General features: G+C 47.5%; 4 protein-coding genes across 4 annotated transcripts; 2 read left to right on the plus strand and 2 right to left on the minus strand.

Annotated features, from left to right (window-relative positions):
- Positions 1-2923: 2923 nt before the first annotated feature.
- LOC139557940 (potassium voltage-gated channel subfamily A member 3) lies at positions 2924-45156 on the minus strand. Its single transcript, XM_071373296.1, has 3 exons — positions 44439-45156; positions 20783-21026; positions 2924-9032 (listed from the first exon to the last, which is right to left on the minus strand). The coding sequence occupies exons 1-3, from the start codon at positions 44780-44782 to the stop codon at positions 7959-7961; spliced, it is 1662 nt and encodes a 553-aa protein (XP_071229397.1). The 5' UTR covers positions 44783-45156; the 3' UTR covers positions 2924-7958.
- A 4648-nt stretch (positions 45157-49804) lies between these two features.
- Positions 49805-104667, plus strand: LOC139556897 (protein starmaker-like). Its single transcript, XM_071370993.1, has 3 exons — positions 49805-49810; positions 56116-56882; positions 104640-104667. The coding sequence occupies exons 1-3, from the start codon at positions 49805-49807 to the stop codon at positions 104665-104667; spliced, it is 801 nt and encodes a 266-aa protein (XP_071227094.1).
- On the plus strand, positions 102270-118425 carry LOC139556849 (uncharacterized methyltransferase YdaC). The gene is made up of 4 exons (XM_071370956.1): positions 102270-102356; positions 110282-110539; positions 111060-111240; positions 118060-118425. The coding sequence occupies exons 2-4, from the start codon at positions 110282-110284 to the stop codon at positions 118254-118256; spliced, it is 636 nt and encodes a 211-aa protein (XP_071227057.1). The 5' UTR covers positions 102270-102356; the 3' UTR covers positions 118257-118425.
- LOC139556898 (uncharacterized PE-PGRS family protein PE_PGRS46-like) lies at positions 104834-106076 on the minus strand. Its single transcript, XM_071370994.1, has 2 exons — positions 106071-106076; positions 104834-105937 (listed from the first exon to the last, which is right to left on the minus strand). The coding sequence occupies exons 1-2, from the start codon at positions 106074-106076 to the stop codon at positions 104834-104836; spliced, it is 1110 nt and encodes a 369-aa protein (XP_071227095.1).
- Positions 118426-144179: the final 25754 nt, after the last annotated feature.

A 144179-nucleotide genomic window follows, 5' to 3' on the forward strand; every position in this document is an offset into this window, starting at 1 on the left:
GAATAGCAGGAGAACAGCAGGAGAACAGCAGGAGAACAGCAGTAGAATAGCAGCAGAACAGCAGCAGAACAGCAAGAGAACAGCAGCAGAACAGCTAGAGAACAGCAACTGAACAGCAGCAGAACAGCAGTAGAACAGCAGTAGAACAGCAGCAGAACAGCAGCAGAACAGCAGGAGAAAAGCTACAGAACAGCTACTGAACAGCTACAGAACAGCTACTGAACAGCTACAGAACAGCAGCAGAACAGCAGCAGAACAGCAGCAGAACAGCAGTAGAACAGCAGGAGAACAGCGGCAGAACAGCAGGAGAACAGCAGTAGAACAGCAGGAGAACAGCAGCAGAACAGCAGGAGAACAGCAGTAGAACAGATACAGAACAGCAGGAGAACAGCAGTAGAACAGCAGGAGAACAGCAGTAGAACAGCAGCAGAACAGCAGGAGAACAGCAGCAGAACAGCAGGAGAAAAGCTACAGAACAGCTACAGAACAGCAGCTAAACAGCAGGAGAACAGCAGTAGAACAGCAGTAGAACAGCTACAGAACAGCAGCAGAACAGCTACTGAACAGCTACAGAACAGCAGCTGAACAACAGGAGAACAGCTACAGAACAGCAGCAGAACAGCAGGAGAACAGCAGTGGAACAGCAGCAGAACAGCTACAGAACAGCAGGAGAACAGCATCAGAACAGCAGCAGAACAGCAGCAGAACAGCTACAGAACAGCTACAGAACAGCAGGAGAACAGCAGCAGAACAGCAGCAGAACAGCAGCAGAACAGCATCAGAACAGCATCAGAACAACAGCAGAACAGCTACAGAACAGCTACAGAACAGCAGGAGAACAGCAGGAGAACAGCAGGAGAACAGCTACAGAACAGCAGCAGAACAGCTACAGAACAGCAGCAGAACAGCAGGAGAACAGCAGGAGAAAAGCTACAGAACAGCAGCAGAACAGCTACAGAACCGCAGCTGAACAGCAGGAGAACAGCTACAGAACAGCAGCAGAACAGCAGGAGAACAGCAGGAGAAAGGCTACAGAACAGCAGCAGAACAGCTACAGAACAGCAGCTGAACAGCAGGAGAACAGCAGTAGAACAGCAGTAGAACAGCTACAGAACAGCAGCAGAACAGCTACTGAACAGCTACAGAACAGCAGCTGAACAGCAGGAGAACAGCTACAGAACAGCAGCAGAACAGCAGGAGAACAGCAGTGGAACAGCAGCAGAACAGCTACAGAACAGCAGGAGAACAGCATCAGAACAGCAGCAGAACAGCAGCAGAACAGCTACTGAACAGCTACAGAACAGCAGCTGAACAGCAGGAGAACAGCTACAGAACAGCAGCAGAACAGCTACTGAACAGCTACAGAACAGCAGCTGAACAGCAGGAGAACAGCTACAGAACAGCAGCAGAACAGCAGGAGAACAGCAGTGGAACAGCAGCAGAACAGCTACAGAACAGCAGGAGAACAGCATCAGAACAGCAGCAGAACAGCAGCAGAACAGCTACTGAACAGCTACAGAACAGCAGCTGAACAGCAGGAGAACAGCTACAGAACAGCAGCAGAACAGCAGGAGAACAGCAGTGGAACAGCAGCAGAACAGCTACAGAACAGCAGGAGAACAGCATCAGAACAGCAGCAGAACAGCAGGAGAACAGCTACAGAACCGCAGCTGAACAGCAGGAGAACAGCTACAGAACAGCAACAGAACAGCAGGAGAACAGCAGGAGAACAGCAGCAGAACAGCAGCAGAACAGCTACAGAACAGCAGCAGAACAGCTACAGAACAGCTACAGAACAGCAGCAGAACAGCTACAGAACAGCTACAGAACAGCAGGAGAACAGCAGGAGAACAGCAGGAGAACAGCAGGAGAACAGCTACAGAACAGCAGCAGAACAGCTACAGAACAGCAGCAGAACAGCAGGAGAACAGCAGGAGAAAAGCTACAGAACAGCAGCAGAACACCTACAGAACCGCAGCTGAACAGCAGGAGAACAGCTACAGAACAGCAACAGAACAGCAGGAGAACAGCATCAGAACAGCAGCAGAACAGCAGCAAAACAGCTACAGAACAGCAGCAGAACAGCTACAGAACAGCTACAGAACAGCAGCAGAACAGCATCAGAACAGATACAGAACAGCAGCAGAACTGATACAGAACAGCATATAATCAGAAACATCTATTGTTATCTATATGCAACAGAATAGAATATATATACAGTATATATATATATTTTATGTAATGGAGGGTGTTACAGATCTTGTGTGTGCGTGTGTGTGTGTGATCAGTGTGTGAATGTGTGTGTGTGTGTGATCAGTGTGTGTGTCTTTGTGTGTGTGTGATCAGTGTGTGAATGTGTGTGTGTGTGTGTGTGTGCGTGTGTGTGTGTGATCAGTGTGTGAATGTGTGTGTGTGTGTGTGTGATCAGTGTGTGAATGTGTGTGTGTGTGTGATCAGTGTGTGTGTCTTTGTGTGTGTGTGATCAGTGTGTGAATGTGTGTGTGTGTGTGTGTGCGTGTGTATGTGTGATCAGTGTGTGAATGTGTGTGTGTGTGTGTGTGATCAGTGTGTGAATGTGTGTGTGTGTGTGTGATCAGTGTGTGTGTCTTTGTGTGTGTGTGATCAGTGTGTGAATGTGTGTGTGTGTGTGTGTGTGATCAGTGTGTGAATGTGTGTGTGTGTGTGATCAGTGTGTGTGTCTTTGTGTGTGTGTGATCAGTGTGTGAATGTGTGTGTGTGTGTGTGTGTGTGATCAGTGTGTGTGTGTGCGTGATCAGTGTGTGTGTGTGTGTGTGTGTGTGTGTGTGTGTGTGTGTGTGTGTGTGTGTGTGTGTGTGTGTGTGTGTGTGTGTGTGTGTGTGTGTGTGTGTGTGTGTGTGTGTGTGTGTGTGTGTGATCAGTAAGGAGCTACACTGAAAGCTCGTTGAGGAACCTTTGAAATCAAAGTGAAGTTTATTGGTACACAGATGATGTCATATCAGAGGCAGTGGAATGTGTTTCTACCTACAACAGTAATACCTAACAATACACACATCATCTAAACAATTTAAAGAAATATATTAAGAAATATCAGAACGAGCAATGTCAGAGCCCAGAATATAAATATATATAATGGTGTGAATAGACAGTATGGACAGTAGTTAAACAGGATGGTGTGTATAGACAGTATAGACAGTAGTTACAACTTGTTATGGCTGCAGGGGGCGTATTGAAAAACTGGAAAATATGTGCAAATTTTCAAACGGCCTCTTAATCAATTTTTGCTCTTACAATATGCATATTATTATTACTATTGGATAGAAAACAGTCTCTAGTTTCTAAAACCGTTTTAATTATTTCTCTAAGTGGAACAGAACTATTTTTACAGCCCATTTCCTATCCGGAAGTGAGATTTCCAAAATCGATGTCGCTCTTCAAGCCCTTGTCTATAAAAGGGCATGTCACTTAGGACTGTAGAAACACGTCATACGCCTTCCTCTGGGTGTCATGCGGAAGTGAGAGAAGAAATCAGTTGATTATCTCGTCCTGGATTTGAACACAACCTCTTGGAGTGAGTGTTGCGCAGTTTATTTTTCTTTCTGGGCGCGAAGTAGGACCTGGACTCGGCTCCTGGAAAACACTCTGTAAAGGTGAATATGATCTCTGGCTTCGATTTTATTTGATACATGTCACAATATCATCCTAAAGTACGTTATTTCAATATAGTTTAATTATATTATTGAAATGTATTCTGGACTTTAGACGTGATGCGACGCAATAATTTTTTCAAGATGGAGAGGTTAGCGTCGCACTGCCAGTGTGCTTGCTAATTCAAGAGGGAAATTGTTCGTTCTGGATCGAAATAAAGACATTTCTGAACAAAGGACCCCTTGGAGAACATTCTGATGGAAGATCAACAAAGATAAGGACCCAATTTGGGATGCTTTTTCATATATCTGTCGAACTGTGCTATGCTACCGTTTGCCTTGAGTCAATGCTGTTGTGATGTTAGCTATTGTAGTAAGCTAATATGACGATATATTGTGTTTTGCTGTAAAACACTTGAAAAATCGGAAATATTGGCTCTATTCACAAGATCTTTCTCTTTCATTAGCTATCCACCATATATTTCTCTGAAATGTTTTATGATGTGTAATTAGTAGTTGACGTTGGTGTCTGTATTTTCTCTGGCTACTCCCGTGCGATTTCTGACTGTAGCTATGATGGTAGCAGTAATGTAAAACTGATTTATAGCTAAAATATGCACATTTTTTGAACAAAACATAGATTTATTGTGTAACATGTTATAGGACTGTCATCTGAGGTAGTTTTTTCTAGGTTATTTAGGTTGGTTCTAGGTTAGTTAGGTTGGCTTGTGCATGCTACTTGCATCCTACTTGTGCTGTGAAAAATGTCTGCCCTCCTTTTTTATTTGGTGGTGAGCTAACATAAATATATGTGGTGTTTTCTCTGTAAAACATTTAAAAAATCGGACATGTTGGCTGGATTGACAAGATGTTTATCTTTCAAATGCTGTATTGGACTTGTTAATGTGTGAAAGTTAAATATAAAAAAAAAAAAATAGATTTTGAATTTCGCGCCCTGCACTTGAGCTGGATGTTGTCATAGGTGTACCGGCGTCGGGCTGACGTCGGGCTGCAGCCATAACAGGTTAAACAGGAAGGTGTGTACAGACAGTAGTTATATAGGATGGTGTGTATAGACAGTAGTTATATAGGATGAACCATGACTAGAATACAGTATATACACATAGTGTAAAACAGTATGAAAACATTAATAAAGTGACCAGTGTTCAACGGATCTATGTACACAGAGCAGCAGGCGCTAAGGTTAAGGTGCAGGGTACTGGGTGGAGGCTGGATAGTGGTAACTAAGGACCAGAGCAGGGTACTGGGTGGAGGCTGAATAGTGGTAACTAAGGACCAGGGCAGGGTACTGGGTGGAGGCCAGCTAGTAACAGTGACTAAGGTTTAGGGCAGGGTACTGGGTGGAGGCCCACTAGTAACAGTAACTAAGGTTCAGGGCAGGGTACTGGGTGGAGGCCCACTAGTAACAGTAACTAAGGTTCAGGGCAGGGTACTGGGTGGAGGCCCACTAGTAACAGTAACTAAGGTTCAGGGCAGGGTACTGGGTGGAGGCCCACTAGTAACAGTAACTAAGGTTCAGGGCAGGGTACTGGGTGGAGGCCCACTAGTAACAGTAACTAAGGTTAAGGTGCAGGGTACTGGGTGGAGGCTGGATAGTGGTAACTAAGGACCAGGGCAGGGTACTGGGTGGAGGCTGAATAGTGGTAACTAAGGACCAGGGCAGGGTACTGGGTGGAGGCCAGCTAGTAACAGTGACTAAGGTTTAGGGCAGGGTACTGGGTGGAGGCCCACTAGTAACAGTAACTAAGGTTCAGGGCAGGGTACTGGGTGGAGGCCGGCTAGCGGAAACCCAGGTTCAGGGCAGGGTACTGGGTGGAGGCCGGCTAGCGGAAACCCAGGTTCAGGGCAGGGTACTGGGCAGAGGCTGGCTAGTGGTAACTAAGGTTCAGGGCAGGGTACTGGGTGGAGGCTGGCTAGTGGTAACTAAGGTTAAGGGCAGGGTACTGGGTGGAGGCCGGCTAGTAACAGTAACTAATGTTCAGGGCAGGGTACTGGGTGGAGGACGGCTAGTAACGGTAACTAAGGTTCAGGGCAGGGTACTGTGTGGAGACCCACTAGTAACAGTGACTAAGGTTCAGGGCAGGGTACTGGGTGGAGGCTGGCTAGTAACAGTGACTAAGGTTCAGGGCAGGGTACTGGGTGGAGGCTGGCTAGTAACAGTAACTAAGGTTCAGGGCAGGGTACTGTGTGGAGACCCACTAGTAACAGTGACTAAGGTTCAGGGCAGGGTACTGGGTGGAGGCTGGCTAGTAACAGTGACTAAGGTTCAGGGCAGGGTACTGGGTGGAGGCTGGCTAGTAACAGTAACTAAGGTTCAGGGCAGGGTACTGGGTGGAGGCTGGCTAGTAACAGTAACTAATGTTCAGGGCAGGGTACTGGGTGGAGGCCCACTAGTAACAGTGACTAAGGTTCAGGGCAGGGTACTGGGTGGAGGCTGGCTAGTAACAGTAACTAAGGTTCAGGGCAGGGTACTGGGCGGAGGCTGGCTAGTAACAGTGACTAAGGTTCAGGGCAGGGTACTGGGCGGAGGCTGACTAGTAACAGTGACTAAGGTTCAGGGCAGGGTACTGGGCGGAGGCTGGCTAGTAACAGTGACTAAGGTTCAGGGCAGGGTACTGGGTGGAGCCGGCTAGTAACAGTGACTAAGGTTCAGGGCAGGGTACTGGGCGGAGGCTGGTTAATGACAGTGACTAAGGTTCAGGGCAGGGTACTGGGTGGTGGCTGACTAGTGGTAACTAAGGTTCAGGGCAGGGTACTGGGTGGAGGCCGGCTAGTAACAGTGACTAAGGTTCAGGGCAGTTTACTGGGTGGAGGACGGCTAGTAACAGTGACTAAGGTTCAGGGCAGGGTACTGGGTGGAGGCCGGCTAGTAACAGTGACTAAGGTTCAGGGCAGGGTACTGGGTGGAGGCCGGCTAGTAACAGTGACTAAGGTTCAGGGCAGGGTACTGGGTGGAGGCCGGATAGTAACAGTGACTAAGGTTTAGGGCAGGGTACTGGGTGGAGCCGGCTAGTAACAGTGACTAAGGTTTAGGGCAGGGTACAGTGACAGTGACTAAGGTTTAGGGCAGGGTACTGTGTGGAGGCCGGATAGTGGTGACTGTTTAAAAATCTGATGTAGGATCCCTATAATCCTGAATACACTCACATATTAGAATCAGCTGAAGACTTAAACTCTCTCGTGTTTTACATGTCTCTGTCTCTCTCTCCTTCTTCATCCAGACACAGACTGCTGTGTTGTAACAGAGTACAGCCCTGTGCAATGTCCAAATCATCATGATACACTATATATATAATAGTATGTGGACACCCCTTCAAATTAGTGGATTCGGCTATTTTAACCATACCCGTTGCTGACAGGTGTATAAAATCGAGCACACAGCCATGCAATCTCCATAGACAAACATTGGCAGTAGAATGGCCCTTACTGAAGAGCTCAGTGACTTTCAAAGTGGCACTGTCATAGGATGCCACCTTTCAAACAAGTAAGTTTGTCAAATTTCTGCCCTGCTAGAGCTGCCCCGGTCAACTGTAAATGCTGTTATTGTGAAGTGAAAAAGTCTAGGAGCAACACCGGCTCAGCCGCGAAGTGGTAGGCCACACAAGCTCAGAGAACAGGACCGTCGAGTGCTGAAGCGCGAAGCGTGTAATAATTGTCTGTCCTCGGGTGCAACACTCCGAGTTCCAAACTGCCTCTGAACTAAAACCATTCATTCCAGTGAAGGGAAATCTTAACGCTACAACATAAAATTACATTCTAGACAATTCTGTGCTTCTAAATTTGTGGCAACAGTTTGGGGAAGGCCATTTCCTGTTTCAGTATGACAATGCCCCCGTGCACGAAGCAAGGTCCATAAGGAAATGGTTTGTCTTGATCGGTGTGGAAGAACTTGACTGGCCTGCACAGAGCACTGTCCTCAACCCCATCGAACACCTTTGGGATGAATTGGAACGCCGACTGCGAGCCAGGCCTAATCACCCAACATCAGTGCTCGACCTCACTAATACTCTTGTGGCTGAATGGAAGCAAGTCCCCCGCAGCAATGTTCCAGCATCTAGTGGAAAGCCTTCCCAGAAGAGTGGAGGCTGTTATAGCAGCAAAACGGGGGACCAAATCCATATTTAATCCCCATGGTTTTGGGATGAGATGTTGGACATGCAGGTGTCCACATACTTTTGGTCATGTAGTGTATATTTCCCCATTAGATATGGGGGCTAGAGGATCATGGTGGTGATGAGTCTCTCCTCATTCAACCACATCTGTCAAAGCACTACATACATTAATCCATGAGTCCGTTATGATGCCCATAGACTACACGTCAGTGAATATCTTCTTGTTGATGCTGACGCTGTTCACCGTGTTGTTTTGTGTCACGGTTGTCGTCGTGGTAGCGGTGGTTGCCGTGGGGAAGTTCTGCTGCTGTGTGAAGGTGCTGCTGTTCAGTCCTCTGTTTTCCTCAATCACCAGGTACTCACTCTTACTCAGCGACGTAGAGCTGCTCCTCTTCCTCATCTCTCCATCCTCCTCCGTCTCGGCCGCCAGCGGCTGACAGCTGCCCACGTGGAGGTACTGCGCTTGCTCCTCGCCCTCCGTCTCCCGGTGGTAGAAGTAGTTGAAGTTGGACACGATGACGGGGACGGGCAGGGCGATGGTCAACACCCCAGCGATGGCACAGAGAGAGCCCACGATCTTCCCGCCGATGGTTATCGGGTGCATGTCTCCATAGCCGACAGTAGTCATGGTGACCACGGCCCACCAGAAGGCATCAGGGATGGAGCTAAAGCTGGAGTCTGGGTCGTCAGCCTCCGCGAAGTAGACGGCACTGGAGAAGAGGATGACTCCGATGAAGAGGAAGAAGATGAGCAGGCCCAGCTCCCGCATGCTGGCCTTCAGGGTCTGGCCCAGGATCTGGAGCCCCTTGGAGTGTCTGGACAGCTTGAAGATCCTGAACACCCTGACCAGACGGATGACCCTGAGGATGGCGAGGGACATGGCCTGCTGCCCGTTCCCCTGCTGCTCCGCAAGCTCCGTGCCCAGCGTAATGAAGTAGGGTATGATAGCAACAATATCTATAATGTTCATGATGTTCCTAGAGAAGGTGGCCTTGGAGGGACAGGCGAAGAACCGGACCAGCAGCTCAAAGGAGAACCAGATGATGCACAGCGTTTCCACCACGAAGAACGGGTCGGAGAACGGAGAGGAGAAAATCGGCTCGGTGCCGTTAATAACGGAAGCCACCGGGACTGGCACCTTGTGGTCGTCCCTGAACTCCGGTAACGTCTCCAGGCAGAAGATGACGATGGAGATGAGGATGACGAGGACGGAGACGATGGCTATCCCCCGCGCCGGACCACTGCTCTCAGGGTACTCAAACAGCAACCACACCTTTAGGATGAGAGGAGATATACTGTATTAACCACACCTTTAGGATGAGAGGAGATATACTGTATTAACCACACCTTTAAGAGGAGATGAGATATACTGTATTAACCACACCTTTAAGATGAGATATACTGTATTAATCACACCTTTAAGGGGAGATATACTGTATTAACCACACCTTTAAGATGAGATATACTGTATTAACCACACCTTTAAGATGAGATATACTGTATTAACCACACCTTTATGATGAGATATACTGTATTAACCACACCTTTAAGATGAGATATACTGTATTAACCACACCTTTAAGATGAGATATACTGTATTAACCACACCTTTAAGATGAGATATACTGTATTAACCACAACTTAAAGAGGAGATATACTGTATTAACCACACCTTTAAGATGAGATATACTGTATTAACCACACCTTAAAGAGGAGATATACTGTATTAACCACACCTTTAAGATGAGATATACTGTATTAACCACACCTTAAAGAGGAGATATACTGTATTAACCACACCTTTAAGATGAGATATACTGTATTAACCACACCTTTAAGATGAGATATACTGTATTAACCACACCTTTAAGAGGAGATATACTGTATTAACCACACCTTTAAGATGAGAGGAGATATACTGTATTAACCACACCTTTAAGATGAGAGGAGATATACTGTATTAACCACACCTTTAAGATGAGAGGAGATATACTGTATTAACCACACCTTTAAGATGAGATATACTGTATTAACCACACCTTTATGATGAGATATACTGTATTAACCACACCTTTAAGATGAGATATACTGTATTAACCACACCTTTAAGATGAGATATACTGTATTAACCACACCTTTAAGATGAGATATACTGTATTAACCACAACTTAAAGAGGAGATATACTGTATTAACCACACCTTTAAGATGAGATATACTGTATTAACCACACCTTTAAGAGGAGATATACTGTATTAACCACACCTTTAAGAGGAGATATACTGTATTAACCACACCTTTAAGAGGATATATACTGTATTAACCACACCTTTAAGATGAGATGAGATATACTGTATTAACCACACCTTTAAGAGGAGATATACTGTATTAACCACACCTTTAAGAGGAGATATACTGTATTAACCACACCTTTAAGAGGATATATACTGTATTAACCACACCTTTAAGATGAGATATACTGTATTAACCACACCTTTAAGATGAGATATACTGTATTAACCACACCTTTAAGATGAGATATACTGTATTAACCACACCTTTAAGAGGAGATATACTGTATTAACCACACCTTTAAGAGGAGATATACTGTATTAACCACACCTTTAAGGGGAGATATACTGTATTAACCACACCTTTAAGAGGAGATATACTGTATTAACCACACCTTTAAGATGAGAGGACAAATACTGTATTAACCACACCTTTAAGATGAGATATACTGTATTAACTACACCTTTATGATGAGATATACTGTATTAACCACACCTTTAAGGGGAGATATACTGTATTAATCACACCTTTAAGATGAGATATACTGTATTAACCACACCTTTAAGATGAGATATACTGTATTAACCACACCTTTAGGATGAGATATACTGTATTAACCACACCTTTAAGATGAGATATACTGTATTAACCACACCTTTAAGATGAGATATACTGTATTAACCACACCTTAAAGAGGAGATATACTGTATTAACCACACCTTTAAGATGAGATGAGATATACTGTATTAACCACACCTTTAAGATGAGAGGAGATATACTGTATTAACCACACCTTTAAGATGAGAGGAGATATACTGTATTAACCACACCTTAAAGAGGAGATATACTGTATTAACCACACCTTTAAGATGAGATATACTGTATTAACCACACCTTTAGGATGAGATATACTGTATTAACCACACCTTAAAGAGGAGATCTACTGTATTAACCACACCTTTAAGATGAGATATACTGTATTAACCACACCTTAAAGAGGAGATATACTGTATTAACCACACCTTTAAGATGAGATGAGATATACTGTATTAACCACACCTTTAAGATGAGATATACTGTATTAACCACACCTTTAGGATGAGATATACTGTATTAACCACACCTTAAAGAGGAGATCTACTGTATTAACCACACCTTTAAGATGAGATATACTGTATTAACCACACCTTTAAGATGAGATGAGATATACTGTATTAACCACACCTTTAAGATGAGAGGAGATATACTGTATTAACCACACCTTTAAGATGAGAGGAGATATACTGTATTAACCACACCTTAAAGAGGAGATATACTGTATTAACCACACCTTTAAGATGAGATATACTGTATTAACCACACCTTTAGGATGAGATATACTGTATTAACCACACCTTAAAGAGGAGATATACTGTATTAACCACACCTTTAAGATGAGATATACTGTATTAACCACACCTTTAAGAGGAGATATACTGTATTAACCACACCTTTAAGATGAGAGGACAAATACTGTATTAACCACACCTTTAAGATGAGATATACTGTATTAACTACACCTTTATGATGAGATATACTGTATTAACCACACCTTTAAGGGGAGATATACTGTATTAATCACACCTTTAAGATGAGATATACTGTATTAACCACACCTTTAAGATGAGATATACTGTATTAACCACACCTTTAAGAGGAGATATACTGTATTAACCACACCTTAGAGGAGATATACTGTATTAACCACACCTTTAAGAGGATATATACTGTATTAACCACACCTTTAAGATGAGATATACTGTATTAACTACACCTTTAAGATGAGATATACTGTATTAACTACACCTTTAAGATGAGATATACTGTATTAACCACACCTTTAAGAGGAGATATACTGTATTAACCACACCTTAGAGGAGATATACTGTATTAACCACACCTTTAAGAGGATATATACTGTATTAACCACACCTTTAAGATGAGATATACTGTATTAACTACACCTTTAAGATGAGATATACTGTATTAACCACACCTTTAAGAGGAGATATACTGTATTAACCACACCTTTAAGAGGATATATACTGTATTAACCACACCTTTAAGATGAGATATACTGTATTAACCACACCTTTAAGATGAGATATACTGTATTAACTACACCTTTAAGATGAGATATACTGTATTAACCACACCTTTAAGAGGAGATATACTGTATTAACCACACCTTAGAGGAGATATACTGTATTAACCACACCTTTAAGAGGATATATACTGTATTAACCACACCTTTAAGAGGAGATATACTGTATTAACCACACCTTTAAGAGGATATATACTGTATTAACCACACCTTTAAGAGGAGATATACTGTATTAACCACACCTTTAAGAGGATATATACTGTATTAACCACACCTTAAAGAGGAGATATACTGTATTAACCTCACCTTTAAGAGGAGATATACTGTATTAACCACACCTTTAAGAGGAGATATACTGTATTAACCACACCTTTAAGATGAGAGGAGATATACTGTATTAACCACACCTTTAAGATGAGATATGCTGTATTAACCACACCTTTAAGAGGAGATATACTGTATTAACCACACCTTTAAGATGAGATATACTGTATTAACCACACCTTTATGATGAGATATACTGTATTAACCACACCTTTAAGGGGAGATATACTGTATTAATCACACCTTTAAGATGAGATATACTGTATTAACCACACCTTTAAGATGAGATATACTGTATTAACCACACCTTTAAGATGAGATATACTGTATTAACCACACCTTTAAGAGGAGATATACTGTATTAACCACACCTTTAAGATGAGAAATACTGTATTAACCACACCTTTAAGATGAGATGAGATATACTGTATTAACCACACCTTAAAGAGGAGATATACTGTATTAACCACACCTTTAAGAGGATATATACTGTATTAACCACACCTTTAAGGGGAGATATACTGTATTAACCACACCTTTAAGATGAGATGAGATATACTGTATTAACCACACCTTTAAGATGAGATATACTGTATTAACCACACCTTTAAGAGGAGATATACTGTATTAACCACACCTTTAAGATGAGAGGACAAATACTGTATTAACCACACCTTTAAGATGAGATATACTGTATTAACCACACCTTTACGATGAGATATACTGTATTAACTACACCTTTATGAAGAGATATACTGTATTAACCACACCTTTAAGATGAGATATACTGTATTAACCACACCTTTAAGAGGAGATATACTGTATTAACCACACCTTTAAGAGGAGATATACTGTATTAACCACACCTTAAAGAGGAGATATACTGTATTAAACACACCTTTAAGAGGATATATACTGTATTAACCACACCTTTAAGATGAGATATACTGTATTAACCACACCTTTAAGATGAGATATACTGTATTAACCACACCTTAAAGAGGAGATCTACTGTATTAACCACACCTTTAAGAGGAGATATACTGTATTAACCACACCTTTAAGATGAGATATACTGTATTAACCACACCTTTAAGAGGAGATATACTGTATTAACCACACCTTTAAGATGAGATATACTGTATTAACCACACCTTTAAGATGAGAGGAGATATACTGTATTAACCACACCTTAAAGAGGAGATCTACTGTATTAACCACACCTTTAAGAGGAGATATACTGTATTAACCACACCTTTAAGATGAGATATACTGTATTAACCACACCTTAAAGAGGAGATCTACTGTATTAACCACACCTTTAAGAGGAGATATACTGTATTAACCACACCTTTAAGATGAGATATACTGTATTAACCACACCTTTAAGAGGAGATATACTGTATTAACCACACCTTTAAGATGAGATATACTGTATTAACCACACCTTTAAGAGCAGATATACTGTATTAACCACACCTTTAAGATGAGAGGAGATATACTGTATTAACCACACCTTTAAGATGAGAGGAGATATACTGTATTAAACACACATTGAAGAGGAGATATACTGTATTAACCACACCTTTAAGAGGATATATACTGTATTAACCACACCTTAAAGAGGAGATATACTGTATTAACCTCACCTTTAAGAGGAGATATACTGTATTAACCACACCTTTAAGAGGAGATATACTGTATTAACCACACCTTTAAGATGAGAGGAGATATACTGTATTAACCACACCTTTAAGATGAGATATGCTGTATTAACCACACCTTTAAGAGGAGATATACTGTATTAACCACGCCTTTAAGATGAGATATACTGTATTAACCACACCTTTATGATGAGATATACTGTATTAACCACACCTTTAAGGGGAGATATACTGTATTAATCACACCTTTAAGATGAGATATACTGTATTAACCACACCTTTAAGATGAGATATACTGTATTAACCACACCTTTAAGAGGAGATATACTGTATTAACCACACCTTTAAGGGGAGATATACTGTATTAACCACACCTTTACGATGAGATGAGATATACTGTATTAACCACACCTTAAAGAGGAGATATACTGTATTAACCACACCTTTAAGATGAGATATACTGTATTAACCACACCTTTAAGAGGAGATATACTGTATTAACCACACCTTTAAGATGAGAGGACAAATACTGTATTAACCACACCTTTAAGATGAGATATAATGTATTAACTACACCTTTATGATGAGATATACTGTATTAACCACACCTTTAAGGGGAGATATACTGTATTAATCACACCTTTAAGATGAGATATACTGTATTAACCACACCTTTAAGATGAGATATACTGTATTAACCACACCTTTAAGATGAGAGGAGATATACTGTATTAACCACACCTTTAAGATGAGATATACTGTATTAACCACACCTTTAAGATGAGATATACTGTATTAACCACACCTTTAAGATGAGATATACTGTATTAACCACACCTTTAAGATGAGATATACTGTATTAACCACACCTTTAAGATGAGAGGAGATATACTGTATTAACCACACCTTTAAGAGGAGATATACTGTATTAACCACACCTTTAAGATGAGATATACTGTATTAACCACACCTTTAAGATGAGAGGAGATATACTGTATTAACCACACCTTTAAGAGGAGATATACTGTATTAACCACACCTTTAAGATGAGAGGAGATATACTGTATTAACCACACCTTTAGGATGAGATATACTGTATTAACCACACCTTTAAGATGAGATATACTGTATTAACCACACCTTTAAGAGGATATATACTGTATTAACCACACCTTTAAGATGAGAGGAGATATGCTGTATTAACCACACCTTTAAGATGAGATATACTGTATTAACCACACCTTAAAGAGGAGATCTACTGTATTAACCACACCTTTAAGAGGAGATATACTGTATTAACCACACCTTTAAGATGAGATATACTGTATTAACCACACCTTTAAGAGGAGATATACTGTATTAACCACACCTTTAAGATGAGATATACTGTATTAACCACACCTTTAAGGGGAGATATACTGTATTAACCACACCTTAAAGATGAGAGGAGATAAACTGTATTAACCACACCTTTAAGATGAGAGGAGATATACTGTATTAACCATACATTTAAGATGAGATATACTGTATTAACCACACCTTTAAGATGAGATATACTGTATTAACCACACCTTTAAGATGAGATATACTGTATTAACCACACCTTTAAGATGAGATGAGATATACTGTATTAACCACACCTTTAGGATGAGATATACTGTATTAACCACACCTTTAAGGGGAGATATACTGTATTAACCACACCTTTAGGATGAGATATACTGTATTAACCACACCTTGAAGAGGAGATATACTGTATTAACCACACCTTTAAGAGGAGATATACTGTATTAACCACACCTTAACGATGAGATATACTGTATTAACCACACCTTAGAGGAGATATACTGTATTAACCACACCTTTAAGAGGAGATATACTGTATTAACAACACCTTTAAGAGGAGATATACTGTATTAACCACACCTTTAAGATGAGAGGAGATATACTGTATTAGCCACACCTTTAAGAGGATATACAGTGGGGAGAACAAGTATTTGATACACTGCCAATTTTGAAGGTTTTCCTACTTACAAAGCATGTAGAGGTCTGTAATTTTTATCATAGGTACACTTCAACTGTGAGAGACGGAATCTAAAACAAAAATCCAGAAACTCACATTGTATGATTTTTAAGTAATTAAATTGCATTTTATTGCGTGACATAAGTATTTGATACATCAGAAAAGCAGAACTTAATATTTGGTACAGAAACCTTTGTTTGCAATTACAAAGATCATACGTTTCCTGTAGTTATTGACCAGGTTTGCACACACTGCAGCAGGGATTTTGGCCCACTCCTCCATACATACCTTCTCCAGATCCTTCAGGTTTCGGGGCTGTCGGTGGGCAATACGGACGTTCAGCTCCCTCCAAAGATTTTCTATTGGGTTCAGGTCTGGAGACTGGCTAGGCCACTCCAGGACCTTGAGATGCTTCTTACGGAGCCACTCCTTAGTTGCCCTGGCTGTGTGTTTCGGGTCGTTGTCATGCTGGAAGATCCAGCCACGACCCATCTTCAATGCTCTTACTGAGGGAAGGAGGTTTTTGGCCAAGATCTCGCGATACATGGCCCCATCCATCCTCCCCTCAATACGGTGCAGTCGTCCTGTCCCCTTTGCAGAAAAGCATCCCCAAAGAATTATGTTTCCACCTCCATGCTTCAAGGTTGGGAGGGTGTTCTTGGGGTTGTACTCAACCTTCTTCTTCCTCCAAACACGGCGAGTGGAGTTTAGACCAAAAAGCTCTATTTTTGTCTCATCAGACCACATGACCTTCTCCCATTCCTCCTCTGGATCATCCAGATGGTCATTGGCAAACTTCAGAAGGGCCTGGACATGCGCTGGCTTGAGCAGGGGGACCTTGCGTGCGCTGCAGGATTTCAATCCATGACAGCGTAGTGTGTTACTAATGGTTTTCTTTGAGACTGTGGTCCCAGCTCTCTTCAGGTCATTGACCAGGTCCTGCCGTGTAGTTCTGGGCTGATCCCTCACCTTCCTTATGATCATTGATGCCCCACGAGGTGAGATCTTGCATGGAGCCCCAGACCGAGGGTGATTGACCGTCATCTTGAACATCTTCCATTTTCTAATAATTGCGCCAACAGTTGTTGCCTTCTCACCAAGCTGCTTGCCTATTGTCCTGTAGCCCATCCCAGCCTTGTGCAGGTCTACAATTTTATCCCTGATGTCCTTACACAGCTCTCTGGTCTTGGCCATTGTGGAGAGATTGGAGTCTGTTTGATTGAGTGTGTGTACAGGTGTCTTTTATACAGGTAACAAGTTCAAACAGGTGCAGTTAATACAGGTAATGAGTGGAGAACAAGAGGGCTTCTAAAAGAAAAACTAACAGGTCTGTGAGAGCCGGAATTCTTACTGGTTGGTAGGTGATCAAATACTTATGTCACGCAATAAAATGCAATTTAATTACTTAAAAATCATACAATGTGATTTTCTGGATTTTTGTTTTAGATTCCGTCTCTCACAGTTGAAGTGTACCTATGATAAAAATTACAGACCTCTACATGCTTTGTAAGTAGGAAAACCTTCAAAATCGGCAGTGTATCAAATACTTGTTCTCCCCACTGTATACTGTATTAACCACACCTTTAAGAGGAGATATACTGTATTAACCACACCTTTAAGATGATATATACTGTATTAACCACACCTTTAAGATGATATATACTGTATTAACCACACCTTTAAGATGAGATATACTGTATTAACCACACCTTTAAGATGAGATATACTGTATTAACCACACCTTTAAGATGAGATATACTGTATTAGCCACACCTTTAAGAGGATATATACTGTATTAACCACACCTTTAAGAGGAGCTATACTGTATTAACCACACCTTTAAGATGAGATATACTGTATTAACCACACCTTTAAGATGAGATATACTGTATTAACCACACCTTTAAGATGAGAGGAGATATACTGTATTAACCACACCTTAAAGAGGAGATATACTGTATTAACCACACCTTTAAGATGAGATATACTGTATTAACCACACCTTTAAGATGAGAGGAGATATACTGTATTAACCACACCTTTAAGATGAGATATACTATATTAACCACACCTTTAAGAGGAGATATACTGTATTAACCACACCTTTAAGGGGATATATACTGTATTAACCACACCTTGAGGATGATATATACTGTATTAACCACACCTTGAAGAGGAGATATACTGTATTAACCACACCTTTAAGAGGAGATATACTGTATTAACCACACCTTAAAGATGAGATATACTGTATTAACCACACCTTAGAGGAGATATACTGTATTAACCACACCTTTAAGAGGATATATACTGTATTAACAACACCTTTAAGAGGAGATATACTGTATTAACCACACCTTTAAGATGAGAGGAGATATACTGTATTAGCCACACCTTTAAGAGGATATATACTGTATTAACCACACCTTTAAGAGGAGATATACTGTATTAACCACACCTTTAAGATGATATATACTGTATTAACAACACCTTTAAGATGATATATACTGTATTAACCACACCTTTAAGATGAGATATACTGTATTAACCACACCTTTAAGATGAGATATACTGTATTAACCACACCTTTAAGATGAGATATACTGTATTAGCCACACCTTTAAGAGGATATATACTGTATTAACCACACCTTTAAGAGGAGCTATACTGTATTAACCACACCTTTAAGATGAGATATACTGTATTAACCACACCTTTAAGATGAGATATACTGTATTAACCACACCTTTAAGATGAGAGGAGATATACTGTATTAACCACACCTTAAAGAGGAGATATACTGTATTAACCACACCTTTAAGATGAGATATACTGTATTAACCACACCTTTAAGATGAGAGGAGATATACTGTATTAACCACACCTTTAAGATGAGATATACTATATTAACCACACCTTTAAGAGGAGATATACTATATTAACCACACCTTTAAGATGAGATATACTGTATTAACCACACCTTTAAGATGAGATATACTGTATTAACCACACCTTTAAGATGATATATACTGTACTAACCACACATTTAAGATGAGATATACTGTATTAACCACACCTTTAAGATGAGAGGAGATATACTGTATTAACCACACCTTTAAGATGAGATATACTGTATTAACCACACCTTTAAGATGATATATACTGTACTAACCACACATTTAAGATGAGATATACTGTATTAACCACACCTTTAAGATGAGAGGAGATATACTGTATTAACCACACCTTTAAGATGAGATATACTGTATTAACCACACCTTTAAGATGAGATATAGTGTATTAACCACACCTTTAAGACGAGATATACTGTATTAACCACACCTTTATGAGGAGATATACTGTATTAACCACACCTTTATGAGGAGATATACTGTATTAACCACACCTTTATGAGGAGATATGCTGTATTAACCACACCTTTAGGATGAGATATACTGTATTAACCACACCTTAAAGATGAGATATACTGTATTAACCACACCTTTAAGATGAGATATACTGTATTAACCACACCTTTAAGATGATATATACTGTACTAACCACACATTTAAGATGAGATATACTGTATTAACCACACCTTTAAGATGAGAGGAGATATACTGTATTAACCACACCTTTAAGAGGAGATATACTGTATTAACCACACCTTTAAGATGAGATATACTGTATTAACCACACCTTTAAGATGATATATACTGTATTAACCACACCTTTAAGATGATATATACTGTACTAACCACACATTTAAGATGAGATATACTGTATTAACCACACCTTTAAGATGAGAGGAGATATACTGTATTAACCACACCTTTAAGATGAGATATACTGTATTAACCACACCTTTAAGATGAGATATAGTGTATTAACCACACCTTTAAGACGAGATATACTGTATTAACCACACCTTTATGAGGAGATATACTGTATTAACCACACCTTTATGAGGAGATATACTGTATTAACCACACCTTTATGAGGAGATATGCTGTATTAACCACACCTTTAGGATGAGATATACTGTATTAACCACACCTTAAAGAGGAGATATACTGTATTAGCCACACCTTTATGAGGAGATATACTGTATTAACCACACCTTTATGAGGAGATATGCTGTATTAACCACACCTTTAAGATGAGAGGAAATATACTGTATTAACCACACCTTAAAGAGGAGATATACTGTATTAGATCACCCATGACGGACATTATTCTGTTTTCATCTGTATTTTAAATTCCTTGCTCAAGGGAACATCAACATGTTTCCTTTTCGTAATGTATCACTTATCCAGAGCAACTGCATACATTTCCGCGTACTGGTCGCCCGTTGGAATCCAACCCACAACCCTGGCTCTACCAACTGAGACACTCACGATAACCAGAAGAAGAAAGGGAAGCGCCAGAAGGTTCTCTTTGGTAAAGGGGTAAATTTACCATAAAAAAAGTCAAGGATGCTGTTATTGTTACGGCATGTTCAATGGAAGAAACATTTCTAAACTCTGACGTGTTTTTCGGCTTTTGTCGGGGAGTACAACACGTCTGTGCTCAACCATACCTGTCTCTGCAGCTCGTTGTCAGGTAGTGGTCTCTCCTCTTCCTTAATAAAACCCTCATCCTCTCTGAACTTCTCCATGGCCTCTTCTCCCAGCTCGTAGAAGCGGATCTCCTCAGAGAAGATGTCTATGGGCACGTTGACGGGTCTCCTGATACGCCCGCCCGACTGGTAGTAGTAGAGGATGGCATCGAAGCTGGGCCGGTTCCTGTCAAAGAAATACTCGTTCCTCAGAGGGTCAAAGTACCTGGAGAAAGAGAGAGGGGGATAGAGAGAGGGGGATACATAAGTAGTAATACTTAATTTACAGACAGACAGAGACAAACACAGAGACAGACAGACAAATAGACATGCAGACAGACAGAGACAGACAGGGAGACAGGCAGACAGACAGAGGCAGACAGGGAGACAGGCAGACAGGGAGACAGGCAGGCAGACAGGCAGACAGGCAGAGAAAAACACAGTGACAGACAGACCTGCAGGCAGATAGCGATATAATTGATATATTGATAGTTAATTGATTAATTGTCAGCAGTAGGCATGACGTGTTAAGACAAGATAATAACCAGTAGAGAGTACGTCCTTCTGTACCTCATCCTGATCTTAGGGTTAGAGTTAACATAAAGTACAATACAAGAAATAGCCAACAGTTAATTATTGGGAGAAAAGGGTCAATGTCAGGGAACATCTTTATTTCAACTCTCACAGTCTCACGTCACAATTAGATGTTCGTCCATGTGTCCCACATGTTAAGGGTTAAGACATTACCTCAGAGTGGTTCAGGTTAGGGTTAAGACATTACCTCAGAGTGGTTCAGGTAAGGGTTAAGGTTAGACATTACCTCAGAGTGGTTCAGGTAAGGGTTAAGACATTACCTCAGAGTGGTTCAGGTTAGGGTTAAGACATTACCTCAGAGTGGTTCAGGTAAGGGTTAAGACATTACCTCAGAGTGGTTCAGGTAAGGGTTAAGGTTAGACATTACCTCAGAGTGGTTCAGGTAAGGGTTAAGACATTACCTCAGAGTGGTTCAGGTAAGGGTTAAGACATTACCTCAGAGTGGTTCAGGTAAGGGTTAAGACATTACCTCAGAGTGGTTCAGGTAAGGGTTAAGACATTACCTCAGAGTGGTTCAGGTAAGGGTTAAGACATTACCTCAGAGTGGTTCAGGTAAGGGTTAAGACATTACCTCAGAGTGGTTCAGGTAAGGGTTAAGACATTACCTCAGAGTTGTTCAGGTAAGGGTTAAGACATTACCTCAGAGTGGTTCAGGTAAGGGTTAAGACATTACCTCAGAGTGGTTCAGGTAAGGGTTAAGACATTACCTCAGAGTGGTTCAGGTAAGGGTTAAGACATTACCTCAGAGTGGTTCAGGTAAGGGTTAAGGTTAGACATTACCTCAGAGTGGTTCAGGTAAGGGTTAAGACATTACCTCAGAGTGGTTCAGGTTAGGGTTAAGACATTACCTCAGAGTGGTTCAGGTAAGGGTTAAGACATTACCTCAGAGTGGTTCAGGTAAGGGTTAAGGTTAGACATTACCTCAGAGTGGTTCAGGTAAGGGTTAAGACATTACCTCAGAGTGGTTCAGGTAAGGGTTAAGACATTACCTCAGAGTGGTTCAGGTAAGGGTTAAGACATTACCTCAGAGTGGTTCAGGTAAGGGTTAAGACATTACCTCAGAGTGGTTCAGGTAAGGGTTAAGACATTACCTCAGAGTGGTTCAGGTAAGGGTTAAGACATTACCTCAGAGTGGTTCAGGTAAGGGTTAAGACATTACCTCAGAGTGGTTCAGGTAAGGGTTAAGACATTACCTCAGAGTGGTTCAGGTAAGGGTTAAGACATTACCTCAGAGTGGTTCAGGTAAGGGTTAAGACATTACCTCAGAGTGGTTCAGGTAAGGGTTAAGACATTACCTCAGAGTGGTTCAGGTAAGGGTTAAGGTTAGACATTACCTCAGAGTGGTTCAGGTAAGGGTTAAGACATTACCTCAGAGTGGTTCAGGTAAGGGTTAAGGTTAGACATTACCTCAGAGTGGTTCAGGTAAGGGTTAAGACATTACCTCAGAGTGGTTCAGGTAAGGGTTAAGACATTACCTCAGAGTGGTTCAGGTAAGGGTTAAGGTTAGACATTACCTCAGAGTGGTTCAGGTAAGGGTTAAGGTTAGACATTACCTCAGAGTGGTTCAGGTAAGGGTTAAGACATTACCTCAGAGTGGTTCAGGTAAGGGTTAAGACATTACCTCAGAGTGGTTCAGGTAAGGGTTAAGACATTACCTCAGAGTGGTTCAGGTAAGGGTTAAGGTTAGACATTACCTCAGAGTGGTTCAGGTAAGGGTTAAGACATTACCTCAGAGTGGTTCAGGTAAGGGTTAAGACATTACCTCAGAGTGGTTCAGGTAAGGGTTAAGACATTACCTCAGAGTGGTTCAGGTAAGGGTTAAGACATTACCTCAGAGTGGTTCAGGTAAGGGTTAAGACATTACCTCAGAGTGGTTCAGGTAAGGGTTAATGTTAGACATTACCTCAGAGTGGTTCAGGTAAGGGTTAAGACATTACCTCAGAGTGGTTCAGGTAAGGGTTAAGACATTACCTCAGAGTGGTTCAGGTAAGGGTTAAGGTGAGACATTACCTCAGAGTGGTTCAGGTAAGGGTTAAGGTTAGACATTACCTCAGAGTGGTTCAGGTAAGGGTTAAGACATTACCTCAGAGTGGTTCAGGTAAGGGTTAAGACATTACCTCAGAGTGGTTCAGGTAAGGGTTAAGACATTACCTCAGAGTGGTTCAGGTAAGGGTTAAGGTTAGACATTACCTCAGAGTGGTTCAGGTAAGGGTTAAGGTTAGACATTACCTCAGAGTGGTTCAGGTAAGGGTTAAGGTTAGACATTACCTCAGAGTGGTTCAGGTAAGGGTTAAGGTTAGACATTACCTCAGAGTGGTTCAGGTAAGGGTTAAGACATTACCTCAGAGTGGTTCAGGTAAGGGTTAAGGTTAGACATTACCTCAGAGTGGTTCAGGTAAGGGTTAAGGTTAGACATTACCTCAGAGTGGTTCAGGTAAGGGTTAAGGTTAGACATTACCTCAGAGTGGTTCAGGTAAGGGTTAAGGTTAGACATTACCTCAGAGTGGTTCAGGTAAGGGTTAATGTTAGACATTACCTCAGAGTGGTTCAGGTAAGGGTTAAGGTTAGACATTACCTCAGAGTGGTTCAGGTAAGGGTTAAGGTTAGACATTACCTCAGAGTGGTTCAGGTAAGGGTTAAGACATTACCTCAGAGTGGTTCAGGTAAGGGTTAAGGTTAGACATTACCTCAGAGTGGTTCAGGTAAGGGTTAAGGTTAGACATTACCTCAGAGTGGTTCAGGTAAGGGTTAAGACATTACCTCAGAGTGGTTCAGGTAAGGGTTAAGGTTAGACATTACCTCAGAGTGGTTCAGGTAAGGGTTAAGACATTACCTCAGAGTGGTTCAGGTAAGGGTTAAGACATTACCTCAGAGTGGTTCAGGTAAGGGTTAAGGTTAGACATTACCTCAGAGTGGTTCAGGTAAGGGTTAAGACATTACCTCAGAGTGGTTCAGGTAAGGGTTAAGACATTACCTCAGAGTGGTTCAGGTAAGGGTTAAGACATTACCTCAGAGTGGTTCAGGTAAGGGTTAAGGTTAGACATTACCTCAGAGTGGTTCAGGTAAGGGTTAAGACATTACCTCAGAGTGGTTCAGGTAAGGGTTAAGACATTACCTCAGAGTGGTTCAGGTAAGGGTTAAGGTTAGACATTACCTCAGAGTGGTTCAGGTAAGGGTTAAGACATTACCTCAGAGTGGTTCAGGTAAGGGTTAAGACATTACCTCAGAGTGGTTCAGGTAAGGGTTAAGACATTACCTCAGAGTGGTTCAGGTAAGGGTTAAGGTTAGACATTACCTCAGAGTGGTTCAGGTAAGGGTTAAGACATTACCTCAGAGTGGTTCAGGTAAGGGTTAAGGTTAGACATTACCTCAGAGTGGTTCAGGTAAGGGTTAAGACATTACCTCAGAGTGGTTCAGGTAAGGGTTAAGACATTACCTCAGAGTGGTTCAGGTAAGGGTTAAGACATTACCTCAGAGTGGTTCAGGTAAGGGTTAAGACATTACCTCAGAGTGGTTCAGGTAAGGGTTAAGACATTACCTCAGAGTGGTTCAGGTAAGGGTTAAGGTTAGACATTACCTCAGAGTGGTTCAGGTAAGGGTTAAGACATTACCTCAGAGTGGTTCAGGTAAGGGTTAAGACATTACCTCAGAGTGGTTCAGGTAAGGGTTAAGACATTACCTCAGAGTGGTTCAGGTAAGGGTTAAGGTTAGACATTACCTCAGAGTGGTTCAGGTAAGGGTTAAGACATTACCTCAGAGTGGTTCAGGTAAGGGTTAAGGTTAGACATTACCTCAGAGTGGTTCAGGTAAGGGTTAAGACATTACCTCAGAGTGGTTCAGGTAAGGGTTAAGACATTACCTCAGAGTGGTTCAGGTAAGGGTTAAGACATTACCTCAGAGTGGTTCAGGTAAGGGTTAAGGTTAGACATTACCTCAGAGTGGTTCAGGTAAGGGTTAAGACATTACCTCAGAGTGGTTCAGGTAAGGCTTAAGGTTAGACATTACCTCAGAGTGGTTCAGGTAAGGGTTAAGACATTACCTCAGAGTGGTTCAGGTAAGGGTTAAGGTTAGACATTACCTCAGAGTGGTTCAGGTAAGGGTTAAGGTTAGACATTACCTCAGAGTGGTTCAGGTAAGGGTTAAGACATTACCTCAGAGTGGTTCAGGTAAGGGTTAAGGTTAGACATTACCTCAGAGTGGTTCAGGTAAGGGTTAAGGTTAGACATTACCTCAGAGTGGTTCAGGTAAGGGTTAAGACATTACCTCAGAGTGGTTCAGGTAAGGGTTAAGGTTAGACATTACCTCAGAGTGGTTCAGGTAAGGGTTAAGGTTAGACATTACCTCAGAGTGGTTCAGGTAAGGGTTAAGGTTAGACATTACCTCAGAGTGGTTCAGGTAAGGGTTAAGGTTAGACATTACCTCAGAGTGGTTCAGGTAAGGGTTAAGACATTACCTCAGAGTGGTTCAGGTAAGGGTTAAGACATTACCTCAGAGTGGTTCAGGTAAGGGTTAAGACATTACCTCAGAGTGGTTCAGGTAAGGGTTAAGGTTAGACATTACCTCAGAGTGGTTCAGGTAAGGGTTAAGGTTAGACATTACCTCAGAGTGGTTCAGGTAAGGGTTAAGACATTACCTCAGAGTGGTTCAGGTAAGGGTTAAGACATTACCTCAGAGTGGTTCAGGTAAGGGTTAAGGTTAGACATTACCTCAGAGTGGTTCAGGTAAGGGTTAAGACATTACCTAAGAGTGGTTCAGGTAAGGTTTAAGACATTACCTCAGAGTGGTTCAGGTAAGGGTTAAGGTTAGACATTACCTCAGAGTGGTTCAGGTAAGGGTTAAGACATTACCTCAGAGTGGTTCAGGTAAGGGTTAAGACATTACCTCAGAGTGGTTCAGGTAAGGGTTAAGGTTAGACATTACCTCAGAGTGGTTCAGGTAAGGGTTAAGACATTACCTCAGAGTGGTTCAGGTAAGGGTTAAGGTTAGACATTACCTCAGAGTGGTTCAGGTAAGGGTTAAGGTTAGACATTACCTCAGAGTGGTTCAGGTAAGGGTTAAGGTTAGACATTACCTCAGAGTGGTTCAGGTAAGGGTTAAGGTTAGACATTACCTCAGAGTGGTTCAGGTAAGGGTTAAGACATTACCTCAGAGTGGTTCAGGTAAGGGTTAAGACATTACCTCAGAGTGGTTCAGGTAAGGGTTAAGGTTAGACATTACCTCAGAGTGGTTCAGGTAAGGGTTAAGACATTACCTCAGAGTGGTTCAGGTAAGGGTTAAGACATTACCTCAGAGTGGTTCAGGTAAGGGTTAAGACATTACCTCAGAGTGGTTCAGGTAAGGGTTAAGACATTACCTCAGAGTGGTTCAGGTAAGGGTTAAGACATTACCTCAGAGTGGTTCAGGTAAGGGTTAAGACATTACCTCAGAGTGGTTCAGGTAAGGGTTAAGACATTACCTCAGAGTGGTTCAGGTAAGGGTTAAGACATTACCTCAGAGTGGTTCAGGTAAGGGTTAAGACATTACCTCAGAGTGGTTCAGGTAAGGGTTAAGACATTACCTCAGAGTGGTTCAGGTAAGGGTTAAGACATTACCTCAGAGTGGTTCAGGTAAGGGTTAAGACATTACCTCAGAGTGGTTCAGGTAAGGGTTAAGGTTAGACATTACCTCAGAGTGGTTCAGGTAAGGGTTAAGACATTACCTCAGAGTGGTTCAGGTAAGGGTTAAGGTTAGACATTACCTCAGAGTGGTTCAGGTAAGGGTTAAGACATTACCTCAGAGTGGTTCAGGTAAGGGTTAAGGTTAGACATTACCTCAGAGTGGTTCAGGTAAGGGTTAAGACATTACCTCAGAGTGGTTCAGGTAAGGGTTAAGACATTACCTCAGAGTGGTTCAGGTAAGGGTTAAGGTTAGACATTACCTCAGAGTGGTTCAGGTAAGGGTTAAGGTTAGACATTACCTCAGAGTGGTTCAGGTAAGGGTTAAGACATTACCTCAGAGTGGTTCAGGTAAGGGTTAAGACATTACCTCAGATTGGTTCAGGTAAGGGTTAAGACATTACCTCAGAGTGGTTCAGGTAAGGGTTAAGGTTAGACATTACCTCAGAGTGGTTCAGGTAAGGGTTAAGACATTACCTCAGAGTGGTTCAGGTAAGGGTTAAGACATTACCTCAGAGTGGTTCAGGTAAGGGTTAAGACATTACCTCAGAGTGGTTCAGGTAAGGGTTAAGACATTACCTCAGAGTGGTTCAGGTAAGGGTTAAGACATTACCTCAGAGTGGTTCAGGTAAGGGTTAATGTTAGACATTACCTCAGAGTGGTTCAGGTAAGGGTTAAGACATTACCTCAGAGTGGTTCAGGAAAGGGTTAAGACATTACCTCAGAGTGGTTCAGGTAAGGGTTAAGGTTAGACATTACCTCAGAGTGGTTCAGGTAAGGGTTAAGGTTAGACATTACCTCAGAGTGGTTCAGGTAAGGGTTAAGACATTACCTCAGAGTGGTTCAGGTAAGGGTTAAGACATTACCTCAGAGTGGTTCAGGTAAGGGTTAAGACATTACCTCAGAGTGGTTCAGGTAAGGGTTAAGGTTAGACATTACCTCAGAGTGGTTCAGGTAAGGGTTAAGGTTAGACATTACCTCAGAGTGGTTCAGGTAAGGGTTAAGGTTAGACATTACCTCAGAGTGGTTCAGGTAAGGGTTAAGGTTAGACATTACCTCAGAGTGGTTCAGGTAAGGGTTAAGACATTACCTCAGAGTGGTTCAGGTAAGGGTTAAGGTTAGACATTACCTCAGAGTGGTTCAGGTAAGGGTTAAGGTTAGACATTACCTCAGAGTGGTTCAGGTAAGGGTTAAGGTTAGACATTACCTCAGAGTGGTTCAGGTAAGGGTTAAGGTTAGACATTACCTCAGAGTGGTTCAGGTAAGGGTTAAGGTTAGACATTACCTCAGAGTGGTTCAGGTAAGGGTTAAGGTTAGACATTACCTCAGAGTGGTTCAGGTAAGGGTTAAGACATTACCTCAGAGTGGTTCAGGTAAGGGTTAAGGTTAGACATTACCTCAGAGTGGTTCAGGTAAGGGTTAAGACATTACCTCAGAGTGGTTCAGGTAAGGGTTAAGGTTAGACATTACCTCAGAGTGGTTCAGGTAAGGGTTAAGACATTACCTCAGAGTGGTTCAGGTAAGGGTTAAGGTTAGACATTACCTCAGAGTGGTTCAGGTAAGGGTTAATGTTAGACATTACCTCAGAGTGGTTCAGGTAAGGGTTAAGGTTAGACATTACCTCAGAGTGGTTCAGGTAAGGGTTAAGGTTAGACATTACCTCAGAGTGGTTCAGGTAAGGGTTAAGACATTACCTCAGAGTGGTTCAGGTAAGGGTTAAGGTTAGACATTACCTCAGAGTGGTTCAGGTAAGGGTTAAGGTTAGACATTACCTCAGAGTGGTTCAGGTAAGGGTTAAGACATTACCTCAGAGTGGTTCAGGTAAGGGTTAAGGTTAGACATTACCTCAGAGTGGTTCAGGTAAGGGTTAAGACATTACCTCAGAGTGGTTCAGGTAAGGGTTAAGACATTACCTCAGAGTGGTTCAGGTAAGGGTTAAGGTTAGACATTACCTCAGAGTGGTTCAGGTAAGGGTTAAGACATTACCTCAGAGTGGTTCAGGTAAGGGTTAAGACTTTACCTCAGAGTGGTTCAGGTAAGGGTTAAGACATTACCTCAGAGTGGTTCAGGTAAGGGTTAAGGTTAGACATTACCTCAGAGTGGTTCAGGTAAGGGTTAAGACATTACCTCAGAGTGGTTCAGGTAAGGGTTAAGACATTACCTCAGAGTGGTTCAGGTAAGGGTTAAGACATTACCTCAGAGTGGTTCAGGTAAGGGTTAAGACATTACCTCAGAGTGCTTCAGGTAAGGGTTAAGACATTACCTCAGAGTGGTTCAGGTAAGGGTTAAGGTTAGACATTACCTCAGAGTGGTTCAGGTAAGGGTTAAGACATTACCTCAGAGTGGTTCAGGTAAGGGTTAAGGTTAGACATTACCTCAGAGTGGTTCAGGTAAGGGTTAAGACATTACCTCAGAGTGGTTCAGGTAAGGGTTAAGACATTACCTCAGAGTGGTTCAGGTAAGGGTTAAGACATTACCTCAGAGTGGTTCAGGTAAGGGTTAAGGTTAGACATTACCTCAGAGTGGTTCAGGTAAGGGTTAAGGTTAGACATTACCTCAGAGTGGTTCAGGTAAGGGTTAAGACATTACCTCAGAGTGGTTCAGGTAAGGGTTAAGGTTAGACATTACCTCAGAGTGGTTCAGGTAAGGGTTAAGGTTAGACATTACCTCAGAGTGGTTCAGGTAAGGGTTAAGACATTACCTCAGAGTGGTTCAGGTAAGGGTTAAGACATTACCTCAGAGTGGTTCAGGTAAGGGTTAAGGTTAGACATTACCTCAGAGTGGTTCAGGTAAGGGTTAAGACATTACCTAAGAGTGGTTCAGGTAAGGTTTAAGACATTACCTCAGAGTGGTTCAGGTAAGGGTTAAGGTTAGACATTACCTCAGAGTGGTTCAGGTAAGGGTTAAGACATTACCTCAGAGTGGTTCAGGTAAGGGTTAAGACATTACCTCAGAGTGGTTCAGGTAAGGGTTAAGGTTAGACATTACCTCAGAGTGGTTCAGGTAAGGGTTAAGACATTACCTCAGAGTGGTTCAGGTAAGGGTTAAGGTTAGACATTACCTCAGAGTGGTTCAGGTAAGGGTTAAGGTTAGACATTACCTCAGAGTGGTTCAGGTAAGGGTTAAGGTTAGACATTACCTCAGAGTGGTTCAGGTAAGGGTTAAGGTTAGACATTACCTCAGAGTGGTTCAGGTAAGGGTTAAGACATTACCTCAGAGTGGTTCAGGTAAGGGTTAAGACATTACCTCAGAGTGGTTCAGGTAAGGGTTAAGGTTAGACATTACCTCAGAGTGGTTCAGGTAAGGGTTAAGACATTACCTCAGAGTGGTTCAGGTAAGGGTTAAGACATTACCTCAGAGTGGTTCAGGTAAGGGTTAAGACATTACCTCAGAGTGGTTCAGGTAAGGGTTAAGACATTACCTCAGAGTGGTTCAGGTAAGGGTTAAGACATTACCTCAGAGTGGTTCAGGTAAGGGTTAAGACATTACCTCAGAGTGGTTCAGGTAAGGGTTAAGACATTACCTCAGAGTGGTTCAGGTAAGGGTTAAGACATTACCTCAGAGTGGTTCAGGTAAGGGTTAAGACATTACCTCAGAGTGGTTCAGGTAAGGGTTAAGACATTACCTCAGAGTGGTTCAGGTAAGGGTTAAGACATTACCTCAGAGTGGTTCAGGTAAGGGTTAAGACATTACCTCAGAGTGGTTCAGGTAAGGGTTAAGGTTAGACATTACCTCAGAGTGGTTCAGGTAAGGGTTAAGACATTACCTCAGAGTGGTTCAGGTAAGGGTTAAGGTTAGACATTACCTCAGAGTGGTTCAGGTAAGGGTTAAGACATTACCTCAGAGTGGTTCAGGTAAGGGTTAAGGTTAGACATTACCTCAGAGTGGTTCAGGTAAGGGTTAAGACATTACCTCAGAGTGGTTCAGGTAAGGGTTAAGACATTACCTCAGAGTGGTTCAGGTAAGGGTTAAGGTTAGACATTACCTCAGAGTGGTTCAGGTAAGGGTTAAGGTTAGACATTACCTCAGAGTGGTTCAGGTAAGGGTTAAGACATTACCTCAGAGTGGTTCAGGTAAGGGTTAAGACATTACCTCAGATTGGTTCAGGTAAGGGTTAAGACATTACCTCAGAGTGGTTCAGGTAAGGGTTAAGGTTAGACATTACCTCAGAGTGGTTCAGGTAAGGGTTAAGACATTACCTCAGAGTGGTTCAGGTAAGGGTTAAGACTTTACCTCAGAGTGGTTCAGGTAAGGGTTAAGACATTACCTCAGAGTGGTTCAGGTAAGGGTTAAGGTTAGACATTACCTCAGAGTGGTTCAGGTAAGGGTTAAGACATTACCTCAGAGTGGTTCAGGTAAGGGTTAAGACATTACCTCAGAGTGGTTCAGGTAAGGGTTAAGACATTACCTCAGAGTGGTTCAGGTAAGGGTTAAGACATTACCTCAGAGTGCTTCAGGTAAGGGTTAAGACATTACCTCAGAGTGGTTCAGGTAAGGGTTAAGGTTAGACATTACCTCAGAGTGGTTCAGGTAAGGGTTAAGACATTACCTCAGAGTGGTTCAGGTAAGGGTTAAGGTTAGACATTACCTCAGAGTGGTTCAGGTAAGGGTTAAGACATTACCTCAGAGTGGTTCAGGTAAGGGTTAAGACATTACCTCAGAGTGGTTCAGGTAAGGGTTAAGACATTACCTCAGAGTGGTTCAGGTAAGGGTTAAGGTTAGACATTACCTCAGAGTGGTTCAGGTAAGGGTTAAGGTTAGACATTACCTCAGAGTGGTTCAGGTAAGGGTTAAGACATTACCTCAGAGTGGTTCAGGTAAGGGTTAAGGTTAGACATTACCTCAGAGTGGTTCAGGTAAGGGTTAAGGTTAGACATTACCTCAGAGTGGTTCAGGTAAGGGTTAAGACATTACCTCAGAGTGGTTCAGGTAAGGGTTAAGACATTACCTCAGAGTGGTTCAGGTAAGGGTTAAGGTTAGACATTACCTCAGAGTGGTTCAGGTAAGGGTTAAGACATTACCTAAGAGTGGTTCAGGTAAGGTTTAAGACATTACCTCAGAGTGGTTCAGGTAAGGGTTAAGGTTAGACATTACCTCAGAGTGGTTCAGGTAAGGGTTAAGACATTACCTCAGAGTGGTTCAGGTAAGGGTTAAGACATTACCTCAGAGTGGTTCAGGTAAGGGTTAAGGTTAGACATTACCTCAGAGTGGTTCAGGTAAGGGTTAAGACATTACCTCAGAGTGGTTCAGGTAAGGGTTAAGGTTAGACATTACCTCAGAGTGGTTCAGGTAAGGGTTAAGGTTAGACATTACCTCAGAGTGGTTCAGGTAAGGGTTAAGGTTAGACATTACCTCAGAGTGGTTCAGGTAAGGGTTAAGGTTAGACATTACCTCAGAGTGGTTCAGGTAAGGGTTAAGACATTACCTCAGAGTGGTTCAGGTAAGGGTTAAGACATTACCTCAGAGTGGTTCAGGTAAGGGTTAAGGTTAGACATTACCTCAGAGTGGTTCAGGTAAGGGTTAAGACATTACCTCAGAGTGGTTCAGGTAAGGGTTAAGACATTACCTCAGAGTGGTTCAGGTAAGGGTTAAGACATTACCTCAGAGTGGTTCAGGTAAGGGTTAAGACATTACCTCAGAGTGGTTCAGGTAAGGGTTAAGACATTACCTCAGAGTGGTTCAGGTAAGGGTTAAGACATTACCTCAGAGTGGTTCAGGTAAGGGTTAAGACATTACCTCAGAGTGGTTCAGGTAAGGGTTAAGACATTACCTCAGAGTGGTTCAGGTAAGGGTTAAGACATTACCTCAGAGTGGTTCAGGTAAGGGTTAAGACATTACCTCAGAGTGGTTCAGGTAAGGGTTAAGACATTACCTCAGAGTGGTTCAGGTAAGGGTTAAGACATTACCTCAGAGTGGTTCAGGTAAGGGTTAAGGTTAGACATTACCTCAGAGTGGTTCAGGTAAGGGTTAAGACATTACCTCAGAGTGGTTCAGGTAAGGGTTAAGGTTAGACATTACCTCAGAGTGGTTCAGGTAAGGGTTAAGACATTACCTCAGAGTGGTTCAGGTAAGGGTTAAGGTTAGACATTACCTCAGAGTGGTTCAGGTAAGGGTTAAGACATTACCTCAGAGTGGTTCAGGTAAGGGTTAAGACATTACCTCAGAGTGGTTCAGGTAAGGGTTAAGGTTAGACATTACCTCAGAGTGGTTCAGGTAAGGGTTAAGGTTAGACATTACCTCAGAGTGGTTCAGGTAAGGGTTAAGACATTACCTCAGAGTGGTTCAGGTAAGGGTTAAGACATTACCTCAGATTGGTTCAGGTAAGGGTTAAGACATTACCTCAGAGTGGTTCAGGTAAGGGTTAAGGTTAGACATTACCTCAGAGTGGTTCAGGTAAGGGTTAAGACATTACCTCAGAGTGGTTCAGGTAAGGGTTAAGACATTACCTCAGAGTGGTTCAGGTAAGGGTTAAGACATTACCTCAGAGTGGTTCAGGTAAGGGTTAAGACATTACCTCAGAGTGGTTCAGGTAAGGGTTAAGACATTACCTCAGAGTGGTTCAGGTAAGGGTTAATGTTAGACATTACCTCAGAGTGGTTCAGGTAAGGGTTAAGACATTACCTCAGAGTGGTTCAGGAAAGGGTTAAGACATTACCTCAGAGTGGTTCAGGTAAGGGTTAAGGTTAGACATTACCTCAGAGTGGTTCAGGTAAGGGTTAAGGTTAGACATTACCTCAGAGTGGTTCAGGTAAGGGTTAAGACATTACCTCAGAGTGGTTCAGGTAAGGGTTAAGACATTACCTCAGAGTGGTTCAGGTAAGGGTTAAGACATTACCTCAGAGTGGTTCAGGTAAGGGTTAAGGTTAGACATTACCTCAGAGTGGTTCAGGTAAGGGTTAAGGTTAGACATTACCTCAGAGTGGTTCAGGTAAGGGTTAAGGTTAGACATTACCTCAGAGTGGTTCAGGTAAGGGTTAAGGTTAGACATTACCTCAGAGTGGTTCAGGTAAGGGTTAAGACATTACCTCAGAGTGGTTCAGGTAAGGGTTAAGGTTAGACATTACCTCAGAGTGGTTCAGGTAAGGGTTAAGGTTAGACATTACCTCAGAGTGGTTCAGGTAAGGGTTAAGGTTAGACATTACCTCAGAGTGGTTCAGGTAAGGGTTAAGGTTAGACATTACCTCAGAGTGGTTCAGGTAAGGGTTAAGGTTAGACATTACCTCAGAGTGGTTCAGGTAAGGGTTAAGGTTAGACATTACCTCAGAGTGGTTCAGGTAAGGGTTAAGACATTACCTCAGAGTGGTTCAGGTAAGGGTTAAGGTTAGACATTACCTCAGAGTGGTTCAGGTAAGGGTTAAGACATTACCTCAGAGTGGTTCAGGTAAGGGTTAAGGTTAGACATTACCTCAGAGTGGTTCAGGTAAGGGTTAAGACATTACCTCAGAGTGGTTCAGGTAAGGGTTAAGGTTAGACATTACCTCAGAGTGGTTCAGGTAAGGGTTAATGTTAGACATTACCTCAGAGTGGTTCAGGTAAGGGTTAAGGTTAGACATTACCTCAGAGTGGTTCAGGTAAGGGTTAAGGTTAGACATTACCTCAGAGTGGTTCAGGTAAGGGTTAAGACATTACCTCAGAGTGGTTCAGGTAAGGGTTAAGGTTAGACATTACCTCAGAGTGGTTCAGGTAAGGGTTAAGGTTAGACATTACCTCAGAGTGGTTCAGGTAAGGGTTAAGACATTACCTCAGAGTGGTTCAGGTAAGGGTTAAGGTTAGACATTACCTCAGAGTGGTTCAGGTAAGGGTTAAGACATTACCTCAGAGTGGTTCAGGTAAGGGTTAAGACATTACCTCAGAGTGGTTCAGGTAAGGGTTAAGGTTAGACATTACCTCAGAGTGGTTCAGGTAAGGGTTAAGACATTACCTCAGAGTGGTTCAGGTAAGGGTTAAGACTTTACCTCAGAGTGGTTCAGGTAAGGGTTAAGACATTACCTCAGAGTGGTTCAGGTAAGGGTTAAGGTTAGACATTACCTCAGAGTGGTTCAGGTAAGGGTTAAGACATTACCTCAGAGTGGTTCAGGTAAGGGTTAAGACATTACCTCAGAGTGGTTCAGGTAAGGGTTAAGACATTACCTCAGAGTGGTTCAGGTAAGGGTTAAGACATTACCTCAGAGTGCTTCAGGTAAGGGTTAAGACATTACCTCAGAGTGGTTCAGGTAAGGGTTAAGGTTAGACATTACCTCAGAGTGGTTCAGGTAAGGGTTAAGACATTACCTCAGAGTGGTTCAGGTAAGGGTTAAGGTTAGACATTACCTCAGAGTGGTTCAGGTAAGGGTTAAGACATTACCTCAGAGTGGTTCAGGTAAGGGTTAAGACATTACCTCAGAGTGGTTCAGGTAAGGGTTAAGACATTACCTCAGAGTGGTTCAGGTAAGGGTTAAGGTTAGACATTACCTCAGAGTGGTTCAGGTAAGGGTTAAGACATTACCTCAGAGTGGTTCAGGTAAGGGTTAAGGTTAGACATTACCTCAGAGTGGTTCAGGTAAGGGTTAAGACATTACCTCAGAGTGGTTCAGGTAAGGGTTAAGGTTAGACATTACCTCAGAGTGGTTCAGGTAAGGGTTAAGGTTAGACATTACCTCAGAGTGGTTCAGGTAAGGGTTAAGACATTACCTCAGAGTGGTTCAGGTAAGGGTTAAGGTTAGACATTACCTCAGAGTGGTTCAGGTAAGGGTTAAGGTTAGACATTACCTCAGAGTGGTTCAGGTAAGGGTTAAGACATTACCTCAGAGTGGTTCAGGTAAGGGTTAAGGTTAGACATTACCTCAGAGTGGTTCAGGTAAGGGTTAAGGTTAGACATTACCTCAGAGTGGTTCAGGTAAGGGTTAAGGTTAGACATTACCTCAGAGTGGTTCAGGTAAGGGTTAAGGTTAGACATTACCTCAGAGTGGTTCAGGTAAGGGTTAAGACATTACCTCAGAGTGGTTCAGGTAAGGGTTAAGACATTACCTCAGAGTGGTTCAGGTAAGGGTTAAGACATTACCTCAGAGTGGTTCAGGTAAGGGTTAAGGTTAGACATTACCTCAGAGTGGTTCAGGTAAGGGTTAAGGTTAGACATTACCTCAGAGTGGTTCAGGTAAGGGTTAAGGTTAGACATTACCTCAGAGTGGTTCAGGTAAGGGTTAAGACATTACCTCAGAGTGGTTCAGGTAAGGGTTAAGGTTAGACATTACCTCAGAGTGGTTCAGGTAAGGGTTAAGGTTAGACATTACCTCAGAGTGGTTCAGGTAAGGGTTAAGACATTACCTCAGAGTGGTTCAGGTAAGGGTTAAGACATTACCTCAGAGTGGTTCAGGTAAGGGTTAAGGTTAGACATTACCTCAGAGTGGTTCAGGTAAGGGTTAAGACATTACCTAAGAGTGGTTCAGGTAAGGGTTAAGACATTACCTCAGAGTGGTTCAGGTAAGGGTTAAGGTTAGACATTACCTCAGAGTGGTTCAGGTAAGGGTTAAGACATTACCTCAGAGTGGTTCAGGTAAGGGTTAAGACATTACCTCAGAGTGGTTCAGGTAAGGGTTAAGGTTAGACATTACCTCAGAGTGGTTCAGGTAAGGGTTAAGACATTACCTCAGAGTGGTTCAGGTAAGGGTTAAGGTTAGACATTACCTCAGAGTGGTTCAGGTAAGGGTTAAGGTTAGACATTACCTCAGAGTGGTTCAGGTAAGGGTTAAGACATTACCTCAGAGTGGTTCAGGTAAGGGTTAAGACATTACCTCAGAGTGGTTCAGGTAAGGGTTAAGGTTAGACATTACCTCAGAGTGGTTCAGGTAAGGGTTAAGACATTACCTCAGAGTGGTTCAGGTAAGGGTTAAGGTTAGACATTACCTCAGAGTGGTTCAGGTAAGGGTTAAGGTTAGACATTACCTCAGAGTGGTTCAGGTAAGGGTTAAGGTTAGACATTACCTCAGAGTGGTTCAGGTAAGGGTTAATGTTAGACATTACCTCAGAGTGGTTCAGGTAAGGGTTAAGGTTAGACATTACCTCAGAGTGGTTCAGGTAAGGATTAAGGTTAGACATTACCTCAGAGTGGTTCAGGTAAGGGTTAAGGTTAGACATTACCTCAGAGTGGTTAAGGTAAGGGTTAAGACATTACCTCAGAGTGGTTCAGGTAAGGGTTAAGGTTAGACATTACCTCAGAGTGGTTCAGGTAAGGGTTAAGGTTAGACATTACCTCAGAGTGGTTCAGGTAAGGGTTAAGACATTACCTCAGAGTGGTTCAGGTAAGGGTTAAGACATTACCTCAGAGTGGTTCAGGTAAGGGTTAAGGTTAGACATTACCTCAGAGTGGTTCAGGTAAGGGTTAAGGTTAGACATTACCTCAGAGTGGTTCAGGTAAGGGTTAAGGTTAGACATTACCTCAGAGTGGTTCAGGTAAGGGTTAAGGTTAGACATTACCTCAGAGTGGTTCAGGTAAGGGTTAAGACATTACCTCAGAGTGGTTCAGGTAAGGGTTAAAACATTACCTCAGAGTGGTTCAGGTAAGGGTTAAGGTTAGACATTACCTCAGAGTGGTTCAGGTAAGGGTTAATGTTAGACATTACCTCAGAGTGGTTCAGGTAAGGGTTAAGGTTAGACATTACCTCAGAGTGGTTCAGGTAAGGGTTAAGGTTAGACATTACCTCAGAGTGGTTCAGGTAAGGGTTAAGACATTACCTCAGAGTGGTTCAGGTAAGGGTTAAGACATTACCTCAGAGTGGTTCAGGTAAGGGTTAAGGTTAGACATTACCTCAGAGTGGTTCAGGTAAGGGTTAATGTTAGACATTACCTCAGAGTGGTTCAGGTAAGGGTTAAGGTTAGACATTACCTCAGAGTGGTTCAGGTAAGGGTTAAGGTTAGACATTACCTCAGAGTGGTTCAGGTAAGGGTTAAGACATTACCTCAGAGTGGTTCAGGTAAGGGTTAAGACATTACCTCAGAGTGGTTCAGGTAAGGGTTAAGACATTACCTCAGAGTGGTTCAGGTAAGGGTTAAGGTTAGACATTACCTCAGAGTGGTTCAGGTAAGGGTTAAGGTTAGACATTACCTCAGAGTGGTTCAGGTAAGGGTTAAGGTTAGACATTACCTCAGAGTGGTTCAGGTAAGGGTTAAGGTTAGACATTACCTCAGAGTGGTTCAGGTAAGGGTTAAGACATTACCTCAGAGTGGTTCAGGTAAGGGTTAAGACATTACCTCAGAGTGGTTCAGGTAAGGGTTAAGACATTACCTCAGAGTGGTTCAGGTAAGGGTTAAGACATTACCTCAGAGTGGTTCAGGTAAGGGTTAAGGTTAGACATTACCTCAGAGTGGTTCAGGTAAGGGTTAAGGTTAGACATTACCTCAGAGTGGTTCAGGTAAGGGTTAAGACATTACCTCAGAGTGGTTCAGGTAAGGGTTAAGACATTACCTCAGAGTGGTTCAGGTAAGGGTTAAGGTTAGACATTACCTCAGAGTGGTTCAGGTAAGGGTTAAGGTTAGACATTACCTCAGAGTGGTTCAGGTAAGGGTTAAGGTTAGACATTACCTCAGAGTGGTTCAGGTAAGGGTTAAGACATTACCTCAGAGTGGTTCAGGTAAGGGTTAAGACATTACCTCAGAGTGGTTCAGGTAAGGGTTAAGGTTAGACATTACCTCAGAGTGGTTCAGGTAAGGGTTAAGGTTAGACATTACCTCAGAGTGGTTCAGGTAAGGGTTAATGTTAGACATTACCTCAGAGTGGTTCAGGTAAGGGTTAAGGTTAGACATTACCTCAGAGTGGTTCAGGTAAGGGTTAAGGTTAGACATTACCTCAGAGTGGTTCAGGTAAGGGTTAAGGTTAGACATTACCTAAGAGTGGTTCAGGTAAGGGTTAAGGTTAGACATTACCTCAGAGTGGTTCAGGTAAGGGTTAATGTTAGACATTACCTCAGAGTGGTTCAGGTAAGGGTTAAGGTTAGACATTACCTCAGAGTGGTTCAGGTAAGGGTTAAGGTTAGACATTACCTCAGAGTGGTTCAGGTAAGGGTTAAGGTTAGACATTACCTCAGAGTGGTTCAGGTAAGGGTTAAGGTTAGACATTACCTCAGAGTGGTTCAGGTAAGGGTTAAGACATTACCTCAGAGTGGTTCAGGTAAGGGTTAAGACATTACCTCAGAGTGGTTCAGGTAAGGGTTAAGACATTACCTCAGAGTGGTTCAGGTAAGGGTTAAGACATTACCTCAGAGTGGTTCAGGTAAGGGTTAAGGTTAGACATTACCTCAGAGTGGTTCAGGTAAGGTTTAAGGTTAGACATTACCTCAGAGTGGTTCAGGTAAGGGTTAAGACATTACCTCAGAGTGGTTCAGGTAAGGGTTAAGACATTACCTCAGAGTGGTTCAGGTAAGGGTTAAGACATTACCTCAGAGTGCTTCAGGTAAGGGTTAAGACATTACCTCAGAGTGGTTCAGGTAAGGGTTAAGGTTAGACATTACCTCAGAGTGGTTCAGGTAAGGGTTAAGGTTAGACATTACCTCAGAGTGGTTCAGGTAAGGGTTAAGACATTACCTCAGAGTGGTTCAGGTAAGGGTTAAGACATTACCTCAGAGTGGTTCAGGTAAGGGTTAAGGTTAGACATTACCTCAGAGTGGTTCAGGTAAGGGTTAAGGTTAGACATTACCTCAGAGTGGTTCAGGTAAGGGTTAATGTTAGACATTACCTCAGAGTGGTTCAGGTAAGGGTTAAGGTTAGACATTACCTCAGAGTGGTTCAGGTAAGGGTTAAGGTTAGACATTACCTCAGAGTTGTTCAGGTAAGGGTTAAGGTTAGACATTACCTCAGAGTGGTTCAGGTAAGGGTTAAGGTTAGACATTACCTCAGAGTGGTTCAGGTAAGGGTTAATGTTAGACATTACCTCAGAGTGGTTCAGGTAAGGGTTAAGGTTAGACATTACCTCAGAGTGGTTCAGGTAAGGGTTAAGACATTACCTCAGAGTGGTTCAGGTAAGGGTTAAGGTTAGACATTACCTCAGAGTGGTTCAGGTAATGGTTAAGACATTACCTCAGAGTGGTTAAGGTAAGGGTTAAGGTTAGACATTAACTCAGAGTGGTTAAGGTAAGGGTTAATGTTAGACATTAACTCAGAGTGGTTAAGGTAAGGGTTAACGTTAGACATTAACTCAGAGTGGTTAAGGTAAGGGTCAAGGTTAGGCTTAAAACAAAAATATCAAGAACACCTTTCTACGGCTGGATTCGAACTTGCAACCAGAGGCAGATGCTTAAGCCCATCCGCCATCCACCACGCCCTAGCAAAACCTACGTGAAGGTAACAGCACTCACTGCTGCCCCTAGTGGTCGGTTTCCACTTCATTTCCTGACATCCTCACGGATGGACATCGAATACTGACTTGTATCACAGGTGAACGGGCTGATTTATCTATATATTTCCTGATATCTGATTTTATGCGATAAAATAAGTATATTTCCTGATATGATTTTTTGCGATATAAAGAGTATTTGGTATTTTATTAGGATCCCCATTAGCTGTTGCAAAAGCAGCAGATACTCTTCCACAGAACATGAAACATGACATAATACAGAACATTAATAGACAAGAACAGCTCAAAGACAGAACTATATAAAAAACTATATAAAAAAACATTTAAGTCACACGCAGCCTACATATCAATACATACACACAAACTATCTAGGTCAAATAGGGGAGAGGCGTTGTGCTGTGAGGTGTTGCTTTATCTGTTTTTTGAAACCAGGTTTGCTGTTTATTTGAGCAATATGAGATGGATGGAAGTTCCATGCAATAATGACTCTATAAAATGCTGTATGTTTTCTTGAATTTGTTCTGGATTTGGGGACTGTGAAAAGACCCCTGTTGGCATGTCTGGTGGGGTAAGTGTGTGTGTCAGAGCTGTGTGTAAGTTGACTATGCAAACAATTTGGGATTTTCAACACATTAATGTTTCTTATAAAAACAAGAAGTGACGCAGTCAGTCTGAATGTGGTCGGACCATCACATCATTGGCATATACAGTTGAAGTCGGAAGTTTACATGCACCTTAGCTAAATACATTTAAACTCAGTTTCTCACAATTCCTGACATTTAATCCTAGTAAAAATGTCCTGTCTTAGGTCAGTTAGGATCACCACTTTATTTTAAGAATTTGAAATGTCAGAATAATAGTAGAGCGATTTATTTCAGCTTTCATTTCTTTCATCACATTCCCAGTGGGTCAGAAGTTTACGTACACTCAATTAGTATTTGGTAGCATTGCCTTTACATTGTTTAACTTGGGTCAAACGTTTCAGGTAGCCTTCCACAAGCTTCACACAATAAGTTGGGTGAATTTTGGCCCATTCCTCCTGACAGAGCTGGTGTAACTGAGTCAGGTTTGTAGGCCTCCTTGCTTGCACAAGCTTTTTCAGTTCTGCCCACACATTTTCTATAGGATTGAGGGCAGGGCTTTGTGATGGCCACTCCAACACCTTGACTTTGTTGTCATTAAGCCATTTTGCCACAACTTTGGAAGTATGCTTGGGGTCTTTGTGCATTTGGAAGACCCATGTGTGACCAAGCTTTAACTTCCTGACTGATATCTTGCGATGTTGCTTCAATATATCCACATAATTTTCTCCCTCGTGATGCCATCTATTTTGTGAAGTGCACCAGTCCCACATGCAGCAAAGCACCCCCACAACATGATGCTGCCACCCCCGTGCTTCACGGTTGGGATGGTGTTCTTCGGCTTGCAAGCCTCCCCTTTTTTCCTCTAAACATAACGATGGTCATTATGGCCAAACAGTTCTATTTTTGTTTCATCAGACCAGAGGACATTTCTCCAAAAAGTACGATCTTTGTCCCCATGTGCAGTTGCAAACCGTAGTCTGGCTTTTTTATGGCGGTTTTGGAGCAGTTTTCCTTCTAGGCTTCTAGGCTTAGTAAGCATCTCTTTGTTCATGCTTTGTCCTGTTTACTACCTTAGGATGTTATGCCTTAGAAATGTCTGTTAATGCTTTATGCCATGTATGTGAATTGTACAATGTTAATTAAATATCTGCCTTTGATATAGACAATTCTCAGACTAATTCTCGCTAGTCAACGTCAACTCATTGCCTAATGCTTGCTTATATATTTTAATTCACTTTATGGAGTCAGATAAATATGTTAATAGGCAAATTGCTTACTCATATTATGAGTCATATGTGAGGTATTTATAATATCATATAAACTGTATACACACACGTCAAATACTACTGTCCACTACAAGCGTATAATAACCTACAGTGGAAGAAACAGTATGTGAACCCTTTGGAGTTACCTGCATTTCTACATAAGTTGGTCATAAAATTGTATCTGATCTTCATCTAAGTCACAACAATAGATAAACACAGTGTGCTTAAACAAATAACTAATATTATATTTTTCTTGTCTATATTGAATACATAATTTAAAAATTCACAGTGTAGGTTGGAAAAAGTATGTTAACCCCTAGGCTAATGACTTCTCCAAAAGCTAATTGGAGACAGGAGTCAGCTAACCTGGAGTCCAATCAATGAGAAGAGATTGGAGATGTTGGTTAGAGCTGCCCTGCCTTATAAAAAACACTCACAAAATGTGAGTTCGCTATTCACAAGAAGCACGGCCTGATGTGAACCATGCCTCGAACAAAAGAGATCTCAGAAGACCTAAGATTAAGAAATGTTGACTTGCATAAAGCTGGAAAGGGTTACAAAAGTATCTCTAAAAGCATTGATGTTCATCAGTCCACGGTAAGACACATTGTCTCGTAAAACACTAAACAAGAATGGTGTTCATGGGAGGACACCACGGAAGAAGCCACTGCTGTCCAAAAAAACATTGCTGCACATCTGAAGTTCGCAAAAGAGCATCTGGATGTTCCTCAGCTCTACTGGCAAAATATTCTGTGGACAGATGAAACTACAGTTGAGTTGTTTGGAAGGAACACAACACTGTGTGTGGAGAAAAAAAGGCACAGCACACCAACATCAAAACCTCATCCCAACTGTAAAATATAGAGGAGGGAGCGTCATGGTTTGGGGCTGCTTTGCTGCCTCAGGGCCTGGACAACTTGCTATCATCAATGGAAAAATGAATTCCCAAGTTTATCGAGACATTTTGCAGGAGAATGTAAGGCTGTCTGTCCGCCAATTGAAGCTCAACAGAAGTTGGGTGACGCAACAGGACAACGACCCAAAACACAGAAGTAAATCAACAACAGAATGGCTTCAACAGAAGAAAATACATCTTCTGGAGTGGCCCAGTCAGAGTCCTGACCTCAACCAGATTTAGATGCTGTGGCATGACCTCAAGAGAGCAGTTCACACCAGACATCCCAAGAATATTGCTGAACTGAAACAGTTTTGTAAAGAGGAATGGTCCAAAATTCGTCCTGACCGTTGTGCAGGTCTGATCCACAACTACAGAAAACGTTTGGTTGAGGTTATTGCTGCCAAAGGAGGGTCAACCAGTTATTAAATCCAAGGGTTCACATACTTTTCCCATCCTGCACTGTGAATGTTTACCTAGTGTGTTCAATAAAGACATGAAACATATAATTGTGTGTTATTAGTTCAAGCAGACTGTGTTTGTCTATTATAGTGATCAGATCACATTTTACGACCAATTTATGCAGAAATCCAGATATTTCCAAAGGGTTCACATACTTTTTCTTGCCGCTGTATAGAAGTACTATAGTAACCTCATTCTCTTCTAGGAGTTAACATACACACACAGTTTAACCAATATCACTAAAGTACTATAGTTACCTCATCCTCTTCTAGGAGTTAACATACAGACACAGTTTAACCAATATCACTAAAGTACTATAGTTACCTCATTCTCTTCTAGGAGTTAACATACAGACAGAGTATAATCAATATTACTAAAGTACTATAGTTACCTCATCCTCTTCTAGGAGTTAACATACAGACACAGTTTAACCAATATCACTAAAGTACTATAGTTACCTCATTCTCTTCTAGGAGTTAACATACAGACACAGTATAATCAATATCACTAAAGTACTATAGTTACCTCATCCTCTTCTAGGAGTTAACATACAGACACAGTTTAACCAATATCACTAAAGTACTATAGTTACCTCATCTTCTTCTAGGAGTTAACATACAGACACAGTATAATCAATATCACTAAAGTACTATAGTTACCTCATCCTCTTCTAGGAGTTAACATACAGACACAGTATAATCAATATTACTAAAGTACTATAGTTACCTCATTCTCTTCTAGGAGTTAACATACAGACACAGTATAATCAATATCACTAAAGTACTATAGTTACCTCATTCTCTTCTAGGAGTTAACATACACACACAGTTTAACCAATATTACTAAAGTACTATAGATACCTCATCCTCTTCTTGGGGTCCCCCAGCAGGGTCTCAGGGAACTGGGAGAGGGTCTTCAGCTGCGTCTCGAAGCGCAGCCCAGAGATGTTGACGACCACGCGCTCACAGCACTCGTGGTCCGGTTGGTTCCGTTCGTACCGGTCCAGAGAGTGGTGACCTGGTAGAGTCACCAACTCCTCCAACATGTTGTCTCCGCCACACGCCACCACCGTCATCACGTCGATGTCTGTCTCTGTGTATCCGTGGTTTACGAGGGTGTCGCGGTCTCGGAGGTCGGGGTGGTCCTGGTGGGTCTTGGTAATGGACGGCGGCGGGGATTGAAGGAGACTGTGGTGGTCGTCCATGTGCGTGCCGAGATAGACGGACGGAGACACATGCAGGGGCACCAGCTGTTCCCCCTCCGCGAGCCCCTGTTAGCCTGCCACCACCACGGCTTCCCCTCCTCCGTCTCCTCTCTCTCACTCTCCCTGTCTGTCTGCTCTCCTCACTCCCTGTCTGTCTCCTCTCTCTCTCTCCCTGTCCGTCTGCTCTCCTCACTCCCTGTCCGTCTCCTCTCTCTCTCTCCCTGTCTGTCTGCTCTCCTCACTCCCTGTCTGTCTCCTCTCTCTCTCTCCCTGTCTGTCTGCTCTCCTCACTCCCTGTCTGTCTCCTCTCTCTCTCTCCCTGTCTGTCTGCTCTCCTCACTCCGTCTGACTCCTCTCTCTCTCTCCCTGTCTGTCTGCTCTCATCACTCCGTCTGACTCTCTCCAATTGGTGTTCCCTCCCACGGTGCGAGAGCTGTGGTTTATAAACATGCGAGCACTACCCCCGCCCCTGGCAGGCAACCCCCTTCTCTCTCAATTCAATTCAATTCAATTCAATTGACTTTATTGACATGGCAAGTTATTATTACTTACATTGTCAAAGTATACATATCGAAAAATTTAAATAAAATATATATGTATATACAGTGGGGAGAACAAGTATTTGATACACTGCCGATTTTGCAGGTTTTCCTACTTACAAAGCATGTAGAGGTCTGTAATTTTTATCATAGGTACACTTCAACTGTGAGAGACGGAATCTAAAACAAAAATCCAGAAAATCACATTGTATGATTTTTAAGTAATTCATTTGCATTTTATTGCATGACATAAGTATTTGATCACCTACCAACCAGTAAGAATTCCGGCTCTCACAGACCTGTTAGTTTTTCTTTAAGAAGCCCTCCTGTTCTCCACTCATTACCTGTATTAACTGCACCTGTTTGAACTCGTTACCTGTATAAAAGACACCTGTCCACACACTCAATCAAACAGACTCCAACCTCTCCACAATGGCCAAGACCAGAGAGCTGTGTAAGGACATCAGGGATAAAATTGTAGACCTGCACAAGGCTGGGATGGGCTACAGGACAATAGGCAAGCAGCTTGGTGAGAAGGCAACAACTGTTGGCGCAATTATTAGAAAATAGAAGAAAATAGAAGAAGTTCAAGATGATGGTCAATCACCCTCGGTCTGGGGCTCCATGCAAGATCTCACCTCGTGGGGCATCAATGATCATGAGGAAGGTGAGGGATCAGCCCAGAACTACACAGCAGGACCTGGTCAATGACCTGAAGAGAGCTGGGACCACAGTCTCAAAGAAAACCATTAGTAACACACTACGCCGTCATGGATTAAAATCCTGCAGCGCACACAAGGTCCCCCTGCTCAAGCAGGCGCATGTCCAGGCCCGTCTGAAGTTTGCCAATGACCATCTGGATGATCCAGAGGAGGAATGGGAGAAGGTCATGTGGTCTGATGATTCAAAAATAGAGCTTTTTGGTCTAAACTCCACTCGCCGTGTTTGGAGGAAGAAGAAGGATGAGTACAACCCCAAGAACACCATCCCAACCGTGAAGCATGGAGGTGGAAACATCATTCTTTGGGGATGCTTTTCTGCAAAGGGGACAGGACGACTGCACCGTATTGAGGGGAGGATGGATGGGGCCATGTATTGCGAGATCTTAGCCAACAACCTCCTTCCCTCAGTAAGAGCATTGAAGATGGGTCGTGGCTGGGTCTTCCAGCATGACAACGACACGAAGCACACAGCCATGGCAACTAAGGAGTGGCTCCGTAAGAAGCATCTCAAGGTCCTGGAGTGGCCTAGCCAGTCTCCAGACCTGAACCCAATAGAAAATCTTTGGAGGGAGCTGAAAGTCCGTATTGCCCAGCGACAGCCCCGAAACCTGAAGGATCTGGAGAAGATCTGTAGGGAGGAGTGGGCCAAAATCCCTGCTGCAGTGTGTGCAAACCTAGTCAAGAACTACAGGAAACGTATGATCTCTGTAATTGCAAACAAAGGTTTCTGTACCAAATATTAAGTTCTGCTTTTCTGATGTATCAAATACTTATGTCATGCAATAAAATGCAAATTAATTACTTAAAAATCATACAATGTGATTTTCGGGATTTTTGTTTTAGATTCCGTCTCTCACAGTTGAAGTGTACCTATGATAAAAATTACAGACCTCTACATGCTTTGTAAGTAGGAAAATCTGCAAAATCAGCAGTGTATCAAATACTTGTTCTCCCCACTGTATATACACAAAATATATATATATTTATATATAAATAAATAAATCTCTCTCTCTCTCCTCTCTTTCTCTCCTCTCTCTCCTCCTATCAGAGCGTGGACAGACATAAACAGTGAGTATCGGACGCGTCACAACCCGACTCTTTGGGTGTGCCCACAACATGAATTATGAATGAACCGACAAGCAGGACCTTTTGATCAAGGTGACCGAGGACATTATTGGGTAGATATAGGTTAATAATAGTGTTCAATCAAAGGTTGCTGCGTTGTGAAGAAAATCATTGAAAACATTTGGGGTCAAGTCTATGGTCAACGTTTGACAGCAATCCGTGTTTTGATTTAGTTTCCCTGACACTGTTGTTTCCAAATGGTCCCATCCATGTCTTACCGATATTAGCATTTTTCGCACATCGTGTTTAAATCATCTACAAGTGACTTTGTTGAGCTTCACAATCAATTTGAAATACTTTCAGATTAAACTAGACACACCTATCCATAATAATAACACGTGGGATTTAAAGCCCAAAAATAAATCTGGCATAAAAAAAAGGCAATTTAAATGGACAAATGTCTTCAACTACTCCATTGGTGGATATTTTCTTGTCTGGGTTCCGTGGTTGCCATGGTGCCGTGATGTATCCTAATCAGAGAGCTGTGTAAATATTGTACATGTGTTATTATTTGTAAGTGTATTTTTTTTTTTTTTTTGTGCATTTTTTAATAAGTATTTTGTGTTTTGGCTGCTCCAGGGTTTGATCCCTATATCCCGTGGTCTTGACTCTCAGAGCCGCAGGATCCTGATGAAACGTATATGTTTTAGCTTCATAGCTGGCTGGCTGTTTGGCTGGCTGGCTGGCTGTTTGGCTGGCTGGCTGGCTGTTTGGCTGGCTGGCTGGCTGGCTGTTTGGCTGGCTGGCTGTTTGGCTGGCTGGCTGGCTGTTTGGCTGGCTGTTTGGCTGGCTGTTTGGCTGTTTGGCTGGCTGGCTGGCTGGCTGTTTGGCTGGCTGGCTGGCTGGCTGTTTGGCTGGCTGGCTGTTTGGCTGGCTGGCTGGCTGGCTGTTTGGCTGGCTGGCTGTTTGGCTGGCTGGCTGGCTGGCTGTTTGGCTGGCTGTTTGGCTGGCTGTTTGGCTGTTTGGCTGGCTGGCTGGCTGGCTGGCTGTTTGGCTGGCTGGCTGTTTGGCTGGCTGGCTGGCTGGCTGGCTGGCTGAGTGGCAGGCTGTTTGGCTGTTTGGATTCAAATAATCTGTTTGGAAGTATAACACCAAAGAATGCTTTGATTTGTCAAGACGTAGAAGAGGAAGTTCAGGGCCTGTTCAAGGATGGCTCCTTACCACTGCCAAGATGGGGTGGCTTTTTGTTCACTTTTCAGCAGCCGTGGCATCACCCAGGTGGGTGCTACATCCTGGCATTGGAGGACCAGTACCAGAGTAGTGTAGTGACTGACCAGAGAAGAGACTCCAATATAGTGACTGACCAGAGAAGAGGATCCAATGTAGTGACTGACCAGAGAAGAGACTCCAATGTAGTGACTGACCAGAGAAGAGACTCCAATGTAGTGACTGACCAGAGAAGAGACTCCAATGTAGTGACTGACCAGAGAAGAGACTCCAATGTAGTGACTGACCAGAAAAGAGACTCCAATGTAGTGACTGACCAGAGAAGAGACTCCAATGTAGTGACTGACCAGAGAAGAGACTCCAATGTAGTGACTGACCAGAGAAGAGACTCCAATGTAGTGACTGACCAGAGAAGAGACTCCAATGTAGTGACTGACCAGAGAAGAGGATCCAATGTAGTGACTGACCAGAAAAGAGACTCCAATGTAGTGACTGACCAGAGAAGAGACTCCAATGTAGTGACTGACCAGAGAAGAGACTCCAATGTAGTGACTGACCAGAGAAGAGGATCCAATGTAGTGACTGACCAGAAAAGAGACTCCAATGTAGTGACTGACCAGAGAAGAGACTCCAATGTAGTGACTGACCAGAGAAGAGACTCCAATGTAGTGACTGACCAGAGAAGAGACTCCAATGTAGTGACTGACCAGAGAAGAGACTCCAATGTAGTGACTGACCAGAGAAGAGACTCCAATGTAGTGACTGACCAGAGAAGAGACTCCAATGTAGTGACTGACCAGAGAAGAGACTCCAATGTAGTGACTGACCAGAGAAGAGACTCCAATGTAGTGACTGACCAGAGAAGAGGATCCAATGTAGTGACTGACCAGAAAAGAGACTCCAATGTAGTGACTGACCAGAGAAGAGACTCCAATGTAGTGACTGACCAGAGAAGAGACTCCAATGTAGTGACTGACCAGAGAAGAGGATCCAATGTAGTGACTGACCAGAAAAGAGACTCCAATGTAGTGACTGACCAGAGAAGAGACTCCAATGTAGTGACTGACCAGAGAAGAGACTCCAATGTAGTGACTGACCAGAGAAGAGACTCCAATGTAGTGACTGACCAGAGAAGAGACTCCAATGTAGTGACTGACCAGAGAAGAGACTCCAATGTAGTGACTGACCAGAGAAGAGACTCCAATGTAGTGACTGACCAGAGAAGAGACTCCAATGTAGTGACTGACCAGAGAAGAGACTCCAATGTAGTGACTGACCAGAGAAGAGACTCCAATGTAGTGACTGACCAGAGAAGAGACTCCAATGTAGTGACTGACCAGAGAAGAGACTCCAATGTAGTGACGGAGACGGAGACGGAGACGGAGACGGAGACTGGAGACGGAGACAGTCATTCTCTGTGGCTCCAATGGAAAACATCTATGGGAAAGATACAGTAACTACTATCTGGCATGAAGGTAAGATAAATATGTTGCCTCATGACCCAGAGTGCCCTCCAAATAGTTTCAGAAGACATGTTCATTTAACCCCGTACACAAGAGGGGATTTGTCACGTTTACTCCTCCCTCTCTGGCGCTCGAGGTCATCAGGCTGCTCATTATCAGGCATTCCTGTCACCATCGTTACACGCATCAGCACCTCATCAGACTCACCTGGCCTCATTCACCTGCCTGCCTCAGTCACCTGCTTGCCTCAATCACTTCCCTGATTACCTTCCCTACATATGTCACTCCCTTTGGTTCCTTCCCTACATATGTCACTCCCTTTGGTTCCTTCCCTACATATGTCACTGCCTTTGGTTCCTTCCCTACATATGTCACTCCCTTTGGTTCCTTCCCTACATATGTCACTCCCTTTGGTTCCTTCCCTACATATGTCACTCCCTTTGGTTCCTTCCCTACATATGTCACTCCCTTTGGTTCCTTCCCTACATATGTCACTCCCTTTGGTTCCTTCCCTACATATGTCACTCCCTTTGGTTCCTTCCCTACATATGTCACTCCCTTTGGTTCCTTCCCTACATATGTCACTCCCTTTGGTTCCTTCCCTACATATGTCACTCCCTTTGGTTCCTTCCCTACATATGTCACTCCCTTTGGTTCCTTCCCTACATATGTCACTCCCTTTGGTTCCTTCCCTACATATGTCACTCCCTTTGGTTCCTTCCCTACATATGTCACTCCCTTTGGTTCCTTCCCTACATATGTCACTCCCTTTGGTTCCTTCCCTACATATGTCACTCCCTTTGGTTCCTTCCCTACATATGTCACTCCCTTTGGTTCCTTCCCTACATATGTCACTCCCTTTGGTTCCTTCCCTACATATGTCACTCCCTTTGGTTCCTTCCCTACATATGTCACTCCCTTTGGTTCCTTCCCTACATATGTCACTCCCTTTGGCTCCTTCCCTACATATGTCACTGCCTTTGGTTCCTTCCCTACATATGTCACTCCCTTTGGTTCCTTCCCTACATATGTCACTCCCTTTGGTTCCTTCCCTACATATGTCACTCCCTTTGGTTCCTTCCCTACATATGTCACTCCCTTTGGTTCCTTCCCTACATATGTCACTCCCTTTGGTTCCTTCCCTACATATGTCACTGCCTTTGGTTCCTTCCCTACATATGTCACTCCCTTTGGTTCCTTCCCTACATATGTCACTCCCTTTGGTTCCTTCCCTACATATGTCACTCCCTTTGGTTCCTTCCCTACATATGTTACTCCCTTTGGTTCCTTCCCTACATATGTCACTCCCTTTGGTTCCTTCCCTACATATGTCACTCCCTTTGGTTCCTTCCCTACATATGTCACTCCCTTTGGTTCCTTCCCTACATATGTCACTCCCTTTGGTTCCTTCCCTACATATGTCACTCCCTTTGGTTCCTTCCCTACATATGTCACTCCCTTTGGTTCCTTCCCTACATATGTCACTCCCTTTGGTTCCTTCCCTACATATGTCACTCCCTTTGGTTCCTTCCCTACATATGTCACTCCCTTTGGTTCCTTCCCTACATGTGTCACTCCCTTTGGTTCCTTCCCTACATATGTCACTCCCTTTGGTTCCTTCCCTACATATGTCACTGCCTTTGGTTCCTTCCCTACATATGTCACTCCCTTTGGTTCCTTCCCTACATATGTCACTCCCTTTGGTTCCTTCCCTACATATGTCACTCCCTTTGGTTCCTTCCCTACATATGTCACTCCCTTTGGTTCCTTCCCTACATATGTCACTCCCTTTGGTTCCTTCCCTACATATGTCACTCCCTTTGGTTCCTTCCCTACATATGTCACTCCCTTTGGTTCCTTCCCTACATATGTCACTCCCTTTGGTTCTTAACCACGCGGTTATGGATTCTGTTCCTGTCTGTACGCTACTCGTGTTTCTTGTTTTGTTCCATGGTCGTATATTTATTAAATACACTCCCAGGAACTTGCTTCCTGATTCTTAGCGTACACGTTACAGAATTGGCCTGTATGCTGTTCCATGGTCGTATATTTATTAAATACACTCCCTGCAGTTGCTTCCTGATTCTTAGCGTTACATTACAGAATTGGCCTGTATGCTGTTCTAATTGGCCTGTATGCTGTTTATGCGTAGGGCTAAATTTAAATGTTTCTTAATAATGAAGGAATATGGAATGCTTAGGCATGACCATGTTTTTTTATTTTATTTAATTTGATTTATTTCTCCTTTATTTAACAAGGTAGGCTAGTTGAGAACAAGTTCTCATTTACAATTGCGACCTGGCCAAGATAAAGCACAGCAGTGCGACACAAACAACAACACAGAGTTACACATGGAATAAACAAAACATACAGTCAATAACACAATAGGAAAATAAGTCTCTTTACAATGTGAGCAAGTGAGCTGAGATAAGGGAGGTAAAGGCAAGAGAAAGGCCATGGTGGCGAAGTAAATACAATATAGCAAGTAAAAACACTGGAATGGTAGATTTGCAGTGGAAGAATGTGCAAAGTAGTGATAGAAATAATGGGGTGCAAAGGAGCTAAATAAATAAATAAATACAGTAGGGGTAGCAATTAAAAGGTAACAGTTTTGAGATTATGAGGAAATGATTAGATTAAAGTTGAGGACACAACAGTTCACCTGACACAAGACTGATTGTATGTGTGTTTTGCATCTACTGTGGTTTTCACAGTCTTTGTTGATAACATCCTCTGTATACATCCAGTAACACGATAAGACTATTCCGAGACAGTCGTGAAGAGGGCACGACAAAGCCTATTCCCCCATCAGGAAACTAAAAAGGGTCCTGAGATCCTCAAACGGTTCTACAGCTGCAACATCGAGAGCATCCTGACCGGTTGCATCACTGCCTGGTAGGTTAATTAAAACTTCTTGCAACTATAGGGGGTGCTGTTCCGCATTAGCATTTTTTGGTCTCCAAATTAAACTGCCTCGTGCTCAATTCTTGATCGTACAATATGCATATTATTGTTATTATTGGATAGAAAACACTTTCTAGTTTCTATAGCCGTTGGAATTTTGTCTCTGAGTGGTACAGAACTACTTCTACAGCACTTTTCCTGACAGGGAGTCAGATTTCAGAAATTTTGACCCCTGATCTGGGGTCGGTTTTAAGGTGCCTGTAAATTCTATGGAGAAACCGACACTGCCTACGTCTTCCTCTGGGTGTCAGTACGTCATGACGTTTTGAATGGAGTCGATTGCACAATCAGAGCCACTATAAAACAACAACAAAACGTGGAAGTACCGTTCTTTCCCTTCGCGCGTCTTACGCAAGATGGACATCGGACTTGCCTCCTTCCAAATGGTTGTTTAGCCAGTAATATTTCTCCGGTCATGTTTTTACTCGTTATAGTTGTTAAAAACATCATAATGTAGTTAATTTGAACCGTTTTATAGCAATTTATATCCGTTTAGTGCGATTTTGAGGAATTTCTTTGTCGTGCACTTTGAAGCTTTGGGCACGTTTCGGGGTCTCGGTCGATGTTAGTGGACATTTCGAAGGACAGAGGACATCTATCGACCAAAAGAAGATTAGACCCAAGAAAGGATACATTGCCCAAGAATCTGATGGAAAATCACCTCATAGTAAGAAATATTTAATATGATAAATCGTTGTTCTGTCGAAATATTTTAAACGCATAATCCGCCATTTTGTTTGTTATCGCTTCACTTGGCGAACCCTGTATTGCACAGTAAGGATAATTTTAGAAATGTAAATCAGCGGTTGCATTAAGAACTAATTTGTCTTTCGATTCCTGTCAACCCTGTATTTTTTAGTCAAGTATATGATTAGCTTTCGATTTAACATTTAACATTTAAGTCTGAAAGATGACGTCCGACATTTTGAGGCTTGATTTGCTACTATTTTCATTGTATAACCACGGTTTTGTATGGCTAAATATGCACATTTTCGAACAAACTCTATATGTATGTTGTAAAATGATGTTACAGGAGTGTCATCGGAAGAATTCTGAGAAGGTTAGTGAAAAAATTAATATATTTTGGCGATGATTACGTTATAGCTCTCTTTGGCTTGAATCGATCCTCTGGTACGTTTGCACATGTAGTATGCTAACTTAGCGATTTATTGTGTTTTCGCTGTAAAACGCTTAGAAAATCTGAAATATTGTCTGAAATCACAAGATCTGGGTCTTTCCATTGCTATGCTTTGTCTATTTTTATGAAATGTTTTATGATGAGTAAATTGGTCATACACATTGCTCTCTGTAGTAATTCTAGTCGAGTTGTGATGGTCGGTGCAATTGTAAACTGTGATTTCTACCTGAAATATGCACTTTTTTCTAACAAAACCTATCCTATACCATAAATATGTTATCAGACTGTCATCTGATGAGGTTTTTTCTTGGTTAGTGGCTATTTATATCTTTATTTGGCCGAATTTGTGATAGCTACTGATGGAGTAAAAAACTGGTGGAGTAAAAAAAGTGGTGTCTTTTGCTAACGTGGTTAGCTAATAGATTTACATATTGTGTCTTCCCTGTAAAACATTTTAAAAAACAGAAATGATGGGTTTATTCACAAGATCTGTATCTTTCATCTGGTGTCTTGGACTTGTGATTTAATGATATTTAGATGCTACTATCTACTTGTGAAGCTATGCTAGCTATGCTAATCAGTGTGTGGGGGGGGGGTGGGGGGTGATCCCGGACCCGGGGTAGAGGCTCGTGAAAGGTTAACTGCTCGGCCTCCGACCGCAAGGCACTTCAAAGGGTAGTGCGTACGGCCCAGTACATCACTGGGGCTAAACTGACTGTCATCCAGGACCTCTACACCAGGCGGTGTCAGAGGAAGGCCCTAAAAATTGTCAAAGACCCCAGCCACCCCAGTCATAGACTGTTCTCTCTACTACCGCATGGCAAGCGGTACCGGAGTGCCAAGTCTAGGACAAAATTGCTTCTCAACAGTTTTTACCCCCAAGCCATAAGACTCCTGAACAGATAATCAAATGGCTACCAGGACTATTTGCAACCCAGGGTATGACGACAAGTCATCTGGTAACTGAACATCAAACATAGTGATGATAAACGTTGACACTGTTTATGACAGGAGTTTAATGATATTAACATGTTAAAATGCACATTTGGGCTCACAGGTGTTTGGCTTGCTTGTATGACATTAAAGCAGTATATATTATATATCTTAAACGTCTCATCTTTCAAAATACAGAGTCGTCGAAATTTACATCATCTTCCTCACTTGGGCAAAAGTTGCCCAATTAGCGGGAGGGGGCAATTTGTTGTCGTGTGCGGTGCTCAAATTCAGCACAGATGTTAGTCAAACCCCAAACAGAGCTGTGAAGCAGAGAACCTGAGCTCTGACGAATAGCATGTTACTGTACAGCCACTGCATTCCGACGTAGGCGCTTATCAGTATCCAAATCTGCCATGTTATATACGGGGTCATAATATACACTGGAAAAAACAGCATGAAGAACATGGGCTGCTGTGTGACCCCAGCGATGACAGAAACATGGGCTGATGTGTGACCCCAGCGATGACAGAAACAGGGGCTGCTGTGTGACCCCAGCGATGACAGAAACATGGGCTGATGTGTGACCTCAGCGATGACAGAAACATGGGCTGATGTGTGACCCCAGCGATGACAGAAACAGGGGCTGCTGTGTGACCCCAGCGATGACAGAAACAGGGGCTGATGTGTGACCCCAGCGATGACAGAAACAGGGGCTGCTGTGTGACCCCAGCGATGACAGAAACAGGGGCTGCTGTGTGACCCCAGCGATGACAGAAACAGGGGCTGCTGTGTGACCCCAGCGATGACAGAAACAGGGGCTGCTGTGTGACCCCAGCGATGACAGAAACAGGGGCTGCTGTGTGACCCCAGCGATGACAGAAACATGGGCTGCTGTGTGACCCCAGCGATGACAGAAACAGGGGCTGCTGTGTGACCCCAGCGATGACAGAAACAGGGGCTGCTGTGTGACCCCAGCGATGACAGAAACAGGGGCTGCTGTGTGACCCCAGCGATGACAGAAACAGGGGCTGCTGTGTGACCCCAGCGATGACAGAAACAGGGGCTGCTGTGTGACCCCAGCGATGACAGAAACAGGGGCTGAAGTGTGACCCCAGAGATGACAGAAGTGGCCATTAGGGCGGTGAAATGTGCCATTCAATATTATTTTAGAAAACAATGCAGTGCTCTCAAGAAAATATGCACTTAGGCCAAACCTATTTTGGTGAAACCATAAAGACATCCACCTTCACGCCACCCAAGCCCACGTTTATCTAAACAGGTGGGTTCTAAAAGTCTTTGCAAGGGAGCTAAAGTACACAGCCAATACAGGAAGAAAGACCAGGCGCATCCGGCCTATGGGATTACAGCTAATAAAAACACCTCAGCCTCACACCCAGAGAGACCAGCACTCCTCCCAAAGAGACCAGCACTCCACAGAGACCAGCACTCCTCCCAGAGAGACCAGCACTCCACCCAGAGAGACCAGCACTCCACCCAGAGAGACCAGCACTCCACCCAGAGAGAACAGCACTCCACCCAGAGAGACCAGCACTCCACCCAGAGAGACCAGCACTCCACCCAGAGAGACCAGCACTCCTCCCAGAGAGACCAGCACTCCACCAGAGACCAGCACTCCTCCCAGAGAGACCAGCACTCCTCCCAGAGAGACCAGCACTCCTCCCACAGAGACCAGCACTCCTCCCAGAGAGACCAGTACTCCTCCCAGAGAGACCAGCACTCCTCCCAGAGAGACCAGCACTCCTCCCACAGAGACCAGCACTCCACTCAGAGAGACCAGCACTCCTCCCAGAGAGACCAGCACTCCATCCAGAGAGACCAGCACTCCTCCCAAAGAGACCAGCACTCCACCAGAGACCAGCACTCCACCCAGAGAGACCAGCACTCCTCCCAGAGAGACCAGCACTCCACCCAGAGAGACCAGCACTCCTCCCAGAGAGACCAGCACTCCTCCCACAGAGACCAGCACTCCTCCCAGAGAGACCAGCACTCCACCCAGAGAGACCAGCACTCCACCCAGAGAGACCAGCACTCCACCCAGAGAGACCAGCACTCCTCCCAGAGAGACCAGCACTCCTCCCAGAGAGACCAGCACTCCACCCAGAGAGACCAGCACTCCTCCGAGAGAGACCAGCACTCCACCAGAGAGACCAGCACTCCAGAGAGACCAGCACTCCTCCCAGAGAGACCAGCACTCCACCCAGAGAGACCAGCACTTCTCCCAGAGACCAGCACTCCTCCCAGAGAGACCAGCACTCCTCCCAGAGACCAGCACTCCACCCAGAGAGACCAGCACTCCACCCAGAGACACCAGCACTCCACCCAGAGAGACCAGCACTCCACCCAGAGAGACCAGCACTCCTCCCAGAGAGACCAGCACGCCACAGAGAGACCAGCACTCCACAGAGAGACCAGCACTCCACAGAGAGACCAGCACTCCACAGAGAGACCAGCACTCCACCCAGAGAGACCAGCACTCCACAGAGAGACCAGCACTCCACAGAGAGACCAGCACTCCGCACTTACTGACTCAGTCCTTGTTTACACCGGACCCTACTCCATTGTTCGGGCTATCCAATCACTGCCCTGGTTTACTCCGGACCCTACTCCATTGTTCCGGCTATCCAAGCACTGCCCTGGTTTACACCGGACCCTACTCCATTGTTCCGGCTATCCAAGCACTGCCCTGGTTTACACCGGACCCTACTCCATTGTTCGGGCTATCCAATCACTGCCCTGGTTTACTCCGGACCCTACTCCATTGTTCCGGCTATCCAAGCACTGCCCTGGTTTACACCGGACCCTACTCCATTGTTCCGGCTATCCAAGCACTGCCCTGATTTACACTAGACCCTACTCCATTGTTCGGGCTATCCAAGCACTGCATGCAAAGATGCTGGAGGAGGGCTGGAGTCCTTGTTAGACTCAGATGCAGAGAAAATAATCTGGCACTTCCGTCCGTTTTTTGAAAGGAACAAATGTCCGGTCACTTAAGAACAAGATGGAAGATCTCTGAGAGTTTCCCACCGACGGGACTAAGCTGTAGTACTCTATGCTTTTCAGAAACTTGCTGACAGGCGATATGGACATAATACTTCAGGAGTTCTCCATGTTTTGTCGTGACCGGACAGCGGACTCGTGCAAAACCAAAGGGGGAGGGGGGGTTTAATGTGTCTAATAAAATATATTTCAATGTAATATTATTCATATACAGTTTATGTTTATAACCCTGGGCAACATGCGCCTGGGATTCTCACAGCGATATTGGCACGACTTCTGCCGAAGTCGGTTACTCTTCTTGTTCGGGCGGCGATCGGTGGTCGACGTCACCGGTCTTCTAGCCGTCGCCGATCCACCTTTCATTTTCCATTTGTTTTGTCTTGTTTTCCCACACACCTGGTTTACATTTCCTCATTACTTGTTGTGCATATAACCCTCTCATGTCTGCGTGTGAAATTGTTTGTTGTTGTAACGAACGTCTACTTCGTCCTCCTCCTCAGACGAGGAGAGGCGAGAAGGATCAGAAGACCAATATGCAGCGTGGTAGTTTGACGACATGATCAATTTAATGACAAGACGAACACTGACACGATCTACACTTGAATGATACAAAATAACAAAACGACGTAGACTGACTTAAACATGAGAACTTACATACAACGAAGAACGCACGAACAGGTACAGACTACAAACAAACGAACGAACGATACAGTCCCGTGTGGTACGAACATACAAACACAGGAGACAACCACCCACAACAAACAATGTGAAACAACCTACCTTAATATTGTTCTCAATCAGAGGAAACGTAAAACACCTGCCTCTAATTGAGAACCATATCCGGTTCTCAATGCAGCTTCAGGTGCTACCTTGGATACTCCATCTGATATGAATTCCCGTAGCAATGGTATTGGAATAATTCATTTGAATGCTAGAAGCCTGATCCAAAAGTTGGACTTTATTGAAATTTTGGTCTCACAATCAAATGTTGACGTTCTGATTGTATCTGAATCGTGGCTGTGTGATTCTGTGCCAGATTCAGATGTTCAGTTGATTGGATACAATATTTATAGAACTGATAGAGTTGGTAGAGGTGGTGGTATTGCGATTTATGTTAAATGCTGCTTAAATGTTTCTGTGTCCATATCAACCTCTGTCTCAAAGCAATATGAATGTCTAGTTTTAAACGTGGTACTTGGTAATATTTAACTCTAGCAGGGGTATATCGCCCCCCCTCAGCTCCTCCTTGTACTCTATGCAAATTATCTGATATACTGTCTAATTATGCAAACTCTGAATTACTGATTTTGGGAGATTTTAACCTGGATTGGCTCTCACCAGTATCCGATAAATTAAAAGGCATTTGTACTGAGCTAAATCTAACTCAGCTGATAACTAAACCAACCCGTCCCAACTTTAAGAACCCAGTAAAATCCACTCTACTAGACATTATTCTAACAAATACCCCCCATAAATACACAGCCAGTGGGGTTTTTGCAAATGATATCAGTGACCACTGCCCTATTGCTTGTATTAGAGATACCAGGCTGAAACACTCTGATCCCTGTATAATCTCTAAGAGAAATTATAAACATTTCTCACAGCAAGCTTTTATCCTTGACTTATATCACTCTGAGCTTTTATCCACTTGCTGCTTTCTGGACCCGGTTTTAGCCCTTGCTTTTTTCTCTTCTATTGTTACTTCTATGTCTGATAAACATGCCCCGCTTAAGAATCACAGAGTAAGAAACCGAACCAGTTCTTGGTTCTCTCCTGAATTGTCAGGTCTTTTCCTGCAAAAGAATCGGGCCTGGGCCTTGGCGAGGAAAACAGGTACTCCAGCTGATTGGCTGTTTTTTAGGCAATTGAGAAATAAATGTACTGCAGCTGTCAAAAAGGCAAAATCAAATTACTTCCTTAATGCTATGACAGATTCTGCAGGAGATCCTGCAAAATTCTGGAAAACCGTTAATTCACTGAAACGGGGGAATTCTGCTGTTTCTCTTCCTAAGCAAATTATCTCAGACTTCTGTATTCTAACTGAAAAAAATGATATTTGTGATGCTTTTAATAAGCATTTCATCTCTGCTGGTTTTTTATTTGAACGGAAAAGTGGACTTTGTGGTACTGGCCAGTTAGTTGATTTTTCGTCTTGCTTTTCAACCGTTACTCTGAAAAATGGTAACCCTGTTTTTAGTTTCCAGAAAATAACTGAAGCAGAGGTTCTAATTGCCCTGTGTGCCATTGATACTAAGAAATCCTTAGGCGCTGACAATTTAGACCCGTACTTACTTAAGTGTGCTGCACCTATTTTTGCTGGTTCAGTAACACACATTTTTAATCTAACATTAAGCACAGGAAATATCCCTAAGGTGTGGAAAGCAGCTTTTGTTCTGCCATTACATAAGGGAGGTGACGGTAGTGATTTGGATAACTATCGACCCATCTCTAGGCTCCCTTGTCTGGTAAAGATTCTAGAATCTATAGTCAACAAACAGTTACAATCTTTTCTTTCTGCTAACAGTATTCTTAGTACCAATCAATCTGGTTTTAGATCTAAACACAGTACCACATCGGCCACTATGCTTGTTGTAAATGATATTGCAAATGCCTTAGACGATAGAAAGCACTGTGCTGCGTTGTTTGTAGATTTGTCAAAAGCTTTTGACACTGTAGACCATGCTATCCTGTTGAGTAAGCTGTCATCTATAGGACTGGGCACTGATGCCTGCCGAGTATCTTAAAGATAGAACTCAAGCCGTCATGGTCGATGGGGTCAAGTCTGACCCCTTACAGTTACTTAAAGGGGTCCCTCAGGGTTCAATAATTGGCCCACTATTGTTCTCACTTTATATAAACAACATTGGTGATGATGTCAGATATTGTAAATTCCATTTATATGCAGATGACACAGTGATGTACTCTATTGCTCCAACAGCGGACCAAGCTTTAATGCAGTTGGAGTCTGATTTTAGGATACTACAGGGGTCTCTTTTACAGCTTAAACTTGTTTTAAACGCTAAGAAAACAAATGTCATGTTTTTTTCTAGGTCTAAACTCTCAGTTAGAAACACGTTTGTAATCACTAGCTTGGATGGTACTCAAATCAATAAGGTCTCTGCATATAAATACTTAGGGGTATGGTTAGATGATAGGCTTTCTTTTAAAAAACATGTTACTGAATTGGGAAAAAAGCTCAAATTCAAGATAGGATTCCTTTACAGAAACAGGGCTTGTCTGTCCTCTGTAAATAGGAAAAAAATTGTGCAGGCTACTTTTATGTCCGTTTTAGATTATGGTGATATTATCTATATGCATGCATCGGCAAACACATTAAAACCACTGGATGCTATTTACCATTGTGCACTCAGGTTTATCACGGGTGATAGTTACAGAACTCATCACTGTATCCTATATCAACATGTGGGTTGGGTCTCTCTATCTGTGAGGCGAGAGCAACATGCTCTCTTGTTTATTTATAAAGCACTTCTTTTAAAACTACCTCCATATATATCATCATTAATTTCCACAAGATGTACTAATTTTAAAACCAGATCACAGATGTGGATTACATTAGAGACTCCTGCGGTCTCCACAGAGTTGGGTAGGACTGCCTTCAGTTCCTTTGCACCTTATTCATGGAACAAACTGCAGATCCAACTTAAGTTAGACACTCTGGTGTCCCTTGCCCATTTTAAAATGCTTATGGAGGATCAATATGATGTTGTCTGTGATTGTTTCTGTTGAATTGTGTATGTTTTGAAATGTTCTTGTCTGTATGTCTAAAACTGTACATGTCAACATGTTTACACAGGGCACAGCCGTAAAAGAGATCCAGGTCTCAGTCTGTTTTCCCTGTTAAAATAAAGATTAAAAAAAAAAAAAAAATATCAGGTAACCCATGATATGGGTCCAACATAGAAACACATAACATAGAATGCCCACCACAACTCACGCCCTGACCGACTAAACACATACAAAACAACAGAAAACAGGTCAGGAACGTGACAGTTGTAAAGTGTTTGTGCACTCTGACTGGCTCGCGACGGGTTATTTTGTACCCATATTTTGTTGTTCTGGGTGACGTTGGTTTGGCATATTAAACTGCTCTGGTTATTACCCAGTTCTCCTGGGCCTCACTTCCCTGCAGCCAGTCACGCACCTCTTACAGGTATCTACAGTACTCCACCAATTATCCATCTTTTTAACATAAACATAAACATAACTTAAGATTTAAAACTGCAAAGTTTGTAGAATTGCAGTATATTAGCTTTAAAGCTGCAACAACAACAAAAATCTCGCTGCCCCATGATAACATTAAATGTTGAAAACTGAGCAGCCCTAAACTGGATTTATTATTTAACTGAATAGTGGAAAATTGATATTTCCCTGGAATCTGGAATTAAGATTTAATAACACCATCTGCAGAAAATGAGACAATTTAATTACAGAGGCATCTGTGTGTGCAGTAATCTGGGGAAGATATTTTGCGGCATAACGAATACCAGAATTCTTACCTTAGGAAACACTACCCACCTCATTTACTCGCTCGTAACTCTCATCAATAAAAATATATCAAAAGGGACACAAACAAGAGGACCAAGACGCAGCGTTCTGAGCGTACATTTTATTTTTTATTTGAAATGACGCCGACAAAACAATAAACACTACAAAACAAACCGTGAAGCTCAAAGGCTAAGTGCCATAAACAAAGACAACTTCCCACAAAGACAGGTGGGGAAAAAGGGCAACCGAAGTATGGTTCTCAATCAGAGACAACGATAGACAGCTGTCCCTGATTGAGAACCCTACCCGGCCAAAACATAGAAATACAAATAATAGAACATATAATACCCACCCCAACTCACACCCTGACCAAACCACAATAGAGACATAAAAAGGATCTCTAAGGTCAGGGCGTGACAACTTCCAAAAAGCTTTTTGATTCAATTTGGCACGATTGACAATTATACAAATTCCTCGTCCTTGGTATAGGGGGAAAACGCATGACACCTTGAAATACTTATATGTGGAACAATAAATGTGGAATAAAAATAACTACATTTTTTTACCCAAGGATGTGGAGTTAGTCAGGGATGCAGCCTGAGTCCAACACTGTTCAGTATTTATATAAATGAACAGAGAGCTATAGTAATATCTCCACCACGGTTCATTGAACAAAGACTATGGGGAAGTACATTTTATTTGTCGGGTTTTTGGATAAACGACAAAAATAAGGTATTTTGGTAAACGCAGGTTTAGGAGACGTTATTCGTTTTGTTCTATGAGATAATCTTCATCAGCTAATGTCACTTTGTGAATTTTGAAGTTTATATATAATAAGTAAACAAACACACATAAAGGCTTCATAATTCATTAAGGTCCTGTTTAACTGACTGATATTATCATCGAACAAAACATGAAGGTGTCACACCTGATCTGTTTCACCTGTCTTTGTGATTGTCTCCACCCCCCTCCAGGTGTCGCCCATCTTCCCCATTATCCCCTTTGTATTTATAGCTGTGTTTCCTGTCTGTCTGTTGCAGGTTCGTCTTGTTTGTTCAAGTGTACCAGCTTTGTCTCAGCTCCTGCTTTTTCCAGTTTCTCTCTTTTTTTTTTTTTTTTTACCCTTGCATGTCCTGACCCCGCCTGGCCACTCTGCCTGACCCTGAGCCTGCCTGCCGTCCTGTACCTTGGCCTCTACTCTGGATTATCGACCCCTGCCTGCCTTGACCTGTCGTTTCATAATTCGTTGTTTCATAATTCATAAAGGTAATGTTTAGTGACTGATATTATCTCATAGAACAAAACATAATATCTAGCTCAGACCTTATTTTCGGCATTTATTCCAAACCCTTCTATCCCTATTAATGTTGCCAATAGGAATGCTTGAATGAACCAGAGGTAAATACATTTCCAGTTTTTAGGACTGCAAGCTGGCGAGCTCTATTAGCAACATTGTTGGAGCAATCTGCAGCCCCAGGCCGTACCCTTCATGACACACAGGTTCCTGTTGTATGCTGTTGACTTAGTTGTGTTATTACCCACAGAACAAGGATTACAACAGAGCCTGTCCCTTGTAGAGCCGTACTGCCGAAGATGTGCACTAACAGTAAACTTAGAAAATACTTAAATCGCAATCTTTCAGAAAACCAGGGAAACCGGTACCAGTTTACCAGATTTCAGGGAAACCGGTACCAGTTTACCAGATTCCAGGGAAACCGGTACCAGTTTACCAGAAAACCAGGGAAACCGGTACCAGTTTACCAGATTCCAGGGAAACCGGTACCAGTTTACCAGATCCAGGGAAACCGGTACCAGTTTACCAGATTCCAGGGAAACCGGTACCAGTTTACCAGATTCCAGGGAAACCGGTACCAGTTTACCAGATCCCAGGGAAACCGGTACCAGTTTACCAGATTCCAGGGAAACCGGTACCAGTTTACCAGATTTCAGGGAAACCGGTACCAGTTTACCAGATTCCAGGGAAACCGGTACCAGTTTACCAGATCTCAGGGAAACCGGTACCAGTTTACCAGATCTCAGGAAAACCGGTACCAGTTTACCAGATTTCAGGGAAACCGGTACCAGTTTACCAGATTCCAGGGAAACCGGTACCAGTCGATAATTAGATGAGAGAAATTCATCAGGGAGTTTCAGCCTGGCTACGAAGGAACTCAATCAAATAGAAGTACATTTATCAAATCCAAACTCACCCCAGTACTACCGTACGGTAACAGAATTAGGGACCTACTGTATCTCAGATCCTAATTTCAGCTAATGGGGAAAAGGCCACATCGAGACATTTCTGTTAGAATTCCTCTAAAGTATTTTAGGTGTCCACTGAAATACTCCAAACAACACCTGCAGGGCAGGACTGGGACTTTTCCCTCTACAATCAAGAGCATTTCAATTCTGGCAGTATTTCAATCAATCAGACCAGAGCTCCTTTAAATACTACTTATCTCTGAATAACCATGTCTCCCAACAGGATGAGCCCCTAGGTCAGCCATGTCTCCCAACAGGTTGAGCCACTAGGTCAGCCATGTCTCCCAACAGGATGGGCCCCTAGGTCAGCCATGTCTCCCAACAGGATGGGCCCCTAGGTCAGCCATGTCTTCCAACAGGATGAGACCCTAGGTCAGCCATGTCTCCCAACAGGATGAGACCCTAGGTCAGCCATGTCTCCCAACAGGATGGGCCCCTAGGTCAGGTCTGACATGTAGTCAACTGTGGGACCTTATAGACAGGTGTGTGCCTTTTTCCAAATCATGTCCAATCAATTGAATTTACCACAGGTGGATTCCAATCAAGTTGTAGAAACATCTCAAGGATGATCAATGGAAACAGGACGCACCTGAGCTCAATTTCGAGTCTCATAGCAAAGGGTCTGAATACTTATGTAAATAAGGTATTTCTGTTAATTATTTTATACATTAGCAAACATTTCTAAACACCTGTTTTCCCTTTGTCATTATGGGGTAGTGTGTGTAGATTGATGAGGAAAACTATTAATTTAATCAATTTTAGAATAAATAACATAAAGGGAAGGGGTCTGAATACTTCTGTATCCGGACTCCAGAGCAAAGCAGCGGTCTAAGGCACTGTATCTCAGTGCTAGATGCGTCACTACAGGCCCTGGTTCGATTCCAGGCTGTATCACACCCGGCCGTGATTGGGAGTCCCCATAAGGCGGCGCACAATTGGCCCAGCGTCGTCCGGGTTTGTGTTTGGCCGGGGTAGGCCGTCATTGTAAATAAGAATTTGTCTAGTTAAATAAATGTTAAATAAATACAAAAGATTTCATGGTTTCAGTCATTTGAACCTTTTTGAGAAACAAAGTATTCGTTGTATTAAATTGTATTAGTATAAAATGAAATAATTTTATCAAGGGTGTCAATCATTTAGGATCCCACTGTATATTTTTCCCTTTCTGTTATCACCATTATTATTATTAATATTATTATATTTGTTGATGTCATTATCTCACTGTGCAGAAATAGAAACAGAGACAGAGACAGAGAGGAGGGAGGGAGAGACAGAGAGAGAGAGAGAGACAGAGACAGAGAGACAGACAGAGACAGAGACAGAGACAGAGAGAGAGACAGAGAGAGAGACAGAGAGGAGAGAGAGAGACAGAGACAGAGAGACAGACAGAGACAGAGACAGAGACAGAAACAAAGACAGAGACAGAGACAGAGACAGAGACAGAGAGAGAGACATTCATTTCCCTCAGATTACACAGACCCACAAAGAATTTCAAAACAAACCCAATTTTGATAAGCTATCTACTGGGTGAAATACCACAGTGTGACATCACAGCAGAAAGAGACAGAGAGAGAGCCAGAGAGAGAGAGAGAGAGAAGAGAGAGAGAGAGAGAGAAAGCCAGAGAGAGAGAGAGAGAAAGCCAGAGAGAGAGAGAGAGACAGAGAGAGGAGAGAAAGAGAGACAGAAAGAGAGAGAGACAGACAGAGAGAGAGGGGGAGAGGTAGAGACAGAGCTGCATTTCCTATTACACTGTGACAAATACTCAGACCTAAGAGAATATTTATTTCCCAAAATTACAATTCAATACAAAGAATTTGAAACTATAAAAGATGAAGAAAGAATCTAATATTTATTGGGTGAAAAGCCAAAATGTGCAGTTTTATATGTGTCCTCCTGCCACAACCTGAGGGACAGCCAGTGAAAAGTGCAAAGTAATGTTGATAATATTTCCCATCTTGTTTTGTCTTTCATACCAGGTCATGTGTCTTCTCAGTCATGTTGAGACTGGTCTACTACCATGTCATGTGTCTTCTCAGTCATGTTGACACTGGTCTACTACTATGTCATGTGTCTTCTCAGTCATGTTGACACTGGTCTACTACCAGGTCATGTGTCTTCTCAGTCATGTTGACACTGGTCTACTACCAGGTCATGTGTCTTCTCAGTCATGTTGACACTGGTCTACTACCAGGTCATGTGTCTTCTCAGTCATGTTGAGACTAGTCTACTACCAGGTCATGTGTCTTCTCAGTCATGTTGACACTGGTCTACTACCAGGTCATGTCTCTTCTCAGTCATGTTGACACTGGTCTACTACCAGGTCATGTGTCTTCTCAGTCATGTTGACACTGGTCTACTACTGTTGCTTTAATGTATTGTTGTTCTGATTAATATTGTTGTTGTAGCTGTTGTTAATGGTAATCCCATGTCCACTACTACTATTATTATTGCTGTTGGCCCCACCATTTATTTATATATAAATATACAGTGGGGAGAACAAGTATTTGATACACTGCCGATTTTGCAGGTTTTCCTACTTACAAAGCATGTAGAGGTCTGTAATTTTTATCATAGGTACACTTCAACTGTGAGAGACGGAATCTAAAACAAAAATCCAGAAAATCACATTGTATGATTTTTAAGTAATTCATTTGCATTTTATTGCATGACATAAGTATTTGATCACCTACCAACCAGTAAGAATTCCGGCTCTCACAGACCTGTTAGTTTTTCTTTAAGAAGCCCTCCTGTTCTCCACTCATTACCTGTATTAACTGCACCTGTTTGAACTCGTTACCTGTATAAAAGACACCTGTCCACACACTCAATCAAACAGACTCCAACCTCTCCACAATGGCCAAGACCAGAGAGCTGTGTAAGGACATCAGGGATAAAATTGTAGACCTGCACAAGGCTGGGATGGGCTACAGGACAATAGGCAAGCAGCTTGGTGAGAAGGCAACAACTGTTGGCGCAATTATTAGAAAATAGAAGAAAATAGAAGAAGTTCAAGATGATGGTCAATCACCCTCGGTCTGGGGCTCCATGCAAGATCTCACCTCGTGGGGCATCAATGATCATGAGGAAGGTGAGGGATCAGCCCAGAACTACACGGCAGGACCTGGTCAATGACCTGAAGAGAGCTGGGACCACAGTCTCAAAGAAAACCATTAGTAACACACCATGCCGTCATGGATTAAAATCCTGCAGCGCACACAAGGTCCCCCTGCTCAAGCAGGCGCATGTCCAGGCCCGTCTGAAGTTTGCCAATGACCATCTGGATGATCCAGAGGAGGAATGGGAGAAGGTCATGTGGTCTGATGATTCAAAAATAGAGCTTTTTGGTCTAAACTCCACTCGCCGTGTTTGGAGGAAGAAGAAGGATGAGTACAACCCCAAGAACACCATCCCAACCGTGAAGCATGGAGGTGGAAACATCATTCTTTGGGGATGCTTTTCTGCAAAGGGGACAGGACGACTGCACCGTATTGAGGGGAGGATAGATGGGGCCATGTATTGCGAGATTTTAGCCAACAACCTCCTTCCCTCAGTAAGAGCATTGATGATGGGTCGTGGCTGGGTCTTCCAGTATGACAACGACCCGAAACACACAGCCAGGGCAACTAAGGAGTGGCTCCGTAAGAAGTATCTCAAGGTCCTGGAGTGGCCTAGCCAGTCTCCAGACCTGAACCCAATAGAAAATCTTTGGAGGGAGCTGAAAGTCCGTATTGCCCAGCGACAGCCCCGAAACCTGAAGGATCTGGAGAAGGTCTGTATGGAGGAGTGGGCCAAAATCCCTGCTGCAGTGTGTGCAAACCTGGTCAAGAACTACAGGAAACGTATGATCTCTGTAATTGCAAACAAACGATTCTGTACCAAATATTAAGTTCTGCTTTTCTGATGTATCAAATACTTATGTCATGCAATAAAATGCTAATTAATTACTTAAAAATCATACAATGTGATTTTCGGGATTTTTGTTTTAGATTCCGTCTCTCACAGTTGAAGTGTACCTATGATAAAAATTACAGACCTCTACATGCTTTTTAAGTAGGAAAATCTGCAAAATCGTCAGTGTATCAAATACTTGTTCTCCCCACTGTATATATTGTATATATATATACGTATATATTTTATTTTATTTTTCGATATGTATACTTTGACAATGTAAGTAACAATGAACTTGCCATGTCAATAAAGTCAATTGAATTGAATTGAATTGAGAGAGGAGAGCCAGAGAGAGAGAGAGAGAGAGAGAGAGACAGAAACAGAGAGAGACAGAGAGAGAGAGAGGAGAGACAGAGACAGAGAGAGAGAGAGAGAGAGAGAGAGAGAGAGAGAGAGTCTGTGTATTGAGGCCAGTGGTTCTGCTGCTCAGTATTAAAGGCCCCTGTAGGTCCAGTGGGACGTAAGTTAAGGGACAGCCAGGGGCCCTCTCTCCGCTATATATAGGTCCTTCACGCCCAACTATCTATTAACCTCCGGAACTAGGCTACCTTCTCATCGCTCTTTTAAATTAGAGCGTTTCACAGCTGAAAGACATTGAAACAACCCCAAAGACTTAAGAACTGCTGCATATTATACAGGACTGGAACTGGGACTGGTTCTGACTGCAGAGAGCAGAGCGTCTCATTCTAAATAGGACTAACCTTGTCACCAGGCTATTGCGCACAGCGCATATAAGCCTGTGGACAACAAACATTCTACGTTGGCCTTAGTGGAAGTGATCATATAATTAACTGAGCGTGACCTTACTGAGTAAAGGATTTGTCATGTTTGCCAATCAAAGGACTGCGAGGCTCCAACCGGAGAACAGGAACTTGTGGTGTGCTAAAACATTCCCCCTGGCCTCACAGGGAACAAAACATTCCCCCTGGCCTCACAGGGAACAAAACATTCCCCCTGCCTCACAGGGGACAAAACATTCCCCCTGGCCTCACAGGGAGATAAACATTCCCCCCTGGCCTCACAGAGAGATAAACATTCCCCCCTGGCCTCACAGGGAGATAAACATTCCCCCTGGCCTCACAGGGAACAAAACATTCCCCCTGCCTCACAGGGAGATAAACATTCCCCCCTGGCCTCACAGGGAGATAAACATTCCCCCCTGGCCTCACAGGGAGATAAACATTCCCCCCTGGCCTCACAGGGAGATAAACATTCCCCCTGGCCTCACAGGGAGATAAACATTCCCCCTGGCCTCACAGGGGACAAAACATTCCCCCTGGCCTCACAGGGAGATAAACATTCCCCCTGCCTCACAGGGAGATAAACATTCCCCCTGCCTCACAGGGAGATAAACATTCCCCCTGGCCTCACAGGGAACAAAACATTCCCCCTGGCCTCACAGGGAACAAAACATTCCCCCTGGCCTCACAGGGAACAAAACATTCCCCCTGGCCTCACAGGGAACAAAATATTTCCCCTGCCTCAAAGGGGGAAAACCAATATGACTGTAACGACCTGGGTGTCGGGGGGTGCGAAGTCAGACGCAGGAACAGCAGAGCTTCAATACGTTGAGTCTTTAATGCCCAACTGGCAAACAAAATGTCCAACACGGACTTACTGGGTGTCATACACAACGGTCCAACGACACGATAAACAAACCCAGTCCACAATAATAATATACACTCCCGAAATCCAAAAGCTACAATGTAACAATCCCGCACAAAGAAGCGTACGGGCTGGCTGACTAATAAAGCCACACTAATTAACAACTAACTGAACACAGGTGATACAAATAAACACATAAGGAGGGGGAGGAAAAAGAGTCAGTGGCAGCTAGTAGGCTGGTGACGACGACCGCCGAGCGCCACCCGAACGGGAAGGAGAGCCTGCCTCGGTTGAAGTCGTGACAATGACCTACCTTCCAATGTGCTAATTAGCAAAGGGCACAGCTAGCTAGCTAATGGCTTCACTGAAAATATGAAAGACTACAGCCTTAAAATCGGTAGTCGATGTGTGTCACACTTGTGGGGAAAACTATCCCAATGAGAGTAACAAAAACATCTCTTTATTGCCAAGATGTCTGACCTATGCAAATGATGCCAAGATGTCTGACCTATGCAAATACGATCTCTTATTGCCAAGATGTCTAGGAATAAGGAATACCTAGGATAAAGCAATCCTTCTGCCCCCCCCCCCCCCCCTTAAAAGATCTAGATGCACTATTGTAAAGTGGCTGTTCCACTGGATGTCATAAGGTGAATGCACCAATTTGTAAGTCGCTCTGGATAAGAGCGTCTGCTAAATGACTTAAATGTAAATGTAAATGTCTGACCTATACAAACACAGTCTCTTTATTGCCAAGATGTCTGACCTATACAAACCCAATCTCTTTATTGCCAAGATGTCTGACCTATACGACAGGCAAGGCACGTAGGGGAAGGTGTTGTGGAAGATGATTGGTTGGCAGATTAAGCCGATTAGACAATGCCAATTGCGCTGGGAGGTTCTCACTTCTTTCTTATTGGCTAACAAAAGACCAAGTTGACGCATTGGTCCATCAGACTCTCCGCATATTTCGGAGGAAGTGAGTCTGGGAAGGAGAATAAAATCAGAATCGGAAATTCTAAAGTTAGTTGGAGACGAGGAGATGAGATGAGGAGGAGCATCCCAAATAAACTCCTTCAAGCCATCGAAACACTAATGACATGGTGACTAAAGTTAGAGTGATGGATTCAATATAAACCACACTAGTCTGTCTCCTGTTACTGTAGTGAGACAGCTTGATGTACCAGGACACCCCCTGGACAGGACACTAGTCTGTCTCCTGTTACTGTAGTGAGACAGCTTGATGTACCAGGACACCCCCTGGACAGGACACTAGTCTGTCTCCTGTTACTGTAGTGAGACAGCTTGATGTACCAGGACACCCCCTGGACAGGACACTAGTCTATCTCCTGTTACTGTAGTGAGGCAGCTTGATGTACCAGTACACCCCCTGGACAGGACACTAGTCTATCTCCTGTTACTGTAGTGAGACAGCTTGATGTACAGGACACCCCCTGGACAGGACACTAGTCTATCTCCTGTTTCTGTAGTGAGGCAGCTTGATGAACAGGACACCCCCTGGACAGGACACTAGTCTGTCTCCTGTTACTGTAGTGAGGCAGCTTGATGTACAGGACACCCCCTGGACAGGACACTAGTCTATCTCCTGTTTCTGTAGTGAGGCAGCTTGATGTACAGGACACCCCCTGGACAGGACACTAGTCTGTATCCTGTTTCTGTAGTGAGGCAGCTTGATGTACAGGACACCCCCTGGACAGGACACTAGTCTGTCTCCTGTTTCTGTAGTGAGGCAGCTTGATGAACAAGTACACCCCCTGGACAGGACACTAGTCTATCTCCTGTTACTGTAGTGAGGCAGCTTGATGTACCAGTACACCTCCTGGACAGGACACTAGTCTATATCCTGTTACTGTAGTGAGACAGCTAGATGTACAGTTCACCCCCTGGACAGGACACTAGTCTATCTCCTGTTACTGTAGAGAGACAGCTTGATGTACCAGGACACCCCCTGGACAGGACACTAGTCTATCTCCTGTTTCTGTAGTGAGGCAGCTCGATGTACCAGTACACCCCCTGGACAAGACACTAGTGTATCTCCTGTTTCTGTAGTGAGGCAGCTTGATGTACAGGACACTAGTCTATATCCTGTTTCTGTAGTGGTCCCGTGTGGTCCCGTGTGGCTCAGTTAGCTAGTCTAGTCTATCTCCTGTTTCTGTATTGATGTACCAGGACACCCCCTGGACAGGACACTAGTCTATCTCCTGGTTCTGTAGTGAGGCAGCCCGATGTACCAGGACACCCCCTGGACAGGACACTAGTCTTTCTCCTGTTTCTGTAGTGTAGGGAAGCTTGATGAACAAGTACACCCCCTGGACAGGAGGCTATAGAGGGACAGTACACCCCCTGGACAGGAGGCTATAGAGGGACAGGACACCCCCTGGACAGGAGGCTAAAGAGGGACATTACACCCCCTGGACAGGAGGCTAGTAGAGGGACAGTACACCCCCTGGACAGGAGGCTATAGAGGGACAGGACACCCCCTGGACAGGGGGCTATAGAGGGACAGTACACCCCCTGGACAGGAGGCTATAGAGGGACAGTACACCCCTTGGACAGGAGACTATAGAGGGACAGGACACCCCCTGGACAGGAGGCTATAGAGGGACAGGACACCCCCTGGACAGGAGGCTAAAGAGGGACAGTACACCCCCTGGACAGGAGGCTAGTAGAGGGACAGTACACCCCCTGGACAGGAGGCTATAGAGGGACAGGACACCCCCTGGACAGGGGGCTATAGAGGGACAGTACACCCCCTGGACAGGAGGCTATAGAGGGACAGTACACCCTCTGGACAGGAGGCTATAGAGGGGCAGTACACCCCCTGGACAGGAGGCTATAGAGGGGCAGTACACCCCCTGGACAGGAGGCTATAGAGGGACAGGACACCCCCTGGACAGGAGGCTATAGAGGGACAGTACACCCCCTGGACAGGAGGCTATAGAGGGGAAGTACACCCCCTGGACAGGGTGCTATAGAGGGGCAGTACACCCCCTGGACAGGAGGCTATAGAGGGACAGGACACCCCCTGGACAGGAGGCTATAGAGGGACAGTACACCCCCTGGACAGACAGTCTACTGGGGAAAACAGACACGTCAGTCTACTGTGGGATGTTTGGCTGGGTGGAGGGAGAATATAATGGTGGAGAATAGATGGGGATTTGTTGCAATCTCCTCTCCAGTCAGTTAGTCAGTCTCCTATCCAGTCAGTTAGTCAGTCTCCTCTCCAGTCAGTCAGTCTCCTCTCCAGTCAGTTAGTCAGTCTCCTCTCCAGTCAGTCAGTTAGTCAGTCTCCTCTCCAGTCAGTTAGTCAGTCTCAACTCCAGTCAGTTAGTCAGTCTCCTCTCCAGTCAGTCAGTCAGTCTCCTCTCCAGTCAGTCAGTCAGTCTCCTCTCCAGTCAGTCAGTCAGTCTCCTCTCCAGTCAGTCAGTCAGTCTCCTCTCCAGTCAGTCAGTCAGTCTCCTCTCCAGTCAGTCAGTCAGTCTCCTCTCCAGTCAGTCAGTCAGTCTCCTCTCCAGTCAGTCAGTCAGTCAGTTAGTCAGTCAGTCTCCTATCCAGTCAGTCAGTCTCCTCTCCAGTCAGTCAGTCTCCTCTCCAGTCAGTCAGTCAGTCAGTCAGTCAGTCAGTCTCCTCTCCAGTCAGTCAGTCAGTCTCCTCTCCAGTCAGTCAGTCAGTCTCCTCTCCAGTCAGTCAGTTAGTTAGTTAGTCAGTCAGTCAGTCAGTCAGTCAATCAGTTAGTCAGTCAGTCTCCTATCCAGTCAGTCAGTCAGTCAGTCTCCTCTCCACTCAGTCTCCTCTCCAGTCAGTCAGTCAGTTAGTCGGTCAGTCTCCTCTCCACTCAGTCAGTCAGTCAGTCTCCTCTCCAGTCAGTCAGTCAGTCAGTCTCCCCTCCAGTCAGTCTCCTCTCCTGTCAGTAAGTCTGTCAGACACCAGGGGACCCATCAATCACCTCCAACTGAAGTGGTTTAATCTTTAGTTTAAAAACGTCTTCCTCTTACTCAAACACTCACGCCCAGCTCCCAGCATCAGATACCTAACCCTTCCCTCAGCCAACCTATGGTGGGTAGCTGGAGAGATAGAAGCGTTGCTTAATTCACTTAGTAACAGAGAGCGGGTGATCGAGAAGAATGGGACTGTCGAATACAAAATGAAATGTCAACAGAGAGAAAGAGAAATTGATCGAGAGGAGGACAGCGAGAGAGGGAAGAGGGAGAGAGAGAGAGCATGGATAAGAGGGGTGAGGACAAGAGAGAGGAGGAGAAGAAGGACAAGACCATCTGTAGAACTCAGCCTCCGCCGGCCAAGAGCTGCATCGGGCCCTGCCGTAACCCAGCAACCAGGGGTAGAGAGGAAAAGATGAGAGCGAGAGAGATCTGTCCATGGCAGCTTGTTATTGTCTAACATGATGAATATACAGTGCCTTCAGAAAGTATTCACACCCTTTACATTTTTACAAACGTATTAAAAAGAAACATCTGAAATGTATTCAGTCAGTCAGTATTCAAGCCCTTTGTTATGTCCAGGCTAAATACATCCAGGAGTAAAACATAGCTTGACAAGTCACATAATAAGTTGCTTGGAGTCACTTTGTATGAAATAATGGTGTATAAACAGGATTTTTGAATGACTACCTCATCTCTGTAACCCAAACATACAATTATCTGTAAGGTCCCTCAGTCGAGCAGTGAATTTCAAACACAGATTCAACCACAAAGACCAGGGAGGTTTTCCAATGTCTCGCAAAGAAAGGCACCTATTGGTAGATGGTAAAAATATTAAAAACAGACATTGAATATTCCTTTGCGCATGGTGAAGTTATTAATTACACATTGGATGGTGTATCAATACAACTAGTTACTACAAAGATACAGGCGTCCTTCCTAACTCAGTTGCCGAAGAGGAAGGAAACCGCTCTGGGATTTCACCACGAGGCCAGTGATGATGGCGCCAACAGAGAGGGCTGCCTCGCTTCTAGTCCTTAGGAAACTTTGCAGTATTTAGTTTTTTTTTACGTATTATTTCTTACAATGTTAGCCCAGAAAATCTTAAGTGTTATTACATACAGCCGGGAGGAACTATTGGATATCAGAGTGATGTCAACTTACCAACACTACGACCAGGAATACAACTTTCCTGAAGAGGATCACCCAGGGCATTTGAATTGATTCCAGAGGCTGACCGAAAACAACGCCGTCAGAGAAGAGGTAGATGGAGCGGTCTTCTGGTCAGACTTCAGAGGCGTTCACACCACCCACCGCTTCCGAGTTTATTACTTGCTAATGTCCAGTCTCTAGATAACAAGGTAGACAAAATTAGGGCAAGTGTTGCTTTCCAGGGAGACATCAGGGATTGTAACATACTCTGTTTTACGTAAACATGGCTCTCTCGGGATATGCTGTCGGAGTCGGTACAGCCACCTGGATTCTTTGTGCGTCACGCCGACAGGAATAAACATCTCTCCGGTAAGAAGAAGGGCAGGGGTGTATGTTTCATGATTAACGACTCATGGTGTAATTGTAACAACAAACAGGAACTCAAGTCCTTTAGGTCACCTGACCTAGAATCCCTCACAATCAAATGCCGACCGTATTACCTCCCAAGGGAATTCTCCTCGGTTATTGTCACAACAGTGTGTCCTCCAGCCGACACCACGACGGCCCTCAAGGAACTTTATGCAAACATATATCCTGAGGCTGCATTTATTAAATTGAGCAAATTTGAGAAAAAGGCTACCTAAATTCTATCAGCATATTGACTGTAGCACTCGTGCTGGTAAAACACTGGATCATTGCTACTCTACCTTCCGCGATGCATACAAGGCCCTCCCCCGCCCTCCATTTGACAAATCTGACCACGACTCCATTTTTCTCCTACTTTCCTATAGGCAGACGCTCAAACAGGATATACTCGTGGTAAGGACTATGCAACACTGGTCTGACCAATCAGAATCCATGCTTCAAGTTTGTTTTGATCACGCAGACTGGGACATGTTTCCGGGTAGCCTCAACGAAAATCAGTCAGGAAGTTAAAGCTTGGTCGCAAATTGGTCTTCCAAATGGAAAATGACCCCAAGCATGCTTCCAAAGTTGTGGCAAAATGGCTTAAGGAGAACAAAGTCAAGGTATTGGAGTGGCCATCACAAAGCCCTTACCTCAATCCTATTGAAAATTTGTGGGCAGAACTGAAAAAGTGTTTGCGAGCAAGGAGGCCTACAAACCTGACTCAGTTACACCAGCTCTGTCAGGAGGAATGGGCCAAAATGTACCCAACTTATTGTGGGAAGCTTATGGAAGTCTATCCTAAACGTTAGACCCAAGTTAAACAATTTAAATGCAATGCTACCAAATGCTAATTGAGTAAATGTAAACTTCTGACCCACTGGGAATGTGATGAAAGAAATAAAAGCTGAAATAAATAATTCTCTCTACTATTATTCTGACGTTTTACATTCTTAGAATAAAGTGGTGATCCTAACTGGCCTAAGAAAGGGAATTTTTACTGGGATTAAATGTCAGGAATTGTGAAAAACTTGTGAATGGCCCTAGACCTTCCACTCCGACCCAACAGGTCCCGGACATGCTCAATGAGATTGAGATCTGGGTTCTTTGCTGGCCATGGCAGAACACTGACATTCCTGTCTTGCAGGAAATCACGCACAGAACGAGCAGCATGGCTGGTGGCGTCGTCATGCTGGAGGGTCATGTCAGGATGAGCCTGCAGGAAGGGTACCACATGAGGGAGGACGATGTCTTCCCTCTAACGCACTGCGTTGAGATTGCCTGCAATGACAACAAGCTCAGTCCGATGATGCACCACACCACACCACCCCAGATCATGACAGACCCTCCACCTCCAATTCGATCCCGCTCCAGAGTACAGGCCTCGGTGTAGCGCTCATTCCTTCAACGATAAATGCGAATCCGACCATCACCCCTGGTGAGAAAAAAACGCGACAAAACCCACTCATTGCCAGTGATGTCTGATGAGGACCTGCCTTACAACAGGCCTAAAAGCCTTCAGTCCAGCCTCTCTCAGCCTATTACGGACAGTCTGAGCACTGATGGAGGGATTCTGCGTTCCTGGTGTAACTCGGGCAATTGTTGTTGCCATCCTGTGCCTGTCCCGCAGCTGTGATGTTAAGATGTACCGATCCTGTGCAGGTGTTGTTACACGTGGTCTGCCACTGCGAGGACGATCAGCTGTCTGTCCTTTCTCCCTGTAGCGCTGTCTTAGGCGTCTCACAGTACGGACATTGCAATTTATTGCCCTGGCCACATCTGTAGTCCTCATGCCTCCTTGCAGCATGAATAAGGCACGTTCACGCAGATGAGCAGGGACCCTGGGCATCTTTCTGTTGGTGTTTTTCAGAGTCTGCCTCTTTAGTGTCCTAAGTTTTCATAACTGGGACCTTTATTGCATAGCCTCTGTAAGCTGTTAGTGTCTTAACAACCGTTCCACAGGTGCATGTTCATTAATTGTTTATGGTTCATTGAACAAGTTCTGAAAAAGGGACGTTTCTTTTTTTGCTGAGCTTACATTTATGATCGCAAGAGCTCACTCTTGAGAAAGCTGCAGTTCTTGCAGATGAGTTTGCGTTGACACATAAAACTACCTTCACAAACAAAGCACCCAGTAGTTATCCCTACCCGGAAAGCAATCCAGAGAAGTCACCTCCTACTGAGTTTTCGGTCCATTTCTACAGTGCCAAAAGATAAAGATCTGCAGAAAACTGCTTTGCTTTTTCATATCTGCCAGTTTGTCATTTCTGCCGCCATATCTGCCAGTTTGTCTCTCAGTGTCCTAAGTTGAAATAGAAAAATGAGAGAGAGAAAAAGCTGTTTTCTTCTTTCGTCTGGGCCATTAAGTCTCTGGTTGGGACTGGTGTATCTCTTAAGTCTGGGGCATTAAGTCTCTGGTTGGGACTGGGAGCACTCTGGCCCATTAAGTCTCTGGTTGGGACTGGGAACACTCCAGCCCATTAAGTCTCTGGTTGGGACTGGGAACACTCCAGCCCATTAAGTCTCTGGTTGGGACTGGGAGCACTCTGGCCCATTAAGTCTCTGGTTGGGACTGGGAACACTCCAGCCCATTAAGTCTCTGGTTGGGACTGGGAACACTCCAGCCCATTAAGTCTCTGGTTGGGACTGGGAACACTCCAGCCCATTAAGTCTCTGGTTGGGAACACTCCAGGACATTAAGTCTCTGGTAGGGACTGGGAACACTCCAGCCCATTAAGTCTCTGGTTGGGACTGGGAACACTCCAGCCCATTAAGTCTCTGGTAGGGACTGGGAACACTCCAGTCCATTAAGTCTCTGGTAGGGACTGGGAACACTCCAGCCCATTAAGTCTCTGGTTGGGACTGGTGTATCTCTTAAGTCTGGGCCATTAAGTCTCTGGTTTGGACTGGGAACACTCCAGCCCATTAGGTCTCTGGTGGGGACTGGGAACACTCCAGTCTATTACGTCTCTGGTAGGGACTGGTGTATCTCCTAAACAAGAGGTTGGTTCAGATGGGTATGAAATCCTTCGTTTCAGACGGGTTCATGTCTCTGCAGAGTGGCGATGCTGTTAAGCAGCCTGTGAAGATACTGTGAGACACTGGGGCGGCCCAGTCCTTCATTCTAGAGGGTGTTTTGCCTTTGTCTGACCTCCTGAGTTGACCTCTCCTTTGAAAACCCCAAAGGTGAGCTAGTTTGTAGGACCGCTGAAGGAAGAGAGGGTTCCTACAGTTGACACTTTGATGTCTAGGAAGCAGCTGATTGTGGAACAGGGTAACGATTTTTCCGTCTCCCCTCTTTTTGCTGAGATATGTCCAGAGGAGGAGTTTGATGAAGTTTGTGTGGGTTACTTTGACAGAGATTCTAATGAGGAAATGGCGTTCTCGCTCAGAAACTGGGCAGGACGATTGGCTCAGTGTATCTCACAGTGTTGATCCAAGAGATCCAAGAGATCCTGAGGTTGGCTCACGATGGTATACGGCGCCGTCTCCCCGTTCACCTTGAAGCGCCGTCTCCCGTTCACCATCTTGGGGTAAACAATTCGTATGACCATATATTGCGTAACTTCTTCTGGCCGGGTCTGAAACAGGATGTTGTGGTTTACTGTAAATCCTGGCGCGTTTGACAGCGAACGAGTAAACCGAACTAAGCTGTGCCGGTTGCACCTTTGCAGCCTATTCCTGCTTTTGAAAAACCTTTCAGCAGGGTTCTGGCGGACTGTGTTGGTCCTTTGCCCAAAGCCAGGAGTGGTAACCAGTTTCTCTTAACCATAATGTGTGCTGCCACTCATTTTTGTTGTTCCTTGTTGAAATAAAGGTATAATAATAATAATAATCAGGGAAGCAGCCACTCTCCAAAACCAGGTTGAATAGTTTTAAAAAGGCATCTTGCAGCTCAGGAGTACTGTGTGTATACTACTTCCTGTACATTAGAAGACTGACGTGTAGACTAGTTCCTGTACAATAGAATACTGATGTGTAGACTACTTCCTGTACATTAGAAGACTGATGTGTAGACTACTTCCTGTACATTAGAAGACTGATGTGTAGACTACTTCCTGTACATTAGAAGACTGATGTGTAGACTACTTCCTGTACATTAGAAGACTGATGTGTAGACTACTTCCTGTACATTAGAAGACTGATGTGTAGACTACTTCCTGTACATTAGAAGACTGATGTGTAGACTACTTCCTGTACATTACAAGACTGATATGTAGACTACTTCCTGTACATTAGAATACTGATGTGTAGACTAGTTCCTGTACATTAGAAGACTGATGGTGTGTAGACTACTTCCTGTACATTAGAAGACTGATATGTGTAGACTACTTCCTGTACATTAGAAGACTGATGGCGTGTAGACTACTTCCTGTACATTAGAAGACTGATGGCGTGTCTTGACTCAGAGCCAGTAACTCTCAACGGTGATGTAGACTATGTACTAAACACACAGCAAAGAGGCAGTCGAATATTGGTCAACCACTTACACTGTCTGAACTGTTCCCATTTTTCTTTCTTTCCCAAGGACCTCCAGAGGAGGGAGTGTGTGTGTGTGTGTGTGTGTTACACTGAGGATGACGGGAGAGAGTGGTGATTCAGCCTCAGGGAGTGAATGAGTGTGTTGCAGTGGGAGGTCCAGACATGCTGCCTGGAGTCCTCAGAGGCTCTAAATCACTAATAGAGTTTGCTTCTGTGCTCTCTGTGATCTCTGTACTAAAGGGAAAGGGGGGATACCTAGTCAGCTGTACAACGGAATGCATTCAAATGATATGTGTCTTCCGCATTTAACCCAACCCCTCTGATTCAGAGGTGCGGGGGTCTGCAGTAATCGACATCCACGTCTTCTGTGCCAGGGGAAGTGTTCTCTGTGCCATCTCGCTCTCCCAGCCCGTCTGTCTTCAGCAAGTGGGTCATCATGTCTTTGCCAGGAGCAACTAGGAGGAAACATACACTTTACTCTCGCTCTCTCCCCCCCCCTCTCTCAGAGGTGTTTCATTATGCAGGCAAGACATTTACACTACATGACCAAAAGTATTTGGACACCTGGTTGTCAAACACCTTATTCCAAAATCATGGGCATTAATATGGAGTTGGTCCCCCTTTGCTGCTATAACACCCTCCACTCTTCTGGGAAGGCTTTCCACTAGATGTTAGAACATTGCTGCAGGGACTTGCTTCCATTCAGCCACAAGAGCATTAGTGAGGTCAGGCACTGATGTTGGGTGATTAGGCCTGGCTCGCAGTCGGCGTTCCAATTCATCCCAAAGGTGTTCCATGGGTTTGAGGTCAGGTCTCTGTGCAGGCCAGTCAAGTTCTTCCACACCGATCTCGACAAACCATTTCTGTATAGACCTCGCTTTGTGCACGGGGGCATTGTAAAGCTGAAACAGGAAAGGGCCTTCCCCAAACTGTTGCCACAAAGTTGGAAGCACAGAATCGTCTAGAATGTTGTTGTATTCTGTAGTGTTAAGATTTCCCTTCGCTGGAACTAAGGGGCCCGAACCATGAAAAACAGCCCCAGACCATTATTCCTCCTCCACCAAACTTTACAGTTGGCACTATGCATTGGGGCAGGTAGTTTTGGGGCACGTGCATTGGGGCACGTGTTTTGTTCGTCCTCTCGTGTACTTTTGTCTCTGTATTTTTTTGTATATATTTAAATTGTATTTTCAATCTCTTTTCCATTTTCATTCAATTACACCTTCCGGTAACCTGCCTCACCCAATGTGATACGGAACCGCTATTATTTTTACTTTTTAGACTTTATAGCAAGAACCACCTAGCCATCAGAAGCTAACCAGCTAATTAGCTACAAGCTATTTAGTCATTGTTAGCCACTGCTATTTTGGATCATTACTCCTGATCTTCACAGCTAGCTAGCACCCACCGAGTTACCCAGTACCGAAGCTATCCCTGAGGCCCACCTCCCGGCCTACTCAGTTGTTCACTCGGACTCCACCCAAACACGCCTAGAACCCACTACTCTACCGGATCCTTGCCGTAAGCTATGGACCTTGGCACCGGATCACCGCTGTTACCGAGTGGCTATAGTGGCTAACGCCCCTGCCCCGAAGCACCAGTTAGCCGTGAGCCAGGCGCATCTCCCGGCTAGCAAACTAAATAACTACAACTACAACTCCTCTTTCGCCATCTGGCTTGGATCCTTTGTCGACACGGCGCCCCGCCGCACCACCACAACTGGTCGAATACTCCATCTCCATCCACTTCAACCGGCCTCCGTCAGACGTTGGAGCAGACGCTTCTATTAGCCCCGGGATACTAACTTTAAACGCTATGTCGCCCGCGTGCTAGCGTAGTAGCGACTACTCCGCGGCTTCTCTGTTCCGTCTATTCCCCTTGGACCCTATGATCACTTGGCTACATAGCTGATGCCTGCTGGACTGTCCATTAATCACGGTACTCCATTCTGTTGTCCGGACCTCTGGCAGTCTCTATGGGCAGTCTCTATCACCTTGAAGCGCCGTCTCCCGTTCACCTTGAAGCACCGTGTCCCGTTCACCTTGAAGCGCCGTCTCCCGTTCACCTTGAAGCGCCGTCTCCCCGTCCACCTTGAAGCACCGTCTCCCCGTTCACCTTGAAGCGCCGTCTCCCCGTTCACCTTGAAGCGCCGTCTCCCCGTTCACCTTGAAGCGCCGTCTCCCCGTTCACCTTGAAGCGCCGTCTCCCCGTCCACCTTGAAGCACCGTCTCCCGTTCACCTTGAAGCGCCGTCTCCCCGTCCACCTTGAAGCACCGTCTCCCGTTCACCTTGAAGCGCCGTCTCCCGTTCACCTTGAAGCGCCGTCTCCCCGTCCACCTTGAAGCACCGTCTCCCGTTCACCTTGAAGCGCCGCCTCCCCGTTCACCTTGAAGCGCCGTCTCCCGTTCACCTTGAAGCGCCGTCTCCCCGTTCACCTTGAAGCACCGTCTCCCCGTTCACCTTGAAGCGCCGTCTCCCCGTTCACCTTGAAGCACCGTCTCCCGTTCACCTTGAAGCCCCGCCTCCCCGTTCACCTTGAAGCACCGTCTCCCCGTTCACCTTGAAGCACCGTCTCCCCGTTCACCTTGAAGCCCCGCCTCCCCGTTCACCTTGAAGCGCCGTCTCCCCGTTCACCTTGAAGCACCGTCTCCCGTTCACCTTGAAGCGCCGTCTCCCCGTTCACCTTGAAGCGCCGTCTCCCGTTCACCTTGAAGCGCCGTCTCCCCGTTCACCTTGAAGCGCCGTCTCCCCGTTCACCTTGAAGCGCCGTCTCCCCGTTCACCTTGAAGCACCGTCTCCCGTTCACCTTGAAGCGCCGTCTCCCGTTCACCTTGAAGCGCCGCCTCCCCGTTCACCTTGAAGCGCCGTCTCCCCGTCCACCTTGAAGCACCGTCTCCCCGTTCACCTTGAAGCACCGTCTCCCCGTTCACCTTGAAGCACCGTCTCCCGTTCACCTTGAAGCGCCGTCTCCAAGTTCACCTTGAAGCGCCGTCTTCCGTTCACCTTGAAGCGCCGTCTCCCCGTTCACCTTGAAGCGCCGTCTCCCTGTTCACCTTGAAGCGCCGTCTCCCGTTCACCTTGAAGCGCCGTCTCCCGTTCACCTTGAAGCGCCGTCTCCCCGTTCACCTTGAAGCACCGTCTCCCGTTCACCTTGAAGCGCCGTCTCCCCGTCCACCTTGAAGCGCCGTCTCCCGTTCACCTTGAAGCACCGTCTCCCGTTCACCTTGAAGCCCCGCCTCCCCGTTCACCTTGAAGCGCCGTCTCCCCGTTCACCTTGAAGCGCCGTCTCCCCGTCCACCTTGAAGCGCCGTCTCCCCGTTCACCTTGAAGCGCCGTCTCCCCGTTCACCTTGAAGCGCCGTCTCCCCGTTCACCTTGAAGCGCCGTCTCCCGTTCACCTTGAAGCGCCGCCTCCCCGTTCACCTTGAAGCGCCGTCTCCCCGTTCACCTTGAAGCGCCGTCTCCCCGTTCACCTTGAAGCGCCGTCTCCCCGTTCACCTTGAAGCACCGTCTCCCCGTTCACCTTGAAGCGCCGTCTCCCGTTCACCTTGAAGCACCGTCTCCCGTTCACCTTGAAGCGCCGCCTCCCCGTTCACCTTGAAGCGCCGTCTCCCGTTCACCTTGAAGCGCAGTCTCCCCGTTCACCTTGAAGCGCCGTCTCCCCGTTCACCTTGAAGCACCGTCTCCCCGTTCACCTTGAAGCACCGTCTCCCGTTCACCTTGAAGCGCCGTCTCCCCGTTCACCTTGAAGCGCCGTCTTCCGTTCACCTTGAAGCGCCGTCTCCCCGTTCACCTTGAAGCGCCGTCTCCCGTTCACCTTGAAGCGCCGTCTCCCCGTTCACCTTGAAGCGCCGTCTCCCCGTTCACCTTGAAGCGCCGTCTCCCGTTCACCTTGAAGCGCCGTCTCCCCGTTCACCTTGAAGCGCCGTCTCCCAGTTCACCTTGAAGCGCCGTCTCCCGTTCACCTTGAAGCACCGTCTCCCTGTTCACCTTGAAGCGCCGTCTCCCCGTTCACCTTGAAGCACCGTCTCCCCGTTCACCTTGAAGCACCGTCTCCCCGTTCACCTTGAAGCACCGTCTCCCCGTTCACCTTGAAGCCCCGTCTCCCGTTCACCTTGAAGCACCGTCTCCCGTTCACCTTGAAGCACCGTCTCCCGTTCACCTTGAAGCGTCGTCTCCCGTTCACCTTGAAGCCCCGCCTCCCCGTACACCTTGAAGCGCCGTCTCCCCGTTCACCTTGAAGCACCGTCTCCCGTTCACCTTCAAGCACCGTCTCCCGTTCACCTTGAAGCTCCGTCTCCCGTTCACCTTGAAGCTCCGTCTCCCGTTCACCTTGAAGCACCGTCTCCCGTTCACCTTGAAGCACCGTCTCCCGTTCACCTTGAAGCGCCGTCTCCCGTTCACCTTGAAGCACCGTCTCCCAGTTCACCTTGAAGCGCCGTCTCCCAGTTCACCTTGAAGCGCCGTCTCCCCGTTCACCTTGAAGCGCCGCCTCCCCGTTCACCTTGAAGCCCCGCCTCCCCGTTCACCTTGAAGCGCCGTCTCCCGTTCACCTTGAAGCGCCGTCTCCCGTTCACCTTGAAGCACCGTCTCCCGTTCACCTTGAAGCGCCGTCTCCCGTTCACCTTGAAGCGCCGTCTCCCCGTTCACCTTGAAGCCCCGCCTCCCCGTTCACCTTGAAGCGCCGTCTCCCGTTCACCTTGAAGCGCCGTCTCCCGTTCACCTTGAAGCGCCGTCTCCCCGTTCACCTTGAAGCCCCGCCTCCCCGTTCACCTTGAAGCGCCGTCTCCCGTTCACCTTGAAGCCCCGTCTCCCGTTCACCTTGAAGCGCCGTCTCCCGTTCACCTTGAAGCACCGTCTCCCGTTCACCTTGAAGCCCCGCCTCCCCGTTCACCTTGAAGCACCGTCTCCCGTTCACCTTGAAGCACCGTCTCCCGTTCACCTTGAAGCCCCGTCTCCCCGTTCACCTTGAAGCTCCGTCTCCCCGTTCACCTTGAAGCTCCGTCTCCCGTTCACCTTGAAGCCCCGCCTCCCCGTTCACCTTGAAGCACCGTCTCCCCGTTCACCTTGAAGCTCCGTCTCCCGTTCACCTTGAAGCCCCGCCTCCCCGTTCACCTTAAACCGCCGCCTCCCGTTCACCTTAAAGCGCCGTCTCCCGTTCACCTTGAAGCGCCGCCTCCCCGTTCACCTTGAAGCACCGTCTCCCAGTTCACCTTGAAGCGCCGTCTCCCAGTTCACCTTGAAGCACCGTCTCCCCGTTCACCTTGAAGCACCGTCTCCCCGTTCACCTTGAAGCCCCGTCTCCCCGTTCACCTTGAAGCACCGTCTCCCCGTTCACCTTGAAGCCCCGTCTCCCGTTCACCTTGAAGCACCGTCTCCCGTTCACCTTGAAGCACCGTCTCCCGTTCACCTTGAAGCGCCGTCTCCTGTTCACCTTGAAGCCCCGCCTCCCCGTACACCTTGAAGCGCCGTCTCCCCGTTCACCTTGAAGCACCGTCTCCCGTTCACCTTCAAGCACCGTCTCCCGTTCACCTTGAAGCTCCGTCTCCCGTTCACCTTGAAGCTCCGTCTCCCGTTCACCTTGAAGCACCGTCTCCCATTCACCTTGAAGCACCGTCTCCCGTTCACCTTGAAGCGCCGTCTCCCGTTCACCTTGAAGCACCGTCTCCCAGTTCACCTTGAAGCGCCGTCTCCCAGTTCACCTTGAAGCGCCGTCTCCCCGTTCACCTTGAAGCGCCGCCTCCCCGTTCACCTTGAAGCGCCGCCTCCCGTTCACCTTGAAGCACCGTCTCCCCGTTCACCTTGAAGCCCCGCCTCCCCGTTCACCTTGAAGCACCGTGTCCCGTTCACCTTGAAGCGCCGTCTCCCGTTCACCTTGAAGCGCCGTCTCCCCGTTCACCTTGAAGCCCCGCCTCCCCGTTCACCTTGAAGCGCCGTCTCCCGTTCACCTTGAAGCGCCGTCTCCCGTTCACCTTGAAGCGCCGTCTCTCCGTTCACCTTGAAGCGCCGTCTCCCGTTCACCTTGAAGCACCGTCTCCCGTTCACCTTGAAGCGCCGTCTCCCGTTCACCTTGAAGCCCCGTCTCCCCGTTCACCTTGAAGCTCCGTCTCCCCGTTCACCTTGAAGCTCCGTCTCCCGTTCACCTTGAAGCCCCGCCTCCCCGTTCACCTTGAAGCACCTTCTCCCCGTTCACCTTGAAGCTCCTTTCTCCCGTTCACCTTGAAGCCCCGCCTCCCCGTTCACCTTGAACCGCCGCCTCCCGTTCACCTTAAAGCGCCGTCTCCCGTTCACCTTGAAGCGCCGCCTCCCCGTTCACCTTGAAGCGCCGCCTCCCCGTTCACCTTGAAGCACCGTCTCCCGTTCACCTTGAAGCGCCGTCTCCCGTTCACCTTGAAGCGCCGCCTCCCCGTTCACCTTGAAGCGCCGTCTCCCCGTTCACCTTGAACCGCCGTCTCCCGTTCACCTTGAAGCGCCGTCTCCCGTTCACCTTGAAGCACCGTCTCCCAGTTCACCTTGAAGCGCCGTCTCCCAGTTCACCTTGAAGCGCCGTCTCCCCGTTCACCTTGAAGCGCCGCCTCCCCGTTCACCTTGAAGCGCCGCCTCCCGTTCACCTTGAAGCACCGTCTCCCCGTTCACCTTGAAGCCCCGCCTCCCCGTTCACCTTGAAGCACCGTGTCCCGTTCACCTTGAAGCGCCGTCTCCCGTTCACCTTGAAGCGCCGTCTCCCCGTTCACCTTGAAGCCCCGCCTCCCCGTTCACCTTGAAGCGCCGTCTCCCGTTCACCTTGAAGCACCGTCTCCCGTTCACCTTGAAGCGCCGTCTCCCGTTCACCTTGAAGCACCGTCTCCCAGTTCACCTTGAAGCGCCGTCTCCCAGTTCACCTTGAAGCGCCGTCTCCCCGTTCACCTTGAAGCGCCGCCTCCCCGTTCACCTTGAAGCGCCGCCTCCCGATCACCTTGAAGCACCGTCTCCCCGTTCACCTTGAAGCCCCGCCTCCCCGTTCACCTTGAAGCACCGTGTCCCGTTCACCTTGAAGCGCCGTCTCCCGTTCACCTTGAAGCGCCGTCTCCCCGTTCACCTTGAAGCCCCGCCTCCCCGTTCACCTTGAAGCGCCGTCTCCCGTTCACCTTGAAGCGCCGTCTCCCGTTCACCTTGAAGCGCCGTCTCCCCGTTCACCTTGAAGCCCCGCCTCCCCGTTCACCTTGAAGCGCCGTCTCCCGTTCACCTTGAAGCGCCGTCTCCCGTTCACCTTGAACCGCCGTCTCCCGTTCACCTTGAAGCGCCGTCTCCCGTTCACCTTGAAGCACCGTCTCCCGTTCACCTTGAAGCACCGTCTCCCGTTCACCTTGAAGCGCCGTCTCCCGTTCACCTTGAAGCTCCGTCTCCCCGTTCACCTTGAAGCTCCGTCTCCCGTTCACCTTGAAGCCCCGCCTCCCCGTTCACCTTGAAGCACCGTCTCCCGTTCACCTTGAAGCACCGTCTCCCGTTCACCTTGAAGCCCCGTCTCCCCGTTCACCTTGAAGCTCCGTCTCCCCGTTCACCTTGAAGCTCCGTCTCCCGTTCACCTTGAAGCCCCGCCTCCCCGTTCACCTTGAAGCACCGTCTCCCCGTTCACCTTGAAGCTCCGTCTCCCGTTCACCTTGAAGCCCCGCCTCCCCGTTCACCTTGAACCGCCGCCTCCCGTTCACCTTAAAGCGCCGTCTCCCGTTCACCTTGAAGCGCCGCCTCCCCGTTCACCTTGAAGCGCCGCCTCCCCGTTCACCTTGAAGCACCGTCTCCCGTTCACCTTGAAGCGCCGTCTCCCGTTCACCTTGAAGCGCCGCCTCCCCGTTCACCTTGAAGCGCCGTCTCCCCGTTCACCTTGAACCGCCGTCTCCCGTTCACCTTGAAGCGCCGTCTCCCGTTCACCTTGAAGCACCGTCTCCCAGTTCACCTTGAAGCGCCGTCTCCCAGTTCACCTTGAAGCGCCGTCTCCCCGTTCACCTTGAAGCGCCGCCTCCCCGTTCACCTTGAAGCGCCGCCTCCCGTTCACCTTGAAGCACCGTCTCCCCGTTCACCTTGAAGCCCCGCCTCCCCGTTCACCTTGAAGCACCGTGTCCCGTTCACCTTGAAGCGCCGTCTCCCGTTCACCTTGAAGCGCCGTCTCCCCGTTCACCTTGAAGCCCCGCCTCCCCGTTCACCTTGAAGCGCCGTCTCCCGTTCACCTTGAAGCGCCGTCTCCCGTTCACCTTGAAGCGCCGTCTCCCCGTTCACCTTGAAGCCCCGCCTCCCCGTTCACCTTGAAGCGCCGTCTCCCGTTCACCTTGAAGCGCCGTCTCCCGTTCACCTTGAACCGCCGTCTCCCGTTCACCTTGAAGCGCCGTCTTCCGTTCACCTTGAAGCACCGTCTCCCGTTCACCTTGAAGCGCCGTCTCCCGTTCACCTTGAAGCTCCGTCTCCCCGTTCACCTTGAAGCTCCGTCTCCCGTTCACCTTGAAGCCCCGCCTCCCCGTTCACCTTGAAGCACCGTCTCCCGTTCACCTTGAAGCACCGTCTCCCGTTCACCTTGAAGCCCCGTCTCCCCGTTCACCTTGAAGCTCCGTCTCCCCGTTCACCTTGAAGCTCCGTCTCCCGTTCACCTTGAAGCCCCGCCTCCCCGTTCACCTTGAAGCACCGTCTCCCCGTTCACCTTGAAGCTCCGTCTCCCGTTCACCTTGAAGCCCCGCCTCCCCGTTCACCTTGAACCGCCGCCTCCCGTTCACCTTAAAGCGCCGTCTCCCGTTCACCTTGAAGCGCCGCCTCCCCGTTCACCTTGAAGCGCCGCCTCCCCGTTCACCTTGAAGCACCGTCTCCCGTTCACCTTGAAGCGCCGTCTCCCGTTCACCTTGAAGCGCCGCCTCCCCGTTCACCTTGAAGCGCCGTCTCCCCGTTCACCTTGAACCGCCGTCTCCCCGTTCACCTTGAAGCACCGTCTCCCGTTCACCTTGAAGCGCCGTCTCCCATTCACCTTGAAGCGCCGCCTCCCCGTTCACCTTGAAGCACCGTCTCCCGTTCACCTTGAAGCGCCGTCTCCCGTTCACCTTGAAGCACCGTCTCCCGTTCACCTTGAAGCGCCGTCTCCCGTTCACCTTGAAGCGCCGTCTCCCCGTTCACCTTGAAGCACCGTCTCCCGTTCACCTTGAAGCGCCGTCTCCCGTACACCTTGAAGCGCCGTCTCCCCGTCCACCTTGAAGCGCCGTCTCCCGTTCACCTTGAAGCACCGTCTCCCGTTCACCTTGAAGCCCCGCCTCCCCGTTCACCTTGAAGCACCGTCTCCCGTTCACCTTGAAGCGCCGTCTCCCGTTCACCTTGAAGCGCCGTCTCCCGTTCACCTTGAAGCACCGTCTCCCCGTTCACCTTGAAGCACCGTCTCCCCGTCCACCTTGAAGCGCCGTCTCCCCGTTCACCTTGAAGCGCCGCCTCCCCGTTCACCTTGAAGCGCCGCCTCCCCGTTCACCTTGAAGCGCCGTGTCCCCGTTCACCTTGAAGCGCCGTCTCCCGTTCACCTTGAAGCGCCGTCTCCCCGTTCACCTTGAAGCCCCGCCTCCCCGTTCACCTTGAAGCGCCGTCTCCCGTTCACCTTGAAGCGCCGTCTCCCGTTCACCTTGAAGCGCCGTCTCCCCGTTCACCTTGAAGCGCCGCCTCCCCGTTCACCTTGAAGCGCCGCCTCCCGTTCACCTTGAAGCGCCGCCTCCCGTTCACCTTGAAGCGCCGTGTCCCCGTTCACCTTGAAGCGCCGCCTCCCCGTTCACCTTGAAGCGCCGCCTCCCCGTTCACCTTGAAGCGCCGTGTCCCCGTTCACCTTGAAGCGCCGTCTCCCGTTCACCTTGAAGCGCCGTCTCCCCGTTCACCTTGAAGCCCCGCCTCCCCGTTCACCTTGAAGCGCCGTCTCCCGTTCACCTTGAAGCGCCGTCTCCCGTTCACCTTGAAGCGCCGTCTCCCCGTTCACCTTGAAGCGCCGCCTCCCCGTTCACCTTGAAGCGCCGCCTCCCGTTCACCTTGAAGCGCCGTCTCCCGTTCACCTTGAAGCGCCGTCTCCCCGTTCACCTTGAAGCGCCGTCTCCCCGTTCACCTTGAAGCGCCGTCTCCCCGTTCACCTTGAAGCGCCGCCTTCCCGTTCACCTTGAAGCGCCGCCTCCCGTTCACCTTGAAGCGCCGCCTCCCGTTCACCTTGAAGCGCCGTCTCCCCGTCCACCTTGAAGCGCCGTCTCCCGTTCACCTTGAAGCACCGTCTCCCGTTCACCTTGAAGCCCCGCCTCCCCGTTCACCTTGAAGCACCGTCTCCCGTTCACCTTGAAGCGCCGTCTCCCGTTCACCTTGAAGCGCCGTCTCCCGTTCACCTTGAAGCACCGTCTCCCCGTTCACCTTGAAGCACCGTCTCCCCATCCACCTTGAAGCGCCGTCTCCCCGTTCACCTTGAAGCGCCGTGTCCCCGTTCACCTTGAAGCGCCGCCTCCCGTTCACCTTGAAGCGCCGTCTCCCGTTCACCTTGAAGCGCCGTGTCCCCGTTCACCTTGAAGCGCCGCCTCCCCGTTCACCTTGAAGCGCCGCCTCCCCGTTCACCTTGAAGCGCCGTGTCCCCGTTCACCTTGAAGCGCCGTCTCCCGTTCACCTTGAAGCGCCGTCTCCCCGTTCACCTTGAAGCGCCGTCTCCCGTTCACCTTGAAGCGCCGTCTCCCCGTTCACCTTGAAGCGCCGCCTCCCGTTCACCTTGAAGCGCCGTCTCCCGTTCACCTTGAAGCACCGTCTCCCCGTTCACCTTGAAGCGCCGTCTCCCCGTTCACCTTGAAGCGCCGTCTCCCGTTCACCTTGAAGCGCCGCCTCCCGTTCACCTTGAAGCGCCGTCTCCCGTTCACCTTGAAGCGCCGTCTCCCCGTTCACCTTGAAGCGCCGCCTCCCGTTCACCTTGAAGCGCCGCCTCCCCGTTCACCTTGAAGCACCGTCTCCCGTTCACCTTGAAGCGCCGTCTCCCGTTCACCTTGAAGCGCCGCCTCCCCGTTCACCTTGAAGCGCCGTCTCCCCGTTCACCTTGAACCGCCGTCTCCCCGTTCACCTTGAAGCACCGTCTCCCGTTCACCTTGAAGCGCCGTCTCCCATTCACCTTGAAGCGCCGCCTCCCCGTTCACCTTGAAGCACCGTCTCCCGTTCACCTTGAAGCGCCGTCTCCCGTTCACCTTGAAGCACCGTCTCCCGTTCACCTTGAAGCGCCGTCTCCCGTTCACCTTGAAGCGCCGTCTCCCCGTTCACCTTGAAGCACCGTCTCCCGTTCACCTTGAAGCGCCGTCTCCCGTACACCTTGAAGCGCCGTCTCCCCGTCCACCTTGAAGCGCCGTCTCCCGTTCACCTTGAAGCACCGTCTCCCGTTCACCTTGAAGCCCCGCCTCCCCGTTCACCTTGAAGCACCGTCTCCCGTTCACCTTGAAGCGCCGTCTCCCGTTCACCTTGAAGCGCCGTCTCCCGTTCACCTTGAAGCACCGTCTCCCCGTTCACCTTGAAGCACCGTCTCCCCGTCCACCTTGAAGCGCCGTCTCCCCGTTCACCTTGAAGCGCCGCCTCCCCGTTCACCTTGAAGCGCCGCCTCCCCGTTCACCTTGAAGCGCCGTGTCCCCGTTCACCTTGAAGCGCCGTCTCCCGTTCACCTTGAAGCGCCGTCTCCCCGTTCACCTTGAAGCCCCGCCTCCCCGTTCACCTTGAAGCGCCGTCTCCCGTTCACCTTGAAGCGCCGTCTCCCGTTCACCTTGAAGCGCCGTCTCCCCGTTCACCTTGAAGCGCCGCCTCCCCGTTCACCTTGAAGCGCCGCCTCCCGTTCACCTTGAAGCGCCGCCTCCCGTTCACCTTGAAGCGCCGTGTCCCCGTTCACCTTGAAGCGCCGCCTCCCCGTTCACCTTGAAGCGCCGCCTCCCCGTTCACCTTGAAGCGCCGTGTCCCCGTTCACCTTGAAGCGCCGTCTCCCGTTCACCTTGAAGCGCCGTCTCCCCGTTCACCTTGAAGCCCCGCCTCCCCGTTCACCTTGAAGCGCCGTCTCCCGTTCACCTTGAAGCGCCGTCTCCCGTTCACCTTGAAGCGCCGTCTCCCCGTTCACCTTGAAGCGCCGCCTCCCCGTTCACCTTGAAGCGCCGCCTCCCGTTCACCTTGAAGCGCCGTCTCCCGTTCACCTTGAAGCGCCGTCTCCCCGTTCACCTTGAAGCGCCGTCTCCCCGTTCACCTTGAAGCGCCGTCTCCCCGTTCACCTTGAAGCGCCGCCTCCCCGTTCACCTTGAAGCGCCGCCTCCCGTTCACCTTGAAGCGCCGCCTCCCGTTCACCTTGAAGCGCCGTCTCCCCGTCCACCTTGAAGCGCCGTCTCCCGTTCACCTTGAAGCACCGTCTCCCGTTCACCTTGAAGCCCCGCCTCCCCGTTCACCTTGAAGCACCGTCCCCCGTTCACCTTGAAGCGCCGTCTCCCGTTCACCTTGAAGCGCCGTCTCCCGTTCACCTTGAAGCACCGTCTCCCCGTTCACCTTGAAGCACCGTCTCCCCATCCACCTTGAAGCGCCGTCTCCCCGTTCACCTTGAAGCGCCGTGTCCCCGTTCACCTTGAAGCGCCGCCTCCCGTTCACCTTGAAGCGCCGTCTCCCGTTCACCTTGAAGCGCCGTGTCCCCGTTCACCTTGAAGCGCCGCCTCCCCGTTCACCTTGAAGCGCCGCCTCCCCGTTCACCTTGAAGCGCCGTGTCCCCGTTCACCTTGAAGCGCCGTCTCCCGTTCACCTTGAAGCGCCGTCTCCCCGTTCACCTTGAAGCGCCGTCTCCCGTTCACCTTGAAGCGCCGTCTCCCCGTTCACCTTGAAGCGCCGCCTCCCGTTCACCTTGAAGCGCCGTCTCCCGTTCACCTTGAAGCACCGTCTCCCCGTTCACCTTGAAGCGCCGTCTCCCCGTTCACCTTGAAGCGCCGTCTCCCGTTCACCTTGAAGCGCCGCCTCCCGTTCACCTTGAAGCGCCGTCTCCCGTTCACCTTGAAGCGCCGTCTCCCCGTTCACCTTGAAGCGCCGCCTCCCGTTCACCTTGAAGCACCGTCTCCCCGTTCACCTTGAAGCGCCGTCTCCCGTTCACCTTGAAGCGCCGTCTCCCCGTTCACCTTGAAGCACCGTCTCCCGTTCACCTTGAAGCGCCGCCTCCCCGTTCACCTTGAAGCGCCGTGTCCCCGTTCACCTTGAAGCGCCGTCTCCCGTTCACCTTGAAGCGCCGTCTCCCCGTTCACCTTGAAGCGCCGTCTCCCGTTCACCTTGAAGCGCCGTCTCCCCGTTCACCTTGAAGCGCCGCCTCCCCGTTCACCTTGAAGCGCCGTGTCCCCGTTCACCTTGAAGCGCCGCCTCCCGTTCACCTTGAAGCGCCGTCTCCCGTTCACCTTGAAGCGCCGTGTCCCCGTTCACCTTGAAGCGCCGCCTCCCCGTTCACCTTGAAGCGCCGCCTCCCCGTTCACCTTGAAGCGCCGTGTCCCCGTTCACCTTGAAGCGCCGTCTCCCGTTCACCTTGAAGCGCCGTCTCCCCGTTCACCTTGAAGCGCCGTCTCCCGTTCACCTTGAAGCGCCGTCTCCCCGTTCACCTTGAAGCGCCGCCTCCCGTTCACCTTGAAGCGCCGTCTCCCGTTCACCTTGAAGCACCGTCTCCCCGTTCACCTTGAAGCGCCGTCTCCCCGTTCACCTTGAAGCGCCGTCTCCCGTTCACCTTGAAGCGCCGCCTCCCGTTCACCTTGAAGCGCCGTCTCCCGTTCACCTTGAAGCGCCGTCTCCCCGTTCACCTTGAAGCGCCGCCTCCCGTTCACCTTGAAGCACCGTCTCCCCGTTCACCTTGAAGCGCCGTCTCCCGTTCACCTTGAAGCGCCGTCTCCCCGTTCACCTTGAAGCACCGTCTCCCGTTCACCTTGAAGCGCCGCCTCCCCGTTCACCTTGAAGCGCCGTGTCCCCGTTCACCTTGAAGCGCCGTCTCCCGTTCACCTTGAAGCGCCGTCTCCCCGTTCACCTTGAAGCGCCGTCTCCCGTTCACCTTGAAGCGCCGTCTCCCCGTTCACCTTGAAGCGCCGCCTCCCCGTTCACCTTGAAGCGCCGTGTCCCCGTTCACCTTGAAGCGCCGTCTCCCGTTCACCTTGAAGCGCCGTCTCCCCGTTCACCTTGAAGCGCCGCCTCCCGTTCACCTTGAAGCGCCGTCTCCCGTTCACCTTGAAGCACCGTCTCCCCGTTCACCTTGAAGCGCCGTCTCCCCGTTCACCTTGAAGCGCCGTCTCCCGTTCACCTTGAAGCGCCGCCTCCCGTTCACCTTGAAGCGCCGTCTCCCGTTCACCTTGAAGCGCCGTCTCCCGTTCACCTTGAAGCGCCGTCTCCCGTTCACCTTGAAGCGCCGTCTCCCCGTTCACCTTGAAGCGCCGTCTCCCCATTCACCTTGAAGCGCCGTCTCCCATTCACCTTGAAGCGCCGCCTCCCGTTCACCTTGAAGCGCCGTCTCCCGTTCACCTTGAAGCGCCGCCTCCCCGTTCACCTTGAAGCGCCGTGTCCCCGTTCACCTTGAAGCGCCGTCTCCCGTTCACCTTGAAGCGCCGCCTCCCGTTCACCTTGAAGGGCCGCCTCCCGTTCACCTTGAAGCGCCGTCTCCCGTTCACCTTGAAGCGCCGTCTCCCCGTTCACCTTGAAGCGCCGCCTCCCGTTCACCTTGAAGCGCCGTCTCCCGTTCACCTTGAAGCGCCGTCTCCCGTTCACCTTGAAGCGCCGTCTCCCGTTCACCTTGAAGCGCCGTCTCCCGTTCACCTTGAAGCGCCGCCTCCCCGTTCACCTTGAAGCGCCGTCTCCCGTTCACCTTGAAACGCCGTCTCCCGTTCACCTTGAAGCGCCGTCTCCCCGTTCACCTTGAAGCGCCGTCTCCCGTTCACCTTGAAGCACCGTCTCCCGTTCACCTTGAAGCGCCGTCTCCCCGTTCACCTTGAAGCGCCGTCTCCCGTTCACCTTGAAGCACCGTCTCCCGTTCACCTTGAAGCGCCGTCTCCCCGTTCACCTTGAAGCACCGCCTCCCGTTCACCTTGAAGCACCGTCTCCCGTTCACCTTGAAGCGCCGTCTCCCCGTTCACCTTGAAGCACCGTCTCCCGTTCACCTTGAAGCGCCGTCTCCCGTTCACCTTGAAGCACCGCCTCCCGTTCACCTTGAAGCGCCGTCTCCCGTTCACCTTGAAGCGCCGTCTCCCCGTTCACCTTGAAGCGCCGTCTCCCGTTCACCTTGAAACCCCGCCTCCCCGTTCACCTTGAAGCACCGTCTCCCCGTTCACCTTGAAGCCCCGCCTCCCCGTTCACCTTGAAGCGCCGTCTCCCCGTTCACCTTGAAGCCCCGTCTCCCCGTTCACCTTGAAGCACCGTCTCCCCGTTCACCTTGAAGCCCCGCCTCCCCGTTCACCTTGAAGCACCGTCTCCCCGTTCACCTTGAAGCCCCGTCTCCCCGTTCACCTTGAAGCGCCGTCTCCCGTTCACCTTGAAGCCCCGCCTCCCCGTTCACCTTGAAGCACCGTCTCCCCGTTCACCTTGAAGCCCCGTCTCCCCGTTCACCTTGAAGCACCGTCTCCCCGTTCACCTTGAAGCACCGTCTCCCCGTTCACCTTGAAGCACCGTCTCCCCGTTCACCTTGAAGCACCGTCTCCCCGTTCACCTTGAAGCACCGTCTCCCCGTTCACCTTGAAGCCCCGCCTCCCCGTTCACCTTGAAGCGCCGTCTCCCCGTTCACCTTGAAGCCCCGTCTCCCCGTTCACCTTGAAGCCCCGCCTCCCCGTTCACCTTGAAGCGCCGTCTCCCCGTTCACCTTGAAGCGCCGTCTCCCCGTTCACCTTGAAGCCCCGCCTCCCCGTTCACCTTGAAGCGCCGTCTCCCCGTTCACCTTGAAGCGCCGCCTCCCCGTTCACCTTGAAGCACCGTCTCCCGTTCACCTTGAAGCGCCGCCTCCCGTTCACCTTGAAGCGCCGTCTCCCCGTTCACCTTGAAGCGCCGTCTCCCGTTCACCTTGAAGCGCCGCCTCCCCGTTCACCTTGAAGCTCCGTCTCCCGTTCACCTTGAAGCGCCGCCTCCCCGTTCACCTTGAAGCGCCGCCTCCCGTTCACCTTGAAGCGCCGCCTCCCCGTTCACCTTGAAGCGCCGTCTCCCCGTTCACCTTGAAGCGCCGTCTCCCGTTCACCTTGAAGCACCGTCTCCCCGTTCACCTTGAAGCCCCGTCTCCCCGTTCACCTTGAAGCCCCGTCTCCCGTTCACCTTGAAGCGCCGTCTCCCGTTCACCTTGAAGCTCCGTCTCCCGTTCACCTTGAAGCTCCGTCTCCCGTTCACCTTGAAGCTCCGTCTCCCGTCCACCTTGAAGCACCGCCTCCCCGTTCACCTTGAAGCACCGCCTCCCCGTTCACCTTGAAGCTCCGTCTCCCGTTCACCTTGAAGCCCCGCCTCCCCGTTCACCTTGAAGCCCCGCCTCCCCGTTCACCTTGAAGCACCGTCTCCCCGTTCACCTTGAAGCCCCGTCTCCCCGTTCACCTTGAAGCCCCGCCTCCCCGTTCACCTTGAAGCACCGCCTCCCCGTTCACCTTGAAGCTCCGTCTCCCGTCCACCTTGAAGCACCGCCTCCCCGTTCACCTTGAAGCACCGCCTCCCCGTTCACCTTGAAGCTCCGTCTCCCGTTCACCTTGAAGCCCCGCCTCCCCGTTCACCTTGAAGCCCCGCCTCCCCGTTCACCTTGAAGCACCGTCTCCCCGTTCACCTTGAAGCCCCGTCTCCCCGTTCACCTTGAAGCCCCGCCTCCCCGTTCACCTTGAAGCCCCGCCTCCCCGTTCACCTTGAAGCCCCGCCTCCCCGTTCACCTTGAAGCCCCGTCTCCCCGTTCACCTTGAAGCCCCGTCTCCCCGTTCACCTTGAAGCCCCGTCTCCCCGTTCACCTTGAAGCCCCGCCTCCCCGTTCACCTTGAAGCACCGCCTCCCCGTTCACCTTGAAGCCCCGTCTCCCCGTTCACCTTGAAGCCCCGCCTCCCCGTTCACCTTGAAGCCCCGTCTCCCCGTTCACCTTGAAGCGCCGTCTCCCCGTTCACTTTGAAGCCCCGCCTCCCTGTTCACCTTGAAGCACCGTCTCCCCGTTCACCTTGAAGCCCCGTCTCCCCGTTCACCTTGAAGCCCCGTCTCCCCGTTCACCTTGAAGCCCCGTCTCCCCGTTCACCTTGAAGCCCCGCCTCCCCGTTCACCTTGAAGCACCGTCTCCCCGTTCACCTTGAAGCCCCGCCTCCCCGTTCACCTTGAAGCCCCGTCTCCCCGTTCACCTTGAAGCCCCGCCTCCCCGTTCACCTTGAAGCCCCGTCTCCCCGTTCACCTTGAAGCGCCGTCTCCCCGTTCACTTTGAAGCCCCGCCTCCCTGTTCACCTTGAAGCACCGTCTCCCCGTTCACCTTGAAGCCCCGTCTCCCCGTTCACCTTGAAGCCCCGTCTCCCCGTTCACCTTGAAGCCCCGTCTCCCCGTTCACCTTGAAGCCCCGCCTCCCCGTTCACCTTGAAGCACCGTCTCCCCGTTCACCTTGAAGCCCCGCCTCCCCGTTCACCTTGAAGCCCCGTCTCCCCGTTCACCTTGAAGCCCCGTCTCCCCGTTCACCTTGAAGCCCCGCCTCCCCGTTCACCAGTCAATTACCAATTGAGATGAATGGTCTTCTAAAAGCTCATGTTTTACTCCAGCAGCAACCAGCTGAGGAGCAGCAGGGTATAATCACTCTCTAAATAGGCTCTGTATGCTGTGCACGTGTGATAGGTCTGTTGGATAAATAAGATACATGATGATTAATCAAAATACACACAGGTCAATTTTATTCCACTAAATTAGGCAAATGAACCTATAAACCGATAAGCATGATGGTCAAATGTATTTACATGGACTGAATAAAAAGCATTATTTTACAATGTGTGATATTTCTCCCAGTCATTTTGGCCTGCAACAGTTTTATTTATCAGCATGTACACATGTGGCTGGGCCTCTATAGAGCCCCACAGTGGAGTTGTCATAATACCCATAAAACCTTGTGGTCAAACTGGAAAATGGGTCTAATTGTTTTTCCACCGTTCATTTTTCCCCATAGGGAATATTACAAACACTTAAAAGACATTACACTGCTGCCCTCTAGTGGATATAAATGAACAGTGAATGAATGGCCATCACAGTGAGAGAGGACAGATGAGGGTTGTACTTGCAAGATTCCTGATTTCTGGAAAAGCTGGGAGTTTGGGGAAAGTTACTGGAATTTTTCAACACTTAAAGAGATTTAAGAGCAATTAGAACTGTTCTACATAACTGTACCTCAACACTGCAAAACACGAGAGAGAGAGAGAGAGAGAGAGAGAGAGATCTGAGAGACAAGGCAAGAAGGGCCTTCTATGTCATCAAAAGGAACATAAATTTCAACATACCAATTAGGATCTGGCTAAAAATACTTGAATCAGTCATAGAGCCCATTGCCCTTTATGGTTGTGAGGTCTGGGGTCCGCTCACCAACCAAGATTTCACAAAATGGGACAAACACCAAATCGAGACTCTGCATGCAGAATTCTGCAAAAATATCCTCCGTGTACAACGTAGAACACCAAATAATGCATGCAGAGCAGATAACCACTAATTATCAAAATCCAGAAAAGAGACGTTAAATTCTACAACCACCAAAAAGGAAGCGATTCCCAAACCTTCCATAACAAAGCCATCACCTACAGAGAGATGAACCTGGAGAAGAGTCCCCTAAGCAAGCTGGTCCTGGGGCTCTGTTCACAAACACAAACACACCCCACAGAGCCCCAGGACAACAGCACAATTAGACCCAACCAAATCATGAGAAAACAAAAAGATAATTACTTGACACATTGGAAAGAATTAACAAAAAAACAGAGCAAACTAGAATGCTATTTGGCCCTAAACAGAGAGTACGCAGTGGCAGAATACCTGACCACTGTGACTGACCCAAACTTAAGGAAAGCTTTGACTATGTACAGACTCAGTGAGCATAGCCTTGCTATTGAGAAAGGCCGCCGTAGGCAGACATGGCTCTCAAGAGAAGACAGGCTATGTGCTCACTGCCCACAAAATGAGGTGGAAACTGAGCTGCACTTCCTAACCTCCTGCCCAATGTATGACCATATTAGAGAGACATATTTCCCTCAGATTACACAGATCCACAAAGAATTTGAAAACAAATCCAATTTTGATAAACTCCCATATCTACTGGGAGAAATTCCACAGTGTGACATCACAGCAGCAAGATTTGTGACCTGTTGCCACAAGAAAAGGGCAACCAGTGAAGAACAAACACCATTGTAAATACAACCCATATTTATGCTTATTTATTTTAACTTGTGTGCTTTAACCATTTGTACATTGTTACAACACTGTATATATATAATATAACATTTGTAATGTCTTTATTGTTTTGAAACTTCTGTATGTGTAATGTTTACTGTTAATTTGTATTGTTTATTTCACTTTTGTATAATATCTACCTCACTTGCTTTGGCAATGTTAACACATGTTTCCCATGCCAATAAAGCCCCTTGAATTGAATTGAATTGAAGAGAGAGAGAGAGAGAGAGAGAGAGAGAGAGAGAGAGAGAGAGAGAGAGAGAGAGAGAGAGAGAGAGAGAGAGAGAGAGAGAGAGAGAGAGAGAGAGAGAGAGAGAGAGAGAGGTTTTGTTAAGTATTTTTGTAACCTCTGAGGTATGTGTGTGCCAATAGGATGCAGTGTTTTTGATTCTTGAAATTGATTACTTATGTTTGTATGATTCTGTTTAATGTGTTCCCAGGGGGGAAGGGGAAGGCACCTAGGGAGTGCTTAGGCAAGAGGCCTGTGGGCATACATAACCTGTAGTATTTACTGTCTATACACACTAGGTAAGACCTGGGTGGACCACCCCTGTATTTTGGTTAGAGCACCAGGTGGTGCTAAGTTAGGTAAGTAGTGGGTGGGCAGGTAAGGTAGGAGGGGGGGCTTTGAAATTTACTTTCTTTGCTTCCGTCCAGCCCCTTTTCTCCAAAATGACCGTGTGACGGAATAAATTCCCTGTAAACGGTACCATTCTCTGCCTTTGTCATCCTTAATCACACCTACAGTCCCATACCTCTTTACCTCCACCTACAGTCACATACCTCTTTACCTCCACCTACAGTCCCATACCTCTTTACCTCCACCTACAGTCCCACACCTCTTTACCTCCACCTACAGTCCCACACCGCTTTACCTCCAACTACAGTCCCACACCGCTTTACCTCCACCTACAGTCCCACACCTCTTTACCTCCACCTACAGTCCCACACCGCTTTACCTCCACCTACAGTCCCATACCTCTTTACCTCCACCTACAGTCCCATACCTCTTTACCTCCACCTACAGTCCCATACCTCTTTACCTCCACCTACAGTCCCATACCTCTTTACCTCCACCTACAGTCCCATACCTCTTTACCTCCACCTATAGTCCCATACCTCTTTACCTCCACCTACAGTCCCTTACCTCTTTACCTCCACCTACAGTCCCATACCTCTTTACCTCCACCTACAGTCCCATACCTCTATACCTCCACCTACAGTCCCATACCTCTTTACCTCCACCTACAGTCCCATACCTCTTTACCTCCACCTACAGTCCCATACCTCTTTACCTCCACCTACAGTCCCATACCTCTTTACCTCCACCTACAGTCCCATACCTCTTTACCTCCACCTACAGTCCCATACCTCTTTACCTCCACCTACAGTCCCATACCTCTTTACCTCCACCTATAGTCCCATACCTCTTTACCTCCACCTACAGTCCCATACCTCTTTACCTCCACCTACAGTCCCATACCTCTTTACCTCCACCTACAGTCCCATACCTCTTTACCTCCACCTACAGTCCCATACCTCTTTACCTCCACCTACAGTCCCATACCTCTTTACCTCCACCTACAGTCCCATACCTCTTTACCTCCACCTACAGTCCCATACCTCTTTACCTCCACCTACAGTCCCATACCTCTTTACCTCCACCTACAGTCCCATACCTCTTTACCTCCACCTACAGTCCCATACCTCTTTACCTCCACCTACAGTCCCATACCTCTTTACCTCCACCTACAGTCACATACATCTTTACCTCCACCTACAGTCACATACCTCTTTACCTCCACCTACAGTCCCATACCTCTTTACCTCCACCTACAGTCACATACCTCTTTACCTCCACCTACAGTCCCATACCTCTTTACCTCCACCTACAGTCCCATACCTCTTTACCTCCACCTACAGTCCCATACCTCTTTACCGCCACCTACAGTCCCATACCTCTTTACCTCCACCTACAGTCCCATACCTCTTTACCTCCACCTACAGTCACATACATCTTTACCTCCACCTACAGTCACATACCTCTTTACCTCCACCTACAGTCCCATACCTCTTTACCTCCACCTACAGTCACATACCTCTTTACCTCCACCTACAGTCCCATACCTCTTTACCTCCACCTACAGTCCCATACCTCTTTACCTCCACCTACAGTCCCATACCTCTTTACCTCCACCTACAGTCCCATACCTCTTTACCTCCACCTACAGTCCCATACCTCTATACCTCCACCTACAGTCCCATACCTCTTTACCTCCACCTACAGTCCCATACTTCTTTCACAGTTGAGTTGAGTTGAAGCAGGGTGTTGCGTTCCCTCTTCCGAGAGGATCTACTCCCTCCAGAGATGTACTTTAGATATTACTGCACGGTCAGAACTAGAAGCACAAGCATTTCGCTACACTTGCATTAACATCTGCTAACCATGCGTATGTGACAAATAAAATTTGATTTACGTTACTCTTTCCCAACTCTTTTACCATTCAACTACAAAGTCTTCTTTCAGTATAGTTATTAAAAGAGCTGTCCAAACTTGCTCAACATTTCAATACTCACATATTTCCATTACTCATATTCATCAACCACTCCTTTACACACGTTTGTACTGCAACATTTATGTTGATGGCAACCTGCATCCACTAGGTGGCGATGTACATGTGGGAGTATAATTAACTTTGATTTCATCATAGAAGTCATATACTGAACCAGAACCAAAAGAACATTCATCTTTAACGTTCTTGTTTCAACTTTCAAAGCAGAAGTCAATTTGAGACGTAAAGTAAGTAAATATGACTATTGGTTTGATTATTTAAATGCATTATTAAGGTTTGATTAATCACATACATTTGATATGCTGCAAAAACTGGCTAATTTATAACTGACACTCCGATTTACAGGATGCTAAAAATATTAACTAGCTACTAACACATTTTTAATAATGCTTTTTTCTGATTAAAAACTAGTTCATTGCATCCGCTGTGAAGCACAGTTTCATAATATTACCATATGTCCCAGATGCTTGCCGCAGTTTGAGTAATCACTAAAAAAACAGTCTTTAATTTATGGCATTTTTCAACCTGCCAGCTGATATTAGTTCTATTGAGCAACGTGTTGTAAATACCTCGCTACTATGGCCTATTTTTGTAGTATTTTGAAGTAGTATTACCTCCTCACGCAATTTGCACACACTGTATACAGACTTTTTGTTTTCCTATTGTGTTATTGACTGTATGTTTGTTTATTCCATGTGTAACTCTGTGTTGTTGTTTGTGTCGCACTGCTTTGCTTTAGCTTGGCCAGGTCGCAATAGTAAATGACAACTTGTTCTCATCTGACCTGGTTAAATAAAGGGTTAGGGTTATATATATATATAATATATAAATACCTGGTTAAATAAAGGTAGGGTTATATATATATAATATATAAATACCTGGTTAAATAAAGGGTTAGGGTTATATATATATAATATATAAATACCTGGTTAAATAAAGGTAGGGTTATATATATATAATATATAAATACCTGGTTAAATAAAGGGTTAGGGTTATATATATATAATATATAAATACCTGGTTAAATAAAGGTAGGGTTATATATATATAATATATAAATACCTGGTTAAATAAAGGGTTAGGGTTATATATATATAATATATAAATACCTGGTTAAATAAAGGTAGGGTTATATATATATAATATATAAATACCTGGTTAAATAAAGGTGAAATAAAATATAAAATAAAAAGTCTCCTTCTGAACGTTCTATGTCCTACGTCACAATGGCTGCTCTGCTATTGTTGTCAATGACACCTGACGTTGTTTATAGTTCAAATGTAAACAACACATGACGCTGAGGTCGTCCCGTTGTTTCCTATGGGGGAAATATACGTGTCTTGTCTATTTCAGAACTCTGAGGTCGTCCCGTTGTTTCCTATGGGGGAAATATACGTGTCTTGTCTATTTCAGAACTCTGAGGTCGTCCCGTTGTTTCCTATGGGGGAAATATACGCGTCTTGTCTATTTCGCAATATCTATATTGATTTTAAATTTGGACACCATTTTAATCATGAGAATCTCCTCTTTCTAATGATGTAAGGCTGGGCAGTGTATTCCGTTGTCATCAAACGCCAAATCAGAAATAGTCAGAAGTTGCCATTTTTTTTCTCTTACTTACTTTCTACACAAGTCATTTTTTTCGTTTCGTCCTAAGAACAGATTGTGGTGGTACAATAAAAAGGGATACATTTTTTGGTGCCATTTTATGTTAAATGGAATTCTAACACCGTGCCCCACACCAAAGGAGACCAGGATCCGCAGGTTGAAATATCAAAACTCTGAACCAATTATATTAATTTGGGGACATGTCGAAAAGCATTAAACATTTATGGCAATTTAGCTAGCTAGCTTGCAGTTGCTAGCTAATTTGTCCTATTTAGCTTGCAGTTGCTAGCTAATTTGTCCTATTTAGCTTGCTGTTGCTAGCAAATTTGTCCTATTTAGCTAGCTTGCAGTTGCTAGCTAATTTGTCCTATTTAGGTTGCAGTTGCTAGCTAATTTGTCCTATTTAGCTAGCTTGCAAGTGCTAGCTAATTTGTCCTATTTAGCTTGCTGTTGCTAGCTAATTTGTCCTATTTAGCTAGCTTGCAGTTGCTAGCTAATTTGTCCTATTTAGCTAGCTTGCAGTTGCTAGCTAATTTGTCCTATTTAGCTTTTTGTTGTTAGCTAATTTGTCCTATTTAGCTTGCTGTTGCTAGCTAATTTGACCTGGGATATAAACGTTGAGTTGTTATTTTACCTGAAATGCACAAGGTCCTCTACTTCCACAATTAATCCACACATAAAACGGTAAAACTAATCATTTCTAGTCATCTCTCCTCCTTCCAGGATTTTTCTTTGGGCTTAATATGGCGATTGGCATCTAACTTTCATAATAAGGTGTATTACCACGACCCACCTCAGTTCATCTTTCAATCACCCACGTGGGTATAACCAATGAGATGCAGACCTGCCAACATGCACACATTTTGCGTACAAACTGCGCAATTCTCTGTCCGTGTGCGCAGGTACGAGATCCGAGTTAAAAGTACTTAGAAATTAATAGGGCCTGATTTTTAAAAACATTTTTTTAATTTTATAAACAGTTTAATAAAAAGTAAATCTGAGTAAATCTAACATGCCGATTCTCAAGCTGCAACACACCGACCGATGAAGTTTGTGTCAACGGACATGGAGATTAATACATCATTATTGGAAGTAGCTACCCGAGGTCCGTCCCTCCTCCCGGTGTCCGCCCCTCCTCCCGGTGTCCCCCCCTCCTCCCGGTGTCCGCCCCTCCTCCCGGTGTCCGCCCCTCCTCCCGGTGTCCGCCCCTCCTCCCGGTGTCCGTCCCTCCTCCCCGTGTCCGTCCCTCCTCCCGGTGTCCGTCCCTCCTCCCGGTGTCCCCCCCTCCTCCCGGTGTCCGCCCCTCCTCCCGGTGTCCGCCCCTCCTCCCGGTGTCCGCCCCTCCTCCCGGTGTCCGTCCCTCCTCCCCGTGTCCGTCCCTCCTCCCGGTGTCCGCCCCTCCTCCCGGTGTCCGCCCCTCCTCCCGGTGTCCGTCCCTCCTCCCGGTGTCCCCCCCTCCTCCCGGTGTCCGCCCCTCCTCCCGGTGTCCCCCCCTCCTCCCGGTGTCCGCCCCTCCTCCCGGTGTCCGTCCCTCCTCCCGGTGTCCCCCCCTCCTCCCGGTGTCCCCCCCTCCTCCCGGTGTCCGCCCCTCCTCCCGGTGTCCGTCCCTCCTACCGGTGTCCGTCCCTCCTCCCGGTGTCCGTCCCTCCTCCCGGTGTCCGCCCCTCCTCCCGGTGTCCGTCCCTCCTCCCGGTGTCCCCCCCTCCTCCCGGTGTCCGCCCCTCCTCCCGGTGTCCGCCCCTCCTCCCGGTGTCCGTCCCTCCTCCCGGTGTCCGCCCCTCCTCCCGGTGTCCGTCCCTCCTCCCGGTGTCCCCCCCTCCTCCCGGTGTCCCCCCCTCCTCCCGGTGTCCCCCCCTCCTCCCGGTGTCCGCCCCTCCTCCCGGTGTCCGCCCCTCCTCCCGGTGTCCGCCCCTCCTCCCGGTGTCCGCCCCTCCTCCCGGTGTCCGTCCCTCCTCCCGGTGTCCGCCCCTCCTCCCGGTGTCCGCCCCTCCTCCCGGTGTCCCCCCCTCCTCCCGGTGTCCCCCCCTCCTCCCGGTGTCCGCCCCTCCTCCCGGTGTCCGCCCCTCCTCCCGGTGTCCGCCCCTCCTCCCGGTGTCCGCCCCTCCTCCCGGTGTCCGCCCCTCCTCCCGGTGTCCGCCCCTCCTCCCGGTGTCCGCCCCTCCTCCTGTTTGTTGTGATGCTGCGTTTGCCGACCTGTCAGCTGTGTGTAAACACATGGACAAATCCCTTTTCCACTCCGTGTGTTGTGGAAAGGTAAACACAAATTGTTTGAAGCTAACGTTAGTCGAACATAAGATGGACATTCAGTGGGTTCTAAAGTACCAGCAGTTCACTTGCATATGCTAGTGAAAGAAATGAAATGCAAATACAAAAAAATAACTGGTCTTATTTGTGCGGGTGTGATATACATTTAATTCTGCGTCCCATTCCACGTAACATTACGAGGGTCACACAACCTGATAGACTGTAATTATGATCCACGTCCAGTAAAACCTCCCTCAGTACAGACATGCTGAGTGTCCTCGTTACCAAGAAGGTTTCAATGATTGCCAGAGGATCTGTTTGCCACAGAGACGTCAACCCTGATGCCCTGCTGCGTAAGGCTAAATCTGCTACCAGGCAAATCTGTCCAGGAAATGATTTCCTGAACAGTTGAACGTCTCCAGAAGGTTTGTTCTCGGCGACTGTCAGAGCTTTTTGGTTTTTATTACGGAGAACATGTTGATCTGATACTGATGCTCGGCTTCAAACATTTGTTCTTATCATATCAGCTAAAACATGTTTTTATCGTAGATAAGATGTTTGTAAATTTTGTACCTAAACAAAAAATATTATTTGTTTAATAAAATAAAAAACCTCCAAGAATAAAGGCCCTTTGTGTGTTACATCTTGTTCGTGACGTTTACCATCTGTGTAAATGGAATGCTGTCCAACTATTCCAACCTTGTATAGACTTGATTTGGTACAATTCCATAATTGCGATCAGACTCACAAACAGCACGAGCGTGTGGGGGAAAGAAAACCACAATTTGCCACGCGCGTCTAGTACTCTAAAAAGTTGTACAGAGTTGGCAGGTCTGGAGATGGCACGTGGGTATCTGCTCCTATTAACCAATGAGGAGATATCACGTGGGTATCTGCTCCTATTAACCAATGAGGAGATGGCACGTGGGTATCTGCTCCTATTAACCAATGAGGAGATGGGTATCTGCTCCTATTAACCAATGAGGAGATGGGACGTGGGTATCTGCTCCTATTAACCAATGAGGAGATGGGACGTGGGTATCTGCTCCTATTAACCAATGAGGAGAGGGGTATCTGCTCCTATTAACCAATGAGGTGATGGCACGTGGGTATCTGCTCCTATTAACCAATGAGGAGATGGCACGTGGGTATCTGCTCCTATTAACCAATGAGGAGATGGCACGTGGGTATCTGCTCCTATTAACCAATGAGGAGATGGGACGTGGGTATCTGCTCCTATTAACCAATGAGGTGATGGCATGTGGGTATCTGCTCCTATTAACCAATGAGGAGATGGGTATCTGCTCCTATTAACCAATGAGGAGATGGCACGTGGGTATCTGCTCCTATTAACCAATGAGGAGATGGCACGTGGGTATCTGCTCCTATTAACCAATGAGGAGATGGGTATCTGCTCCTATTAACCAATGAGGTGATGGCACGTGGGTATCTGCTCCTATTAACCAATGAGGAGATGGCACGTGGGTATCTGCTCCTATTAACCAATGAGGAGATGGGACGTGGGTATCTGCTCCTATTAACCAATGAGGAGATGGGTATCTGCTCCTATTAACCAATGAGGAGATGGGACGTGGGTATCTGCTCCTATTAACCAATGAGGAGATGGGACGTGGGTATCTGCTCCTATTAACCAATGAGGAGATGGGTATCTGCTCCTATTAACCAATGAGGAGATGGGTATCTGCTCCTATTAACCAATGAGGAGATGGCACGTGGGTATCTGCTCCTATTAACCAATGAGGAGATGGGAGAGGCAGGACTTGCACCGTGTTCAGTGTCACAAATAGAACTGACTATTTTTCCGTTGACGCTCGCGAGCAGTGTGGGTGCAATGATTGAATAACATGTATGTGTACATTTGATTTTGCAACGCTGGCGGTGTGGTCTGCATGTAGGCGTCACTCCAATCAGAACAGGCTCTGCTGACGTTTGAAACCGTTCATTTGCGCTAGGGTTCCAGCCTAGTCAACGTTATTTTGACATTTTTCAGCCTTGGGTGAATTTGGACTCGTTCTATTGTCCAGTCTAACTAATGTTAGCTTTAGGTTCGCATAAAAGTTGGCTTGATTTATTTTTCTGATTCTCGCTGAAATCAGTTTATAATCACCAGATAACAAACGTAGTTTGTATAAAAGCGCCTGGCTAACTACTTCCAATATAATCCCAAGTACTGTGTACAATGACATTAGCTAGCCAAGTTAGTCAAACAATTGTAAATTAGTACTGACGTTAGCTAGCTGCTAAATTAACCTTGCCAGTGTCACCTGTCCAGGTCACGCAGCCAGTTTATTCTTGTAGCTGGAAACGTCAGCGATCATTTAAAACTTGAATGTCGAAGTTGAGACTTAGGAGTGTTAAAAATCATTCCATTTTCATCGGACTACACAAGTAATGACTATGCTTTAGCTGTCACCGTGGCCTGATTATCGTCAGTTTTGCCCCAACTAACACACCTGACTCCAATAATTAGAATTAATTTAGTTTAGTCAGCTGTGTTTGCCGGGGATGGAGGGGAAGTGTGACACCAGTCAGGCCCCTGGGGACTGGCGTTTCTCCACCTCTCTAGCTACTTCAGGACATCAGTGTTCAGGGCAAACGGGAATCGGGAGCGAAGGACACAACACGGTGCCCCATGTTGCTGCGAGGGACTCGCGTCTCGCTTGACAACCAAGATTTGAGGTGTAAACCCTTGGCTTGATACGGTTTAGTATCAGTTGACGTCAAACCGTATGTAACGCGCTGTAGTGTGCCTAAAGTCAGTCATGGTAAACAGGTTTCTCCATAATGACGTGTTAAATAGCCCTACCTGTCTCCATAATGACGTGTTAAATAGCTACCTACAACTGGTAAACAGGTGTCACAATGTGCACTTGACTCTGCTGCAGAACTCACTCAACCAGTTCTCCCCTCACCCCTCCTCCTCCCCCCTCCGCACCCCTCCTCCTCCCCCCTCTCACCCCTCCTCCCCCCTCTCACCCCTACTCCTCCCCCCTCTCACCCCTCCTCCTCCCCCCGCCGCACCCCTCTCACCCTCCTCCTCACCACCCACAGGCTGCCTGATAGCCAGCAGCAGCAGCTCACGTGAAATATATATATATATATATTATGCTATGGTGGCCGCAGTGCATTTTCAACCTGTGTCTAATACATTTTCACCTGCAAAAAATATTTTTCAAAGTAGCTTAATTTAGCGGGGAAATCGTGGGCATGTCAACCCTGACTGGTCATTTCCCACGTTCAGAACAACTGGGGACTGAGGGGGAAAACAAGCTCCGACTGGGAAAAGTCTAAGATCCTCAACCTCGGGCCTCTTTCTAGAGCTCTGACTTCCTGACCTGAAGATCACTGACGTCATGATTTAATTTAGTATTTTCCCTGAGTTCCCACCCATGGCTACACCCCTGCCCTCCCAGGCCCACCCATGGCCTGGGAGGGCAGGCCTTACTACTTAATACCCACCCATGGCCTTACTACTTCACTCTCTCCTCTCCCACTCTCTCTCTCCTCTCCCACTCTCTCTCCTCTCTCCCACTCTCTCTCTCTCTCTCCCAATCTCTCTCCTCTCCCACTCTCTCTCTCCTCTCCCACTCTCTCTCCTCTCCCACTCTCTCCTCTCTCCCACTCTCTCTCCTCTCCCACTCTCTCTCCTCTCTCACTCTCTCTCCTCTCCCACTCTCTCTCTCCTCTCCCACTCTCTCTCCTCTCCCACTCTCTCTCCTCTCTCCCACTCTCTCTCCTCTCCCACTCTCTCTCCTCTCTCCCACTCTCTCTCCTTTCTCCCACTCTCTCTCCTCTCCCACTCTCTCTCCTCTCCCACTCATCTTTCCTCTCTCCCACTCTCTCTCCTCTCTCCCACTCTCTCTCCTCTCCCACTCTCTCTCCTCTCCCACTCTCTCTCTCCTCTCCCACTCTCTCTCCTCTCTCCCACTCTCTCTCCTTTCTCCCACTCTCTCTCCTCTCCCACTCTCTCTCCTCTCCCACTCTCTTTCCTCTCTCCCACTCTCTCTCCTCTCTCCCACTCTCTCTCCTCTCCCACTCTCTCTCCTCTCCCACTCTCTCTCTCCTCTCCCACTCTCTCTCCTCTCCCACTCTCTCTCTCCTCTCCCACTCTCTCTCCTCTCTCCCACTCTCTCTCCTCTCTCCCACTCTCTCTCCCACTCTCTCTCTCCCCTCTCCCACTCTCTCTTTCCTCTCTCACACTCTCTCTCTCCTCTCTCCCACTCTCTCTCTCCTCTCTCCCACTCTCTCTCTCCTCTCTCCCACTCTCTCTCTCCTCTAGATGATCTTATTAGAGAAGCTGGGGCAGCAGTTGGGTCATCCCACCCGGTCAGTGTATGGTTGGCTGATCACTAAGTTCCTGAAGTATCACAACAAGATGTTAGAGGAGAGTGCGGTGTCTCTGTCTGGGATCCAGCCTGGAGATACAGTGTTAGAGCTGGGCCACGGGCCAGGACTGGGTCTGAAGGCTGCAGCCACACTGCTGACAGAACCTACTGGGAGACTCATAGGAGTGGACTACTCACAATACATGCACCAGGTGAGAGAGAGAGTACATGAGTGAGTAGAGGGGGGTAATTTAGTGACTCGACAACACTGCTATTCTCACCTCCTCTCTCCCCCTCTCCTCCTCCCCTCTCCTCCTCCCCTCCTCCCCTCTCCTCCTCCCCTCCTCCCCTCTCCTCCTCCCCTCCTCCCCTCTCCTCCTCCCCTCCTCCCCTCCTCCCCTCCTCCCCTCTCCTCCTCCCCACCATCCTCCTCCTCCTCTCTCCCCCTCTCCTCCTCCCCTCTCCTCCTCCCCTCCTCCCCTCTCCTCCTCCCCACCATCCTCCTCCTCCTCTCTCCCCCTCTCCTCCTCCCCACCACCCCCCTCTCCTCCTCCCCTCTCCTCCTCCCCTCTCCCCCTCTCCTCCTCCCCTCTCCTCCTCCCCTCCTCCCCTCTCCTCCCCACCATCCTCCTCCCCTCTCCCCTTCTCCTCCTCCCCTCTCCCCCTCTCCCCCTCTCCTCCTCCCCTCCCCACCACTCCCCTCTCCTCCTCCCCTCTCCCCCTCCCTTCTAGATGGCAGGAAATCTTCTGAAGGAGTTGGTCTCCAGTGGGAAGGTGTCTCTGTATCTGTGTGATGTGGCAGCCATGCCTCTAGCAGACAATATGGTAGACAAGGTGTTCCACTGTAATTGCTACTACTTCTGGCCAGACCTGATGAAGGGAGCTGCAGAGATACACAGAGTCATGAAACCAGGTGAGGGGGTGTGGGGACTGGGGAGGGTTGGTGTGGGGACTGGGGAGGGTTGGTGTGGGGACTGGGGAGGGTTGGTGTGGGGACTGAGGAGGGGTGTTGTGGGGACTGGGGAGGGTTGGAGTGGGGACTGGGGAGGGTTGGTGTGGGGACTGGGGAGGGTTGGTGAGGGGACTGGGGAGGGTTGGTGTGGGGACTGGGGAGGGTTGGTGTGGGGACTGGGGAGGGTTGGTGAGGGGACTGGGGAGGGTTGGAGTGGGGACTGGGGAGGGTTGGTGTGGGGACTGGGGAGGGGACTGGGGAGGGTTGGTGTGGGGACTGGGGAGGGTTGGTGTGGGGACTGGGGAGGGTTGGTGTGGGGACTGGGGAGGGGTGGTGTGGGGACTGGGGAGGGTTGGAGTGGGGACTGGGGAGGGTTGGTGTGGGGACTGGGGAGGGGACTGGGGAGGGTTGGTGTGGGGACTGGGGAGGGTTGGTGTGGGGACTGGGGAGGGGTGGTGTGGGGACTGGGGAGGGTTGGAGTGGGGACTGGGGAGGGTTGGTGTGGGGACTGGGGAGGGTTGGTGAGGGGACTGGGGAGGGTTGGTGTGGGGACTGGGGAGGGTTGGTGTGGGGACTGGGGAGGGTTGGTGAGGGGACTGGGGAGGGTTGGAGTGGGGACTGGGGAGGGTTGGTGTGGGGACTGGGGAGGGGACTGGGGAGGGTTGGTGTGGGGACTGGGGAGGGTTGGTTTGGGGACTGGGGAGGGGTGGTGTGGGGACTGGGGAGGGTTGGAGTGGGGACTGGGGAGGGTTGGTGTGGGGACTGGGGAGGGTTGGTGAGGGGACTGGGGAGGGTTGGTGTGGGGACTGGGGAGGGTTGGTGTGGGGACTGGGGAGGGTTGGTGAGGGGACTGGGGAGGGTTGGAGTGGGGACTGGGGAGGGTTGGTGTGGGGACTGGGGAGGGGTGGTGTGTGGACTGGGGAGGGGTGGTGTGGGGACTGGGGAGGGTTGGTGTGGGGACTGGGGAGGGTTGGTGTGGGGACTGGGGAGGGGTGGTGTGGGGACTGGGGAGGGTTCGAGTGGGGACTGGGGAGGGTTGGTGTGGGGACTGGGGAGGGTTGGTGAGGGGACTGGGGAGGGTTGGTGTGGGGACTGGGGAGGGTTGGTGTGGGGACTGGGGAGGGTTGGTGAGGGGACTGGGGAGGGTTGGAGTGGGGACTGGGGAGGGTTGGTGTGGGGACTGGGGAGGGTTGGTGAGGGGACTGGGGAAGGTTGGTGTGGGGACTGGGGAGGATTGGTGTGGGGACTGGGGAGGGTTGGTGTGGGGACTGGGGAGGGTTGGTGTGGGGACTGGGGAGGGTTGGTGTGGGGACTGGGGAGGGTTGGTGAGGGGACTGGGGAGGGTTGGTGTGGGGACTGGGGAGGGTTGGTGTGGGGACTGGGGAGGGTTGGTGAGGGGACTGGGGAGGGTTGGAGTGGGGACTGGGGAGGGTTGGTGTGGGGACTGGGGAGGGTTGGTGAGGGGACTGGGGAAGGTTGGTGTGGGGACTGGGGAGGATTGGTGTGGGGACTGGGGAGGGTTGGTGTGGGGACTGGGGAGGGTTGGTGAGGGGACTGGGGAAGGTTGGTGTGGGGACTGGGGAGGATTGGTGTGGGGACTGGGGAGGGTTGGTGTGGGGACTGGGGAGGGTTGGTGTGGGGACTGGGGAGGGTTGGAGTGGGGACTGGGGAGGGTTGGTGTGGGGACTGGGGAGGGTTGGTGAGGGGACTGGGGAGGGTTGGTGTGGGGACTGGGGAGGGTTGGTGTGGGGACTGGGGAGAGTTGGTGTGGGGACTGTGGAGGGTTGGTGTGGGGACTGGGGAGGGTTGGTGTGGGGACTGGGGAGGGTTGGTGTGGGGACTGGGGAGGGGTGGTGTGGGGACTGGGGAGGGTTGGTGAGGGGACTGGGGAATGTTGGTGAGGGGACTGGGGAGGGGTGGTGTGGGGACTGGGGAGGGTTGGTGTGGGGACTGGGGAGGGTTGGTGTGGGGACTGGGGAGGGTTGGTGAGGGGACTGGGGAGGGTTGGTGTGGGGACTGGGGAGGGTTGGTGAGGGGACTTGGGAGGGTTGGTGTGGGGACTGGGGAGGGTTGGTGTGGGGACTGGGGAGGGGTGGTGTGGGGACTGGGGAGGGTTGGTGAGGGGACTGGGGAGGGGTGGTGTGGGGACTGGGGAGGGGACAGGGGAGGGTTGGTGTTGGGACTGGGGGGGTTGTTGTGGGGACAGGGGAGGGTTGGAGTGGGGACTGGGGAGGGGTGGTGTGGGGACTGGGGAGGGTTGGTGTGGGGACAGGAGAGGGGTGGTGTGGGGACTGGGGATGGGTGGTGTGGGGACTGGGGAGGGGTGGTGTGGGGACTGGGGAGGGGTGGTGTGGGGACTGGGGAGGGTTGGTGTGGGGACTGGGGAGGGTTGGTGAGGGGACTGGGGAGGGTTGGGGTGGGGACTGGGGAGGGTTGGTGTGGGGACTGGGGAGGGTTGGTGTGGGGACTGGGGAGGGTTGGTGATGGGACTGGGGAGGGTTGGGGTGGGGACTGGGGAGGGTTGGTGTGGGGACTGGGGAGGGTTGGTGAGGGGACTGGGGAGGGTTGGTGTGGGGACTGGGGAGGGGACTGGAGAGGGTTGGTGTGGGGACTGGGGAGGGTTGGTGAGGGGACTGGGGAGGGTTGGAGTGGGGACTGGGGAGGGGTGGTGAGGGGACTGGGGAGGGTTGGTGTGGGGACTGGGGAGGGTTGGTGTGGGGACTGGGGAGGGTTGGTGAGGGGACTGGGGAGGGGTGGTGTGGGGACTGGGGAGGGTTGGAGTGGGGACTGGGGAGGGGTGGTGTGGGGACTGGGGAGGGGTAGTGTGGGGACAGGAGAGGGTTGGTGAGGGGACTGGGGAGGGGTGGTGTGGGGACTGTGGAGGGTTGGTGTGGGGACTGTGGAGGGGACTGGGGAGGGTTGGTGTGGGGACTGGGGAGGGTTGGTGTGGGGACTGGGGAGGGGTGGTGTGGGGACTGGGGAGGGGTGGTGAGGGGACTGGGGAGGGTTGGTGTGGGGACTGGGGAGGGTTGGTGGAGGGTTGGTGTGGGGACTGGGGAGGGGTGGTGTGGGGACTGGGGAGGGTTGGTGTGGGGACTGGGGAGGGTTGGTGAGGGGACTGGGGAGGGTTGGGGTGGGGACTGGGGAGGGTTGGTGTGGGGACTGGGGAGGGTTGGTGTGGGGACTGGGGAGGGTTGGAGTGGGGACTGGGGAGGGTTGGTGTGGGGACTGGGGAGGGTTGGTGAGGGGACTGGGGAGGGTTGGTGTGGGGACTGGGGAGGGTTGGTGTGAGGACTGGGGAGGGTTGGTGAGGGGACTGGGGAGGGTTGGAGTGGGGACTGGGGAGGGTTGGTGTGGGGACTGGGGAGGGGACTGGGGAGGGTTGGTGTGGGGACTGGGGAGGGTTGGTGTGGGGACTGGGGAGGGTTGGTTTGGGGACTGGGGAGGGGTGGTGTGGGGACTGGGGAGGGTTGGAGTGGGGACTGGGGAGGGTTGGTGTGGGGACTGGGGAGGGTTGGTGAGGGGACTGGGGAGGGTTGGTGTGGGGACTGGGGAGGGTTGGTGTGGGGACTGGGGAGGGTTGGTGAGGGGACTGGGGAGGGTTGGAGTGGGGACTGGGGAGGGTTGGTGTGGGGACTGGGGAGGGGTGGTGTGTGGACTGGGGAGGGGTGGTGTGGGGACTGGGGAGGGTTGGTGTGGGGACTGGGGAGGGTTGGTAGGGGGACTGGGGAGGGGTGGTGTGGGGACTGGGGAGGGTTCGAGTGGGGACTGGGGAGGGTTGGTATGGGGACTGGGGAGGGTTGGTGAGGGGACTGGGGAGGGTTGGTGTGGGGACTGGGGAGGGTTGGTGTGGGGACTGGGGAGGGTTGGTGAGGGGACTGGGGAGGGTTGGAGTGGGGACTGGGGAGGGTTGGTGTGGGGACTGGGGAGGGTTGGTGAGGGGACTGGGGAAGGTTGGTGTGGGGACTGGGGAGGATTGGTGTGGGGACTGGGGAGGGTTGGTGTGGGGACTGGGGAGGGTTGGTGTGGGGACTGGGGAGGGTTGGTGTGGGGACTGGGGAGGGTTGGTGAGGGGACTGGGGAGGGTTGGTGTGGGGACTGGGGAGGGTTGGTGTGGGGACTGGGGAGGGTTGGTGAGGGGACTGGGGAGGGTTGGAGTGGGGACTGGGGAGGGTTGGTGTGGGGACTGGGGAGGGTTGGTGAGGGGACTGGGGAAGGTTGGTGTGGGGACTGGGGAGGATTGGTGTGGGGACTGGGGAGGGTTGGTGTGGGGACTGGGGAGGGTTGGTGAGGGGACTGGGGAAGGTTGGTGTGGGGACTGGGGAGGATTGGTGTGGGGACTGGGGAGGGTTGGTGTGGGGACTGGGGAGGGTTGGTGTGGGGACTGGGGAGGGTTGGAGTGGGGACTGGGGAGGGTTGGTGTGGGGACTGGGGAGGGTTGGTGAGGGGACTGGGGAGGGTTGGTGTGGGGACTGGGGAGGGTTGGTGTGGGGACTGGGGAGAGTTGGTGTGGGGACTGTGGAGGGTTGGTGTGGGGACTGGGGAGGGTTGGTGTGGGGACTGGGGAGGGTTGGTGTGGGGACTGGGGAGGGGTGGTGTGGGGACTGGGGAATGTTGGTGAGGGGACTGGGGAATGTTGGTGAGGGGACTGGGGAGGGGTGGTGTGGGGACTGGGGAGGGTTGGTGTGGGGACTGGGGAGGGTTGGTGTGGGGACTGGGGAGGGTTGGTGAGGGGACTGGGGAGGGTTGGTGTGGGGACTGGGGAGGGTTGGTGAGGGGACTTGGGAGGGTTGGTGTGGGGACTGGGGAGGGTTGGTGTGGGGACTGGGGAGGGTTGGTGATGGGACTGGGGAGGGTTGGGGTGGGGACTGGGGAGGGTTGGTGTGGGGACTGGGGAGGGTTGGTGAGGGGACTGGGGAGGGTTGGTGTGGGGACTGGGGAGGGGACTGGAGAGGGTTGGTGTGGGGACTGGGGAGGGTTGGTGAGGGGACTGGGGAGGGTTGGAGTGGGGACTGGGGAGGGGTGGTGAGGGGACTGGGGAGGGTTGGTGTGGGGACTGGGGAGGGTTGGTGTGGGGACTGTCGAGGGGACTGGGGAGGGTTAGTGTGGGGACTGGGGAGGGTTGGTGAGGGGACTGGGGAGGGGTGGTGTGGGGACTGGGGAGGGTTGGAGTGGGGACTGGGGAGGGGTGGTGTGGGGACTGGGGAGGGGTAGTGTGGGGACAGGAGAGGGTTGGTGAGGGGACTGGGGAGGGGTGGTGTGGGGACTGTGGAGGGTTGGTGTGGGGACTGTGGAGGGGACTGGGGAGGGTTGGTGAGGGGACTGGGGAGGGGTGGTGTGGGGACTGGGGAGGGTTGGTGTGGGGACTGGGGAGGGGTGGTGTGGGGACTGGGGAGGGGTGGTGAGGGGACTGGGGAGGGTTGGTGTGGGGACTGGGGAGGGTTGGTGTGGGGACTGGGGAGGGGTGGTGTGGGGACTGGGGAGGGTTGGTGTGGGGACTGGGGAGGGTTGGTGAGGGGACTGGGGAGGGTTGGGGTGGGGACTGGGGAGGGTTGGTGTGGGGACTGGGGAGGGTTGGTGTGGGGACTGGGGAGGGTTGGTGATGGGACTGGGGAGGGTTGGGGTGGGGACTGGGGAGGGTTGGTGTGGGGACTGGGGAGGGTTGGTGAGGGGACTGGGGAAGGTTGGTGTGGGGACTGGGGAGGGGACTGGAGAGGGTTGGTGTGGGGACTGTCGAGGGGACTGGGGAGGGTTAGTGTGGGGACTGGGGAGGGTTGGTGAGGGGACTGGGGAGGGGTGGTGTGGGGACTGGGGAGGGTTGGAGTGGGGACTGGGGAGGGTTGGTGTGGGGACTGGGGAGGGGTAGTGTGGGGACAGGAGAGGGTTGGTGTGGGGACTGGGGAGGGGTGGTGTGGGGACTGTGGAGGGGTGGTGTGGTGTGGGGACTGGGGAGGGTTGGTGTGGGGACTGGGGAGGGTTGGTGTGGGGACTGGGGAGGGTTGGTGAGGGGACTGGGGAGGGTTGGTGAGGGGACTGGGGAGGGGTGGTGAGGGGACTGGGGAGGGGTGGTGTGGGGACTGTGGAGGGGTGGTGTGGTGTGGGGACTGGGGAGGGTTGGTGTGGGGACTGGGGAGGGTTGGTGAGGGGACTGGGGAGGGGTGGTGTGGGGACTGGGGAGGGTTGGAGTGGGGACTGGGGAGGGTTGGTGTGGGGACTGGGGAGGGGACTGGGGAGGGTTGGTGTGGGGACTGGGGAGGGGTGGTGTGGGGACTGGGGAGGGGTGGTGTGGGGACTGGGGAGGGTTGGTGTGGGGACTGGGGAGGGGTGGTGTGGGGACTGGGGAGGGTTGGTGAGGGGACTGGGGAGGGTTGGTGTGGGGACTGGGGAGGGTTGGTGTGGGGACTGTGGAGGGGACTGGGGAGGGTTGGTGAGGGGAATGGGGAGGGGTGGTGTGGGGACTGGGGAGGGGTGGTGTGGGGACTGGGGAGGGTTGGTGAGGGGACTGGGGAGGGTTGGTGTGGGGACTGGGGAGGGTTGGTGTGGGGACTGTGGAGGGGACTGGGGAGGGTTGGTGTGGGGACTGGGGAGGGTTGGTGAGGGGACTGGGGAGGGTTGGTGTGGGGACTGGGGAGGGTTGGTGTGGGGACTGGGGAGGGTTGGTGTGGGGACTGGGGAGGGGTGGTGTGGGGACTGGGGAGGGTTGGTGAGGGTTGGTGTGGGGACTGTAGGAGGTGTGATGGTGACCACTCTGAATGTCTCTACTGTATTTCTCTACTGTAGGAGGTTTGATGGTGACCACTCTGAGACTGAGCAGGGTGATCAGCTTTGCATCCAGGCGGGAGTTCCCTGGAGAGAACTGGCAACCCGAGGCTTACATGGCAGCTCTGAGAGCCTCTGGGTTTAACCAGGTCAAAATGGAGGATCTCCAGCACAGACACATCCCTTACCAGGCCATTTACGCTACTGCTGATAAGTGATGAACACACACGTTTCATCATCATCATTTACCATTGACGAATCTCAGAGCTCAGCAGGGTAGGGGTGTGTGGTGAAGATATAGGAGTCTCTCTCTCCAGACTGGCTCAGCAGGGCAGGGGTGTGTGGTGAAGATATAGGAGAGTCTCTCTCCAGACTGGCTCAGCAGGGCAGGGGTGTGTGGTGAAGATATAGGAGAGTCTCTCTCTCCAGACTGGCTCAGCAGGGCAGGGGTGTGTGGTGAAGATACAGGAGTCTCTCTCTCCAGACTGGCTCAGCAGGGCAGGGGTGTGTGGTGAAGATATAGGAGAGTCTCTCCAGACTGGCTCAGCAGGGCAGGGGTGTGTGGTGAAGATATAGGAGAGTCTCTCTCTCCAGACTGGCTCAGCAGGGCAGGGGTGTGTGGTGAAGATATAGGAGAGTCTCTCTCTCCAGACTGGCTCAGCAGGGCAGGGGTGTGTGGTGAAGATATAGGAGAGTCTCTCTCTCCAGACTGGCTCAGCAGGGCAGGGGTGTGTGGTGAAGATATAGGAGTCTCTCCAGACTGGCTCAGCAGGGTAGGGGTGTGTGGTGAAGATATAGGAGAGTCTCTCTCTCCAGACTGGCTCAGCAGGGCAGGGGTGTGTGGTGAAGATATAGGAGAGTCTCTCTCTCCAGACTGGCTCAGCAGGGCAGGGGTGTGTGGTGAAGATATAGGAGAGTCTCTCTCTCCAGACTGGCTCAGCAGGGCAGGGGTGTGTGGTGAAGATATAGGAGTCTCTCCAGACTGGCTCAGCAGGGTAGGGGTGTGTGGTGAAGATATAGGAGAGTCTCTCTCTCCAGACTGGCTCAGCAGGGCAGGGGTGTGTGGTGAAGATATAGGAGAGTCTCTCTCCAGACTGGCTCAGCAGGGCAGGGGTGTGTGGTGAAGATATAGGAGAGTCTCTCTCTCCAGACTGGCTCAGCAGGGCAGGGGTGTGTGGTGAAGATATAGGAGAGTCTCTCCAGACTGGCTCAGCAGGGCAGGGGTGTGTGGTGAAGATATAGGAGAGTCTCTCTCCAGACTGGCTCAGCAGGGCAGGGGTGTGTGGTGAAGATACAGGAGTCTCTCTCTCCAGACTGGCTCAGCAGGGCAGGGGTGTGTGGTGAAGATATAGGAGAGTCTCCAGACTGGCTCAGTAGGGCAGGGGTGTGTGGTGAAGATATAGGAGTCTCTCCAGACTGGCTCAGCAGGGTAGGGGTGTGTGGTGAAGATATAGGAGAGTCTCTCTCCAGACTGGCTCAGCAGGGCAGGGGTGTGTGGTGAAGATATAGGAGAGTCTCTCTCTCCAGACTGGCTCAGCAGGGCAGGGGTGTGTGGTGAAGATACAGGAGTCTCTCTCTCCAGACTGGCTCAGCAGGGCAGGGGTGTGTGGTGAAGATATAGGAGAGTCTCTCCAGACTGGCTCAGCAGGGCAGGGGTGTGTGGTGAAGATATAGGAGAGTCTCTCTCTCCAGACTGGCTCAGCAGGGCAGGGGTGTGTGGTGAAGATATAGGAGAGTCTCTCTCTCCAGACTGGCTCAGCAGGGCAGGGGTGTGTGGTGAAGATATAGGAGAGTCTCTCTCTCCAGACTGGCTCAGCAGGGCAGGGGTGTGTGGTGAAGATATAGGAGTCTCTCCAGACTGGCTCAGCAGGGTAGGGGTGTGTGGTGAAGATATAGGAGAGTCTCTCTCTCCAGACTGGCTCAGCAGGGCAGGGGTGTGTGGTGAAGATATAGGAGAGTCTCTCTCCAGACTGGCTCAGCAGGGCAGGGGTGTGTGTTGAAGATATAGGAGAGTCTCTCTCTCCAGACTGGCTCAGCAGGGCAGGGGTGTGTGGTGAAGATATAGGAGAGTCTCTCCAGACTGGCTCAGCAGGGCAGGGGTGTGTGGTGAAGATATAGGAGAGTCTCTCTCCAGACTGGCTCAGCAGGGCAGGGGTGTGTGGTGAAGATACAGGAGTCTCTCTCTCCAGACTGGCTCAGCAGGGCAGGGGTGTGTGGTGAAGATATAGGAGAGTCTCCAGACTGGCTCAGTAGGGCAGGGGTGTGTGGTGAAGATATAGGAGTCTCTCTCCAGACTGGCTCAGCAGGGCAGGGGTGTGTGGTGAAGATATAGGAGAGTCTCTCCAGACTGGCTCAGCAGGGCAGGGGTGTGTGGTGAAGATATAGGAGAGTCTCTCCAGACTGGCTCAGCAGGGTAGGGGTGTGTGGTGAAGATATAGGATAGTCTCTCTCTCCAGACTGGCTCAGCAGGGCAGGGGTGTGTGGTGAAGATACAGGAGTCTCTCTCTCCAGACTGGCTCAGCAGGGCAGGGGTGTGTGGTGAAGATATAGGAGAGTCTCTCCATACTGGCTCAGCAGGGTAGGGGTGTGTGGTGAAGATATAGGATAGTCTCTCTCTCCAGACTGGCACAGCAGGGCAGGGGTGTGTGGTGAAGATATAGGAGAGTCTCTCTCTCCAGACTGGCTCAGCAGGGCAGGGGTGTGTGGTGAAGATATAGGAGAGTCTCTCTCTCCAGACTGGCTCAGCAGGGCAGGGGTGTGTGGTGAAGATATAGGAGAGTCTCTCTCTCCAGAATGGCTCAGCAGGGCAGGGGTGTGTGGTGAAGATATAGGAGAGTCTCTCCAGACTGGCTCAGCAGGGCAGGGGTGTGTGGTGAAGATATAGGAGTCTCTCTCTCTCCAGACTGGCTCAGCAGGGCAGGGGTGTGTGGTGAAGATATAGGAGAGTCTCTCCAGACTGGCTCAGCAGGGCAGGGGTGTGTGGTGAAGATATAGGAGAGTCTCTCCAGACTGGCTCAGCAGGGCAGGGGTGTGTGGTGAAGATATAGGAGAGTCTCTCTCTCCAGACTGGCTCAGCAGGGCAGGGGTGTGTGGTGAAGATATAGGAGAGTCTCTCTCTCCAGACTGGCTCAGCAGGGCAGGGGTGTGTGGTGAAGATATAGGAGAGTCTCTCTCTCCAGACTGGCTCAGCAGTCTCCTGTTAATTCTAATACATTCATTGGATCTTTGTTTTAATCAATTTCCCCATTACATGTCACCAGTAGTAAATGTACCTTTTAATCCCTCTCATGTGTTTACATTTCTGTTTTTTGGCATGTATTAATTATTATGTTACAGTTCTCGGAGTGGAAACGTGGTTTTGCAGCGGTCACAACCTGCTACACTTGTGAGAAACATGTTTTGGTTCATTTCATGACAATAAAGAGCTGTGCACTCCTTATATAAACTCCCAGTAACGTAAATCCTGTTTCTGCGTCACTGTGTCTTCCTCAGGGGGATGTCATGAATCCTTCATAACCAGGTTATATAGACACACTGTGCAATTAGTGCAACCAATGACAATAGTGATGGTTTGTGTCATAATTATTAAGGTAATTAGAATGAATCGAGTGAAAATGCTACAGTTGTCACGTTCTGACCCTAGTTATTGTGTTAATCCTTTGTTTTGTTGGTCAGGACGTGAGCTGGGTGGGCATTCTATGTGTTGTGTTTCTATGTTGGGTTCAATGTGTTGCCTGATATGGTTCTCAATTAGAGGCAGGTGTTTGACGTTTCCTCTGATTGAGAACCATATTTAAGGTAGGCTGTTCTCACTGTTTGTTTGTGGGTGATTGTTGCTGTGTCTGTGTTTATTACACCACACGGTACTGTCTCGTCTCGTTCGTTCGTTCATTCATTCATTCATTCATTCATTCATTCATTCATTCGTTCGTTCTTTCCTGTTCGTGCGTTCATTGTTTTTTTATGTTCACAAGTTCAGGTCTGTTTAACGTCGTTTGTTGTTTTGTAGTTTATTCAAGTGTTCTTCGTGTTCGTCTTCATTTAATAAATCATTATGTCTACATACCTCGCTGCGTGTTGGTCCGATCCATGCTCCTCCTCGTCTGAGGAGGAGAACGAATATGACGGTCGTTACAACAGTAGTTAATGGCATATTTAATATGAGGCTATTATCATATGCAAACAATTTAATATTGTACATAATATATGCCTCAATGTACATTATTTAATAATATTTCAAATATTTACTTGTTTCATTTTTATTACATTTAATCTTTTGGTTCAACCTTAATGCATTACAAACATAATCAACAGGGGGAATAGACCAGGCTGGTTCAACCGTAATGGATCATAATCAACAGGGGGAATAGACTAGGCTGGTTCAACCTTAATGGATCATAATCAACAGGAGGAATAGACTAGGCTGGTTCAACCCTAATGGATCATAATCAACAGGGGGAATAGACTAGGCTGGTTCAACCTTAATGGATCATAATCAACAGGGGGAATAGACTAGGCTGGTTCAACCTTAATGGATCATAATCAACAGGGGGAATAGACTAGGCTGGTTCAACCTTAATGGATCATAATCAACAGGGGGAATAGACTAGGCTGGTTCAACCTTAATGGATCATAATCAACAGGGGGAATAGACCAGGTCTATGAGCAGCGAGGTTTTCCAGGTCTCGTCTTCCTTTTGTCCTTCTTCCAAAACCAAGTAATTCGCCAAGATGTCGTAGCACTTGGTCCCCTTCTTGATTCTCCTCAGGTAGCTCTCCTTCTGTTTCTCCTGCTCCTTGTCCATGTTCAGTCTCACATCATTTCCCCCTGGTCCAAACCCTCCACGTCCTTCTCAGTCCGTGCCTGAAGGTGGTCCTGGAAGGAGTTCTGATCTGGTTGGACAACTTCCACCACATCAGGTTTCATCTGAAAGGACTTTATACAAACATCAATAGACAAACAACAACACTAAAAGGCAATCACACGTTTCAAAGACTACAGTACATGAGATAATTGTGTGTTCAAGATCACTTTATTCTTACCGTTATCTGTGTCATACAGTATGCAGATGTTCATATGTGTAAACACACACACACACACACACACACACACACACACACACACACACACACACACACACACACACACACACACACACACACACACACACACACACACACACACACACACACACACACACACACACACACACACACACACACACACTCTGCTGTGGTCAAATACAGCAACCATTACAGAACAACGTATCTGGGCAGAATTGGGGCACTTCCAGATCATGTGACCTGGTGAAACTACTTTGATGGGCTTCGACTCTGGCGCCACATTCTTCACCCTCTCAGACTTCTGGCAGGCTAGACAGGCTACTGACCTGACTAGACAGGCTACTGACCTGACTAGACAGGCTACTGACCTGACTAGACAGGCTACTGACCTGACTAGACAGGCTACTGACCTGACTAGACAGGCTACTGACCTGACTAGACAGGCTACTGACCTGACTAGACAGGCTACTGACCTTGAAGCACAAAGTGACCCATTGAAACGTTGTGTGCTCTCTGATATGACATTCATTGAAGTAACTTCAGACTAGAATGTGATTGATAAACAAAATGTTATTTCACTTGGCCAGCTGTCCACCTCCTTGACAATTTCCCATCAGAAGAATCGTAGGTTGATTTTGGCGATCATGTCCTTCACCTCCGAAATGACCAGCATGCATCTCGGTCAGCACGACCTTCTCCTCCTCCTTAGTAAAAATCACCCTCCTGTGTGGCTCGCCATCCTTCCCCCGTAGGTACAGGGGGGACACTATTTGACATGGCAGGCCCTCGCCAATTCGTTGATATATATGTTGAAGCAAGTGCATCAGCTCGAGCCCTGTTTCACCCCACGGCCCTGTGGAAAGAAATGTGTGTGTTTTTTGCCAATTTTAACCTCACATTTGCTGTTTGTGTACATGGATTTTATAGTGTCGTATGTTTTTCCCTCCCAACACCGCTTTCCGTCAATTTATATAGCAGACCCTCATGCCAAATTGAGTCTCAAGCTTCATTGAAATGTTTGTCAATAAGGGGGTGAACAAGTGGTCTGTCGTACGGTAGTTTGGTAAAAAGCCAATTTGACATTTTCTCAGTACATTGTTTTCACTGAGGAAATGTACGAGTCTGCTGTTAATGATATAATGCAGAGGATTTTCCCAAGGTTGCTGTTGATGCATATCCCATTGTAGTTATTGGGGTCAAATCTGTCTGCACTTTCTCTCTCTCTCTCTGCCCCCCATCTCTCTCTTTCCATCTATTGCTCTCTCTATGCCTCCCTCTCACTCTCTCCCCTCTCTCTCTCTCTCTCCCCCTCTCTCTCTCCCCCTCTCTCTGCCCCCCTCTCTCACTCTGCTCCAACCTCTCTCTCTCCCACATCTGTAGATTCTCCACATTAATGACAGTCCTCCGGGAGAATAGTTGCTTTACGAGACTCAGCGTTGTTCGGGTTTACAGTAGAGTAACAAAACATACAGTTGAAGTTTACATACACTTAGGTTGGAGTCATTAAAACTAGTTTTTCAACAACTCCACAAATTTCTTGTTATCAAACTATAGTTTTGGCAAGTCGGTTCGGACATCTACTTTGTGCATAACACAAGTAATTTTTCCAGCAATTGTTTACAGACAGATTATTTCACTTATAATTCACTGTATCACAATTCAAGTTGGTCAGAAGTTTACATACACTAAGTTGACTGTGCCTTTAAACAGCTTGGAAAATTCCAGAAAATGATGTCATGGCTTTAGAAGCTTCTGATAGGCTAATTGACATAATTTGAGTCAATTGGAGGTGTACCTGTGGATGTATTTCAAGGTCTACCTTCAAACTCAGTGCCTTTTTGCTTGACATCATGGGAAAATCAAAAGAAATCAGCCAAGACCTCAGAAAAATAATTGTAGACCTCCACAAGTCTGGTTCATCCTTGGGAGCAATTTCCAAACGCCTGAAGGTACCACGTTCATCTGTACAAACAATTGTACGCAAGTATAAACACCATGGGACCACGCAGCCGTCATACCGCTCAGGAAGGAGATGCGTTCGGTCTCCTAGAAATGAACGTACTTTGGTGCGAAAGTGCAAATCAATCCCAGAACAACAGCAAAGGACCTTGTGAAGATGCTGGAGGAAACAGGTACAAAAGCATCTATATCCACAGTAAAACAGTGTGATCATATTACTCCAGTGCTAGCCTCTGGCTTCCTGTTAAGGCTAGGGATGATTCCAAGGTTTTACTGGTAACATACAAAGCATTACATGGGCTGGCTCCTACCCATCTTTCCAATTTGGTCCTGCCATACAGACCTACATGTACGCTGCGGTCACAAGACGCAGGCCTCCTAATTGTCCCTAGAATTTCTTAGCAAACAGCTGGAGGCAGGGCTTTCTCCTATAGAGCTCCATTTTTATGGAATGGTCTGCCTACCCATGTGAGAGACGCAGACTCGGTCTCAACCTTTAAGTCTTTACTGAAGACTCATCTCTTCAGTGGGTCATATGATTGAGTGTAGTCTGGCCCAGGAGTGTGAAGGTGAACGGAAAGGCTCTGGAGCAACGAACCGCCCTTGCTGTCTCTGCCTGGCCGGTTCCCCTCTCTCCACTGGGATTCTCTGCCTCTGACCCTATTACAGGGGCTGAGTCACTGGCTTACTGGTGCTCTTCCATGCCGTCCCTAGGAGGGGTGCGTCACTTGAGTGGGTTGAGTTACTGACGTGATCTTCCTGTCTGGATTGGCGTCCCCCCTTGGGTTGTGCCGTGGGGGAGATATTTGTGGGCTATACTCGGCCTTGTCTCAGGATGGTAAGTTGGTGGTTGAAGATATCCCTCTAGTGGTGTGGGGGCTGTGCTTTGGCAAAGTGGGTGGGGTTATATCCTGCCTGTTTGGCCCTGTCCGGAGGGATATCTGTCTCAGCCTCCAGTATTTATGCTGCAGTAGTTCATGTGTCGGGGGGCTAGGGTCAGTCTGTTATATTTGGAGTATTTCTCCTGTCTTATCCGGTGTCCTGTGTGAATTTAAATATGCTCTCTCTCGCTCTCTCGCTCTCGGAGGACCTGAGCCCTAGGAACATGCCTCAGGACTACCTGGCATGATGACTCCTTGCTGTTCCCAGTCGACCTGGCCGTGCTGCTGCTCCAGTTTCAACTGTTCTGCCTGCGGCTATGGAACCCTGACCTGTTCACCGGACGTGCTACCTGTCCCAGACCTGCTGTTTTCAACTCTCTAGAGACAGCAGGAGCAGTAGAGATACTCTGAATGATCGGCTATGAAAAGCCAACTGAAATTTACTCCTGAGGTGCTGACCTGTTGCACCCTTGACAACCACTGTGATTATTATTATTTGACCATGCTGGTCATTTATGAACATTTGAACATCTTGGCCATGTTCTGTTACAATCTCCACCCGGCACATCCAGAAGAGGACTGGCCACCCCTCATAGCCTGGTTCCTCTCTAGGTTTCTTCCTAGGTTCTGGCCTTTCTAGGGAGTTTTTCCTAACCACCGTGCTTCTACACCTGCATTGCTTGCTGTTTGGGGTTTTAGGCTGGGTTTCTGTACAGTACTTTGTGACATCAGCTGATGTAAAAAGGGCTTTATAAATACATTTGATTGATTGACAAAACGAGTCCTATATTGACAAGGAAGAAGCCACTGCTCCAAAACCGCTATAAAAAAGCCAGACTACGGTTTGCAACTGCACATGGGGACAAAGATCGTACTTTTTGGAGAAATGTCCTCTGGTCTGATGAAACAAAAATAGAACTGTTTGACCATAATGACCATCATTATGTTTGGAGGAAAAAGGGGGAGGCTTGCAAGCCGAAGAACACCATCCCAACCATGAAGCACGGGGGTGGCAGCATCATGCTGTGGGGGTGCTTTGCTGCAGGAGGGACTGGTGCACTTCACAAAATAGATGGCATCATGAGGCAGGAAAATTATGTGGATATATTGAAGCAACATCTCAAGACATCAGTCAGGAAGTTAAAGCTTGGTCTCAAATGGGTCTTCCAAATGGACAATGACGCCAAGCATACTTCCAAAGTTGTGGCAAAATGGCTTAAAGAAAAACAAAGTCAAGGTATTGGATTGGCCCTCACAAAGCCCTGACCTCAATCCCATAGAAAAATTGTGGGCAGAACTTGTGCGAGCAAGGAGGCCTACAAACCTGACTCAGTTACACCAGCTCTGTCAGGAGGAATGGGTCAAAATTCACCCAACTTATTGTGGGAAGCTTGTGGAAGGCTTCCCGAAACGTTTGACCCAAATTAAACAATTTAAAGGCATTGCTACCAAAAACGAATTGAGTGTACGTAAACTTCTGACCCACTGGCAATGTGATGAAATAAATAAAAGCTGAAATAAATCATTCTCTCTACTATTAATCTGACATTTCACATTCTTAAAATAAAGTGGTGATCCTAACTGACCTAAGACTGGGAATTTTTACTTGGAATAAATGTCAGGAATTGTGAAAAGCTGAGTTTAAATGTATTTGGCGAAGGTGTATGTAAACTTCTGACTTCAACTGTACATACATAGTCTCCATGACTTTTTCCACATGTTGTTACGTTACAGCCTTATTCTAAAGTTGATTACATAGTTTTTTCTCCCCCCCTCGTCAATCTGCACACAATACACCACAATGACAAAGCAAAAACTGTTTTTTAGAACTTTTTGCAAAGGTATTACAAATAAAAAACTGAAATATCACATTTACATAAGTATTCAGACCCTTTACTCAGTACTTTGTTGAAGCACCTTTGGCAGCGATTACTGCCCAGAGTCTTCTTGGGTATGACGCTACAAGCTTGGCACACCTGTATTTGGGGAGTTTCTCCCATTCTTCTCTGCAGATCCTCTCAAGCTCTGGTTGGATGGGGAGCATCACCGCACAGCTAATTTCAGGTCTCTCCAGAGATGTTCGATCGGGTTCAAATTTACAGGGTCAGTGTCAATATACAGGGTCAGTAGCTATATCCAGGGTCAGTAGCTATATACAGGGTCAGTAGCTATATACAGGGTCAGTAGCTATATACAGGGTCAGTAGCTATATACAGGGTCAGTAGCTATATCCAGGGTCAGTAGTTATATCCAGGGTCAGTAGCTAAATACAGGGTCAGTAGCTATATACAGGGTCAGTAGCTATATACAGGGTCAGTATCTATATCCAGGGTCAGTAGCTATATACAGGGTCAGTTACAGGGTCAGTAGCTATATACAGGGTCAGTAGCTATATACAGGGCCAGTATCTATATCCAGGGTCAGTATCTATATCCAGGGTCAGTAGCTATATACAGGGTCAGTTACAGGGTCAGTATCTATATCCAGGGTCAGTAGCTATATCCAGGGCCAGTATCTATATCCAGGGTCAGTAGCTATATACAGGGTCAGTTACAGGGTCAGTATCTATATACAGGGTCAGTTACAGGGTCAGTAGCTATATACAGGGTCAGTTACAGGGTCAGTAGCTATATACAGGGTCAGTAGCTATATACAGGGTCAGTAGCTATATACAGGGTCAGTATCTATATCCAGGGTCAGTATCTATATCCAGGGCCAGTATCTATATACAGGGTCAGTAGCTATATACAGGGTCAGCGTCTATATCCAGGTCAGTATCTATATCCAGGGTCAGTAGCTATATACAGGGTCAGTTACAGGGTCAGTATCTATATACAGGGTCAGTTACAGGGTCAGTAGCTATATACAGGGTCAGTTCCAGGGTCAGTAGCTATATACAGGGTCAGTAGCTATATACAGGGTCAGTTACAGGGTCAGTAGCTATATACAGGGTCAGTTACAGGGTCAGTAACTATATACAGGGTCAGTTACAGGGTCAGTAGCTATATACAGGGTCAGTTACAGGGTCAGTAGCTATATACAGGGTCAGTAGCTATATACAGGGTCAGTTACAGGGTCAGTAGCTATATACAGGGTCAGTTACAGGGTCAGTAACTATATACAGGGTCAGTTACAGGGTCAGTAGCTATATACAGGGTCAGTTACAGGGTCAGTAGCTATATACAGGGTCAGTTACAGGGTCAGTAGCTATATACAGGGTCAGTAGCTATATACAGGGTCAGTTACAGGGTCAGTAGCTATATACAGGGTCAGTTACAGGGTCAGTATCTATATACAGGGTCAGTTACAGGGTCAGTAGCTATATACAGGGTCAGTTACAGGGTCAGTAGCTATATACAGGGTCAGTAGCTATATACAGGGTCAGTTACAGGGTCAGTAACTATATACAGGGTCAGTTACAGGGTCAGTAGCTATATACAGGGTCAGTTACAGGGTCAGTAACTATATACAGGGTCAGTTCCAGGGTCAGTATCTATATACAGGGTCAGTTACAGGGTCAGTAGCTATATACAGGGTCAGTTACAGGGTCAGTAGCTATATACAGGGTCAGTAGCTATATACAGGGTCAGTTACAGGGTCAGTAGCTATATACAGGGTCAGTAGCTATATACAGGGTCAGTTACAGGGTCAGTAACTATATACAGGGTCAGTTACAGGGTCAGTAGCTATATACAGGGTCAGTTACAGGGTCAGTAGCTATATACAGGGTCAGTAACTATATACAGGGTCAGTTCCAGGGTCAGTAGCTATATACAGGGTCAGTAGCTATATACAGGGTCAGTAGCTATATACAGGGTCAGTATCTTTATACAGGGTCAGTAGCTATATACAGGGTCAGTATCTTTATACAGGGTCAGTAGCTATATACAGGGTCAGTATCTTTATACAGGGTCAGTAGCTATATACAGGGTCAGTAGCTATATACAGGGTCAGTATCTTTATACAGGGACAGTAGCTATATACAGGGTCAGTATCTTTATACAGGGTCAGTAGCTATATACAGGGTCAGTAGCTATATACAGTGTCAGTAGCTATATAGAGGGTCAGTAGCTATATACAGGGTCAGTAGCTATATACAGGGACAGTTCCAGGGTCAGTAGCTATATACAGGGTCAGTAGCTATATACAGGGTCAGTAGTTATATACAGGGTCAGTATCTTTATACAGGGTCAGTAGCTATATACAGGGTCAGTAGCTATATACAGGGTCAGTAGCTATATACAGGGTCAGTAGCTATATACAGGGTCAGTATCTTTATACAGGGTCAGTAGCTATATACAGGATCAGTATCTATATCCAGGGTCAGTAGCTATATACAGGGTCAGTAGCTATATACAGGGTCAGTATCTTTATACAGGGTCAGTAGCTATATACAGGATCAGTATCTATATCCAGGGTCAGTAGCTATATACAGGGTCAGTAGCTATATACAGGGTCAGTAGCTATATACAGGGTCAGTATCTTTATACAGGGTCAGTAGCTATATACAGGGTCAGTAGCTATATACAGGGTCAGTAGCTATATACAGGGTCAGTAGCTATATACAGGGTCAGTAGCTATATACAGGGTCAGTATCTTTATACAGGGTCAGTAGCTATATACAGGGTCAGTAGCTATATACAGGGTCAGTAGCTATATACAGGGTCAGTAGCTATATAGAGGGTCAGTAGCTATATACAGGGTCAGTAGCTATATACAGGGTTAGTAGCTATATACAGGGTCAGTAGCTATATACAGGGTCAGTAGCTATATACAGGGTCAGTAGCTATATAGAGGTTCAGTAGCTATATACAGGGTCAGTAGCTATATACAGGGTTAGTAGCTATATACAGGGTCAGTAGCTATATACAGGGTCAGTAGCTATATACAGGGTCAGTAGCTATATACTGGGTCAGTAGCTATATACAGGGTCAGTAGCTATATACAGGATCAGTATCTATATCCAGGGTCAGTATCTATATACAGGGACAGTAGCTATATACCGGGTCAGTAGCTATATACAGGGTCAGTAGCTATATACAGGGTCAGTAGTTATATACAGGGTCAGTAGCTATATACAGGGTCAGTAGCTATGATGCAACCAGTCAGGATCCTCTCAATGGTGCAGCTGTAGATCCTTTTGAGGATCTGAGGACCCATGCCAAATCTATGCTTAGTGATGAGCTTTGAGGGCACTATGGTGTTGAACGCTGAGCTGTAGTCAATGTAGTCAACAGCATTCTCACGTAGGTGTTCCTTTTGTCCAGGTGGGAAAGGGCAGTGTGGAGTGCAATAGAGATTGTATCATCTGTGGATCTGTTGGGGTGGTATGCAAATAGGAGTGGGTCTCGGGTTTCTGGGATAATGGTTTTTATGTGAGCCATGACCAGCCTTTCAAAGCATTTCAAGGCTACAGACGTGAGTGCTACGGGTCGGTCGTCATTTAGGCAGGTTACCTTAGTGTTCTTGGGCACAGGGACTATGGTGGTCTGTTTAAAACATGTAGGTATTACAGACTCAGACAGGCAGAGGTTGAAAATGTCAGTGAAGACACCTGCCAGTTGGTCAGCGCATGCTCGGAGTACACGTCTTGGTAATCCATCTGGCCCTGCGACCTTGTGAATGTTGACCTGTTTAAAGGTCTTACTCATATCGGCTACGGAGAGCGTGATCACACAGTCGTCCAGAACAGCAGTGTAAACAGGGCTGAAAAGTGACTTGTAGCAGGAATATATAACTACTTATGGCAATTAACTAATGGTAATATATACATGGAAACAGCAGTAACAGTGACCAGTAGCAGGATCAATAGATACATACTAATGGTAAAGCTAATCAATAATCAATGAACAGCAGTAACAGTGACCAGTAGCACAATAAATAAATACATACTCATGGTAAAGCTAATCAATAATCAATCAACAGCAGTAATAGTGACCAGTAGCACGATAAATAAATACATACTCATGGTAAAGCTAATCAATAATCAATCAACAGCAGTAATAGTGACCAGTAGCACGATAAATAAATACATACTCATGGTAAAGCTAATCAATAATCAATGAACAGCAGTAATAGTGACCAGTAGCACGATAAATAAATACATACTCATGGTAAAGCTAATCAATAATCAATCAACAGCAGTAATAGTGACCAGTAGCAGGATCAATAGATACATACTAATGGTAAAGCTAATCAATCAACAGCAGCATTATGGAGTAATACATCTAATCAATAATCAATAATCATTCAGAGTAGGTGTGTGTGGATGTAAATGTGTGGCGTTAGTAATGAGTGTGTGAATATTGGTGTATATGACATCAGCAGCAGCAGCGTGTCTGGGTGGTGTATATGAGTGTGACTAACAGTGACAGTGAAGGTGTGTGTGTGTCTGGGTGGTGTATATGAGTGTGACTAACAGTGACAGTGAAGGTGTGTGTGTGTCTGGGTGGTGTATATGAGTGTGACTAACAGTGACAGTGAAGGTGTGTGTGTGTCTGGGTGGTGTATATGAGTGTGACTAACAGTGACAGTGAAGGTGTTTGTGTCTGGGTGGTGTATATGAGTGTGACTAACCGTGACAGTGAAGGTGTGTCTGAGTGGGTAGAGAACTGTGGATGGGTATAGAGTCAGTGTGGATAGTCTGTGGGACAGGGAGAGTAGTAGTAGTTGTTAGTTATTTAGTCTAATGGCCTGGGGGATAGAAGCTGTTTAGGAGTCTGTTGGTCTGAGCGTTGAGGGACCTGCCGGACGGAAGCTTGGAGAACAGTCCAAGTCTCAGACACCACCTGGCAGCTACGTCCTGGATGGCTAGGAGCTCAACCCCAGTGATGCGCTGGGCCGTCTGCGCCATCCTCTGTTGGGGTCTTCCAGGCGAGGGCGGTGCGGTTGCCATACCACCAGTGAGGATGCTCTCGATGGTGCAGCTGTAAAAGTTCCTGAGGATCTGAGGCCAAATCATTTCAGCCTCTTAAAACCTGTTATGGCTGCAAGCCCGAGGTCGGTACACTTATGACAACATCCAGCTCAAGTGCAGGGCGCGAAATTCAAAATCTATTTTTTTTTTATATTTAACTTTCACACATTAACAAGTCCAATACAGCATTTGAAAGATAAACATCTTGTGAATCCAGCCAACATGTCCGATTTTTAAAATGTTTTACAGCGAAAACACCACGTATATTTATGTTAGTTCACAACCAAATACAAAAGAGGCCAGACATTTTTCACAGCACAGGTAGCATGCACAAAGCCAACATAACTAACCAAGATCCAACCAAACAAACCTAGAAACAACTTCCTCAGATGACAGTCCTATAACATGTTACACAGTAAATCTATGTTTTGTTCGAAAAATTTGCATATTTGAGCTATAAATCAGTTTTACATTACTGCTACCATCATAGCTACAGTCAGAAATAGCACGGGAGTAGCCAGAGTAAATACAGACACCAACGTCAACTACCTAATTACTCATCATAAAACATTTCAGAAAAATATATGGTGTATAGCAAATGAAAGACAAAGATCTTGTGAATACAGCCAATATTTCCGATTTTTTAAGTGTTTTACAGCGAAAACACAATATAGCGTTATATTAGCTTACTGCAATAGCTAACACACAACAGCATTGATTCCAAGTAATCGGTAGCGATAGCACAGTTCGACAGATATATGAAATAGCATCCCAAATTGGGTCCTACCTTTGTTGATCTTCCATCAGAATGTTGTACATGGGGTCCTTTGTCCAGAACCGTCTTTATTTGGATCCAGAACGAACTCTTTCCCTCTTGAATTAGCAAGCACACTGGCCATGCGGCGCTAACCTCTCCTTCTTGAACAAATTCATACAACGCATCACGCCTAAAGTCCCGAATAAATTTCAATAATATAATAAAACTATATTGAAAAAACATACTTTAGGATGATATTGTGACATGTATCAAATAAAATCTAAGCCGGAGATCATATTCACCCATAACGACGGTTTTCCAGAAGGCGATTCCAGGTCCAACTTCGCGCCTTCGAAAAAAATAATAATGGCGGACCTCTCATTCCAAGAGGATGTATTCAATCTCAGAACAAGATAATCAACTCATTTCTGCTCTCACTTCCGCTTGACACCCAGGGGAAGGTGTATGACGTGTTTCTATAGTCCCAAGTGACATGCCCTTTTATAGACAAGCTCTTGAACAAAGACCTCGCTTTTGGAAATCTCACTTCCGGATAGGAAATGGGCTGCAGAAAGAGTTCTGTTTCACTTAGAGAAATAATTCAAACGGTTTTAGAAACTAGAGAGTTTTTTCTATCCAATAGTAATAATAATATGCATATTGTACGAGCAAGAATTGAGTACGAGGCCGTTTGAAATGGGCACCTCTTTCCAGGTTACTCAATACTGCCCCTTCAACCATAACAGGTTAAGAGAGTAGTGACATTGCCTTCTTCATGACTGTTCTGGTGTGAGATGAACGTGTTAAGTCCTTAGTGATGTGGACATCGAGGAACTTGAAGCTCTTGACCCTCTCCCCTGCTGCCCCGCTGGTGTGGATGGGGGTCCCATGTTTCCTGTAGTCCATGATCAGTTCCTTGGTCTTGCTGAGGTTGAGGGAGAGGTTCTTGTCCTGGCACCAGACTGCCAGGTCTCTGACCTACTCCGTGTAGGCTGTCTCATCGTGATCAGGCCTAACACTGTAATTTCGTCATTAAACTTGATGATGGAGTTGGGCGTGGCCACAGAGTCGTGGGTAAGCGGTGAGTACAGGAGGGAGCTAAGCACACACCCCTGTGGGGCTCCCGTGTTGAGGGTCAGCGTGGCGGAGGTGATGTTGCCTACCCTCACCACCTGGGGGCTTACCACCTGGGGCCCGTCTGGAAGTCCAGGATCCAGTAGCAGAGGGAGGAGTTCAGTCCCAGTGAATGGCTCAGTTTTGTTTTTACCAAAGCGTGCATAGAATGCATTGAGTTCATCTGGTAGAGAGGCATTGTTGGGCTAGGCTGGGTCTTCGTTTGTAATTCGGACTGTATCCCCTGCCTCAAGCATTTGGAGCCTGTGTAAATGGATTCCACCGGTGGAATAGAGTTATGATCTGATTTGCCAAAGGGGGGACGAGGGAGGGCTTTGTGTCCTTGCTTGTGGGTTGATTAACAGTGGTCTGGGAATGTGTCGCCCCCTAGTGGCGAATGAGACGTGTTTGATAGAAGTTGGGCATCACGTGTCTTAGTGAGGCAGAATAAAAATCACCGGGAACAAGTAAAGCAGCCTCCGGGTACATGGTTTCTTGCTTGTTTATAACTTCGTACAGTTCGTTGAGTGACAGCTTGTTGTTGTCCTGAGGTGGAATATATACAACAGTTACGATAACAGATGACAACTCCCTCGAGCGGTGGACGGGTTTGACCATCAGGTATTCCAACACGGGTCAACAATAGGACTTCCACTACGCTGGAGTCACCATCTGTTGTTAATGAAAAGACCCCGATAGCCATGTTTCAGAAAAACTACGGAATATTTCAGTTACGAGATTCCCGTTGACAGCAAATCTGCGATCAGAGGTCATTCGTCTTATTATCAAGAGACTGGAAGGGAAGTGGTTCTCACTTTGCCTTCACGAGGACGCCTCCGGCCTCTTTTTCATCAGCGTTTCCTCTTGGGAAGGTCGAAGGTCGGGCCGGAGGAACACATCTGATGTTCGAAAGATCTTGTCGATCATAATAGAAATAATAGCGTATACATTCTGTGCCAAAAACAAAAAGTGAAGCTCACAAGGCGGGAACCATACGATGCAACGCCATCTTGGTTTTACGGTGCCAAAGTGTGTGTGTGTGTGTGTGTGTGTGTGTGTGTGTGTGTGTGTGTGTGTGTGTGTGTGTGTGTGTGTGTGTGTGTGTGTGTGTGTGTGTGTGTGTGTGTGTGTGTGTGTGTGTGTGTGTGTGTGTGTGTCGGTGATATAAACACGTTCAAATAGATGTGGACACCTGTGAGTACTTGACTCTGGGGCCCCTTTCACTCCAACACACACATCTGGACCTGCCTGAGAGAGAATGTGTGGGAAGGAGGCCTCTGTGAGTCATCAACGTAACACACACACAGGCAGGCAACACACACGAACACACACACACACAGAAATCCCTCCAGCCACAGGTCCTAATGATGGGGACCACCTGGATGTGATCAGTCAGAGGGCCATGGGTTAAAACCATTGTGTTTTCACAGTGGTGGAGTGGTCATAGGGGTGGGAGAGAGGATAAACACAGGGAGAGAGTATAAACACAGGTAGAGAGGAGAGAGGATAAATACAGGGGGAGAGGATTAACACAGGGAGAGAGGAGAGAGGATTAACACAGGGAGAGAGGAGAGAGGATTAACACAGGGAGAGAGGAGAGAGGATTAACACAGGGAGAGAGGAGAGAGGATAAATACAGGGAGAGAAGAGAGAGGGTAAATGCAGGGAGAGAGGAGAGAGGATAAATACAGGGAGAGAGGAGAGAGGGTAAATACAGGGAGAGAGGATAAATACAGGGAGAGAGGAGAGAGGAGGATCTCGCTACAGTTTAGCAAACCATTTCGCCACTATGGGGCAATAAAGTCCTAGACCACTGTTACTCAACCCAGAAGCAAGCATACAAGGCCATCCCTCGTTACCCCTCTGCCAAATCAGATCATGACTTTATACTCTTGCTTCCTGTTTCCAAACAAAAGCTCAAACAGGAAGTACCCGCGATGCGCTCCGTAGAAAAATGATCTACCGAATCAGAGGCTACGCTTCAGGACTGCTTCGCCAGCGTTCACTGGAGTTTGTTATGGGACTCGATAGCATTGACGAGCTAACCTCCTCTGCCAGCGACTCCATCAGGAAATGCGTCGCAGACCTAGTCCCTACGGTGAAGGTTCACTGCTTCCCCAATCAAAAGCCTTGGATTAACACCGAGGTTGGAGCTAAACTAAAGGACAGGACTAGTAGCGCTCAGGGCTATCGTAGCCAACTCCGAGGCTATCGTAGCCAACTCCGAGGCTATCGTAGCCAACTCCGAGGCTATCGTAGCCAACTCCGAGGCTATCGTAGCCAACTCCGAGGCTATTGCTGAGGACACAGACAAGTGCAAGAAGTCCAGCTACGACCTCCGCAGAGCCCTGAAACAGGCAAAAGGACAATATCGGAACAGGGAGGATTGCTATTATACCACCTCCGACGCTCGACGCAAATGGCGGAGGCTGCATACTGTACATTATGGTGATCTGCACAACGATCCCTTTACACCAGATGAACTTAATGCCTTTTATGACAAAAACAACACAGAGTCCTGCATGAGGGTCTCTGCTAATCTAGAGGACAGGGTGATCTCTCGCTCTTCGAGGCTGGTTTTTAAACGGGTCAACATTTGTAAGACCGCAGGGCCAGACTGTATTCCTGGGCGTGTCCCGAGGGCACGTGCAGACCAACTGGCAGGTGAACATCTTCAACCTCTCCCTGTCACAGTCTGTAATCTCTGCGTTTGAAACTGACCACCATCATTCCTGTTGCCAAAAACTAAGGTATCCTGACACAAGGAGTACCTCCCTGTAGCACTCCTATCTGTAATCACGAAGTGCATTGGACGGCTGATCATGGGCACACATTCAACACCATCATCCCAGACACCATAGACCCACTCCAATTTGCATGCCGCCCCGACTGATCCACAGACGACGTTATCTTAATTGCACTCCACTAAGGCTGTGGCGGTGATAATATTACTGCAACACCTGCGGTCATGAGTAACGACCACAGTACAATTCAATTTGACCGTAATCTCCTTTTATGCAATCTGGACATGCTTTGGTAGTACCCAGTTTGCTAATGACAATCAGGTCCTAATGGCCTGGTACTCAGGGCTCTATTGTCCCTTCATCAGGTCCTAATGGCCTGGTACTCAGGGCTCTATTGTCCCTCCATCAGGTGCTAATGGCCTGGTACTCAGGACTCTATTGTCCCTCCATCAGGTGCTAATGACCTGGTACTCAGGGCTCTATTGTCCCTCCATCAGGTCCTAATGGCCTGGTACTCAGGGCTCTATTGTCCCTCCATCAGGTCCTAATGACCTGGTACTCAGGGCTCTATTGTCCCTCCATCAGGTCCTAATGGCCTGGTACTCAGGGCTCTATTGTCCCTCCGTCAGGTCCTAATGGCCTGGTACTCAGGGCTCTATTGTCCGTTAGGTAGAATCGAGGTCAGGGCAGGAAGAATGGTCAGGCTGGCGAGTTCGGGGTCAAGACAGGCAAGGGTCAAAACCAGGAGGAAAAACAGAGACTGGGAAAATAGGAGCTAGGAGATAAACGCTGGTTGACTTGGCAAATGATACGAACTGGCACAGTGAGACAGAAGACACAGGGATAAATACCTGGATGGGGTGGAGACGAGCACAACGACAGGTGAAACAGATCAGGGCGTGACAAAAGTATCATGCTTTTAAAAGTTCAAAAGCAGGTTGAAACTGAGAGTAAAACATGGTCATTGTGGATGTTGTTTTAAAGCCTAACACAACAAAACAGTGTTTTTTAAGGTGATGATTCATTCAAAACTCTCATACAAATATTATAGCTTATACATAGCAATACAGTACATAGCAATACAGAACATAACAATACAGTACATAACAATACAGTACATAACAATACAGTACATAGCAATACATAACAATACAGTACATAGCAATAAATAACAATACAGTACATAGCAATACATAACAATACAGTACATAACAATACAGTACATAACAATACATAACAATACAGTACATAACAGTACAATACATAACAATACAGTACATAACAATACAGTACATAGCAATACATAACAATACAGTACATAACAATACAGTACATAACAGTACAATACATAACAATACAGTACATAGCAATACATAACAATACAGTACATAACAGTACAATACATAGCAATACAGTACATAGCAATACAGTACATAGCAATACATAACGATACAGTACATAGCCTACTGCATATTACGCATGGTAGAAAAACATAAAACGAAACTAATTGAAGATGTCTTTGGTACATAATTGGTCTAGCCTACACTAATTTGAGCAATGGCCTTTGAGAGTGGATGGTATGACTATGCATAGTGGATGGACTGGTAACCTTATGTTACGCATTAAAATGTCTGTCCATGAGTCTGGTGTAGAACGTAGAGACAAGGTATAGACCTGGGCGATGCTGTTGGTTGGTTCGTTGATTGTGCAGGGCCGGCTTACAATTATTGTGAATTTGTGTTAGATTTTTTTTGAAAAGCCTAGTATTAGGGATTTAAAAATATATATTTTCATAATAATTATGTGACACATTAACTTTCAGCTATACAGAATATCTCAGCACCATGTGTTTCCATCTCCTTTATCCAGCGCACTGAAGGGCTGTAAAACAGTTTAGTGAAATATGTTTCGTTGCAATACCTCGAACAGATTTCTTCACTTGGTTTCCCAAATGAAGCGCTGGATAGCAGCAGGAACAGGGTTGGAGAGCCCACGTTATACAGAGTATAAGGGCGGAATAACACCTGTCAGGGCAGAGAGAGTTTGAGGGCGGAATAACACCTGTCAGGGCAGAGAGAGATTGAGGGCGGAATAACACCTGTCAGGGCAGAGAGAGTTTGAGAGCGGAATAACACCTGTCAGGGCAGAGAGAGATTGAGGGCGGAATATCACCTGTCAGGGCAGCGAGAGTTTGAGGGCGGAATAACACCTGTCAGGGCAGAGAGAGTTTGAGAGCGGAATAACACCTGTCAGGGCAGAGAGAGTTTGAGAGCGGAATAACACCTGTCAGGGCAGAGAGAGTTTGAGAGCGGAATAACACCTGTCAGGGCAGAGAGAGTTTGAGAGCGGAATAACACCTGTCAGGGCAGAGAGAGATTGAGGGCGGAATATCACCTGTCAGGGCAGCGAGAGTTTGAGGGCGGAATAACATCTGTCAGGGCAGAGAGAGTTTGAGGGCGGAATAACACCTGTCAGGGCAGAGAGAGTTTGAGGGCGGAATAACATCTGTCAGGGCAGAGAGAGTTTGAGGGCGGAATAACACCTGTCAGGGCAGAGAGAGTTTGAGGGCGGAATATCACCTGTCAGGGCAGAGAGAGTTTGCTCCTCAAACAGTGGTTGATGCTGGAGTGAAATAAGTGTTTTAATATATGTATTTCTCAGCTGCTCATATTAAGCACAGCTCAGTTATTATAAAACCCAAGTAGCCTAGCAACATCGTTGAAAAACAGACTGGCTGTCACGCCCTGACTTTAGAGAGACTTTTTATTATATTGTGTGCAATATGTCATCTGATTTGTGTGCACTATGTCATCTGATTTGTGTGCACTATGTCATTTGATTTGTGTGCACTATGTCATTTGATTTGTGTGCACTATGTCATCTGATTTGTGTGCACTATGTCATTTGATTTGTGTGCACTATGTCATTTGATTTGTGTGCACTATGCCATTTGATTTGTGTGCACTATGTCATCTGATTTGTGTGCACTATGTCATTGTCACTCCCTGACCTTAGAGAGCCTTTTTATGTCTCTATTTGGTTTGGTCAGGGTGTGATTTGGGGTGGGCATTCTATGTTTTGTTTTCTATGTTTCTGTATTTCTATGTTTTGGCCCGGGTATGGTTTTCAATCAGGGACAGCTGTCTATCGTAGTCTCTGATTGGGAATTATATTTAGGTAGCCATTTTTCCCTCCTTTCAGTGTGGGTAGTTGACTTTGTTAGTGGCACTATAGCCCTGTAAGCTTCACGGTTGTTTCTTTCTTTCTTTCTTTCTTTCTTTCGTTTGTTGTTTTGTTGGCGACATTTTAAATAAAAAGAGAAAATGTACGCTGACCACGCTGCACCTTGGTCCACTTCTTTCAGCGGCTGTGACACCGGCAGGGAAAGTGCTCGGCTTCTATTGGCTATTCGAGTCCATACAGATTTATTTTTCCCCCTTCCACTGTTCCTGACAATGAGCCATTCTAAATATATATATATATATTTTGCATATTAGTAAAGACTAGATTCAATTTAGAATAGTCTGATGGTTGAAAATATGATCACTTGATGAGAGAACAGCCTGAGACGAGCAGCAGAGCACAAGCATAGCGATAGTCACATCATACAGCCCCTTATATGTTCCGATATCTAGAACATTCTACAGTTTCTATCATTCACAACTAAAGTTGACAAATAACTCTAAATCTAGTGTGTGGGACCTGTTTCAAATGATCACTATTACGCTCAACACAGCCACTTCCTGTGCACACTCGCTCCGGAATGGGAAACATATGCTTTATATTTGATTCAGCTAAATTCAATGATATTCTTCTTACTATGAAATCATATAATTTAAAATATTGACATGGGACTTATGAGCGTATCTTGTCTGCTAAATGAACATGCCTACAGTCTATATCATAGCCAGATAACATACAGTATCTAGTCTGATAAATGAACATGCCTACAGTCTATATCATAGCCAGATAACATACAGTATCTAGTCTGATAAATGAACATGCCTACAGTCTATATCATAGCCAGATAACATACAGTATCTAGTCTGATAAATGAACATGCCTACAGTCTATATCATAGCCAGATAACATGCAGTATCTAGTCTGCTAAATGAACATGCCTACAGTCTATATCATAGCCAGATAACATACAGTATCTAGTCTGATAAATGAACATGCCTACAGTCTATATCATAGCCAGATAACATACAGTATCTAGTCTGATAAATGAACATGCCTACAGTCTATATCATAGCCAGATAACATACAGTATCTAGTCTGATAAATGAACATGCCTACAGTCTATATCATAGCCAGATAACATGCAGTATCTAGTCTGCTAAATGAACATGCCTACAGTCTATATCATAGCCAGATAACATACAGTATCTAGTCTGATAAATGAACATGCCTACAGTCTATATCATAGCCAGATAACATACAGTATCTAGTCTGATAAATGAACATGCCTACAGTCTATATCATAGCCAGATAACATACAGTATCTAGTCTGCTAAATGAACATGCCTACAGTCTATATCATAGCCAGATAACATACAGTATCTAGTCTGATAAATGAACAAGCCTACAGTCTATATCATAGCCAGATAACATACAGTATCTAGTCTGCTAAATGAACATGCCTACAGTCTATATCATAGCCAGATAACATACAGTATCTAGTCTGCTAAATGAACATGCCTACAGTCTATATCATAGCCAGATAACATACAGTATCTAGTCTGATAAATGAACAAGCCTACAGTCTATATCATAGCCAGATAACATACAGTATCTAGTCTGCTAAATGAACATGCCTACAGTCTATATCATAGCCAGATAACATACAGTATCTAGTCTGCTAAATGAACATGCCTACAGTCTATATCATAGCCAGATAACATACAGTATCTAGTCTGCTAAATGAACATGCCTACAGTCTATATCATAGCCAGATAACATACAGTATCTAGTCTGCTAAATGAACATGCCTACAGTCTATATCATAGCCAGATAACATACAGTATCTAGTCTGATAAATGAACAAGCCTACAGTCTATATCATAGCCAGATAACATACAGTATCTAGTCTGCTAAATGAACATGCCTACAGTCTATATCATAGCCAGATAACATACAGTATCTAGTCTGATAAATGAACAAGTCTACAGTCTATATCATAGCCAGATAACATACAGTAAACCAACTCGTATTCTGTTCTTCTGAAACACATTTTCTTCATTTCATAACGTCTCTTTAGACCTGCCACTGGTTGCCGGGATACTGCCCAACCCTGAAGTCTGAAGAGACGGCTAGCTTAGCTGCTAGCTATTAGGCTAGCCAGGTTTCCTTGACAATTTGAACACAGCCCGCGACACGGTTAGCCCTTGTGGCTTGGACCGCGGACAGTCCCGGGCTTATGGCTGTTTAAAACCCTGCTGTTTGTTGCTGTTTGCGTCGGTCCTGTGAGCTGTGTTGGCTGGAATTGCGTGGAGTACCAGCGTTAGCCTATGTTGCTACCATCAGTCACGCTGACGAAGCTAAAGAGGGTTGGAGTAATGGAGAGTACAGTGTGACAATAGGTGTGTGAACTTTTAAATCAACAAAAATATGTCTACAAGCAATTGTTAGAGCAACAGGAAAATAGCTTCTAAAGCTTAGCCCAAATACTAATGGACTCAACTACCAAAATAACAGACGATCTGACCAGAGATCGTCCTGAACAGCGAAAATCATAGTTTTCCTCAGATTGGATGAGACTTAGACCAGCATGCTGGAAACAACACTGTGTTGTGACTGTTAGCATGCTGGAAACAACACTGTGTTGAGACTGTTAGCATGCTGGAAACAACACTGTGTTGAGACTGTTAGCATGCTGGAAACAACACTGTGTTGAGACTGTTAGCATGCTGGAAACAACACTGTGTTGTGACTGTTAGCATGCTGGAAACAACACTGTGTTGAGACTGTTAGCATGCTGGAAACAACACTGTGTTGAGACTGTTAGCATGCTGGAAACAACACTGTGTTGAGACTGTTAGACCAGCATGCTGGAAACAACACTGTGTTGTGACTGTTAGCACGCTGGAAACAACACTGTGTTGAGACTGTTAGCATGCTAGAAACAACACTGTGTTGAGACTGTTAGACCAGCATGCTGGAAACAACACTGTGTTGTGACTGTTAGCATGCTGGAAACAACACTGTGTTGTGACTGTTAGCATGCTGGAAACAACACTGTGTTGTGACTGTTAGCATGCTGGAAACAACACTGTGTTGAGACTGTTAGCATGCTGGAAACAACACTGTGTTGTGACTGTTAGCATGCTGGAAACAACACTGTGTTGTGACTGTTAGCATGCTGGAAACAACACTGTGTTGAGACTGTTAGACCAGCATGCTGGAAACAACACTGTGTTGAGACTGTTAGACCAGCACGCTGGAAACAACACTGTGTTGAGACTGTTAGACCAGCACGCTGGAAACAACACTGTGTTGAGACTGTTAGACCAGCACGCTGGAAACAACACTGTGTTGAGACTGTTAGACCAGCACGCTGGAAACAACACTGTGTTGAGACTGTTAGACCAGCACGCTGGAAACAACACTGTGTTGAGACTGTTAGACCAGCATGCTGGAAACAACACTGTGTTGTGACTGTTAGACCAGCATGCTGGAAACAACACTGTGTTGAGACTGTTAGACCAG

The sequence above is a fragment of the Salvelinus alpinus genome, chromosome 28 (assembly GCF_045679555.1).
Source record: "Salvelinus alpinus chromosome 28, SLU_Salpinus.1, whole genome shotgun sequence".
Taxonomy (NCBI): domain Eukaryota; kingdom Metazoa; phylum Chordata; class Actinopteri; order Salmoniformes; family Salmonidae; genus Salvelinus; species Salvelinus alpinus.

Bases quoted from the DNA above. Each gene is read 5' to 3' on its own strand.
- LOC139557940 (XM_071373296.1), bottom strand. From the start codon at position 44,782: ATGGACGACCACCACAGTCTCCTTCAATCCCCGCCGCCGTCCATTACC. The intron at 21,027-44,438 runs GTATCTATAGTA...CTCTTTCTCCAG, and splicing joins GACCCCAAGAAGAGGATGAG to GTACTTTGACCCTCTGAGGA. The intron at 9,033-20,782 runs GTATGGTTGAGC...CTCATCCTAAAG, and splicing joins ACAACGAGCTGCAGAGACAG to GTGTGGTTGCTGTTTGAGTA.
- LOC139556897 (XM_071370993.1), top strand. The intron at 56,883-104,639 runs GCACTCCACCCA...CCGTGTGCGCAG, and splicing joins CACTCCACCCAGAGAGACCA to GTACGAGATCCGAGTTAAAA.
- LOC139556849 (XM_071370956.1), top strand. From the start codon at position 110,282: ATGATCTTATTAGAGAAGCTGGGGCAGCAGTTGGGTCATCCCACCCGG. The intron at 110,540-111,059 runs GTGAGAGAGAGA...CCTCCCTTCTAG, and splicing joins ACTCACAATACATGCACCAG to ATGGCAGGAAATCTTCTGAA. The intron at 111,241-118,059 runs GTGAGGGGGTGT...TCTCTACTGTAG, and splicing joins ACACAGAGTCATGAAACCAG to GAGGTTTGATGGTGACCACT.